The sequence below is a fragment of the Lepidochelys kempii genome, chromosome 10 (genome assembly GCF_965140265.1).
Source record: "Lepidochelys kempii isolate rLepKem1 chromosome 10, rLepKem1.hap2, whole genome shotgun sequence".
In the NCBI taxonomy this organism is placed as follows: Eukaryota; Metazoa; Chordata; order Testudines; family Cheloniidae; genus Lepidochelys; species Lepidochelys kempii.
Genome location: NC_133265.1, coordinates 20,457,977 through 20,566,429, shown reverse-complemented (window position 1 = coordinate 20,566,429; position 108,453 = coordinate 20,457,977). Strand labels below are relative to the sequence as shown.

At 41.1% G+C, this 108,453-nt stretch overlaps 2 protein-coding genes across 9 annotated transcripts; both read left to right on the top strand.

Annotated features, from left to right (window-relative positions):
• Positions 1-47,274: 47,274 nt before the first annotated feature.
• On the top strand, positions 47,275-87,450 carry GSPT1 (G1 to S phase transition 1). 7 transcript variants are annotated; one of them, XM_073362368.1, is made up of 15 exons: positions 47,278-47,778; positions 64,017-64,064; positions 64,242-64,283; positions 65,081-65,305; positions 66,588-66,621; positions 68,587-68,664; positions 74,026-74,206; positions 74,574-74,728; positions 75,408-75,548; positions 76,393-76,486; positions 76,849-76,929; positions 81,172-81,345; positions 81,869-81,958; positions 82,594-82,762; positions 84,701-87,450. In XM_073362368.1, exons 1-15 carry the CDS (start codon positions 47,472-47,474, stop codon positions 84,751-84,753), a joined length of 1,872 nt encoding a protein of 623 aa, XP_073218469.1. In that variant the 5' UTR covers positions 47,278-47,471; the 3' UTR covers positions 84,754-87,450. The 7 variants fall into 7 exon arrangements, with proteins under 7 accessions (XP_073218471.1, XP_073218470.1, XP_073218472.1 ...); XM_073362367.1 differs by having other exon boundaries at positions 65,078-65,305; XM_073362373.1 differs by lacking the exon at positions 47,278-47,778 and adding an exon at positions 47,886-47,906 and having other exon boundaries at positions 65,078-65,305.
• A 12,391-nt stretch (positions 87,451-99,841) lies between these two features.
• RSL1D1 (ribosomal L1 domain containing 1) lies at positions 99,842-107,738 on the top strand. Of its 2 annotated transcripts, none has more exons than XM_073362366.1 (9): positions 99,842-99,974; positions 100,515-100,654; positions 101,705-101,843; positions 102,786-102,934; positions 103,029-103,130; positions 104,187-104,256; positions 104,367-104,495; positions 105,660-105,860; positions 107,167-107,738. In XM_073362366.1, exons 1-9 carry the CDS (start codon positions 99,939-99,941, stop codon positions 107,512-107,514), a joined length of 1,314 nt encoding a protein of 437 aa, XP_073218467.1. In that variant the 5' UTR covers positions 99,842-99,938; the 3' UTR covers positions 107,515-107,738. The 2 variants fall into 2 exon arrangements, with proteins under 2 accessions (XP_073218467.1, XP_073218466.1); XM_073362365.1 differs by having other exon boundaries at positions 104,187-104,280.
• The last annotated feature ends 715 nt before the right edge of the window (positions 107,739-108,453 follow it).

The window sequence follows — 108,453 nt, the reverse complement described above, 5'->3', positions numbered from 1 at the left end:
TTTATACTGCTCTATATACTATATTATATGGAAGTATAACATGCGTATACACACTGTATTAGACATGCATTTTATGTCATTTACTAATGGAGGCAAGCACATTAATGAGGTTGAAGTTGTCATAGAGATTCAGAATGTTAGTGTCACGGCCTTGCATGGATAAATTTAGATCATTCAGATTGCTAAATATATCTCTGAAGTAGGCAAGCTGAGCTAACCACACAGTATTGTCAAACACAGAGGCAAGAGGGGATGAATGATCGGAAAGAAACCCGCGAACATAAGCAATCAGCTGAGCTTTTCCACTAATATAGGTGGACTCATCAAGCAGAAGGGCAAATCTTTTTGCCTTTTTATGTTTCTCTACAAGTGGAGAGACAATATCCTAAGGTATATTTTCAATTCTACAACACACAGTGTCATTTGATAAGGGTACTTTCTTGAGAGAATCAGCTGCTTTTTTAATCAAGCATGTTTTCTGCAAGCACCATAGCGGCAGGCAGAATAAGATCTTCTGAAATTGTGTACAGCTTCTTTGATTTTGCTACAAGAAGAGAGACAGCATATGAAGCTTCAAGTGGTTTTGTAGAAATACTTGAAGCTTTTTTCATTTTAAGCTGCTAAGTCTGGAACTCAGAAAGCTTTCTTTGAAAAAATTCTTCTGTCTTACCTGCATGCACAGGGTGTTTTGTCTTCAAAGGGCATTGCAAATGCACTGGTTTCATACTGTTATTTGATAGAGTTTCTCCGCAAAGGAACACAAAGCTTGAGGTGGATCACTATATGCAGAGATGTGACTCCAAAGCAATATATTGCTTGCTGAACTGATTATATTTTTTTCAGTCATTTTCAATTTCTTACCATTTTCACTGTCCCCACTATTGCCATTTCTAGCTGTTTTAAAAATCTATCCATTTTCACATCGCAACTGCATACACACCATGACAACTTCAACCTCATTAACATGCTTGAATGCATCTTCTTAACACAGGGGTCAGCAACCTTTCAGAAGTGGTGTGCCGAGTCTTCATTTATTCACTCTAATTTAAGGTTTCGCGTGTCAGTAATACATTTTAACATTTTTAGAAGGTCTCTGTCTATAAGTCTTTAATATATAACTAAACTATTGTTGTATGTAAAGTAAATAAGGTTTTTAAAATGTATGAGAAGCTTCATTTACAATTAAATTAAAATGCAGAGCACCCCGGACCGACTAGGACCGGGCAGTGTGAGTGCCACTGAAAATCAGCTCGCATTCTGCCTTTGGCACGCATGCCAGAGGTTGCCTACCCCTGTCTTAACATATGCACAATGTGCCTCAAGTGGCACATGACAAGGATTCATCACCAAATTTGGTCTGCTGGGCCAGGTACTGACAGGGAGCGCAATGTGAATACTGATCCATGCATTAGTAAATGACATAAAATGCATGCTTAATACAGTGCGTATATGCACATTACATTAACGTATAATATAGTATATAAAGCAGTATAAACAAGTCATTGTCTGTATGAAATTTTAGTTTGTACTGACTTCGTTAGTGCTTTTTATGGCTTTTTACGTAGCCTGTTGTAAAAGTAGGCAAATATCTAGATGACCTCTGCGTACCCCTGGTTGAGAACCGCTGCTATAAAACATAGCTACATGCTTGACCCAATTTTCCTTGAATTGCATATTCTAACATTACCGCATGCATGCTGTGGAGAAGATAAAGTCTCAGAGAGATTTCATTATGAAGTTATTGTTATCCCTTTGGACCCAAGCACTTAATCAATATTCATGTCTTGCATTTTCTCTTAGCTTGGCTAAGGCTTTTGCAACACTAAAATTTCCATCATTTTTAAAATCATTACAATCTCAGAACCTCCTTCATTATAGCTTGTAAACGAGCTAATACCTATATCAGGTTTTTCCCATCTTCTATACAGTATTTCATCTTTAAGATCCAAATTTTCCCACTCTGACCAAAAACCTTTTACTGTGCTATTGTGAAGGGAATTAAAAATTTTATTAAAGCTAATGTTTAAAATCAAGTTTACACAAGTTAAGAAGGAAGGTACTGTACATCTGGGGTCAGGCTTGAGTTATGAGAGATTACAAGTATCAGTTACAAGGTTCACAAGATACATACATAGTACATAACCAGCATAGACCCAGATTGGGGTGCGGGAGTTTTTAAAGCGTCAGTGAATAAGTGATCTCGGATATGCCATCCATAGAATGTATTTAGAGTCCAACTCAGTATTGGTGTAGTGAATAGGTACATGGGTGGAGTGCATCCCTTGGTTTGTCAGGGGAGAAAGTAGGTTATTTCCCTGACCGGTGGTCTCGTTTACTTGTCCTAGTACTGACAGTGTCCTGTGATATGCTCCGTGTAGATGTCATTCTAAAGTAGCTGCCTTTGCCAACTGATTTTCCAAGCACACACTATGCAAAGATAAGACTCCTCTCTTTCGAAAGCTTTCAGCTGCTCTGGAGTCCATTTCTGCACTGCCACCCCTTACCTACTGTTCCAGTGGATAAACCAGGACTATTTGCACATCTACAAATTATGGGAAGAGAAGAGACAGCCATCTCTTTCTGAGCATGCTCATTTTCCTGAACAACCAAATAATTTCTCTCCTTCCTAAGGCAGTGTTTGCAATTAGCTTCCCAAGAAGGCCATCTGGACGAGACATCAGCCTTAGTGTGCTTGTGCCCAGACTTCTATGTGACTGTGAAATCACAACCTAGAATTCTTCCAACCACCTGGCAAGTTGCCCTGAATCTAAAGAGACATCGAAGGGATGCATAGTATGTCCTGACCACAATCTTCTTCTAATGCAAATAATGGTGAACATTTTCTATAGAGCTAACCACTGACAGAAGTTCCTTTCGGGTAGTGCAATAATTTCTCTCCAGACAATTTATACTCTTACTGTAATAAGTCTCCGCCCTCTCAAGTCTTTTGCTTTCTAATACTTATGTCAATACTGCCCCCAAATAGTAAGCACTAGCATCTGTATAATATGAAAGGAATTTAGGCTAAGACAGGAGCCACCATAAGAACTTCTTTCAATTTTGAAAATGCTAAATCACACACTGTTGACCACTGAAGTAGTTTCCCTTTCTCACCCAACCTACACAATGGTTTTGTAATACTGGCTTCTATAATAGGATAAGAGTCCTAAAAAACTCTGCACATGTGTGAATGTCTAAGGTGTTGGCCAGTTCCACACAGCCTCAATTTTCTTTTTGTCAGTGGAAACTCCCTCCTCACTATGTGCTGAAGGTAAATTCCTTGTTTTGAAACTACTGACATTTCCTTAGGTTCAGTTTGAGATTAGTAGCCTTAAGCTTATCACAGACCATTTATAAATGTATCAGTTCTTGTTCAAAGGTTAGCATGCACCACCATATCACTAAGTAAACAAACAGGACTAGAGAGGCATGCCCTGCAATACCCTCTTAAAAAACTCTCAAACATGGCCTGGCAATACGTAAGCTAAAAGCCATCACTTAAAATTGCCACAGGCCTTGTCATGCTGTGAAAAGCAGTCTTTTTCCTGTCCTTTGGATCCACTCCCACTCATCAATACACATCTTTACAATCCAGTATGGAAAACCAGACTGAACGTGCAACAGCATCCAGGGTATCATATATTTGTGGTAATAGATAAGAATTCATTTAATTTTCTATAGTCCAACTGTAATAGTATGCTACATTGCATTATAAGGTTCTGCCAGTAGGTGGGGTTACGTGCTCCATAACTTAACTGAGCATACAAGATGCCTGACAGCACATTAAAGATAAGGAGTACTTGTGGCACCTTAGAGACTAACCAATTTATTTGAGCATAAGCTTTTGTGAGCTATAGCTCACTTCATCGGATGCATACTGTGGAAACTGCAGAAGACATTCTGCAGTTTCCACAGTTTCTGCAGTTTTCACAGTGTTCATCCGATGAAGTGAGCTGTAGCTCAAGAAACCTTATGCTCAGATAAATTGGTTTGTCTCTAAGGTGCCACAAGTACTCCTTTTCTTTTTGCGAATACAGACTAACACGGCTGTTACTCTAAAACAACACATTAAAGATGTCTCTCTCTGGGGTAGAAGTTCTGTAACCAGTCTATATCTTGTACATCACATACACAATCTGGTCCTGCCATCTTTTTTCTTAACCAGAACTATGGGTTAGACCCAAGGACAGGTTGAAGGGTTAATTATCCCTTCTTGATACATTTTTTCAATGGCTTGTAAGCCTGTTTCCTCTTTGCTTCTAGTAAACGGTGAGATGGCTGTTTAATGGGCCTGTTTTCCCCCAGATCCATCTTGTGCTGGACCAGTGCTGTATACAACCTATATTGTGCTGGACCAGTGCTGTACAACTACTTCTGATTCTAAACCAGAAAGTCTTGTAGACCATTCTGCTTCTCATTTATGTACAGCACTAGGCTAGAACAAGTCCTATAGAAACTCTGAGCACTCACTATTTCCCCCTTCTGCCTTGTATTTTTCTTTTCCAACATTGACTAGACCCAATCATTCACAGTGGTTCCCCTTTTTTACTGTTTGCAGAAACATTCAGCAAATGGACAGAAATCTGTTCCTGTTTCAAATCAACAAGAACTTTGGCAGCTAAGGTTCCCACAAGAATCTAGATCTTAAAGTAGGTCTTGATCACCCCCCATCTTTCCTGTGCTGAAAACTACCACAGCACGTAGCTGTTATGATTAGGGCCCTGAGAAAAACTGTAGAATTTTTTTTAGAAAATTAACGACAGTGGCACTGGTAAAGTCGCGCTTTTCACAGGCTATGCACGGAATGCAGTCAGCAAAAGGTCACTGCTGCATTCCTTTGCATAAAACTGGCCTCTGAGTCCCCCTCTTCCTGCAAACTATTACAATTACTCTGGTGGCTGCAGACTTTTTCCTCCCTCTTTTCCTTTCTCCTACCCAGTGTCCACCTGCCCGTCAAGCTGGCTCAGCTGTTGAGGACTCGGCAGCCAGTTTTAAGGGAGGCTGCTTGGAACATGAGCAGCTGCAGCCACACCATGGATGTAGAAGCATGCCTGGCCTTCGAGTCCCCTTGTAACTACCATGCCCACAGTCTCTTTTAGGGAGTTTTATTGTCCAAACTCAAACAAAAACAACAAAAACAGTTCCTCCAACCACGCTGGGTGACAGTTCCTGTGGAATTTTCCCCTCTTCCTTTCTAGTGTCCACTGCCTCCCTTCCCAGGCCACTCTGGCTGTCGTGCTGATACTCCTTCAGAGTTTTCTTTTCAGGTTCCCACTGCCTCCTCTCCTAGGAGACTCTGGCAGTCCTAGCTCTCCATGGCTCCCTATTCCAAGGAGCAGACAGTGAGAGACCCATGTCTACTCTCTCTACCCCTTTTAAGCCCAGCTCTCAGCCTGACTCTACTCGGGCTCTCCCTCACCCAGTCTCTATTGTTCTCTAGGCCTAGATGCCCCCTTTCAAAGCTTCTTTGGGTCAGCTGATGAGGCACAGGTGCATTGGCCCTGCTCCCTTTTGAAGGGCCAGTGTTCACCCTGTGACACCCGCCCTCCTCCCCCACCAAATTGCTGCAATTTTTTCTAACAGTGGAGAGGCAGAAGCAGGTATCTACATGTGCCAGTCTCATGCCCAGTGTGGCTCAGTGAGCACATAAGCATCATGTAGGAGCAGCAGTTTGGGGAAGACTTGGCAGCCACTGTGCACTTCCAGATCCTTGCTGAGGCCACAGCTGTTTGTATTCCAAGCAGTAGCAGCGCTGCATCACATAAAACCAGCTGCTGCGTCTACAGCAAGTAAGCCAGCTTTGCGTTCACACAGGCAGGCACCACGCGGGAGAAGCCACAAAGAAAAAAGTCTGCAGCCTCTGGAGTAAATCACAGCGGTTCGGGGCCATCACTTTGAACTCCTGCTTTGGCATGATGTGCCACGTGCCATGAGCTCCATTAAGCACAAGACCAGCATGCAGGGATGCCTGCTTCTGCCTCCTCCATTGGAACAATAAATTGTATTGGGCAAATTTTTGCAATTTTCGCACAGTCTGTGACACTGATTTTCTCAGGGCCCCTGGAGGGAGGACAAACTTGTTCACTGCAAACCAGCTGCCTACAAATCATTTGCTTCACCTGGGCCACATCTTTAAAGGTAATTCCCACACTGAATTTGTAGAACACCTTTCCTGGCATTTATTACACAGTTATTAGGCATAATTAAATCCATAATGAAATTAGCTCATCTACGATCTCAGCTACACAGACTTGTTCAAATTCTAGAGATTCAATTTTTAAGCCCAATTTTCTCAATTTCGAATGGGTACATGTTCCCCAGTCACTGACTCCATTTGAGATCAATTAGGGAGTTCAGTTTTGGACCTCTTGTTCCTTAGCATGGTGTAGCCAGACAGCCGCCCCCCCCCCCCCCAGACCAGCATTGCTGGAAACACAGGAGGAAGCAGGAACAGGGCACTTAACATATATTCCAGCACAGCCTTTGAAGCTGTGAAAGCACAGGTGTGCTGCTACAATGTGCCTCTGGGAGCAGATACAAGGATTAAGCTCACAGCAGGCAGAGGCCCTGTGACAGACATGGCTCTTAGCCCCTACTAAATATCGTGATGCACACACACTAACATCCTAGGTGGGAAAATATTTACCCTGATAAAAGAAATGTCCAGTAGTCGAAACTTATTGTTTCTCTCCTTTGCAAGTGTAAACTACTCTTGCAAAAGCTGGCGTCACCCCGACAGACCAGCCTCAATTTGGCATAAGAAAGGAGAAAGAGAATAAAGGAGTACAGAGGTATAAGTAGGGGACCTACAGCACCATGATTTTTGAGTGCTTTTCACTATCTATCTGCTGGTCAGATAAGTGACAGCCTTCCAAGGCTTCTGCAGCTAAGAGGGTCCCTACGCCTTGTCCCTAATTCGTCTTTCCGCGGAATTGAGTGACCGATCCTGGCTTGGCACCGCTGGAATCGAGAGATGCAAGGAGGGTAAGAAGCACCCACACCTGATCTCCTATCTTTAGTGTACACATATTTTGAAATAGAGCTCTATACTTTGTTTTCTTTGGGATTGTGGCTTCAGTTTTGTAACTTGTTTGTGTGTGTAACATCTCTACATTTAAATAAGTAGGCACTAGCAATTTTGTAACCACATGATTAGAATCTAGCTTAATAAATTTTGGTAACCATTTATGCATAAGCCTGACTTGTTTTCTCTGGTTTACTGTAAAGCAGCCAACACAATTAAAGAACCTCAGCCGTTTTGGCTCTAAAGCCTGGCCATTAGGTGAGAGTACTAAGAGCCTAGCGTTGAGTTGTGCCGCCTCCACGGGGCAAACTCTTGGGGCACCTGTCAGTCAATCCTGGCTGCCCGCTGCGAAGGAGCTCTGAGCTCTAGCAGTTAAAGTCACGGGTGTGGAGAGACTCTTAGTGCTGCCATTGGGGCACCTGTCAGTCAGTATTGACTGCCCGCTGCGAAGGAGCTCTGAGCTCTAGCAGTTAAAGTCACGGGTGGTTAGGACCTTGGGGCATCCGTCAGCCTAGCCCGGGCTGCCCGCCGCGAAGGGACAGTGCGTCCTAGCGGTTAAAGTCACGGATGGTATAAACGGGCATAGCTGGCACCTCACCAAACATCCTTGGCCGTCGGCTAACACATGGTTAGGATGTCTGGTCTAATAGCTGTTAAATCTGAGTCAGAGTCCATTATTCCTGTTTCACAGATTCTGTTATACTTTCAATAGCTAAATTCCCATTATTGTTTTATAACCACCAAAACCCAAACAAAAACTGTCAACACAATCATTGTACCTCCAAGCTTGGACCCTTCATCTTGATGGCCCCCTCTTTCTCAACTTCAGTGAGGTTTCATCCAATCTCCAGCATTATATTATTAATTTTTTTTGTAAATAAATACTGTTATCTTCAAGAGTGGACACCAGTGTTTTATCCCTTAGTCTGTTTTATCTTGAAAAACTTGTTGGTCTGAGCAATTTAAAAAAAAATTAAAATGACAAGATGACAAGGTTACTGGCCCCACATTACTGTGAGTTGAACCAAATAGCTCCATTATCTCCTTTGGGGCTCATCTACAAAATGATTAGGGGACTGGAACACACGATTTATGAGGAGAGGCTGAGGGAACTGGGATTGTTTAGTCTGCGGATGAGAAGAATGAGGGGGGATTTGATAGCTGCTTTCAACTACCTGAAAGGGGGTTCCAAAGAGGATGGATCTAGACTGTTCTCAGTGGCAGCAGATGACAGATCAAGGAGTAATGGTCTCAAGTTGCAGAGGGGGAGGTCTAGGTTGGATATTAGGAAACACCATTTCACTGGGAGGGTGGTAAAACACTGGAATGCGTTACTTAGGGAGGTGGTGGAATCTCCTTCCTTAGAAGTTTTTAAGGTCAGGCTTGACAAAGCCCTGGCTGGGATGATTTAGTTGGGGATTGGTCCTGCTTTGAGCAGGGGGTTGGACTAGATGACCTCCTGAGGTCCCTTCCAACCTTGATATTCTATGATTCTATACACTAAAACTATTTATTAAATCAGAGAACACAATTACAACACAGTTGTCCTTGAATCTGGCACAACACAGATAAAATGTAAAAAGTTGGATGCTGCCTAACCATAGCTCAGAACTAAGTTAAAAGTCTAAAGATTTACCCTGGTTACAGGGATGCATGTAGGTCCAATCTACACTGCAGCATTTAACAGTGTTGTACCTGTATCTCCTGACTTGTTAATAATTATACTGCAGATGGTGTCTTATCTGAAGTCCAAACCCTGAGGTCCTAACTCAGTTTTCACTCAGGCAAACTCCCATTGTCTGAATAGAAGTTCTGTATGAGTAAGGAGTGAAGGAACAGACCTATAATCTAGAGCCATTTCTTTTCTATGTTTAGTGACTGCCAACTTTATTCAATTCTTGCTGTTCTGTGTAAGCTGTAGATCAACAGAAAATTCATTTTACTTATAAGGTTGTTTTAAATCTCTGTAAGTAGATGCTCTTTCAATCCTACAATGACTCCTACCATAATATCTTCAAACTCCCATGTTCTATTACAAAATTATGAATATATCAGTAATCTACACACATTCCAATGCAATTTGAAAAAAGTAAATGTGGTAATGCAGTTTTAACATTTATTTGATTTTCTGATTAAAAGGCTTCTAGAAATTGATAACAGCAAATACCTGTTGTGAATAAAATGAATCCCTTCTTACAAAATTTGTAAGAGCATATTCATAATGCAAATGGTACCATTTCAATATAAAGTTAAATTTACTAATTTGTAGTTTCTTGATCTATTTTTTAAATAAAGCTTATAACTCTAAAACAGTTTATTGCCAGACTAATTTTCCATTTTAAAGCTTTAATTAATCAAAAAAGGACATTCAGACAGTGTATATACTAGTATTTGAAATTACTACCACCAGTTTTCACCTCCAACTACTTAACAATAGTAAAGAGAAATGATACTGTATGGTGCAGGGGCAGCTTTTAAGTTTAATATGTATAAGAAAAGAATTACCTGCACTGATTAAGATTCTTTGGTTCCTTTCATGGTTAAACCATGACCTCCTGTGAGAAGGGCCGTGGAAAGGCAAAATTTAGATGGAAAACTCAGTAACCTTGAGGTTATGGAGTTTCTGCAGCATTGTCCTGCCAGGGTCAGGATAGTCCTGTAGGAATCAGTTCTGGGTCTGGTTCTTTTCAATATCTTCATCAGTGATTTAGATAATGGCATAGAGAGTACACGTATAAAGTTGCGGACGATACCAAGCTGGGAGGGGTTGCAAATGCTTTGGAAGATCGGATTAAAATTCACAATGATCCAGACAAACTGGAGAAATGGTCTGAAGTAAACAGAATGAAATTCAATAAGGACAAATGCAAAGTACTCCACTTAGAAAGGAACAATCAGTTGCGTGCATACAAAACAGGAAATGACTGCTTAGGAAGGAGTACTGCAGAAAGAGATCTGGGGTCATAGTGGATCACAAGCTAACTATGGGTCAACAGTGTAACACACACAAAAAAAAAGCAAACATCATTCTGGAATGTGTTAGCAGGAGTGTTGTAAGCAAGACACAAGAGGCAATTCTTCCACTTTACTACATGCTAATGGAGTATTGTGTCCAGTTCTGGGCGCCACATTTCTGGAAAGATGTGGGCAAATTGGAAATAGTCCAAAGGAGAGCAACTAAAATGATTAAAGGTCTAGAAAACATGATCTATGTGGGAAGATTGAAAAAAATGGGTTTGTTTAGTCTGCAGAAGAGAAGACTGAGAGGGGACGTAACAGTTTTCAAGTACATAAAAGGCTGTTATAAAGATGAGGGAGAAAAATTGTTCTCCTTAACCTCTGAGGCTAGGAAAAGAAGCAATAGGCTTAAATTGTAGCAAGGGTGGTTTAGGTTGGACACTAGGAAAAACTTCCTGTCAGGACAGTTAAGCAGTGGAATAATATGTCTAGGAAGGTTGTGGAATCTCCGTCACTGGAGATTTTTAAAAGCAGGTAAGATAAACACCTATCAGGGATGGTCCAGACACTACTTAGTCCTACCATGAGTGCAGGGGTCTAGACTAGAGGACCTCTTGAGATCCCATTAAGTCCTACGATTCTATGATTTTACAAAAAGAAAAGGAGTACTTGTGGCACCTTAGAGACTAACAAATTTATTTGAGCATAAGCTTTCGTGAGCTACAGCTCACTTCATCGGATGCATTTTACAGTGTCTGTTGAGGAGATGGGAGATCAATGTCATAATGGCCTTTGGAGAAACATAGACTGTTCCCAGAAATCCCATGGAATCCTGATGAAGCAAATCTGTGCACCTGCAGGTTGGGGATGGCAAAGGATCTGCCAGTATACCCACAGAGTTGAAAGTTCAGATGTCCTGCTGGCCTTCTCAGTACAGGACATCATGCCACTTGAGCTGCCAAAGTTCTGGATCAGTGGATGGCAGGGTGGGCTGAGGGCTTCACACTAGATAATACTAACGAAATCCCTTTGACATTAGTGGGAGTTCAGAACATCATCATTACTGACTCTTTCAGTACTGGTCTTTCTTGAGTAAGTGACCACAACTATGAAAACGCTAAATATTCTAGACAAAGAGAAGAAAACAAAAAGGGGGCAAAGTTCTTTGAACAGAACTGGTATATTCGCCACAGTGTGGATCTCTATTGCATATTCTGCACTCATCCATACATGAAATTCCTGTTGATTTCACTAAACATTCCATACCTGAAACAAATATAAAATAGAAGTACTGTTGGCTCTCCTCTGGGCTATCCCAGCCCTTATTTTGCCTTGCAGACTAACAATAGTACACCCCAGTCTTTGAGTCCCTTTGAAGCATTTCCCTGTAATGTCCAGCCCCTTCTCCACTGAACACTCACAATAAATACCAGGTCTACTGTCCACAAGAGAACAGCTCGTATGATTCAACCAGGTGTACATACAAGCTTATATGATTCAACTCAGGATCAGCTCTTTGATGAATCCCACAGCACTGAGATACATAAAACAAAATGCATTTCTTATCAAAGATTCAAGAGATAGTGAGTAAGGATAATGGAAACAACAGGGTTACATATAAAACAAAATCATAACATGCTTCCTAGAGACTAAGGCTGTCTACACTGGCAAATTTCTGCGCAGTAAAGCAGCTTTCTGCAGTGTAATTCTTGAGGTGTACACACTGCCAAGCCACTTCGTGTGCAGAAAGTGTGCAGTTGTAGCGCTCTAAAAAAACCACCCCAACAAGAGGTGTAGAGCTTTCTGCGCTGGGGTTACAGAGCCACAGTGCCAGTGTAAACACCGTGGCAATTACCACACTGCGATTGGCCTCTAGAAGGTGTCCCACAGTGCCTGTTCTCACCTCTCTGGTCATTGGTTTGAACTCTATTCCCCTGCTCTCAGGTGACCAACCGTCATCCCCACCCCGTACATTCCTTTGCAAATTTGAAAGTCCCTTTCTTGTTTGCTCGGTGATGCATGCAGTGGTCTCAGCGCATCTTTCCAGGTTGCCATGCCTGCTCCACACACCAGACGATCCCTGACTTGGAGCAATGCCGACCTGATGGACGTCATCGGCATTTGGGGAGAGGAGGCATACAGTCACAGCTGCGCTCCAGCCGTAGGAATTATACCACCTACGGACAGATTTCATGATGCATGACAGAAAGAGGGCATGACGGGGACACGTTGTACTGTAGGGTAAAAGCGAAGGAGCTGCGGAACGCCTATCACAAGGCGTGGGAGGCAAACCGCTGCTCTGGTACTGTGCTCACGAGCTGCAAGTTCTACAAAGAGCTGGACACAATACTCGGTGGCGACCCCACCTCCACTGTGAAGAACCCTGTGGATACTTCATTGGCTCGCATGCCAGCTGAGAGTGGACCGAGCCAGGAGGAGGAAATCTTGGACAAAGAGGGGGAGGGGGACCCAGAGACAGAAGATGACTTGGAGGCCAGAGATGCATGAAGCCAGGGGCTCTTTTCTACCCCGGAGGAGCCTAGCCAGTCACAGCCATCAGATCTTGGCAAAGCGCAAACAGGAGAGGAGGCCCCTGGTAAGTGGATCTGATTTGGGGAATTGCTGAAGCGATTTGTTGGGGGGAGGAGGGTTGCAGAAAGCAGGCTTGTTTCCCACCATATGCCTAGTTTGAGCAGCGGAACAGCGTGTTGATAGACTCCCTCACTTCACGGGAATCTCACTCAGAGATCTCCAGGAAACCCTTGTGGAGATAGGTTTCAGAGTAACAACCATGTTAGTCTGTATTCGCAAAAAGAAAAGGAGTACTTGTGGCACCTTAGAGACTAACCAATTTATTTGAGCATAAGCTTTCGTGAGCTACAGCTCACTTCATCGGATGCATACTGTGGAAAGTATAGAAGACCTTTTTATACACACAAACCATGAAAAAATGGGTGTTTACCACTACAAAAGGTTTTCTCTCCCCCAACCCCATTCTCCTGCTGGTAATAGCTTATCTAAATTGATCACTCTCCTTACAATGTGTATGATAATCAAGTTGGGCCATTTCCAGCACAAATCCAGGTTTTCTTCCCCCCCACACACAAACCCACTCTCCTGTTGGTAATAGCTTATCTAAAGTGATCACTCCCCTTACAATGTGTATGATAATCAAGGTGAGCCATTTCCAGCAGAAATCCAGGGTTTAACAAGAACGTCTGGGGGGGGGGGTAGGAAAAAACAAGGGGAAATAGGTTACCTTGCATAATGACTTAGCCACTCCCAGTCTCTATTCAAGCCTAACTTTTTTCATGCTTTGTGTGTATAAAAAGATCTTCTATACTTTCCACAGTATGCATCCGATGAAGTGAGCTGTAACTCATGAAAGCTTATGCTCAAATAAATTGGTTAATCTCTAAGGTGCCACAAGTACTCCTTTTCTTCTTGTGGAGATACTGGACAATCCACTGCCGCAGGTTCCTCGGCGGAGCTGCTTTGTTTCTTGCCCCATTAACGGTAACTTTCCTGCACCACTGTGCCATCATGGAGGGTAGGGGGATCATTGCTGCACACAGGCAAGCCACATAGGGGCCAGGGCGGAAGCCGCAGGCTTGGAGAAGACCCTCCCTTGATTCCCTAGGCTCACCCTAGGCAGTGAGATATCTTCCATAATTATCACATCCTGTGGAAAGTGTGGGGACAGGGATGATTATCAGCTCCCCGCCGCACAGTGCTGGCTCTCCCCAAAAGCCACATGCCCAGCAGGGTCCAGGAAGAGTGATTTACCCTGCCCCTGTGGCTACTCACCATTTTGGGGGTCTTGTGGCTCATGTGCGCTTGCCTGGGGTCAGCGATTTGGTGATAGGTGTGAGAGTACTGGCTGTGTTTTAAAGCACTGAATCAGTGTTGTCTGTATTGCCAACAATACTGCTTCTGTAAAATATTGCATTTAAACTTCACAGAGATGACCTTGGGAGCCCAGCCTCCCTCTTTGTTATCGGCAGCACAACGGCTGCGCAGAATTAGAAAGCGGCCATGAAGGACTAAGGAGGACTTTCTCTGTGAGGTTATGATGCACTCCACCACTGAGAAACAGGAATTGAAGGAGTGGCAGGACAGCGAGAAGAGAGAAAGGAGAACACAGAACACCAGAAAGAAGCCACGGAACGGCTCTTAAATGTTATGGAGCGCCAAGTGGACATGATCCAGGCAATACGAGCTCTTCAGACTGAGCAGCTCTGTGCCTGCCCTCCCCTGCAGCCGCTGTTGCAAAACTCTTTTCCATGCACCCCCCACACTGCCAACACACTGTTATCAACCTTCTGGTTCCACTCTCTACCTGCTGCATTCCATTCCTCCCTCCTCACAGTCCAGCAATGCGGACTCCCATCCCACAGCACTCAACACCCATCCCTCCGCAGTTTGGCCCTGCTGAAGTACAGCACCCGCTGCATTGTACTCCAAAGGAGAAGGTTGGGTATGATCCCTGGACATACACAAATTTGTAGCCATCCCAGACCCCTCCTCCTCTGGAGACCTTCCCTTCCTACATCCCCCTCCCTGCTGATGAATTTTTTCGTTTGACTCTCTCCTCAGATTGTTGTCTTTTAATAAAAGAATTGTGTGTGTTTGAAAGCAATCTTTATTCTATTAATTGAAAGCAAAAAGAGCACTGCAAAGTAACATACAATTATGTTAAGGCCACTTCTTCTAGCATGTGCACCAATCACCTCCTAGAATTACAAGCACTGCAATCCCGAGCATAGCAACAAATATTAGTGGCTTTCAGCTTCAAATTGCTGCCTCAAGGCATCCCTGATCCTCATGGCCCCGTGCTGTGCCCCTCTAATAGCCCTGGTCTCTCGCTGTTCAAACTCACCCTCCAGGTGCTGAGTGTCTGCGGTCCAGCCCTAAGTGAAGCTTTCACCCTTCCCTTCACAAATATTATGGAGCGTACAGCTCGCGGCTATAAGCATAGGAATATTGTCATCGGCCATGTCCAGCTTTCCATACAGGCATTGCCAGTGGGCTTTTAAATGGCCAAATGCACACTCAACAGTCATTCTGCACTTGCTCAACCTGTTGTTAAACCGCTCCTTGCTGCTGTCAAGTTGCCCCATGTATGGCTTCATAAGCCATGGCACTAAGGGGTCTCCCAGGATCACAGTGGGCATTTCAACTACCTCTACGGTGATCTTCTGGTTTGGGAAGAAAGTCCCTGCTTGCAGCTTCTTGAAAAGGCCAGTGTTCCAAAAGATGCATGCGTGATGCACCTTTCCTGACCAGCCTCCGTTAATATCTGTGAAATGCCCACGGTGATCCACAAGAGCCTGGAGAACCATTGAGAAATATCCCTTGTGATTAATGTATTCTGTTGCTAGGTGGTCTGGTGCCAGAATTGGAATGTGCATGCCAACTATCGCCCCTCCACAGTTAGGGAAGCACATTTATGCAAAGCCATCCACATCACGCACATTGCCCAGAGTTACCGTCTTTCAAAGAAGGATGCGATTAATGGCCCTGTATACTTCCATCAACATGAGTCCAACAGTCGACTTTCCCACTCCGAACTGGTTAGCGACCGATTGGTAGCAGTCTGGAGTAACCAGCTTCCACAGTGCAATCACTACGTGCTTCTCCAATAGCAGGGCAGCTCTCATTCTTGTGTCCTTGTGCCGCAGGGCTGGGGCAAGCTCATCGCACAGTCCCATGAATGTGGCTTTCCTCATGCGAAAGTTCTGCAGCCACTGCTCGTCACCCCAAACGTGCATCACAATGTGATCCCACCACTCAGTGCTTGTTTCCCAAGCCCAAAAGTGGCGTTCCACTGTGGTCAGCACCTCTGTGAATGCCACAAGCCATCTCGTGTCACAGCTACTTCACGTGGCGAGATCAAGGTCGCACTCCTCTTGCCTTTGCAGTTTAAGGAATAACTCCACTGCCACTCGGGACATGTTAGAATGAGCAGCATACTGGTCAGCAGTTCAGGATCCATTCCTGCAGCCCGAAAGAGGCGTGCCATACACAAACCGTTGAAAGATGGAGCCAAATGTGGACGGAAGCACAGGGATTGCTGGGATGCGAAGCAATGTATCATAGGGCACTGGGACCGGACCCAGGATGCCCTGCAAACCCCTCTGCGTTCCCACACGTCTTAATGGTAAAAGAGAAAGAGGTGCTCTGGGATAGCTGCTCAGAGTGCACCACTCCAAATAGCACTGCAAGTGCCTCAAGTGTGAACACACTATTGTGCAGGCAGCTGTCAGTGTGAACCACAACAGCGGTTTCCCTTCTGCGCTCTCTGAGCAATGCTGTAACTGCCAGCGCTGTAACTTTGCCAGTGCCCTCAGCTTAACAGTCTAACCTCCTCTAAAGAAGTTTATTTCACCCCAAAGTCTTCTGCAAGCCTGGTTGAGATCTCATTTTCATTAATGTTAAATACACTGCTTATTTACTTCCTAGACACAGGATGACAGAGTGTCTTCACTGTTCCCCAAATAGAGTCCACCAGACCTTAAAAATGTATTTCAAGAAAAGGGTCTCTTCCCCTGCTGTGTGCACTTCCGTATTGATTTCATATCACTTTGTTGACTTCCTATGTAAGTGTGCCGCCACTTATAATCCTGATTCCACATGCTGACAGAGAGACAGACAAATAAACATCTTTTGTCTGACAGGAAACCTATTTCTCCACCTCTGCGTGATACCGAATCTAAGAACTATATTTTCAGAGTACTTACATAACTCCTTACATAGTATTCATACATACATTTCACCAGGAAACTGAAGATCAGTGTGACCCTGGGTTTCATTTAAGACCCCATATGATATTATTTGGTGAACCAAAATGTACATACCAGAATCAGGATATTTTTGAAACTCCCTTGCCAGCCAGCACTGAGGGATTCAGAAAATCATGGCACCACCAAAGAATTGCTGGCACAGTGTACCATGGAGCACCAGAACAATCCAACCTCTGCAGATGGCTCTTCAATGACCTGTGTGAAATAAGTTGGTGAATCTCAGTCCAGTTCCAAGGGGATGGATGTGTTTATCACAAGCATCCCTACCATAGTATATTAGCTGGCACCCTGATTAGTAATGTCAGTGAAAAGGTCAGTGGCTGAATGGGCATGAAGACTGAACTACTCTCTCACTAGTAAAGATGATTCCTCCAGAACAAAGTTGCAGAGCATTGACAAGGCAGTGTGGGAAACTTGCAGTTGCAAGAGCCTATGATGTACTTGTTTTGTAAATAAATAGGAACCCTGATTCAAGAAAGGACAATGGGACTAAAGTGTCTGCTTAAATGTAAGCAAGTTCTTAAATGTTGTCTTCAATATGACGGGACTTAAACATGTGTTTTAGGGCTTTCCTGAATTCAATTGAGAGATGTGTGGGACAGTGACTTTAACTGTGGGCACGATATGAATTAACTTTAATCAAACTAGACAATAGAAATAAACAATATTGTCTTTTGTCTTATCCTGTGTTGCGTGTTTCTTTTGTAGCTTCCTTTTTATGATTGTTTTTGGCTTTACTTACACAGCACTTCTGGTACCACTAAATATTAGTAATTAGTCAGTTCCTTTCTGCAGTAGCTCTTTGCAGCATGTTCTAACATAGCATTACATACATACGTGAAGAGGGCTTTAACAGGACCACATCCTGCAGTCTTTACTCTGGCAAAATTCCTGTGAAATCATTAGCCCTCAAATGGCAAACTCTTAAATTGTATTCATACCTGCCACATGCTTTTTTATATAGTTTAGCAAATGTGGTCCAAGGAAACCACATAAAATTCAATATAATAAATGAATGAGCACAGTTCCTTAACCACAGTTTCACACTTTTGTTCATACTTTGGAGGGAGTAGAGAAATAGCAATTCTGAAAGTATTTTTCTTTGTTTTAGCTGCTTTTCTTATAGTGTTCACACCCCACTCCCCAACGGTTAAGTACAACAATGTCAATGGCTTTTCTTTCAAGACTGAAGCGAGTGTATACAATTACTCTGATTGAGCATTAAATTATTTAACTGTCTTCAAAAAGATTTCACTAAATACACAGACAATATCTGTCTGATATTCAGTCATTATACATCACTAACATTATGTAGAAAAAAGTAAGAGTTAGGTTCAGATTGTCAACACTAATGAAGGTTTCTGGTGGAAGAATGTAACCTAATGATATCACAGGATAACTGGAAATCAAAAATAGGCAATGTAGAAAATAGTGTTATGTTTGAATTATATACAACATTTAATACATTCTGCAAAATATTAAGTGCTTATCATGAAGAAAGAAATAGGCTAAAGCACTGGCTGCTGATGAACAATATTAAACAAAACACCTAGCATGTAATTTAAAACTAAAATCTTCAGAAGACTTTGATGGAAGCAGAGATGCACACATAACTTATGCATATACACTCATTCAAATTCTAACCTTATGTCTGAGTTCCAGCAATCAAGTGTACATGCTCCAGAAGTCATTAGTTATAATTAACCTTATAAATGCCTCTTGGAAACAGCAATAAAACAAATTCACCTGAGGTGGTATACAACATCAGGCTCTGATTCAGCAGAGATTTTCAGTGGAAAGTAGCTTTATTTTGAAAATACTGGCCTTACCTTGTCTGTGCCTCAGAGTGGTTAATAATACTTGTCACTCATCTTGGCAGTATCACTAGACAGACTAAACACTGAACTACCTTCTCCCTCTGGGCTGAGTCTGCTAGGGATGTATGGCGGGTGGCAGGAAACACTTATTGCTATCCACGCTATATCTGTTTTGTAAATAAACAAAGGCTTTCTGTCTTGAGGACAGGCCAGGACCTTTGGTGAGCATAAAATTCAGGGCCTTTGTTAACTGGAGAGGAATTACTTAATATCACACAAGCAGCCCAACAATTGAAATCCCTGCACTATTAATTCTGAGCCCCCACAAGAAGATGTAAATTAAAGTTGGGGAGTGATGGGGTAAAATGCCCCTCTTGCACTGCTCACATGAACACTCAGCATGTAAACTATGCCACTTAGAATCCCTGACACTCAGACCCATTTATAGCCACATTCGGACATGTAACTGCACCACCTTATGCATCCCTTCTAAACGTGCAAAAGGTACTGTATAAAATTCAGATAGGTGCAGGCAAGAAGTGAGTGTCAAACTGTTTTTACAAACGGACTAAAGTCTCTGCAAGGAAGAGGGAGATTGGTAAGTGGCTCTACAGAGCTGAAATCACTAGGTTGAAATCCCATGTGCAAGTGCAAAGCAATCTGTCAGTGTCACAGAAGTTTGGGAGGTGTCGTCAGAAAAACACCATGAAAGCTAGTTTTCTCTCCTCGGAAAAAACAATTGTGTCAAGGCAGCGGTGCACACAAGTGTCACAGATACCAGGCTTGTTCTGTTAATGGTCACAGAAATCAGATACATGATGACAGCAAATAAAGGAGATGGACAAAGGGAAGCAGACTGCAGGCTGGAGGTAGTGAAGGTTGCAGCTAGGTGCTGTGACAATTATTCAAGATTATGAAGTCATTTTTCAAAGCGTAAGGTTATTAGTAACTAAACCATACAGCAGGGGTAGGCAACCTACGGCATGTGTGCCAAAGGTGGCACGCGAGCTGATTTTCAGTGGCACTCACACTGCCACCAGTCTGGAGGGCTCTGCATTTTAATTTAATTTTAAATGAAATTTCTTAAACATTTTAAAAACCTTATTTACTTTACATACAAGAATAGTTTAGTTATATAGTCTAGACTTGTAGAAAGAGACCTTCTAAAACCGTTAAACTGTATTACTGGCACACAAAACCTTAAATTAGAGTGAATAAATGAAGACTCGGCACATCACTTCTGAAAGGTTGCCGACCCCTGCCATACAGTGTCTAGTTAACCTGGTTAATCAAGCATCCATGTCTGGAAGGATGTAGAAATGAGATAAACCATACAGTGGGCGTTAGGAGACGATAATACTGTGGGATAGTGCCTGTGCCTCTGTCCCTTGCACACTGCTAGTATTGCTTGTTTGTCCACACTGTCTCGTGACTGATCCAGACCTGCTCCATTTGAAGTCTTTCAAAGACCCTCTTCAGGCATCAGGGAGTCCAAATATAAGCACACACTCAGCCCTGCTCAAGATCCTGCAGACATACCATCTGTCCAAAGTATTAAATAGCCCTATTCAGTGTGCCTCACCTGCTTCATGTTGCTATGAAATATCACTCCAGAACGGTTCACTTCTCCAAGATGAACTTTGTACAGACTACGCAGCATCCATACAAGAAAATGGAGAAGACCTACAATCATATGTGAAAAAGTATCTCCTATATGTTTTTAAAAAGTCTTGTCCTGGGAATTCTGAGAGACACTCACATCACAAAAATAAACCCATAATTCCTGCCCATAGAGCAGCTTTGAAATGACAATATTTTTTTATACAGTCCTCATTTGGAAACTACTTCTGAAATGCATACTCCAAATGTTTGTCTCCACAGCAGAATTGCTCTGACAATTGTTTCTCCGCCCACACAGCACCTTTTCTTATTAAATATTTTAAATAACTCACTAAAAATATTGCAGAGTTCACTCTCAAAAGCGATTGTTAAAATATGCTGGGACAAGTCAACTCTTGTAAGTAGAGTTTAGGGGCAGAAAAAGTTAATTTCCTTGGTTGGATATTATGTAGGTATTTCCACACCATTGCCGGCAAGAGTTACATCTTGAAAATGTGCCTGCAAAGCAGTAGGTAATGTGATATTAGAATTAGAGGCTGCTTCCATCCTAGCAGGAATGTTGTGCAACCTATATTTTAGAAAACTGGTGAAGGGAGGAGGTTGGGTTAAAAATTCACCCCTTTCAACATAATTATTTTTATGGCCTAGCTGTTATGTTTAGACTAGTAGTATTTTGAAACTGGAGCTATATTACAAAAATAACAACTGGGTTTATTGAGATTAATTCTTTGTGAACCTTCTAGAGATGCAACAGGATATTGAGTGCCAATAGCTCAACCAATGAAACACAAGATAGAAGCATTACATCATCAGAATTAACTCTCATTACCTGATCATACCATACCCTAAGAGTATGGCGCTGTTTCCTAGCAAATTCAGACAAGTAAACTGATTAATGCAATGCATTATGTGATACCTATTAATTCCTTTAAGGGCCATATCACACCATCATGTGTAGAGAGTGTATGAGAAAGAAAGTGAGTGTGTTATACTGTGACTAGTAGAAAAGACACATGAAATGAACTGGCTCACAATTTTGCCATTGACAGGTTTCAGAGTAACAGCCGTGTTCGTCTGTATTTGCAAAAAGAAAAGGAGTACTTGTGGCACCTTAGAGACTAACCAATTTATTTGAGCATGAGCTTTCGTGAGCTACAGCTCGCTTCATCGGATGCATACCGTGGAAACTGCAGCAGACATTATATACACACAGAGATCATGAAACAATACCTCCTCCCACCCCACTCTCCTGCTGGTAATAACTTATCTAAAGTGATCATCAAGTTGGGCCATTTCCAGCACAAATCCAGGTTTTCTCACTCTCCGCCCCCACGCACACAAACTCACTCTCCTGCTGGTAATAGCCCATCCAAAGTGAAGAGAGTTGTCACTTTGGATGGGCTATTACCAGCAGGAGAGTGAGTTTGTGTGTGGGGGGGGGGGGGAGGGTGAGAAAACCTGGATTTGTGCTGGAAATGGCCCAACTTGATGATCACTTTAGATAAGCTATTACCAGCAGGAGAGTGGGGTGGGAGGAGGTATTGTTTCATGATCTCTGTGTGTATATATAATGTCTGCTGCAGTTTCCACGGTATGCATCCGATGAAGCGAGCTGTAGCTCACGAAAGCTCATGCTCAAATAAATTGGTTAGTCTCTAAGGTGCCACAAGTACTCCTTTTAATTTTGCCATTGTGAACACTGGGGATATAATGTATGTGTGGTGAGGAATGGACAGTATTTGTTCATGTCGTAGCTACTATGGGAGAAAAGTGGAAGTTGCCTTCCAAGAAGGAGATGTGGTTACTGTGTGCTCCCCTCCAGAAGTAGGGTTAAAAAAAAATTCTAGAGTGAACAAATGAAACTGGCCAACAGAGTAAAAACATGCTTGCTTTTACCCGCTGCACATCAGATTGTTGCAGTCAGTATTAGAAGTACAGCTGTGGGATAACTATTCCTTTGGGGATCGTATTTATTTGTCAGATAAATCGGTTTAGTACTAACAATTACATCTATTTTACATTATTAGCGTTATCAGTTAGTAAGTGTTGGGACTCTTTGATTCTTCTCCAATGGGTAAATTCAGGCCTGTGCAGACCACCAGCACAAGGCTTATGTGCTACTGAAGACCTGCTTAAGCTTGTTTTGAGGGCTTAAATGGTGCCTAGGCCAGGTACTGGCCTTCTGCAAAGGGGTGAATTTCACTCCTAACAAACAATATCTCTAACACATCCGATTTCATTCCTTAGTTATGGTATGAGATGATAGTGAAGTCAACAGAGTTGCACAAAAGATTGAAGAATTAATTTGGGCCAATATATTTAAAAAAATCTTTACCTGCAAATCAAAGTGTAGGTGTTTGAAATTGAAGTCAAGGAGGTTTCTCTGAAGCAACACTGGTGTAACCAACTTCAAAATCTCCGAATTCAGCTTCTCTGAACAATACAATTCTGTGAAGTCATACTGATATGGTGTGATCTTTCAGTGAAGCTGAGTTCAGCTTTCCTATGGAGAAAATATTTAATATTATTAATCAGAAAACTATCATAAATAAATACACCCCCCCAAACAAAAAAGGAAAGAAGCAAAGCAATCACCTATTTTGTAAAGAATAAAACTTATACTAAAATCTTTCTGAAACTCTTGTAGGCTGACTCAAGAGTGACACCCAGTGACAATTTATTATACTTTATGAAATTGTTTCTTTCATCTTGTTAGGAAGTTGTTACATTTGACCTCTGAACCATTTACCCTTCCTAGAATTGACAAACAATATGTCACTTGCTTAAAAAATCAGGCATGGGGGAAATTTTACCAGGGTTTCAAGTGTAATTGCAACTTAATGAACTGCATTTCAAGAAACAAATAATTCTTCCTTTTTTAAGATGCAAGAAAAAAAGTGTATTTTGAGGAATGAGACTAAAATTTTATTTATTCCCCTATTGTCAGAAGAACATGGAGTTTTCCACCTTATTTATTATTATTATTATTTATTTGCAAAGAAGCAAAATATAGTGTTAAGCCTTGACATCCTGGCACTGGTAGGATACCAATCTATATAACATTAATCAAACTAAAAGAGTGGGGTTGTACATAAACATTCTGGTAGCAATCTGAATGCAATCTATTTAATATCAGAATAGTGTAAATGGACAGTATTGCCATCCCACTTGAAATGCAACACACACAATATGGATGTTGTCCTTACTCAGCCAATGGGAATGTACAAATGTCATTCAAAGCTGAATTTGGGCCTGAGTTTCCCATTAACTTATTGTTTAGAGCCTCTTCAGATCATCAGGCCAGCCAAAAATATCTTGTCTTACTCAATCCCTGCAGACAATTAAAAAGAAAACAACTGCAAAATCTACATTGCAAAAGGCATTATTAGGCCTATATTATTGAGTCATTGGAAAGTACAGCTACAGATACTGGATAGGATTCTGTTTTTTAAATAAAAAATGGAACTAAGAAAATAACTATTGAGATTTCATTAAAAAACTCTTTTACACTGACATCTTTATGAAAGCATTAGAAGAAAATCAAACAATACTGATGTGTTCTGGGACAGTTTACAAGAAAAGTGATACTGATACTTAAAAATCAGAAATATTACAGTTGTTGAAAAAGGGACAAAGCTGAAGGCAGAGGATGGGAAGGGGGTGTTAAAGGAAGGCAGCCATCGTGTTACAGAAAACAGGAAACCCCTTTCAACTTGGGTGTGTGGTGGGGAAAGATATTAGAGGGACTCATTAGCACTACAAAAAGTAATTTGCCCTCTGTTGATATTCTCCCCTTCTTGTCAACTGTTGGGAATGGGCCACATCCACCCTAACTGAATTGGCCTTGTTAGCACTGACCCCCAGCTTGGGAAGGCAACTCCCATCTTTTCATGTACTGTATATTTATAATTGCTTACTGTATTTTCCACTCCATGCAACTGATGAAGTGGGTGAAATCCCACAAACGCTTATGCCCAAATAAATGTGTTAGTCTCTAAGGTGCCACAAGGACTCCTTGTTGTTTTTACTGATACAGACTAACACGGCTGCCACTCTGAAACCTGTCACCATGCAAGGCACTGAATTTAGCTGTATGAAGTGGAAATCCATCAAATTCATGAAAAAATTTGTGCAGATACAGACAGACATCATCTTTCTTTCTAAATGCAAACAGACGGACATCATACCAAAAGGACTGAAGGTAAAAAATCCATTACAATCAACATAACACATAGACTATGGTGCCACACACTATCAAAGAAATTGCGGAACCACCTGATCAACATCCTATATAGCAAACAGGAAAAGATCAAGAATGAGCTCTCAGAATTGCAGACTCTCATAAAAAAACAACCTTCCACACAAACTTCCTTGTGGCTGGACTTTACAAAAACGAGACAAGCCCTTTACAACACACACACTTTGCTTCTCTACAGAGGAAAAAGGGCACTAAACTATCTAAACTCCAGGGTGGATTTGATTTAAATCATGATTTAAATCACTAGTTAGGAAGACTCAATTTAATCATGAATTTCTGCATAAAAGTGCATTCTTGTTGGTTGTTATAACCTTAACACATATTCTTCACAGCTCAGAGATAGATGTAGGTTTCATTTTTAGAAGGTACACACTATACATTTTTAAAGTGATTTATTTTGAAAACTTTTCAGATTAGTTTTACAGCTAGATCAGAAAATGAATGATTGTTTGGTTATTTCATTTACCAAAGGTAATTGAAGCAGATATTTATGAAGTCATTGGGAGGTGATCTCCAATTCAGCAGGTTAATCACTAATATTTGGAGGATTTTCTTGCCAGGCTGCATTAGGAGGAGAACATCACCAGGCTTTGCATTTCTTTGTTGCACTGTTTGCATTTTGCACGCATGCCTGACTTACCCACAGATAGAGGAACTTTGTTAAAATATTCCCAAACTGAGTCTCTTTTATGGCCTGCTGCCATTATAGGTGTTCTGTTCTGTTGAGATAATGGTATGGTAGATCTCAAATCAGTGAAGGCTACACTCAGAAAGACCTCAAGACTTCTGGAATATGCTGCTCAAACAGTTTCACTTTTGTTTCTACTGCCTGTCCCTCCCTTCTCACATTTATCTCCAGACTTCTTCTCCTCATCCAGATCTATTCCATCCCCAACAATCTTCTATTCATTGAACTTTTTGAAACTTTGCACTTTTAGAGAGAGGTAAGGGATTGACTCTGAGTACACAAATTTGCAGAGTGACAATAGGGTTGAGGTCTGTTATTTCTCATCTCTATGTATTTATTTATTTAAAAACATTTTTGCTGTTAACAAGCAAGTTATCTCTGAAGACACAAATCCACAAATTGAGAACTGCAAACTAAGCATCTCTGATGATATCTTCTAGACTGAGCACTGAGTCCCATTGGGTAGATAGAAAGATTAACCTAAATAATCTATACAGAAGCCCCTGGAACCCCATAAAATTGGGTCCCTAATCATGAACTATTGGAACTCATTTATAAAACTTTTCTTAAACATTACATGAATATATTGTCTCATACTATAGAATTAGAATTAATAATCTCTATTCCATGATGAGATAACTTTGAGCTATAATATATCTTAATTAAAACTATCTTTAGATAGATTTTTTTCCCTCAAAAAGCATTTTATCAAAAAAATCTGATTTAAGTCAAAAAAATCAGATTTTTTTTTAAAATCATTGATTTTTATCCACCCTGCTAAACTCCTACATGCTACACGGAGCCACAACAGTAGTACCCTTAACTCATCCAACAATATTGTTAATTTATCCAACTATACTCTTAGCCCGGCAGAAGAGTCTGTCCTATCTCGGGGCCTCTCCTTCTGCCCCACCACCCCCACGAACATGATACAGTTCTGCAGAGACTTGGAATCCCACGTTCGCCATCTCCGACTCAAGGAATATTTCCACCACACCACTGAACAGCACACTAACCCACAGAAAACTTCCTACCAATGCTACAAGATGAAGGATTCCACACGGACTCCTCCTGACGGTCAAAACAACAGACTGGACTTCTACACAGAGTTCTTCCATGGATGTGGACGAGCTGAAATTGTGGAAAAGCAGCATCACTTGCCCTATAACCTCAGCCATGCTGAACACAACGCCATCCACAGCCTCAGAAACAACTCTGACATTATAATCAAAAAGGCTGACAAAGGAGGTGCTTAGTCATCATGAATAGGTCAGCGTATGAAAAAGAGGCTGCTAGGCAACTCTCATTCTACAGGCCATTACCCTCTGATCCCACTGAGGCGTACCAAAAGAAACTGCACCATCTACTCAGGAAACTCCCTGAAAAAGCACAAGAACAAATCTACACAGATACACCCCTTGAGCTCTGACCAGGGATATTCTATCTGCTACCCAAGATCCATAAACCCGGGAATCCTGGACGCCCCATCATCTCAGGCATTGGCACCCTGACAGCAGGATTGTCTGGCTATGTGGACTCTCTCCTCAGGCCCTATGCTAACAGCACTCCCAGCTATCTTCGAGACATCACTGACTTCCTGAGGAAACTACAATCCATTGGTGATCTTCCAGAAAACACCATCCTATCCACTATGGATGTAGAAGCTCTCTACACCAGTGGTTCTCAAAGCCGGTCTGCCGCTTGTTCAGGGAAAGCCCCTGGCGCGCAGGACCGGTTTGTTTACCTGCCGCAGGCCAATGGAGGCTGCGGGAAGTGGCGCGGGCCAAGGGACGTGCTGGCCGCCCTTCCCACAGCCCCCATTAGCCTGGAGCAGCGAACCACGGCCAGTGGAAGTAGCAATCAGCCGAACCTGCTGACGTGGCCGATAAACAAACCGGTCCGGCGCACCAGGGGCTTTCCCTGAACAAGCGGCGGACCAGCTTTGAGAACCACTGCTCTACACCAACATTCTACACAAAGATGGACTAGATGCCATCAGGAACAGTATCTCCAATAATGTCATGGCAAACCTGGTGGCTAAGCTTTGTGACTTTGTCCTCACCCACAACTATTTCAGATTTGGGGACAATTTATACCTTCAAGTCAGCGGCACTGCTATGGGTACCCACATGGCCTCATAGTATGCCAACATTTTTTATGGCTGACTTAGAACAATGCTTTCTCAGCTCTTGTCCCCTTGCGCCATTACTCAACTTGTGCTACATTGATGACATCATCATCATATGGGCCCAAGGGAAGAAGGCCCTTAAGGAATTCCACCATGATTTCAACAATTTCCACCCCATCATCAACCTCAGTCTGGACCAGTCCACACAAGAGAGCCACTTCCTGGACACTACAGTACAAATAAGCGATGGTCACATAAGCACCACCCTATACCAGAAACCTACTGACCGCTATACTTACCTACATGCCTCCAGCTTTCATCCAGACCACATCACAAGATTCATTGTCTACAGCCAAGCCCTCAGATACAACCGCATTTGCTCCAGTCCCTCAGACAGAGACAAACACCTACAGGATCTCTATCAGGCATTCTTAAAATTACAGTACCCACCTGGGGAAGTGAAGAAACACATTGACAGAGCCAGAAGGGTACCCAAAAGTCACCTACTACAGGACAGTCCCAACAAAGAAAGTAACAGAATGCTACTAGCCATCATCTACAGCCCCCAACTAAAACCTCTCCAGCGCATGCGTCATCAAGGATTTACAATCTATCCTGAAAGATGATCCCTCACTCTCACAGACCTTGGGAGACAGGCCAGTCCTCACTTACTGAGAGCCCCCCAGCCTAAAGCAAATACTCAGCAGCAACTACAACCCACACAACAGAAACACTAACCCAGGAACTAACCTCTGCAGCAAACCCCATTGCCAACTCTGTCCACATATCTATTCAAGGGACACCATCATAGGACCCAACCACATCATCCACACCATCAAGGGCTCGTTCACCTGCACATCTACCAATGTGATAAATGCCATCATGTGCCAGCAATGCCCCTCTGCCATGTACATTGGCCAAACCGGACAGTCTCTATGCAAAAGAATAAATGGTCACAAATTAGACATCAAGAATTGTAACTTTCCAAAAACCAGCAGAAGAGCACTTCAATCTCCCTGGACACTCAACAACAGACTTAAAAGTCGCCATTCTTCAACAAAAAAATTCAAAAACAGACTTCATCGAGAAACTGCAGAACTGGAATCAATTTGCAAATGTGACACCATCAAATTAGGCCTGAATAAAGACTGGGAGTGGCTGGGTCACTACAAAAAATAATTTTCCCTCTGTTGATACTCACACCTTCTTGTCATCTGCTGGGAATGGGCCACATCCACTTTGATTGAATTGGCCTCATTATCAGTGATCCCCCTCCTGGTGAGGTAACTCCCATCTTTTCATGTGCTGTATATTTATAGCTGCTTACTGTATTTTCCACTCCATGCATCTGGTGAAGGGGGTTATATCTCACGAAAGTTTATGCACAAATAAACTGGTTAGTCTCTAAGGTGCCACAAGAACTCCTCATTGTTTTAACATCCGAGAGTTAACCATTAATACTTTTAAAAAGGAGTACTTGGGGCACCTTAGAGACTAACAAATTTATTTGAGCATAAGCTTTCATGAGCTACAGCTCACTTCATTGGATGCAAGCAGTGGAAAATACAGTGGGGAGATTTTATATACACAGAGAACATGAAACAATGGGTGTTACCATGCACACTATAACGAGAGTGATCTGGTAAGGTGAGCTATTACCAGCATGAGAGAAAAAAAACCTTTTGTAGTGATAGTCAAGGTGGGCCATTTCCAGCAGTTGACAAGAACGTGTGAGGAACAGTGGGGAGGGAGGGAGGAAATAAACATGGGGAAATACTTTTACTTCGTGTAATGACACATCCACTCCCAGTCTTTATTCAAGCCTAATTTAATGGTGTCCAGTTTGCAAATTAATTCCAATTCAGCAGTCTCTCATTGGAGTCTGTTTTTGAAGTTTTTTTGTTGAAGAATTGCCACTTTTAGGTCTGTAATCGAGTGATCAGAGAGATTGAAGTGTTCTCCGACTGGTTTTTGAACGTTATAATTCTTGACGTCTGATTTGTGTCCATTTATTCTTTTATGTAGAGACTGTCCGGTCATTATTTCAACAACACCCATTATTTCATGTTCTCCGTGTATAGAAAATCTCCCCACTGTATTTTCCACTGCATGCATCCGATGAAGTGAGCTGTAGCTCACGAAAGCTTATGCTCAAATAAATTTGTTAGTCTCTAAGGTGCCCCAAGTACTCCTTTTTAAAAGTATTAATGGTTAACTCTCGGATGTTAAGACAATGAGGAGTTCTTGTGGCACCTTAGAGACTAACCAGTTTATTTGTGCATAAACTTTCATGAGATATAACCCCCTTCACCAGATGCATGGAGTGGAAAATACAGTAAGCAGTATCCTTTTTGTGCATACAGACTAACATGGCTGCTACTCTGAAACCTGTCATTAATACTTTGTATCTCTATACCAACACTAATTAAGCTTCACAACATGCCTGTGCATTATTATTCCCATTGTACAGTTGAGGCACAGAAAGGTTAGGTGACTTGCTCTCAGTCATAAAGATGAGTTAATTGCAAAGCTAGGAATATACTCCAGAACAATGAGTCCTAGTCCTGTGGTAAACTATTAGCCCATAATCCTTATGCCACCCGTACCCCATTCAGCAAGTCCTCAGCTTTTGCCAGCTGATTTCTTCTGTTAACACATACACGCACAAGAAGTGGGGTTGGCGTTAGGCTTGATATTGACTTGTTTTATAAATACACTAACATATTTCAATATTTGTATCAATAGCAGGATTTTCAGGGGTTCATTGTTGTAGCATTTTATCTGGCAAAACGTGTGGGTTCAGTATTGATTTGCTAAATAACCCGCTCGTTTTATGCACCTGTTTGTTTACAAAGAGCCTTTATTGTGGGTTTGCTCAATTCTTCCTAATGATTCATTATTCACTTTTTATCCAAAAATCCTCCTAATGCACTGGCTGCAAGGTGCTGCTTTGGGACCTGAACCAACAGCTCCTAAAGTCAATGGGAGTCTTTCCATTGACTTCTATGGATGTTGGACTAGGCCCATAGAAAAGCGTTTAAGAAGAATACCCTCTGTCTGTAAAAAAATATATATAAAAATTAAGATAAGACATTGTAGAGCTTTTAAAAAGGCTTTTCCTGTTGTCAGTGGCTTTGCAAATGTACTTAGTTATAACAGTGCTAACGAACTATTGTGTACTAGCATGCTACCATTTTGAGAACATATTTTCTACAGTTAGACATGAAAAAAGCCTTTACAGATTTATAGTTCTCAAATGTATAAAATGCATTAAAATGTTTTGTCATTTTTTCTGTAATGAACTATGATCATACCCATCTTCATACTTTATTCTAAAGTATGGCCAGAGGTCCTGGAATGGAACATTTAATTGGCAGAATATAAGTAGTAACATGAATGTACTGCATATGACATTTCTTCTTAGTGCCCACATTTACAAGTCTTGATCTCATTTTATGATCACTGGTCTGTTCTGACATCTGGAAAAGCTTAGCACTGGCAAAAATCCCAGTGTTAGTGCCCATTTTAATTCATTGGGTAGGATGAAACTGGAATTTTTTTCTGTATTTATCCACTGATTCCACCCTCAGTCTAGAGTCTTGATTCCAAATCCAGTTCATGTTGTTGTGGCTGCAGTTCCACTGATGTCGAAAGGACTTAGTCATATGATAAGGGTGAGGAGAATTAAGTCTTTAAAGTGTGAAGAGAAGCTATTGGGAGTTTCAACACTGAGATAATATGAATGTATTTCTGCCATGTAAACTGTGAATGGACAATCCAAAAGAGTAACAAAATATTATATCAGCAGTTAAAACATTCAGGCTGAAATTCACCCCTGCACAGAGAAACAACTCAAGGCCTATGCAGCACTTAGGGCCTCAAAAATAGGGCCTTATGCTAGCCCTTTATATGAAGGTGAACTTCAGCCATATTATACCAGCACTAGATTCTGTAAATCTAACTGTAGAGGGTACCCCAGGAATACAGCCCCATGTAAATCCATCATTATAGCAGTCCTAAAAGCTAGGTAAGTTTGGCATACAAACCAGTAAAATCTTCAACGTTTCTCCTTCTCCCTAATGATCACCACATTTTCTGTAGCCTTTTTAGCAAAGCTTTGTGGAAGACAGGAGATGCCACATACAGTAATATCATGAAAAGCCTTAAAAGCCTTGATTAAGTAAGTGTTTTTAGAAATCTCACTTCCTTTATCAACAACCATGCGTTTCTTAATTCTGTGGTTTGGAGTAGAGAGGTGAATTGTGTCTTGTGGAGCGAGGGGGCACAGTTTGGTTTTAAACAAGGAAAGAAGACTGTAAAGGATTTTGTATGTTAATTAACTTTTACGTACAAGAAAGAACAGTACCCTTCCTTAAGCACAGCATAATATGTCATGCAGGCATTCAGTGGGATCAAGAGCAACAGGATTTTACATTTTAATTAGGGCTTGCCTACACTTGAAACATCACACTGGTACAGCTGCAATGCCTCACCTGCTCTGCTGTCGTGCTTCAGTGTAGACACTGCATATGACGACGGGAGGGGTTCTCCCACTGGCATAGATAATCAACCTCCCCAAGAGGCAGTACTTAGGTCGAAGGAAGAATTCTTCCCTCAACCTAGTGCTACGGGGCTAGATTGGCTTAACTACATTGTGTTGCTTGGGGCTGTGAATTTTTCATACCTCTGAATGAAGTAGCTGGGTTGACCTAACTTTTTAGTGTAGACCAGGCCTTAGAGCACTGCTTCGAAGAGAATGATGTTGTTTACAATGTTGCTACATCTGGTATTTCAAAAAAGATTAAAGACCAAAACAACTAGACACAAAAATGCTCTCTAAATATAGTAATTAAAATACCAATGGTGCAAACACTTATTAGCTAAACATCAGAAAACTTCCTGCAATCATCACACTGAAAGCTTATTTAACTTGGAATTGAATTACAGAAAACAGTGCATGATATGGAAAAAGCAGTGTTCATAGGTTGTAAACTCTGTGGGTCACAGACATCTTTTAATTTATCTGTAAAGAGCCATGTACACCAGTAGTATTATACTTCATCAGAACAATGAATAATACAGTAGTTGTGCCAAATAAATTTGGATTGAGTTGTACTTGGTAGAATGCTATAAAACCACATTTTTCTGATGGTTATAATAGTGTCTGCAGAATATACACTTTCATTTGAAAAAAAAGTTATTGGGCCTTGTGGTTGCAAAGATAATCTTCCATGCATTGCTTCCAGATGAGGAGGAGGAGACAGCTAGACAGATATGAGTGGCATCATCATCATGAACACTAGCATGAAGAGACTGAGATAACCCATTTCTAGTTAATCCAGGCAGTTTATGTGCTTTTACTGTCATTTTTGTAGAAGACTATTGTCATGCATTGTGAATTAATATTCACACTACTCTATTATACTAAAAAAAATAATCCTATGTCTTCTACATGCTAAACATCTTTTTGAGATGCTAAAATTTAGCTTCACTTTCACTTAATCTGATTTCTAACAGATTTCACTTAATCTGTCATGGGATCTTCCTTAAACTATTGGGGCTCAGCCCTGATAGACCTGGGGCATCACTCCAATACTGACTTTCAGCCAGACCCCTGTCCACAGACTTGAACACAGCTGCATACTTTCTTTCTGCAAAAGTAACACAGCTACATTTAAAAATAAGTGCCAGTATGTTTGTTAGCATAAACATTCTTGTGCTGGTTTGTTTTAACGAGTTCCTTTTTAACAGTCTATTTTACTAATCCAATTACTTTCACTCTGAGACATGTACGTGCTTCTGCTTAAAGCAAGAGAAAATTAACAAACGCAGGACAGATTTTTGGTGCATTAAGTATTGATTACTGTCCATTTGAGTAGACAGGATTTTCTGTTCAAAGGTTCAATTAGAAATAGCCAAGCAATAAATTCTTTCTGCTCTTATGGCTCCATAATTGAACCTCCAATAGCATTTCATGCATCTGCTATTCTTTCAAAGATAAAAACAGTTTCTCTGGCTTATCAGAAGTTTTACAATTAATTTCACTTTAGTTCTCTCAAGTCTCTCCAATTTTTAACTGCCATCCTTTCAGGTGGAAGCTCTGGCATTAGTTCAATCTCTGTCAGTTGCTTAAGTGTGTTGTCTGATTATGTCTTATAAAACACTTTTCCACAGCAATTAGTGACGACAATTGCAGAACAAAGCCTAATATATATTAAAGCAACTGTGTTTTATCTTAGTGTCATCTTACTAAAGAGATACTGCAATTTAACTCTACTTAAATTGACCTAGCTCACCTTTGCTTCACTTGAGTGTGTTTTCTCTCTGTATGTAGAGCTATCTGTTTGTAGGAGTATGGGTCCTCATCACTATAGTATCCCAAAACAAACTGGTCAATTCTACCTTGAATATTTGATAAGTGAGGTTTTTCCTGAGAAGCAAAGAAATTTTTACTCCTTTCAAACTTATTTTTCACATACAAAAATCTGCATATTATGCTGTGAAAAACTGCCACTCTGTATTTTTAACTCCATGTAATTGAGAATGCATCCTCTCCCAACCACTGCGGCCACCAAATAAATACAAATTGTAGGATTCTGTCTTTCAGATGAGACACATAACCAAGGTCCTGATAGTTTATGGCACTTATCAGGAAAGTTTCCTGGCCAAATCTAATTTGGAATATTCTGGATCCACAAACTTCCTTTCTCTTTGACAGTGTTATGTAGTATTGCTCTGTAGTGTTAATCAGCAGCTGCATTTCACCCAAGAAGTTGTATTTGAAGGGTGGATAAAATGTTCCTAAATTATTATAATTTGTGAATCAGTTTGTAAGGCATTTGTAGATGTAAGGCACTACTTAAATGTAAGCTATGACTAACATTTAATGATAATTCTTACTATGATCTCATTTGTGAACTGGCAAGACTACTTTCCTGATGAGTTATATAAGGGAGTTTGATTAATCCTCTTCCTTTCCAGCAGGAAATTTACTGTCCTTTTCAGAAACACTGTCTTGTGGTTAAGGCACCGAATTGGGACTGTGGAGACCTGGGTTCAATTTCCAGCTGTGCCACAGACTCCCTGGAGCACAGGCCTTGTGACCCTGCTTTGTTGACCACCTGGTCTCTCTGGAGAAGATTTTCAAAGGCACGAAGAGTCATTATGCATCAAATTCTCTATTTACAAAAGAAAATATTTATAGGAGTTTTGGTGCCTAACTGCTTCTGAAAACCCTTCGCTTCCCCCGCGCCTCAGTTCTCAATCTGTAAATGTAAAATTGGGATAATTATACTTTCCTACCTTACAGTAGTGTTGTGAGGCTAAAATAATTGATGTTTGTGAGATGCTCAGACAAGGGGAAGGGCCATATAAGTATATATTACCAGACAATGTCTAGTATAAAATAGAGATGCCTACTAAATCCAAAGAAATTTGGATTGAGTCAATTATGAATAAAGAGTCACAATAGCTGTTAATTTTCATCCTACCACTAAACTAACTGCAGATGATGAACATGTGATATTTGCATAATTAATCTTACTATTTTGTATTTTTGGTTCTGTCATCTCCAAAAACCTACACACCTCCATTTGCCTATAAAATGTTTGTTGCCTAAATTACTATTGTTCTGGGAAATTGTTGCTATCTTCTTTGTAAAATAAAAATCAGATTTTGAACTGAAATCTCTAAATTAAACAGCACAAAACAACAGACCTTGTACAGTAGGAAACAATCCTACAGTAGTATGTATTAAAGACCTATGCTCCCTCCTACTGAAAATTCTGGGAGGGGAGAAAGGGAGAGGAATGTGTCTGCATGGAATTAGTGTTGCATCCCCTCCTTAGGGGGAAGAGTTTGCAGTCTATAAGGTGCCTACTATCTTTGCTGCTGAATACTCATGTACAGGCAGGAGGTACACCTAGAAGTCCTGTGGAGATTAAGGACTTACAGGGAAACCTAAAGAGGCCTCCATCCCATACTACTCCCCAGAAATTCATTTACACCTTGCAGCATGGCTTATTCAGGAGTCATGCAGCCATTAGCTCCCCGCCATCCATGCCTTTGCTCCCAGACCTCTGTGAGGACACTCCTAGGGCATACCCAGACAAGAAAGACAGGTGTTTTTAAAACATGATTTGAAACACTTCATAACACCTTGCATTGTATATACAGATTAAAACGTTGGAAATTGTGCTGGCTCTTGTCTACATTATAGTTTTTTACCTCAGGAATTAACGTGAGTTAGTGAGCAAGGCTGCTCTGGACACTCCACATGTCTCTCTTCCAAAATAGAAACGTTAATTTACCCTAGGCTGAGATCTGTACTGTCACCTTCATAATAACAAGAAGTCTTACTTTCTCTTATAATCTATATTGCGTCTCTTATTATAATCTCAAACACTGCAATTTTTGCCCCTGAAATTTTGGCTGCACAATGAAGGCATGTCCAGTCTCACAATGCGCTTTATACCCTAAGGCCAAATACTACCTGAAGGCATATTTTCATCAGCAGTGACAATGTGCTGTTCTGTATATATTGCTGTAGTATAACAGGAGTCAACTTTGTACCATCTGTTTGTATTTGAACTGAACACTGGAAATAAAAGAAAAAAGAAACCCCAAAGCTTCACAGATACAGCCAAAATTCCTAGCATAACAGAAACCAAAATGGATTGAATTAAATTAAAAGGCAGCGCCATTCTGGCTGCCGTCACCCAAACAGACTCTGCAGAAAGTTTGAAAGCTGATGGGATGGGAGACTTCTGAACAGAGCTCACGGGAGAGACTCATACAGTCACGGTGGCTTCAGGCCTCACCATCCATTTCCTTAACAGATCTTAGCAACAAGTGGATGGTCTAGGATGCTCATCTTATCAAAAAGAGGACAGCTGACAGTCATAAATTCATACTAGCTGCCATGGTCCTTTTTTAAGGGAAGGGGCATTTATCAGCTTCCTTTACAAACATCAGCTACTTCATCTGGATTTTCAGATTAGATTAGGATTTTCAGGTAGAGCATCTATTTGTTCAATAAAGGCAAATGTCAACAACAAATGGTGCACTTTACACTTGTACATTACTTAGTGGAAAAGAGCTGAAGGTAAAATATTCAGTTAAAATTGAACTGTTCTAGATCAAGATATTTCAGCTTCAAACATACCAGGTCTTGTACAGATGTCAAAAACTCTCCTGTTGGTAGGTCTAGAGTAGCAGCCACGTTAGTCTGAATTCGCAAAAAGAAAAGGAGTACTTGTGGCACCTTAGAGACTAACAAATTTATTTGAGCATAAGCTTTCGTGAGCTACAGCTCACTTCATCGGATGCGTTCAGTGGAAAATACAGTGGGAAGATTTATATACACAGAGAACATGAAACAATGGGAGTTTCCATACACACTGTAAGGACCCATATGACCGTTACAGAGACCACTTTGACAGAGCCCCCCACCTTGAGTGCAGAAGAGCGTCTGAAACGCAAGGAGCTACGCAGGGAGAATCTATACCGGCAGTACTTTGAGGAAATCAAGAGGCGCTTTGATTCAGAGAGGCCTGTGGACTGTTCTGTGATAGTGGTCAATAAACAGACAAAGGAATATGCCGAGTCAGTGGGACGGAAGGTGCGGGATCTGGGCATGGTGGTGGATCTCATCTTCCTCAACACAGAAATGTCACTGACTCAGGCCCTGGAGGACGTAGGCAGAGGAGGGTCTCCTTTTGCCATTGTCATCACACAGCAGCACCAAGTTCACCGCTCCTGCACTGTTAACATCATGTTTGGCACACCACAAGAACATCGCAACATATCCCAAGCTGATGCCATGGTACTGGTGGTAAGGAATTATGAACACTACAAGACCGAGACCCGGGTGAGCTGTAGCTCACAAAAGCTTATGCTCAAATAAACTTGTTAGTCTCTAAGGTGCCACAAGTACTCCTTTTCTTTTTGCGTATATAGATTAACATGGCTGCTACTCTGAAAACTGTAAGGAGAGTGATTACTTAAGATGAGCTAATACCAGCAGGAGAGCGGGGGAAGGGGGAGAAAACCTTTTGTAGTGATAATCAAGGTGTGCCTTTTCCAGCAGTTGACAAGAACATCTGAGGAACAGTGTGTGTGGGAGGGAAATAAACATGGAGAAATAGTTTTACTCGATTAGAGACCTAAAAGTGACAATTCTTCAACAAAAAACTCCTCCCTGTTGCATGAGACTCCCCCCTTGCAGGTGTCCATGGACAGTGATGGGGTAGTGGTAGGGTTCCCCCCTAGAATGCCATGCAGCTGATCATAGAAGTGGCATGTCTGGGGCTCTGACCCGGAGCGACCATTTGCCTCCTTTGTTTTTTGGAAGGTTTGCCTGAGCTCCTTAACTCTCAAGTGGCACTGCTGTGTGTCCCTGTTGTAGCCTCTGTCCACCATGCCCTCTGCAATTTTGGCATATATAAGCATTTCTTCTTTCTGGCATTCAGCCTGCACAGATTCTTCTCCCCATACAGCAATCAGATCTAGTGTCTCCCGTTCACTCCATGCTGGAACTCATTTTTCAATTCTGGGACTGTGTGGTCACCTGTGCTGCTGAGCACGCCACACTGACCAAACAGGAAATGAAATTCAAAAGTTCCCGGGTTTTTTCCTGTGTACCTGGCTAGTGCATTGGAGTTCAAAGTGCTGTCCAGAGCAATCACATTGGAGCACTCTGGGATAGCTTCTGGAGGCCAATACCGTCAAATTGCATCTGCACTACCCCAAATTCAACCCAGCACAGTTGATTTTAGCACTACTCCCCTTGCCAGGGAGGAGTACAGCAGTCGATTTTAAGAGCCCTTTAGGTCGACAGAATGGGGTTGGTTGTGTAGACCAGGTGCTCCTTTGGTGGCGCTCCTCCTGCTGCACACTCCCACAGATGGTCTTGCGCACCCCACTTTTGGGTACCACTGGTGTAGACGCATTGCTTGTAAAATCAACCTAACACAGCTAAATTCGACCTAACCTCGTAGCGTAGACCAGGGCTGAGACTTGTTTTCAGACTCACTACTCCTGTTGACTTGAAAGCACCTCTAAAAATCAGGCTACTTATTTAAATACCTAAATGTGGATTTAGTTACCTAATTTTAGCACCAAGATTGAATGCTTTTGCCTTATCCTGCCTCAGTTTACATAACTGTAGCAGAGGTACTTCACAGGTGTGTCTGTGTGACACTTAATAGTTTAAAGTACTTGTAGAACCTTGAATGAAAGATGCTATAGAAGTGCCAAGTATTATTACTAATATGACAAGGATAGTGTCCTATAGTTTGTGCAGGATTTGTGCAGGAAATAGCCCAACTTGATTGTCATGCACATTGTGTAAAGAGTTGTCACTTTGGATGGGCTATCACCAGCAGGAGAGTGAATTTGTGTGGGGGGGTGGAGGGTGAGAAAACCTGGATTTGTGCTGGAAATGGCCCACCTGATGATCACTTTAGATAAGCTATTACCAGCAGGACAGTGGGGTGGGAGGAGGTATTGGTTCATATTCTCTGTGTATATATAAAGTCTGCAGCAGTTTCCACGATATGCATCTGATGAAGTGAGCTGTAGCTCACGAAAGCTTATGCTCTAATAAATTGGTTAGTCTCTAAGGTGCCACAAGTACTCCTTTTCTTTTTGCGAATACAGACTAACACGGCTGTTACTCTGAAACCTGTCCTATAGTTGATTGCTGTAGAATGAATTCCTGATCTCCAGGAGCTGGGAACCCACAAAACCAGGGATCAGTTCTCTGCCCCACTATAATTTCTATAGCTAGCTCACATCACAATACCAGCGAAACCCCAGCAGCATGGGTGTGGCAGCTCAAGAACATACCAAGGGTACTGTGCTACAAAGGTTTCACTGCTATTACTGGAGCCATAGGCACCGACTCCATGGGTGCTCTGGGGCTGGAGCACCCACGGGGAAAAATTGGTGGGTGCTCTGCACCCACCAGCAGCTCCCCTCCCCTCCCCAGCTCACCTCTGCTCTGCCTCCTCCATAAGCATGCCCGCTGTTCCCCCTCCGGCCCAGCACTTGCCACCGCAAAACAGCTGTTTTGAGCAGGAAGCGCTGGGAGAGAACAGGAACGCGGCACGCTCAGGGGAGGAGGTGGGGCCGGGACAGGGATTTGGGGAGGGGTCCAATGGGGTAGGGAGGTTGTGAAGTTGGGGTAGGGACTTTGGAGGAAGGGGGTGGAATGGGGGCGGGGGAGGGGCGAGCACCCACCGGCGCCATGAGAAGTTGGCACCTGTGACTGGAGCTAGCTTTGATCTACACGTTATGATCACACCTCCCAAATGCAGTGTAGATTAGTCTCTCTGTACCTCAGTTCCCCACTTGTAAACTGGAGCTGTGCTTCTCTACCTCCTAGGTGATTGCAAAGATAAGTATACTAAAAGATTGTGAGGTGCTCAGATATTATGGTAATGAAGGCCACATGAGTACCTATGATAGCTATATACAGGCTAATTATTACTGAAAGGCCTTTTAAACTTTTTCATCTCCCTTGCATTATGGGTCCTTTTACATTTATGAAGAAAACCTAATGAAGCAATCATGCTGCAATGATGACAGAATCTGTATGTAAATCAATAATCGAATTCAATTTAAGGAATGGCATCAGTCCATTACAAGAATTTTGGCAGCAAACATGGGTGGTTCTAGAATAAAAAAATTCTTCAGCAAAAAAATACGTAAGAGCTTTTACTTACAATTTTAGTTTAAATGGCTGGATGATACAAAGGGACTATTTGAAAAAGTAAAAAGCTTTATATTGCTAAGACACCTCAATAGAACATCACTATTTATATTCCAACAGATATTAGTCAGCTAAGTGATCATGATGCTACTTGTCTCCTTAGCTCTTGTTTTTAAGTACTACCTAATACTCCAGGTTGAAAACACTGAAAGATACCAGCTCAGTTAAAACCTTAGGGTTTCGCTTTACTCACCTCTTATGCATGGAGAAGCCTGCAGAACAGGTTTGCACACCCTTAGGAACACGTGGGAGGGCCACAAGAGCTTCTGAAATTATGTCTGAGGATCACAGTATCTAGGGAATAAATGTCAGGCTTGACACTGCAAGTAACTTTTCTTCCATACAGAAGGTCTGAGACTTCTGGCACCACATACTCTGAAAACTATCAAACCTGTGTGTATTTACTTACATACATACACACACACATAAAGAGAGAGAAACACCCATGAACAATGGAGAAGAGGCAAGAACAGAGATCAGGGATATTTAGGGCTCACAAATCCAAGTTGTATTTCAGATGCTTTGAAGTCCAACCTTCTAAGGGATGCCAAAACATACGTAATAAGACAGTGCTGCCCATAAGCTCTGTGTGCACGTAATAATCTCAAGACAGACACTGGCAGAACTAAAATTCTCTCCCCACGAAGGAGGTAGCCAGAAGAAGGGACACATCTCCAAGATGTTAACAAAAGAGAGACTGTGGAAGTCTTTCTAAATGGGGCAAAAGAACTGAGAAAATCCCTTTCATGTATGGCATTTGGTTGAAGGTAAGAGCTCACTTGACTTCTCAACAGAGTCAGAACTCACACAAAAATAGGCTTACCAATTGGTAATGCAATAGTTATAAAACTGAGCCAATAAGGGTTTATCCACAACTAAAGGGAAACCATTACATAAAAATTTACCAGATACCAAATAGCCAGAAAATGTCACCCATTACCCAGAAGCCAATACAAAGATTCATGGAAAGTTGGGGCACCAGAGAAGTCCTGGTAAGAAGCCAAGCCTTCCTTCCCACAAGGTGGAGGGTGTTGGGACTACTTTCAGGGCACTCCTACCCATAACTCCTTGCTCAGGAGATCTATTTTTCATATGTTTTCTGCCTATCTGATATCTGTCTTTTGCCCCCAAACTCCTTTGGATGCTGAAAGAAGAAGGATCACTCTTTTCCCACTCCAAACCCAGAGACCCCATGGTTATTCAGGGGTGGTACTACTTTTGGCAGCTTCAAAGAGAGGGAAAGTGACCTCCACTACTCTGCTCTTCCTCAGAATTCTGGTTGTCAGGTGAGGGGGGTCCTTTTTTTCCAGGTTCATCTCTCATATGATTAGCATCTAGACTGTCCCCTGTTGCTCATAACTGTCCCATATGGCAGCTGAGTAAAAATGAGATGACTCATCAGTTTTACAAAGTTCTGACTAGTCCAGTGGTGAAACAGATTTGTGGCTCCTTAATCTCGCTCTTGAAGAAATCTCCAAGCAGCAACAGAAATCCTGGAAATGCCTACTGCATACTCAGGAAAATAGCGCTGCATCAGGTCACACTTGAAATTTTTTTCATAGCCATAATACTTTAATGGGAATCTAGATTCTTCATAAATTGATGGAGTTATCCCTTCGCATGCTAGGGAGAGCTTTGCACTTGGCAGAGGAACATAGGAGAGTAGATTTTTAAGTCTACATACTTCAGAAGTTTATTGTTTTTAGTACCTATTTTACTCACTTTTAAACAACTCATGACCTAGTTACTTGCATTTCAATCTTTTGCCTCCTCTGTTACGTGGGATTGTAAAGGAACGGACTCACCCCTGCAGCGCCTCCTGCTGGTTGTTGGGAATTAGCTCTTTTCCAGCATGGCACACCCTCTGTAGGCCAGTGATCTGCCACAGCTCTGGCCCCCCCATGTCCCTCACAGACCCCAGTGCCCCTTTCTCTGGAGTTCTACCCCCTGGAAGTATCCCCCACACTGTGCCTCCGGGTCTCCCCTTCCTAGGGAACCCCCAACCCTCCCCACCTTGCTTCAGTCTGGGCTACTGCCAGTCATCACCAAGCCCCCACTCCCTGGGGCAGACTGTAGCATAAAGGCCACTCATCATAGGCAAGGGGGTTCAGACCTGCTGCCTTCCTTTGCCTCCTAGTACCTCTATGGGCCTTGGACCAGGTCCTACAGCCTGGAGAGCCCCCACTCAACCTGTTCCTTCCCCAGCACTGCATCATCCTCAGTACTCTGTCAGGCAAGTAGCCAAACCCTACTCTCTCCCAACCTAGAGAGAGACTCCTTAGGCCTCTGGCTCACAGCCTTTTTATACAGGCCAGCTGGGGCCTGATTGGGGCATGGCCCAGCTGCAGCTGCTTCCCCAATCAGCCATCCCCAGCCACAGCCCTCTCCAGGGCTGCTTTTAACCCCTTCTATTTTAGGAGCAGGGTAGCCACCCAGCTACAGGGATCAAATGCAGAAGGAAAAATAACAATGGTGGTACTTCACACTCTGCCTACAAATGAAGCTACACCCCTTGAAAGTACTCAGAGCATATAGTTGGGGAGATGTTCAAAATATGATCATGGGCTTGCCTCCCACTGGGTGTGGCTCAGATGCCCTATTGAACAAGCCTAAACTCCTTGGTTTGGCCACTTCTCAAAGGAGGAATACAGGGTGGTACTCTATCACTTCCCATTGGTGGTGCCAAAATGAGATGTCACTCACAGGAGATTGTGCAGATTTTTATAATATGATTGTCCCTCTCCTTTCTCTATATGCTTGATTAGCTGTAACACTGACATTTAAATGATCTTCGTTGGACACCTGATTAAAATTAATTGAGACAGTTGTTACCTCCCATAGCTATTGTTTCAAGCTCTCTGAAACTCAGGCAAACATCATTGCATCAGGACAGGTTTCAGAGTAGCAGCCATGTTAGTCTGTGTCCGCAAAAAGAAAAGGAGGACTTGTGGCACCTTAGAGACTAACAAATTTATTTGAGCATAAGCTTTCGTGAGCTACAGCTCACTTCATCGGATGCTTCACAACCAAAATGGCTAGAGACTGACATTTAAAAAACTTTACTTTAAATTAAAGCTGTGATTCCGGAATGTAAGGTGGCACTTTGTGGAAGATGGAGACACAACATATGCCCCTAGTTTGAGTCCCACATATTATAATCTCATTAGTTGTCCAGAGAGTCCTTAAAGGAAAAATAGGGAAATCAAGAACTAATATTTCTAAGTGTAAAAAAATTTAGGGCTGCTTTATACATTATAAAGAAGCAAAAAGGCAGAGTTTTTTTTCATTCTCACAGTTTGTAAAATATTTTGTTTACAACTGCAAATAAGAAAATACATAATTTGCACAATCATATATTGATAAGTATAAATTCCTAAGGTTATAGAGATAAACAAGGTGCTTCAGGTCTGGGAAATGTACTGTGAGTGTCACAGCTAAATACAAGATGGAACAGATTGTTTAGAATAAGTAAATACATATTTCCAGGGCTCATTCAAGGTGAAGTGACCAGTTAACATCTCTCCAGTCATAGGGGGGAAAGAAGAAATAAAAAGCTGGGGGGATCGGGGTTAATGGGTTATAGATTGTTTTAATAAGCCATAAATCCAGTGTCTCTATTCAGACTATGATTTTTAGTGTCTAGAAAAGTTATAAATTTAAGCTTCCAGGCTCATCTTTTGAAGGTGTTTTGGAGGTTTCCTTTGAGGATGAGGACTGAAAGGTCAGATATAGAGTGAATGTTTGTTAAAAGTGTTCACCCACAGGTTATACGGTGCTTTGGTCTTTTAGCATTTTTCTGTGTTAGTTCATTTGAGAGCATAGTGATTGCCTGGTTTCACCCTCATAATTGTTATTGGGCCATTTATTACACTGGATGAGGCAGCATACCACATATTGTGATAGGCATGTGTCGGACTTACGGGACTTGAAAGGTGTGTTCTGGGGGTGGCATTGATCATCGTTGGAGTGGAAATATGTCTACAGGTTTTACATCTGTTGTTCTGGCAAGGTCTGGTGCCACTTTGAGTTAGTGTGTCCTGGTCTGTGGGGAGCTTGCTTCTGATGATGAGGGGAGAGTGGTTGGGGGGTTGTTTGAAGGCCAGAAGAGGGGGTTCAGGAAAGATTTATTTCAGGCTGTGGACCCCACTGACTATGGGTTGTACTTGTTTAATGACACACCGTATAAGTTCCAGTGTGAAGTGGTAGGTGACAACTAGAGGTTGGAGTGGGTTTTATTTCCATATTGAGGCAGGTTCTCTCAAGATATTTGGGTAGACATTCCATGATGAAATCTACTTCACTGGTGGAATATCCTTGTTTCGTGAAAGCAGTTTTAAGAGTGTTAAGATCATGGGCATCAGGTGAATTTTCCCCTGCAGTCCCGCCCCATTCTGCCCCCACTCCACCTCTTCCCCTGAGGCCCTGCCCCCACTCACTCCTTTCTGCCCCACCTTCACCCCCCACTGTGGCCCTATGACTGGAAAAGCTCTGTGCTGCTGCCACAGCCCCAGAGCCACAGTGGGGAGCAAGAGCTCCTCCAGCCCTGGGGTCGTGGTGAAGGGAGATTTTTCTGGGGGCCCCAAATTGGCCAGGGCCCCTTGGCACGGGTCCTGTGGCCCTGTGCAGTAATCCACCACTGCCAACCCCCAGCAGCACGAGGTCAGGGGAGGCTTAGCCTCCCCAAGCCTCCATCACGTGCCACCCATGGTTAAGATATATATCTCAGACTTTCTCCTCAGAGCATATTCTTTGGTATCTGAGTGCCTGGCAATATATAACAAATTTCTTGGTGTGTTTGGGGTGGTTTCTGGATCTGTGTAGGTGGGTGTGCTGATCCATAGGTTTCTTGAATATAGCTGCCTGTAGTGTTCCATTATTGGAGCTGATTGTTGATCCTAGTGTGGGAGTGTTCTAGAGATTGTTTAATTGATAGGTGGTGGTTGTTGAAGATGTGGTGGAAAATTATGAGGGTGTTTAGGTCCTCTGTCCAGAGGATGAAAATATTATTGATGTATCTAACCATTGATTTAATGGTGCATTTACCCAGAAATTCTTCCTCAAGGAGGCTCATGAAGAGATTGGCAATTTGGGGAGTCATCCTAGTACCCATAGTTGTTCCCATGGTTTGGACAAAGTGCTTGTTGTTGAATGTAAAATTGTTATGGCTGAGGATGAAACAGATGAGTTTGGGTGGATATCTGAGTATTTTCCATTGTCTTATAAATATTTGAGATAGGCAGCAATGCCATCATTGTGAAAGATGTTCGTGTACAGAGAGGTGATATCCATGGTGTTCTCAGTGAGATTGTTAATTTTATGGAGTTTCTGGAAGAAGCTGGTTGTGTCCTGGAGGAAGCTGGCCCTTTGTGTGGTGAGTGGTTATATAGAGTAATATATACTATATATCTAGAAAGAGAGAGAGGTTATATAGAGTAATTTAAATACTTGCAAATTCCATTCCATTTATTCACAAAATGTCAACAAATATTTAATAATTTGGCCAAGGGAATTAACCACTGAGGGTATGCCTAAACGGCAAAGATAAACCCGCTGCTGGCCTGTGCCAGCTGACTCAGGTTTGCGGGGCTGTTTCATCGCTGTGTAGACTTCCAGACTTGGGCTGGAGCCTGAGTTCTGGGACCCTCTCACTCTCGCAGGGTCCCAGAGCCCGGAAGTCTACACAGCAATGAAACAGCCCCAGTGGCTGGCATGGGCCAGCAGTGGATGTCTTCTTGCTGCATAGACATACCCTTAGGGTGGGTACATGTTCAAAACAGGAGGGAGAATATGATGGCAGGAGAGCATATGGAATCTGGTGACATCGAGATGACTGTTTGAAAAGGAAGAGGGTTTTTTCTTGTCAAGGTTTAAATTTTGATGGATAAATTATTGAGGAATTTTCACTTAGCAAGTATGAAGAATATGAGGGGTCTGTGAGATCAAAGCTGTGGTCTGTGTAATACAGCGTTATGTAGCATAATATTTTTCTGTGGTTCTAATGTTTTTCTGTTTTCTTAAACTGGTACAGTATACAGCATATTAAAACTTCATATTTCTATAGAGTCTGAGGCTCTCAAAGTGCTTAACAAGCTTTAATGAATTAAGCCGCAAGTTAACACAGTGAGGTTGGTAAGTAATGTTATACTCACTTTACAGAAAAAGCCACTGATTTCTGGTGCTTCCATTATGGTTACCTAACTTGAGACACTATAAGTATTCTCAACCTAAAGTGTTAAACAAACCAACCAACCAATCATGACATTGCCTTAAAAATCATAAAAACTTTAGAAAAATATTTTGAGTTCTTTTTATTTGCCTTCCAGGTTCTAAGCCTTTGATATACTCGGATCACTTTTTTTTAAGGCTTTTCTCTGCAGCCAAGAGCTACATTATGCTACCCTTTTAAAAAAAAATTGAAAAGAGTCTCATGTAATCACTTGACTCCAGGAGCTGGAGCTTTAAGAAAACACACCAAATAGCATGAGACTAGCCATAAAAATCATCAGAGTTGGCTTCACTGCTTTGATCCTAACCTTTTTTCAGGAGCTCTGGGCCTCCACCAGTCCAGCTTAAGTCAATGGGAGACAGAGGGCTCCATATTTCCAATTTAATTGGAGCCTGCGGATGTGGACTGGAAAAGGCTTGTGTTTAGGGGACGGAGATCCCACATCCCCAGGAACATCTGTAGAATTGTGCATATGAGGTTACTTCATGTGACACACTCACCTGAACTTGGAAGGGGGGAAATTGAGCCCCTCCAACTTGGCAGCTGTAACATAGCTCTCTATCACCACTGAAAGTCACCAGCTGCCCGCCACCTTTCCTACTTGTGGGATAGTTATGGGAGGGGTTGTTGTTCTCGCTGGTCAAGGGGGAAGAACTACATTTCCCATCCTTCTATGCGGTGGCAAAAAAAAGTTGAAGAAAGCAAATTCACACGCAGTGCCTGCTGGGATTTGGTGTTCTCCTTCAAGCATCGCTCCCGCGAACTACATTTCCCGTCTCTCTGTGGCAGGAGGGAGGGGGAAGAGGAGCAAAATCGAGAGACTAGTGCATAAAGCCCGCCGGGAAATGTGACCCAGCAGGCCAAGAGAACTACATTTCCCGTCTCTCCCAGGGGGAAGACAAATATGTGCGCGCAAAGCCTAATGGGAATCGTAGTCCCTACACCTCAGCACACTCATGTTATGCAAAGGGAACCAGGGAAGAAATAACTACCAAGATGGCGGCGAATAATTCTGTCGGGAGGAGGCACGGGAACTCCGGCAGGTCACACTGCGCAGGGCGGTGGGGCACACGCGGAGTCGCTGGAGTGAGGGAGTGCTGAGTCGGTGCTGCCGCCGCCGCCGCCGCCTTCTCCCGTACGGCTTCGGAGCCGCAGAGGTTTGTGGGGCAGCCACAAAATGGAGGCGAACGGGAACGGCAGCGGGAGTAGCAGCGATTCGGCTCCCGACTGCTGGGACCAGGCGGACATCGAGTCGGGCAGCGGCACCGACCCTGGGTCTGCCCCGCCGGCCGCAGAGGCCCAGGCCGAGCAGCAGGAGCTCCTCCTTGATGCGGCTTTCAGCCGCCAGCTCAACGTGAACGCCAAGCCCTTCGTGCCCAATGTCCACGCTGCCGAGTTCGTGCCGTCCTTCCTGAGAGGCGGGGCGGCGCCTGGCCTGCCGCCGCCCTCCCCCCCACCTGGCCTGCCGCCGCCTCCGCCCCACGGTAACCGCCGCCGGGGCCACGTTGCGGGGAAGGGGGCAGTGGGCGGGGCACGTGCGCCGGATGGGGGTATGTAAACGCAGCCCCGGGGCCGAAGAGGAAATGAGGGAACGCGGGGGGAGGGCCTGGTGGTGAGTAGGGCCCTGGCACATTCAGGTAGGGGGGGCTGGGGAAGGGGGGAACAGGGCTTGGAGGGGATATTGGGGGATCTCGTTGGAGGAGGGGTGTGGAAGCCGAAGCCTTGGGGAGTAACACTTGGCTGTGGAGCCTGGAGGAAAAGATTGATGGTGGGGCTTGGGTATAATAACATTTCCAGGAGGGAAGGGGAGCGCCTGGGAGGCATCACTGGAAGTGGGATGTGTGGGTGTTGCTGGTGGCCATACTGGGTGTGAGGACAACGTGTAGGGCGGTTGTGTTGGAGAGACCTGGGGGCTAATACTCGTTGGGCCTGTGGGAGGGAAATGTGAGGCTGCTGAGGGGAAATTTAGGAGTAAGGGATTGGAATCTGGGAGGAGAATTTGGGTTTGGAATCGGGAGGGGAGCTTTGAAAATGAACTTTGTAGATGGAGAAAAGGACATCAGAGAGGTTGGTGGTACATGAGGAACTTGAGCATAACCTTGGTGTGTGTGGAGAGGAAGAGGGGCTGAGGATCACTTTGCAAAATCTAGCCAGAGGAGCTTTAGGACAGCATAGAAATGTTTTTTTGTGACTCAGAATACAGCTACAGAGTTATAGTGGGTGGAGTTATAGTGGAGCCGGGCAGAAGGGCACTTCGTGGCACAGTTTAGCTACTGGAGCAATGTGCTGAGCGGTTTTAGGAAGGAGACAATAGGGTACAATTTAGGAATCTGAACAAGGGTGCACAGTAAAGATATCCTTATTGTCAAGAAGCAGAGATGCAAAATGGGGTAATTCAGTTTTAATTAGTATCGTGTTTCATATACTATCTATATCCCACCACCACCCCCCATATTACTTTTTTATCTTGACGGGTCAAAAAACGCCTTAGAGGTCAATATACTTTTGAAAGATTGGAGTGGATTGAAGGGGAGGGGAAACTGAGTGTAGAAAAGGGAGATAGGTCACAGGTCTGGGTCATAGTTGACATGACATGGCTTGGAGATTGGCCCTGTATCTGCCACCAACAGTTTCAGGGAGATCATTTATGCCTTTATGAAGAGGATCATTTTAAGCATTTAATAATCTTTCCAGTGTGACACATTTGGTGAGGTGTTTGGGGAGTGGGGCTCTCTGGCAGTGCTCTACCTTAATATCTTGAATTTCTATATTGCCTTTCATTTCAAAGGATTTCACGGTATGTTGCAAATAGCATATGCATGGGATTAATGGGGTGAAATTAAACAGCTTCTTATTAATACCTGTTCCAAATTGAAGGAGTTGCCTTCCAAATGTCAAAAATGTGGATTAATTTTACAGCAGATTGTCATTCATAAATTCTTATTCATAGATTACAGGGTCACTCTTGTGATTTAGGATTTTGAAACTTGTTTGAATATGACATTTAAAATCTCGCTATCTATTTTTGAAATCTTCCTTTATTGATATTAACATGTGAGACAGCCCTCTATTTCAGATATCAGGGTTGCAGTAATTCATAGTCACCAATTTGTTATATAGTGTTTAATAAGCCATAGCCAGCAAGAGATCATGAGTTATTAAATATGCATGCTGACTTAGTATCTAAATGAATATCATAGTTGCCTTAATATTTGATGATGATGATGATTGAAATCAGTAACCAATCTTTGACTTATTGGTTTGTAGAAAAGTGTGTAAAATATTCAATATCAATATTAAAAACTAATCCTTCTGTTAAACAATTAAGTGTAAAGCTCTATGTTCATTAAGTCTGACTTAGTTTTATACCGAATACTTTCTGATATTGTAAATTTCAGGACATGTATGATGTGGGCAGCTGACAATAGGCATGACCTTGTACGATACCATTTAAAATATTCTTTGGATAAGCTTTGGACAGACTCCTCGATTCCTATTCAAAGAATCCATGCACTTTAATGTTCATAGGTAAATGTAAATTGTAAAGGTGCTGCAAATAGTTGAAGTTATATCAGAATTTGTATTATGAACCTTTGAAAAAATCTTTGAAGTTCACTCTAATATGAAACTTGGAATTCACATTTTAAAATAATTCAACAAATATTTTTACGTCTTGTACATAATCCATCTGAATCTTTTAAATTTAAACAATATGAAAAAGTTTACTTACATCATCTTCTCCTAAAAGAGAACCATCAGAGCTTTGTTCTGTACTATGAACAAGGACTCCTGGTTGTGTTAGAAATACTGTTACCAATATTTGAATAATGGCATGTGCAGTAACTTATTTTTCTCCAGTTCTTTTTATGAGGCTGGCAGTTCCTTGGTAGGTGTGGTGTAGGTTTTTTTTTTGTTTTTTTTTTTTTTTTTTTTTTTTTTGGTAGGCTTGATAATACTTCCCCTCACCTAGCCTCCTCCCTCATTTCTTATACTGTATGCTGCCCCTTTACTGAGCTTCCATATTTCCAGATAGAGACTAGAGGAGACTTAACGGAAAGCCAATCAGTATGGCTTCCGAGATGTGGTCAACACTTAAAATTTAGATTGACCTAGCTGTGTTGCTCAAGGGTGTGAAAAATTTACACCACTCAGTGCTGTAGTTAAGTTGACCTACCACCCAGTGTGGATATGGCTAGGTTGGGGAAGTGGATTACCTACATTGATGGAAAAACCCTTTTCTGTCCATGTAGGAATCATCTGTACTATGGCGCTACAGGGACATAGCTGCGACTATGCAGCTGTAGAGCCACAGTACATGACCTTAGTCTTTCAGAGTGGACAGTTTTCACTCCTTTCTTTCCAGCTGCTGAATACACTTCCTATGTAGCAATACCATCTTTGGCTGATTTGAAGTTCCTAGTTTGTATAATAGTCATACCTTCTCAATGTTTCAAAGGTTTAAATTGATACCTTACTCAATATTTACTTGGGTTCTCATAATATTAAGCCATTGTCTATTAAAAGCACTTTTGTCTATCTTGGAGCGACCTTCTTTCATTATGAGGATTTTGCGGTTCCAAACAATATCTTCTTATCTCATTCCTTGAACTGGCCGTCATTGCTGTGACCTTTGAGCCTGGGAGTACCTAGTCACATTAAGTAATTGATGACCAAGATATTGGTGGAACCAAGATGGTTCTTGTGTGGTTCTATTTTACCCCATTAAGTTGCGGTCTCCTATTTACATGAACATCTGTGATACTTCTGGCCAGGAGGTGGAGTTTGCCCTGGAAATCGGTCAGTACAGCTCATTATTAGCAAATGGTGCTGAATAGGTTGTTTGAGCAACACCTTCTGGCTTTTCCCATTTCCTCAGGCACTTACATGTTCTGCAGCAGTCAGCCTCTGCCAGCTTGTGGAACAATTTTATTCACGTTTTTTATCTGTATTATTATTTATTATTTGCATTTCAGTAAAAGGTTAAAGCCCTAGTGGTGGGCTAGGACCACATTGTGGTGGGCACAGTGCAAACACAGAATAAAAAGATGATCTCTGCTGCACAGAGCTTACAATCTAAGTGTAATGTTCTGGAGGGGTATTAATGGTTATTGTGCCAGGCTTTTAGAGAGAAAATTAAAGGGTTAGATGCAGTGGTGAGCTGGAGCCGGTTCCCAGCGGTTCACTGGAACGGGTTGTTAAATTTAAAATTCTCCACGAGGGACAACCAGTTCCAAAAGGGCTTCTAAATTTAACTGGCCAAAAGTAGCCCCTTAGGCGCTGACTCCATGGGTGTTCCAGGGCTGGAACAACCAAGGGGAAAATTTGGTGGGTGCAGAGTACCCTCCGGCAGCTCCCCACCCCACCCCCAGCTCACCTCCGCTCCGCCTCTTCCCCTGAATGCACTGCCTCGCTCCGCTTCTTTGGAGCGAGGGGGCGTGAGGAGGGCCGCCCACGCTGCGGGAGGGGGCGCGCGCAGGGGGACCACTCCTCACCCTAGCTCACCTCCACACCCCTGAGTGTGAAGCCACCGCCTGCTTCTCAGCCCTCCCAGGCTTCCCATCAAACAGCTGATTCGCAGGAAGCTGGGGGGGGGGGGGGGAGGAGCAGAGCAGGGTGGCGCGTTCAGGGGAGGAGGCGGAGGTGAGGTGAGCTGGGGTCGGGCGTGGGACGGGGAGCTGCTGGTGGGTGCTCTGCACCCATCAAATTTTCCCTGGGGGTGCTCCAGCCCCAGAGCACCCATGGAGTCGGTGCCTAAGGTGCCACTTTTGATGTGATCAGTGGGGGGAGCGGCTGCTCCCCCGCCCCTAGGAGCCAGAGGGACCTGCCGGATGTTTCCTGGGAGCTGCCCCAGGGAAGCACTGCTGGGACTCCTCACCTTGCCCCCTGGGAGGTCCCTCTGGCTCTTAGGGGTGGGGTGGGCACCCACTATTGAGGCCCACAAGACCCTCCTGCCCGGTTCTGGGGGCAGACAGGGAGGGGGGTGGATGGGGTAAGGGTCCTGGGGGGGGGGGCTGGAGGAATCAAGGAACGCGGGGGGTTGGATGGGGCAGGAGTCCCAGGGGGTGGGGTGGGCAATGACCCCCTCGTGGGGTGAGGAGGGAACCAGTTAAGATTTTGGCAGCTCATCACTGTTTATATGTCAATTAAAATGAGTTAAGTGGCCTAAAATTTAGGTTCTTGTAACACTCCTTCATAAAACCACAACATATTCAGTCTCTTCAGGAGGAGAGTCTGACTCAAAAGGATGGTGCAGGTCAGGAACAAGGTATATTAGCAGAACTGAAATGAGAAAATTGCACAGAACTGACCACACTACACTGGTCACATCCTCACATTCCAAACTAGTCACATTGAAATAAGATGCTATTGGGCTGTTAGGAATACAGTCCTGTCCTGATAATACCTATCGCCTCCAGAGAAAGGGAAGTGCCTAGAAGATGTAAAAGGAAACTTAGTTTGATAGCATCCTGTCTGGCAAGAACTCACTTATCAATAGCTGGGATGTGAAATCCTCATTTCTGTGGTGTTCTATTACTGTAGTCCCCATTTCCCTATTGTTTGTCTGTATAATCTCTGTCTGGTTCTGTGATTGTTTCAGTCTGCTATATAATTAATTTTTGCTGGGTGTAAACTAATTAAGGTGGTGGGATATAATTGGTTAAATAACCATGTTACAATGTGTTAGGATTATTGGTTCCTTTCATAAATAATAAATTTACTTATTTTTAAAATGTATTTAATAGAGTAGAATGGTAGTTTTTGATTAAATAGCCATTTGAGTGTTTAATCATCTTTCACAGAAGATATTTAGGAAAGCCAATTCTAAAAATTGTCTTTTTTTTTAATCCAGGAAAAATTCTGGTTTTAGTGGCATACTTGCACTCCGTTATGCCTCTGTTTTGTATGTGATTTTCTGCTGTTTGCAACTGAGTCTGCTAAGAAGAGTGTCTCTCTATAATTTTTTATTTCCTCACTTTCCTTTGTTACTTTTAATGTGACTAGAATTTTTGTTTGTCATAAATACAATAACATGCCTGACTTTGGAAGCAAAATCACCTTCAGATTATACATAAAATGTCATTTTACTTAGTTTCTTTGGCCAAACTGTCATTTTTCTCCTTTAAGAATTATTCCAAATGCAATATCTAGCTTTTCATGAGGTCTTGGTTTTATCCAGTTCAACTAATAGTTTGAGTAAGGTATAAGAAGGTTGACTTACCCAAAGTCATACTTCATGAGGTTCCACCTGGAATTTTAACTGAGAACCTTTCTCCGTTTTCATGTATGATTGAATGCTATCCTACACTATCTTCCACTAAATGGTCAAGTATATTATAGACAAGCTATGCTTTTGGGAAAACTTATTTTATGTAGCCATCTCTAAAGTGCTAAGCTGAACTAAATTAATTTGAGCTGAAAGTACATCTTAAAACTACAGTTTATGGTGTATGGGCGTCAGAACAATTCTGTCCACAAGTAATCACTATTTCTAATCTCACCATTCTATAGCATATATTTAATTCTCATCATGCTTTATTGCTTTTCCTAAATACATATAAAAGTGATTTTCTGGGCTCATGCTTTGTTCCTTACTTTTGTATCTTTAGAGGATTTGAGATGTTTATGCTTTAAGGAGTGAGGAAGCAGTTAAAAGAAAATGCTTTATCTAGGACAGTGGTTTTCAATGTGGGTCCGCAGACTGACTGTTTTCCAGAGGTGTCCGTACCTCCATTTGAATTTTTTTTTAGGGGTCTGCAAACTAAAAAAGGTTGAAAACCACTGATCTAGGATGTGTTCCTTAGGGTTAAAACTGTCGTTTGGCAATCTTATCAGACAAATGGGTATGGAAACAAAAGTCATCTATTTTGAAACTAGAGAACAGAAGTGAGTTAGACTCTTGTCTTGAGTAATTTTTTTTTATTATAGTACTCTATAAAACCTAGTCGGTGTAGTCATGATGTTTGTTGTGTGTGTATTGTATTTTTGACTCCAATTAAAATGGCTTTTAGAGATTGCTGTGGTTGTGGTATGTAAAATTTAGAAGAATTTTACATACAAAGGTGATGAGAACAAAAACTGGAGGGCAAAAGTTGTAGAGCAAGCCAAGATGTTGAGTGGCACTAACATTTCTTTCAATGGCTTTTGGTTGCTTCAAGCAAATTTCTGAATGTGTTTAGCAAGGACTCAACAAATAGGTTAAACAGTACTGTTTTCAACCGTGGTCTGCAAAACAGTCAAAGGTCAAACACCCTTTAGGTGGGTTGGTTCTCTACATACCTTTGCTGTCATTTCAGCACTCTTTGGAGATGGTTATCTAGGAGCAGCTGGAGACCTTCAGTTTCAAACACTAAATAAACTCTTTTCTCTCAAAAAGAAAAGGAGTTCTCTCAAAAAGAAAAGCTGGCTCACGAAAGCTTATGCTGAAATAAATTGGTTAGTCTCTAAGGTGCCACAAGTACTCCTTTTTGCGAATACAGACCAACACGGCTGCTACTCTGAAACATCTCTTCTCTGTCAAGGGAACTTCCATCTTTCTGGTTTCCCTAACCTGTCAACACTAATTGTCTTGTGTGGGTTGCCCTCCCTCAGCCAGCTAGCCCTTAGGTCACCCATGACCTGCTCTCAACCAGACATTAAATAACATGTTTTGTCTTCTGTCAAAGCCCACCATTTTGGAAATAAGGTGGTAAATTATGTGTTGTATCACTTTCTCAAAAATAGTTTAGTCTGGCACGTGTCTTGTTTTCTCGAGCTTTGTATAACTTATGTGAACATTAGGCCATCTGCTCTTTAAACATCTTTCCAAAATCATATGCATAGTGACCACCAGTCTTTGTTCAATTTAGCTCCCACTCTGCACCTTTGCAGATTAACACCTCTGCATTTTAGACAAATTATGAGTTTGCCCGAGGCCAACAGTTTAGTACTCAGATCAAAATTATATAGTGGCTTAGTTTATATACAGTTCATTAATGTGTATATTTATAATATTCACATATTAGCTGCCTTTCACAGACAGAATTGATTCCATGAACTTTAATGTACTTCATGTACATGTTTTCAGCATCACTGAGGTCTTATTGATTGGTCACATGGAGGCAAATCTGTATCATATTACTTGTGAACAGTTCATCTCTTTGTGCAGAGTATAAAAATGTTAAATTAGCACAAAATGGAATCTTGAATCAGGTGGTAACCTGACTTCATCTAGATAGCAGCAAGTCCAAGTCTATGTTGATTGACATTAGGCGAGCATTTTCAAATTTGGATACTTAATGGGACTCTGTCAACTTGAAGTTCAGTTTTAAAAAACAAAGTCAGAAGTGGTTTTGGGTACTTCCCTAATCTTCCTTGCACATTTGGGGTTTTACATTTTCATTTTCCTGGTTTTAAGTTGTTTTTTTTTTTGTTTTTTGTTTTTTTTTCTCCCCAGTTTGTTGTGTTTAAATATCAATACAAACAAAAGAAGAAGCTTACAGGGCAAAATAATGAAACTCACTGCCAAATACAAGAAGTTAAAATGAAGAGTTTTTTTTCTCTAATCTAATTTTATGGTAATGTTGCCTATTACTTATAACAATATTAGGTTAAAAGAGAGTGAGTTTAACTTGTCTGCAATAATCTCTTGCTGCTTTATAGATATGTTGTGACAAAAAGTTTTAAGTAGGCCTTTATGCCTACATCAAAATGTAGTTGCTCAAGTTTTAGTAATTCTTAGAATATAATTTGAAGTTAGACAGTGTCTCCATACTCTGGTACCCCAGTTAGCTGTGTAAAGCAAGGAGTTAAGTACAGACAATGTAGTATTGGCAAATAAATGTAGATCATATTATATTCTTTGTAATAGCTTGGACATTAGAACTAATTTTGTGAGTGTCAGTGTTAAGATACTCAGTTTGATTCTATTTTAAGTGCCATGGAATGTTAAATTTGTCTCATAATCCCTCCGGGATATGAGATGTTTTATTTGAAGGTTGGAATTGTAACCCTGAACTGTCTTAATACTGAGCTTAATTCCTTGATCTTCTGTCTCAAAGGCAAGAGTGCTACCAATTGAGCCTTGATTTTTGATCTTAAGGGAAGTGATCTCTGGGGGTGTATGGGGTATTCTTTGAGGATCCACAGGCTTTCATAAGGCCTAGTTGTGTAGTAACATGTAGGTTTTAGTGAAACAGGTAAGATACTTCACTACAAGAAATGGGGGTCTTGCCACATACTAGTTAATGCAAGGTAACTAACATGAGGTAAAATCCTAATGAGGACAAGGCAGTTTGTAGTTTTCCCACATGTTGGCAGGTAAAAGTTAGTGGGGGAGCCTATGGTTTTTACCTCAACTTGCCAACTCGCATTAAAACAACTGCTTGATTTTTTCATTGGGATTTTGCCTCCTATTTGTTATCACACGTAAAGAACACATTTCTTTTCCTAGGGAAGACAAGACCTGAAGTTTTGAGGTAGAGAGCAAGACTTTCAAAAAGTCATTTAGGGCCCAAGTGTAAGTGATATTTTTACAAACTGCTTTATTTACCTGAAGTGAATTTCAGAAACTCTCTTGGAAAATGTTTTTCTTTCTCTATAATTTTAAATATTGTTCATGTGAAATATTTGGAACAGCTCTTGTGCTTACTGTCCTTAACTAGATAATACTGCTTATATTAACTGAGTCTCTTACTATTTTTACTGTTGGCTGTGATTCTCCTGCTTTTATACTTTTAAGTCAGATCGTTAATTTAATTTCCTTTTTCAAGGAAGGGTAAACATCTGTAATAATTGTATGAGAACAGCTGAGACCATATGGTTATTGTGTAAATATGGTACACAAATCAGATATTCAAATCACAAGAATGGAGCAATGATGAAGTTCTAAGGTTACTCGGTTTATAGTCAGTGTGGGCATCTTGCATTTCTTCATCCTCCAGTGTTTCAAGAATTGCTATGAAGAAGTTTATGGTGTTTGTGCTGCTGCTGGAGCAGCAGAGGGAAAGTGACCAAGAACAGGTCAGGTTTCAGAGTAGCAGCCGTGTTAGTCTGTATTCGCAAAAAGAAAAGGAGTACTTGTGGCACCTTAGAGACTAACCAATTTATTTGAGCATGCTCAAATAAATTGGTTAGTCTCTAAGGTGCCACAAATACTCCTTTTCTTTTTTCAAGAACAGGTCAGATTTTCTCCATCAGTTATATGCTTTGTGCAAAGACTGCACAGATGTAGGATGAGAATCTACAGAGGCCATGAAAGGGGTAGGGGGATAAGAAATGAGTATGACTCAAGCAAACAGAGGAGATGGACAAAAGTATGATAGTTGTACCAGTAGTCTAGTGACATCAACTTTAGGACCAAAATCAGTCTCTTGCTCTTTGGGCCAGAAGGAAATAGGAGTACTGTGGAATTGGGCTCTCATTTATTGGATGAAGTGAAAAATTCATTGATTCCTTCCCCCTATCTGTTGAAGAGGAAGTTTTGGGCTATAAATTGAACCACATCAAGCCCTTCTGAATCAAAGGAAGGGTTGCTATCATGCAGGGCATTTAAAGTGGCAGATGTAAATAAAATAAAGGGAAAGAATAGGAATTCCAGAACCACCTCATAAAAGAGAGGAGCAGTTCAAAAGAGGTGGAGCATGAAATATAGTCAAGAACAAAATTGACGTTGTAGTTAGAAGATTAACAGTCACTGAGCAGTTTTCAGCTATATTTATTTCTTGTATCCTAGTTTACACTGACTCTACTAGCAGTTGTATTCCTATATTTTAGCCACTCTTTCTCCCCCCTCCCCCCCCCCCCCCCCGTCTCCACAAGCTGTATCTTTTCTGGACATAAAAATCTAACTTCATTTTAATTTAAATGTCAATCCAAATCAGCTTTCTGAAACTTACCTTGCTAGTACTCTAAACTGCTAATGCTGTCAACTTGCTGACTTACCCTCATCGTTCTCCACAAGAACAAAATAATAAGTTCGTACTTCAGAAAGTGGAGCATAACTTGTTTTTAGAACCCTACCTCTCTTCTCCCTTCAGTATTCCAAGGTCTTGGGGCTATTGTACAACAGAAATATATAGAAGCACAAAATAGAATATAAATAATAAGCAACTGATCTATGTCAGCTATGGTAGGATAATGTGGATTATATAGGCCATATGGTGCATTCTTGCAAAGTTATTTGGGACACTAGAATAGCACTTTAAAACACTAGGATGCATGATCCATTTTGTTGTAATGCAGTTTTATATAGGCTAAATCTGAGCACACTTACTCTTCGGCAGAGTCACAGCTCGCTCTAGAAACTGAACTCTTACCTAATGCAAACGGTGACTGCAATACACTATATCCTTTCCTTTCTGATTGTCCACCCTTAAAGATCCCGTGTCTGTTGTTGGAAAGATCAAGTGGTGATAAAACTATGTTCCAGATCTCGAACATCTAGGAAGACTGTACGGTCTGTTTAGCTATTGCTGCCACATTCCACAGTCACTATAATACCAATGTTTAATGCCTACTGTAACGTGCTTTGAGAATGGGTGGGGGGGAATGTGAAAGATGATACATAATACCAAATTCTGTTACATTAAACTATGTGTAATTGCAAAATTTTGCCGTGTTTTGTGATCTTCTGTAACACCTGGTGTGAATTAAGATTGACATTCTGATAAAATTGGATTTCCTGGTAAGCTGATGACACCTTTTATTGTAAAGACTCTTACCAGAATTACTGTCACAAATAATGAAGAGCTGGAATTTTCAGGCAGAATTTAGAAGTGTGGATAAAAATTTCATATTGTTCACTTAGGTCTGCTGTATATGACAGCGGATGTTACACATGATCTACTAAAGACTGCTTTAGTAAACTCTTGTAAAAAGTGTAAACCCTTAATAGTATGTTGTCTAGACACTTCATGTGGCTTGTGGAAAACTTAAGGAAGTATGTGAGACCATAGGTATTTGCTAGAGTATTGTCGGAGAAAACAGAAGACCACAAGATACAAGAAATATCGTTTAAGACCTTCCCTATTACCTCCTTTGTGTCACTTTTTACCTTCAGAGGTGCTATGTTCTTGTGACCTTCTCTCCAGCTGATGAAGTCTGGACTTAGTGAATTAACCTGAATTAACCAGCTGAATTAACCTGCCCTGAACATATCTCCCAAGTTGGTCAGTATAGGCTTTCAACTTTTTTTCATACCCTAACCCCACATTGAGTCATTCAGACAGTCTGCCTTAGCTAGGCCTAGGAATTGTTTGGAGCTCATCAGAGGAGACGCCATTTTCCAGGGTCTTTTTGTAAAGTGTAACATTGACCATTATGAATTCCTTGAGTTACCCTGTTACCTTTTTAGGTGTCTGTCTTAAAGAATTTTTTTTCTTCAGTAGACCTCTTCATTTTTACACAGAGCACATGAAAGTGAGTGAAAGTCTGTCAAACTCTTCTCCTCAATCAGATATTGCTTTCCTATATGTTTGGCACCAACCTCCTAGTACCATAATGTTCCAGGGTAGGTAGAATGTTCATTTCTAAAAAATGAGGAGCTGTTTTCTGAAAGGTGTTTACATCGCAAAGTCAATATGCACAAACCCAATTGTTTTTTCTTTGTAGGATAGGTCATTTTTAGCTTCCTTTATTCCTCATTATATCTTCTACCATATTAAATTTTTCTGGTGTTCACATTTTTTTTTATGTATTTGCAGATGTTTGTGTTATCCCTTTCCTGCTCTAGTGGAGCTATACATATTAAAATATTTCAGTTTTTTACTGCAAGATAGTTCCTCCAGTTTGTCATCTTCTCCTTAGTACTGAGGTGCCCAGAACTGATTTTCTAGCTGCAGTCATGCTAGAATGTATATATCCACCACCTAGCTCTGTGAAATACTTCTGTGGATGCAGCTCAGAGTAGCACTAGCTCTTTTCCTGTTGCCATATTATATGGTACTTTCATATCTAATTTGACTGATACAACTGTGGCAAGGTATGTCCTTTGCCACCTCAGCGTTTCTCCCTCAGACAGTGGGGGCCCGGAGTGATTCAGTCTTACTCGAGAAGTTTTTAATTCTTCTCTCTGATTTATTTTTTCAATATTTACAAGGTGAGCCTCAGGGTAGACACAAGTAGCTCTCTTAAGCAAAACAAAAACTCTCAACACACAAAAGGAGATACCCTGCCCACTCTCCGGGGTTTTGCCTTATGCTGGTTTCTGGTTGCCGGTTATTTCCCCTACAGGGAGGATAGCAGCCTTCCTCGCAAGAGAAGCCTTTTCTCCATTCTGCCACTAACCCTGTTGTAGTTTGTTTCTCATCCCTCATCCCTGTATCTCAACAGAAGAGGGGTGTTTAAAGGTCACTGTTAGCCTTTAATTGACTCAGGTGTCTCTGAGAGGAAAGGGCCTTCATCATTTTAAGGCCTTCTACCACTCTCTTATAGCTGTCAGATCTGACTTTGTCACATTACCTTAATAGAAGTTCATAATAGCAGCCGTGCTGCTCCTACTAGGTCAACCCACATTCCATACTTCTTTGTGTGCTGCTTCCTATTTCCAATATCTCAATTCTCTGTGGAAGAGTTGCTTTCTTCTTGTTCTCCTCAAATCCATTGTGCTTATGGGTTTAGAAACCGTAGTGCAGAGCTTCAGCAAGCTTGCTTTTGATCCAGTGCTAGGATGGGAGAAACTGAACAGAAAATGGCTTTTCCTATCCTGCAAAACTTTGAGATTTCAAACATGTTCCTGTTCTGCATACTGATGAAAGGAGAGACCTTCTGAATTTGTTGCAGGAAAAAATTAGACACCCACCCCAGAATAACCAATAGCCTCATGGTAATAGGTCATCAGAATAACCAATAGGGTGCTCATCTTTGATGTGACAGAGAAGGGACTTTAAATCTGGGTCTTCCACATCCCAAGTTAGTGCCCTAACCATTGGGATATTGGCTATTCTGGGGTATCACTCTAACAATTTTGGTTTAGATGAATTGGTGTTTTTTCTATGAAAAATGTTCTGTCCGATTACCAACTTGCTCAAATGGTTTGTGCTGCTGTGCATGTGGTTAATAAGAGAGGAAAAACAAACAAACCTCTTTGATCTACTTATCATACTGTTTCTATTTCAAGGCAAGTGAAAGTACAATAAACATTGGATAGATTTTTCATTTGCAGGCAAGAGACCATGTGGAAAACTTCAGTCCTAAAGGTGAATGTCTTGAAAAATCACAAGCCTGTGCAAATGAAATTGTAATGGAAATGATTTTTCAGCCTTGACTACAGAGAATGCATTATTAAGTTGCCAGCTGAAATTTGGGAAGTGATGTAATCTAGAAAAAGGGGTTTGGAGTTGGACTTAGAGTCTAGTTCCAGCTATGCCACTTACTGTTCAGTGTTGGGTGAATAAGGCAATTTTTGTTTCTTGGATTCCCATCTGTAAAATGGGAGTCTTAACCGCTTTTATAAAAAATACTCTGATTCTCAATTCAGATGAATTGTACTATAAGTAAGGCTGTGAGTCTGTCATGGAAGTCACGGATTCCGTGACTTTCCAGGACTTCTGGGACTTCTGCAGTGGCCAGTGTGACTGGCCTGGGGGCCTCTTGGGCAGCCCCTGGGCCAGCCGCACTGACCGCTGTTGGGACAATCTTGGGCCATTGAACCTCTCCCACCCCAGCAGCAGGAGTTTAGGTGTGGGAGGGGCTCAGGGCTAAGACAGGGAGTTGGGGTGCAGGAGGGGGTGAGAGCTCTGGTTGGTGCTTACCTCGGGGGGGGAGGGGTTAGGGGGTTCCCTGGAAGCAGCAACATGTTCCTAGGCGGAGGTGCAGCCAGGCGCCTCTGCGCACTGCAGCCACCTACAGGCACCGCCCCCACAGCTCCCAGTGGCTGTGGTTCCTGGCCAATGGGAGCTGTGGAGCAGGTGCTCAGGGCGGGGGCAGTGCACAGAGCCACCCGATCACGCCTCCACTTAGGGGCTGCACGGACATGCCGGCCGCTTCTGGGAGCCACACAGAGCCAATTAGGGAGCCTACCAGCCCTGTTAGGCCCTCCCAGCACCAGCATGACCCATGTCCCTACCCTTCCTGCAAGTCTTGTAGTCCTAGTATTCTGCCAGATTCTCCTGCACTGCTCCAGTCTATGACGGCCTGCAATGAACACATGGCTGAGGGTCCAGTTTCTCTTCATTGCTCTCTGTGATGCTTTGAGAAAAATTTTCAATTTTCAGGTCTTTTGTGAATATAGCTCAGATAACTAAAATAGTACAGGAGACTGGGCTGTATGCTAAGTATGGAGGGAGGGGAGGTGACAACATAGCCAAGTAAAGGATATGGGATTGGTAAGGGACTAGCCAAACATAAACGAACAATGTGGATGGAGATGCTGTTGCTCATGTCGTTTCACAGAGGCCATTGAAGTCTGGTTTACCCAAAAATTAAACTTATTAAATCCCCCAGAACACTTATAGAACACTTTGTACTCACATATAAAAATGTTCCAAAGAGTCAAATGGTCTAGTAACTGGTTGGAATGAGCTATTTGAGTAGGTGTAATTAGTTACAACTCAACGTGACCCAATATACTGCATTACTGCAGAGCAGTTGGAACAATACAAGAAATGTTTGGTTGAACTTGACTCCAGGTCACTGATGGCCCTGTGAAATCTTCCAGAACATATTTCTTCTTGGAACTGTACTGAGGTTTATAGGATAGAGGGTATTGTAACTAAAATGGTTTAAGATGCCAAAGTGAATATTAAGGAAAATATCTTAAACCAGTTCAACATGTGTGGATGCAATAAATCATTATGCTTAATCTGGTCCAATTACAAATGGTTCAACTCTTCAATATGTAAAAAACATTAGAGAGAAGCTTTGATATTAGGGAGGATCTTATAATTTATTAGGCTTAAAAATTTACCAGTCACTTGTTTTTATTTCTTACCATGTTTGGTAATTTATGGCAGATCTTTGCTTAAACAAGGGCTCACTTGTTCCCTACCTCATTTCAGTTTCCTATTTGATCTTGCAGTGAAGCTATTAAACATCCAGATACTGTGGTGATGGGCACTGTAGAAATTCTACAAGATGAATAACTTTTCTATACAATAGAAAGACCTCACAAACAAAGATTACTTCATTGCAGATAGTGAAGTTACATTTCAATGTATTAAACACCCAAATATCTAAAATAGCTAGAATACACAAAAAGAATGGTGAAGTAAAATGTGCATGTACAGCAATTGCTTCCCCTACGTTTGCTTTGGAGCCTCTCCGATCAGGGGTTCTCAAACTGGGGGTCGGGACCCCTCAGGGGGTCGTGAGGTTATTACATGGGGGTTGCAAGCTGTCAGCCTCCACCCCAAACCCCACTTTGCCTCCAGCATTTATAATGGTGTTAAATATATAAACAAGCATTTTTAATTTATAAGGGGGTCACACTCAGAGGCTTGCTATGTGAAAGGGGTCACCAGTACAATAGTTTGAGAAGCACTATCTTAGATGCAGGGGGCATAAAGGGACTTCGCCCTGAAACTGTCATATGTGACATAGTTCTTAAAATACAATATACTAGCTTTAGTAGAATTCTTTCATACTAGAAGGCTGTATTTAGTGTCCTCTTGCAGGGAGGAGGGAGTATTTTTATTAGATATGGCTTTATTTGTTGTTGTGATAAATTTGATAGCACTCTGGTCTTTATGGGATAATCTTGAAATTAGTAACATCTGATTCTTGTTTTAAAACATTTTTTTTGTTTCAGGAGCACCTGCAGAGTCTTCTCAAGAGGAGCAAACAACATCTTGTGAAGGTACTGGGTTTTCATGTTTGAAAATCTATTGTAGCACCAATAAATGTAATTAAGAAAAATAGCTATTTTTAGTAATTGCAGTATTAAAGTGTTCATGGTGGTATTCCAAAGTTGTTTGTTTGATATTGCTGGCTTCACATTAAGCAAATGTACATAATGCCTCAATTTTTTGTTTAGGTTCAAATGTTGCTGTTAGTATGGAAGTCTCAGAACCTGTTGGTAAGACATGGCCATTAACAGTTTCTAATATCACTTGGGTTGATTTATTGTTAGCTAAATTGAAGGCTGCCTTAATTGGGCCTTCGCAGTTTGGTTGGTACAAAACTCTCAGTATCACTGCTGTGTGCCTGAATCAGAAAAGAGACTTAATGGGACACTAAAATGCCACTGCAGTAAATTTTGTGGTGGCAGGTGTAGTGGGATTATTTGAACACCGAATAAGAATATGCTGCATTTTCTCCACTTCCCTTCTTCAATACAGTCACTACTTCAAATTATAAAATAGTCTCAATATTTCATGCCATGGCATGCTCCCTTTTGAGTAAGCGAAACAAGTCATAACGTGTTGAGTGTAAAGATGGCATATTTTTCCTGAATTTGTATGCAGCGTTCCCTTTTCCTGCTAAAATTGTGGTAGTCTTCAGTGCAATTTTCAGTACAAATATTAGTCTGTACTTGACCATTATGCTATTATAAGTCTGTTTTGGGTTTTCTTTTTCCCCATAAAAATGCTGCTTTGTTAAAATAGAAGCCTCTTCAATCCCTGAGGGTCATAATTTTCTGATGTCAGCAGACAAGCTTGCTTGAATGCTAGTGGTAATATCCATTTCAAACGAAGCAGAGAGTACCTGCTTTGCATAGTAGGACATCCATAAACTGAATATCTGAGGAGCAGAAAAGTTGCATCTTGACTTTAAAAAAAAAATTAATTAGTTATTGCTGGAGTGTAAATATTGACTAGCTTTTCTGAGTTACATTCATAATTTATTTGGATGTACTTCATTTCATTCTAGTAGAAAATGGAGAGACAGAAATGTCCCCTGAAGAATCATGGGATCACAAAGAAGAAACATGTGAAGCAGAGCTGGGAGGTGGCGCGTCAGGAGATGCAGGGCATACTGAGGAGAGTGCCCAGGAAATGATGGAGGAAGAGGAGGAAATACCAAAACCTAAATCTGTAGTAGCACCACCAGGTGCTCCTAAAAAAGAACATGTAAATGTAGTATTCATTGGGCATGTAGGTAAGTTACAGATAAACAACTGCAGGACAAGAGAGATTTCTGATAACACAATGAGTTATTGTATAACTCTGTCCTTTAATGAATCGAAATTTGTGACTTTCGCTCTCCCTTTCTAGGTTAACAGGTTACTAGAATTGGCAGAATAATTTTTAAATAAGGTTAACGACAAATATTAGTAATATTTCTTTGGAATCTAATAAACTAGGCTATTATGTACAATTTTGGCTGAAGATTTGAATCCTTGGGGCAGAGGCTTTACTTGCCTAGAATAATTAAGTTGCATGAATAACCCCATCATAGATGAATGATCATTGATAGCTTTTTCAGTATCATATTCTGATGCTACTTAATATAAAAGTTGATATCTGAAATACCGTTTTCTTTCTTTTACAAAAATGCTGCTGCTGTTCAATTTTATGACATTCTTTAGAATGATCATGGATGGCCTCTCTCTCGCCCACTGAATAGCAGGTGCTGTATATGTAGAGCAATTTCTGGGCTCTTGTTCCTTGCCAGAAATTAATCTTGCTCCCTTCTAGGGAAATGAAAGTGTGCATCCTGCTTTGAGATGATGCTACCATCTTGTTCTAATAATGCTGCTTTTTTTAAAATAGTGAAGTAACATCTAAGAAAAGGGTATAGAAAACCTGTGTTCTCTTGGTCAAAATAATATCCATACTTATGGCCTCAGATGACGATCTGCTTGGCATTTTTCTTGGCTTGGTAGGTTAGGTGAAGACTACCCAAAAACCTCTCCTGCAAAAAAACAAAAAAATCCTTTGCAGGAAAATGTTTTCTTTTAATCCATTTCTGGTAAAACCATACCTGAAATACTGGTGCTACACAACCAAAATGCTATTAACAAATTGGAGAATTCAGAGAGAAGCAACAGAAATGGAGGAGTTGACCAGAAATTGAGAGAAACACTTATATGCCACTGTCCCACTCTAAGTGTTTTTAGACAATCAAAAAAAGTGAAAGATGAAAGTATGAAAGATGGAAAATAATTATTACGGGTGATGGGAAAAATACAGACTGAATATATTGTACTGACAATGAAATCTTAAATTGGGGAATAATCTTTCAAGAGAAGTTGTAGATACTCCATTGAGACATTTTCAAACTAAACAGGACAAATTACTAGAAAACGTGTCCTACAAAACAATGCTATATTGTCATGAAATGGGTTTGATGGACCTAACTTTCTCTTTTTTATGTTTTATTTTTTTTAATACTTAAGACGGAATGACTTTAAAGTATCTTTGTTTTGTATGTTTGTTAGATGCTGGTAAATCAACCATTGGAGGACAAATAATGTACGTAATTTTTAAAAATAAGATTTCTTTAAACTGTTAGTCTTTAATATTGTGAATTATAACACATGGGAAATAAATAGTATGATTGGTTTTAGTGAGCATAGACTGTTTCTTTTTTTTTATCTGTTTTTTGTTTAATGAAATACCACTCCAGGTCTATTAATTTAGTAAGTCATTGTCTTTGATTTGAATATGTTCAGCATCTGATATTATCATTATTCATATATTGAAATCCAGGTATTGATTTTAAATAATTCCAGATTATAAATTGTCAGTTTTCTTTATATAAATTAAACAAGTACTGAACAAATCTGGAATAACTTTCCCATAGGAGAAGTGTTTTCATAAGGCCAGCCTTTTAGAAGTTGGCTTTTACTATGCCGCACGATGTCACACTCTTAAACCACAAGAGTATATTTTAATCTGTCACTGGAAGCACTCATTATCCACTTAGGTGTTAATTTTTAAAAGTTCTGTGTTTATACTTTGTGTCAATTAGTTCCATAAGTTCTGTAGTTTTTTTTAAAAAGTATGCCTTTTTAAATTTTGTTGCATATCCCTTTTTTATTATGAGAAAAAGTAAATAGGGTCTCTACCTTCTCTCAGCCATTAATTATTCTGAATGCTGCTATAATTTCCCCACTTACTAGTTTCCTTTCTAAACTAAACAGACCCATTCTTCCCATTAAAAGATCGGACTGAAGCTTTAAGGAAAAGCAACATAACTGATATGTTAGTATTATACAAAGAGTGTCTAATATAGATCTCTAGGCTTTTAATATGCAAGATCTATGGAAAAATGCAATTTTCCTTTCCTTGCCAATTTAAGAAGGCACTGGTCAAAGGTATTGATCTTTAGCCTTCACCTAACTGTTAGCATTTTTCTTTTATGTAAACTTATATGCCAAGGTTTCTGATTTCGATTACCATTTTGTAAGTTCTATGGGCAGTGACTCAGTTACTTATGATCTGGTTTGGTTTAGAATATAATGCTTTTAGTTGCTGATACCTCTTCTCCTTTTCTCCTTTTATATTTTCTCTCTCTTGTACGTGGTTTTATTGTCTCTAACATTTATTTGTTTTAAGATTTAACAAATAAATTGGAAGTTTTGACTAATCCAATCTTCTGTAACTGTTCTATTCTAACTATGGATGTCTCTGTGTATGTGTATATTTTCCTTTAAACACTTGTTTTAAAACAGTCCTGAAAAATAGTACTTGCTTGATTAAAAGACATTCTAAATGAAGACCACTCCTTGGGTGGTCATGTCTGTGAAACGAATATATTAGATTTTTTACCCTTTTAAAATTTATTAAATTGAAGCATTTTAAAATGTAATATACAGCCTTCTATTTTTTTTATTTTAAGAATGTCATTTGTTTACCTTTTAAACTGTGGAGCTCATATAGTAGGTAGGCTTATGCCTTGTTTGCCCTTTACTTTCTTAACAGATAGTCATGCCTTACTTTTTGAATTATGGAGTTGCTCTTCTGAGAGCAGAAATTCCATTCTTACCATTTTCAGACCATACCTCAGATCTACAGAGTAATCAGATCATATACTGCAGGGGTTCTCAAACTTCATTGCACCACGACCTCCTTCTGACAACAAAAATTACTACATGACGCCAGGAGCGGGGGGACCAAAGCTTGAGCCTGCTCGAGCCCCGCCACCCGAGGCAGGGGGGCCTGTAACCTGTGCCCCACCACCCAGGCCTGAAGCCCTCAGGCTGCAGCTTCATCTCCAGGCAGTGGAGCTCAGGCTTTGGCTTCGGACCTGGGTCCTAGCAAGTCTAACGCCAGCCCTGGTGACCCCATTAAAAGGGGGTCGTGACCCATTTTGGGGTCCCGAGCCACACTTTGAGAACTGCTGATATACTCCATTTGAATAGAAATTTAGTTGCCATGTACTTAATGTAAAATGTCTTTTTTTCTTTTCTTTTTTTTCCCTTCCTCACGCCCTAGGTACTTAACAGGAATGGTTGACAAAAGAACACTTGAGAAATATGAAAGAGAAGCTAAAGAGAAAAACAGAGAAACCTGGTATGAATCTTACCTAAGACTATAACATGGCATCCTTTTTTAGCTCCTGAGAGGAGACTGTTTTGAAGTTTTCCTTGTAGTATTTGGTTCCTTTTGTTTTTTCCAGAATTTTTCCAGCCAAGGATTTGATGTGTGCTACATTATGCAGTGCATTCCATGCTGGAGCAGATTTTGCTTCCATATCGTACAGAATATTGCCTTAATTTGTGGTGCTGCACAATAGCAGCTGACTGGTAGGGGTGATGGAAGAAGGAAACCATCCTCAGACAGCAAGGGATCTTCTTGCATATTTCTGCCCTTCCCCTATAAATACTGTATGAAAGAGGAGTCAGAGGGAGGAAAGCTCTGGAGGGAGGGAGCAGGCTGGATCACAAAACTCTTCGCCTAATGGGGTGAGTGAATGAAATAGGGCCCTGAACTGTTAGCCTCCCAGGCTGTGAAGAGCCACCGTGCTGCCTCCTTCCTCCACCAACAATTCCTGGGTGGCTGTGTACCCTCTCAGAAGCATCTCCTGCTTCTTGGAGGGGATGGAGAGGCGTGCAGCAGAAGTGGACCTCATTAGAGGGAACAGCTATGAAGTAATGCAGAGAGGTAGATTTTTGACCTGAATTAATTGTATTTGGACACGGTAGAGAGATAGAAGGTGGCATGAATTAATTGTATTGAGGTAAGCATATGCAGGGACCACCTTTTCCATTAGAATCCCATGATAAAACCACATAGGGCCCCTCCAACAAAATCCTAAGTATTCTGGGCAGAGACCTTCTTCCTCATCCATATCCTGTTTCAGAAATGCTTTGAGTTATAAAGTGAGGGAACATATTTTAAAAACAAGTTTTAAACTTAAAATATGGCATGATGTGCGACTGAAATGCGAAACACAGATTTTGTCTGTGGTCAAATGTTTCAGTGACTTGCCACACATTAAAAGGCTTGAAAATTGAGAGGTATGTCTTCAGCTTTACTATACATCAGGCCTTTTCCCCATTCCTTTTGAGGGACCCCTCTCATGTGTAACTGCTTCTTCAGCAGGTCCAGACTGTGTGCTCTGGAAGTTATAGAGGAGGTGTTCCTTCTTTTCATCTGAAAAAAGTATTCTACTCTTGGTATTTCCTGATCCCCAAGTCCAAGGAAGGGGTGAGACCTATCCTTAGTCTCTGCGATCTCAACAATTCAAGTTTGAGATTCTGCATGCTTATCCTGGCTACTCCCCCCCCCATTGAATCACAATGATGGGTTTGTTCTCAGTCTTCAGGACAGCTATTTCCATTTAGCAATTTTCCCAGGCCACAGGCAATTTATGAGATTTCTTGTTGCCAGTCAACTTTATCAGTACACAGTTCTCACCTCTGGCCCATCGTCAGCCTTGTGCATCTTTACCAAATGAATGACAATGGTAACAGCAGCCTATCTGAGAAGGAGGGGAATTCATATCTTTCTGTTCCTAGACAATTGGCTAGTGAAAGGCATTTCTGAGGAACAAGTCCTCCGTTCACACTGGACTTCTTCAATTGATTGGGGTTGACTTTGACTCCAACTCAGAAATCGAGTTCTGTGGGGCCTACTAGACGATGAATTTGAGGGCTTTTCTCCCACATGTGTGTTTGCAAACAGTTCAGTTCGTTGTCTGGTCTCCAATCTCATCTGACCATGGTCAGTGTATGCCTGAAGTTACTTACTTGATTCAACACGTGAAGTTGTCTTCATCCTCTTCAGTCCTGGTTGAAGTAGGTCTGTGGTGAGCTGCAAGTCATAGGACAGGCTTGTCTGAGGGCCTCCAGAGATACTGGACACTACAGTGGTAGGAAAAATAGAACAATGTGTACCAGGGTATTATTCCTTTTGCCCATCCTCTGCCAACCAGAACTGTAGTCACTGATGCTCCCCCACATATTGTGGACGCACATCTAGGAATGTTAAAGGTTCAGAGTTCGTGGTCAGGGTAGGAAGCATCATGTCATATCAAAGTAGTGGAGTTTCAAGTCATTTACATTGCCTTTCAGGATCAGATGAGGGAAGCAGTGGTTCACATACTCACCAACAATACCACTGCAGTGTGTTATGTGAACAAGTAGAGAGGTGCCTACTCCAACCAACTTTGTCAGGAAGCAATAAATTTTTGGCATTTCTGCATCAAGGAAGACGACATACCCACGGTAGCACACTTACTAGGCTCTCAAAAGCAGTTGGCTGACCATCTCAGCAGGACTTTCTCCAACAATCATGAGTGATCTCTAAAAAGCAGCATGGTGAGGCTATTTTCAAGGAATGGGGAATCCCATTCATCAACTAGATGCAACAAAGGACAACAAGAAGAGCCGTCAGTTTGGTTCCTGAGGGGACTTAGTGCAAGATCTCTAACCAATGCCTTCCATCTGTACTAGGGAGTGCACCTGATGTATGCCTTTCTCCATACCCCTTTCAGATTATCCTCAAACTGAAGTTGGACCAATTGATACTTAGTGTGCTGGCTTGGCCAAGACAATGTGCTTTCTCAATTTGTCTGTTCGACCACCCAAATCTCTTCCCCTCCTTCTGACCTGCTTCAGTACCATGGCCAGGTTGTTCATTCGGGACTGAGTAATCTACACCTCACAACATGGCTGGTACATGGCGAGAGGAGAAAGAAAGGTAATTCTCGGAAGCAATTCAGAGGATCCTAATTAATAGTAAAAAACCATCTATTAGAACTACTTCTTTTGTTAAGTGGATGCATTTTTCCGTTTGGTTGATATCTAAGGAAATTCAGCCCATGTTGGCTCATGTTCAGGACATTTTGGATTACCCTTTACACTTCCTCCATGGCAGTGAGATTTCTGAAAGGTATAGTCTCCCTGTTTCCTCCTATGAAGGAAATGAACCTATTGTGGGACTCGAATGCTGTGCTGGCCACCCTCATGGTTCCTCCATTCGAGTTGATAACAACCTACTTGTAGGCTATCTTTTGGGAGAAGGGAGACACTCTTGTGGTTATAACATCTGCAAGAAATCAGGAAATTACAAACCTCTTTTTAGTCAGTTTTTCAAAGACTGTATCCTTAAAACCACATCCAAAGCTTTTGTCTAGGGTGATTTCATAGTTTCACCTTAATCAGGTTATTTACTTGACTATATACTTTCCTAAGCCACACTCAAATGTAGATGAGTAGTATCTCTACATGTTAGAATGCCAAGCACCACTACACATCCATCTGGAAAGCACTAAACCATTTAATTCACCATCTCAAATATTTTTTTTTGTCTCGTATGCGGATTGGATGAAAAGTCAGCCGATCTCAATGCAGATTTCCAGATCATGGTTTTTGGAGTAGCTCAGACTACACCCCACAGACATTACAGGCTCATTCGATGAGAGCCCAGGTGACATTGATCTCATTCCTCAGTCATGCTTCAATATTGGACATTTGTAGGGATGCTAAATGGTCTTCCATGCATACTTTTACCAAACATTATGCTATCACATCATCATCTAGGTCAGATGCAAACTTTGGGACAGAAGTTCTGCAGTCATTGTTCACTGCCTACTGAAACTGCTTGTGAGTCACCTGAGTGGAATATACATCTGCTACCACTTGAAGAAAAAAGTTTACTTGTATTGTAACTGCTGTTCTTCGAGATGTGGGTGCAGATATGTGTGTTCTACTCAGGTTGTTCATGCCTGGCACACTAAAGCTGGAGCAGAGTACATGTCTGCACACAAATCTCAAACCGCTACAATACAGATAATTACCTGTCTTTTCCCCATCCCTTCTTCACTCCCTCCCCCAAAAAAGCTTGAATCCATGTCTACATGCTCACCTTTGAGATCTAGAAAACTGATTCAGAAGCAAGATCTGGCTTCCTGTAGTATGCCTCCTTGGGAGATCGTGAAATGTTCTTTTCAGATGGCAAAGAATATCTCTACTTTCTGTCAAGAAAATAACTTAACTTTTGTTTATTGAAAGGGGTATAGTAGGAGATCCTAGCAATTCCTGCTACATGCTGTAGCACACCAATTACTGGGGGTGAACAGATCATCTCAGGTTTGGGTCTCTCAAAACCTGTCTTTTTAGCGGGGGGGTGTGTGTGTGTGTCATAGTTTTTGTTCTTCCTAGAGGGCATCAGCTCTGCCTTATATCCAGGACAAGGTTCTACTCACTTATAATACAGGTAGTAAATAGGGACTATTAAAACATTATTGAAGAAACAACTGTCTCTACAGCTCAAATCTTTGACACAACATGAACAATGGATTGGATTAGTGTTTTCTTCATTTACCTTTGTCAAATAAACATTTATTTGAAACTATAAGATTCCCTGTTGAAACAAGGACTTTATAATTGCATCACCAAGTTTGGGTCAACACACTCTTCCATTCTTCCATTTACCAATAAATAAATAAATATGAAATTATGATGATTTTTATGCATAAGTTAGAAAATAGAGAATTACAGTCGTCATACCAATTTTAACTCTGTCCTTGTTTGTCACATGGAATATTGTATACCAACCTGGTGTTGGCATTAAAGGATTAAGATATTAATTGAGGCATTGGGAAGAATAACTGAACTTCCAGTCATGTGAAATCTGTTCTGATATTGTGACAACAGTTTTGGGGACTTGGAAGTGGAGTGCGTGGTGAATATGAAAGAAAGTTGAAGCAAAGGTATATTTATTTGACTCTGCACTGGCAATCGCATTTGAATGCCTAGAAGAGCATGTATATGAAAGAGTGTACAAAATTGCGCCTAAGAGCAGTGAGTACTCTTGAGTGGGCAAAAATTGAAATCCTAGGCACTAGAAACCTCAAACTTCCTGTAATTTTTTGATGCCATTTTTAAGGTCATATTTATTTCATAACTTAACCTTTTTTTTTTAAAACTTAACAAAGCATACATTCTCTAGGAAGGATTGTATGTGCCAGGTGAAAACCAGTTTTGTTATCTGTGCATAAAAGGAAGAAAGCATTGAAACTTTTTTCCATTATAAAGTTGACCATTAATCTGTTGGAGTTCCTTCAGATAGCAATTTATCTCTAAGCTGAGGAGAAGCATGAATTGTATGTATGTGCTCAAAACATAACTTCAGGGAATTAAGGTATGAAAGTAAGGATTTGGAATAACAGGTATCTTCTTAGCCATCACAGAAGTATAATTAGTTTAATGCTATATGTTGTAGTAGTAATGATTTAGCACTACAAGGGTGTCCTGTCTGTGCAAAAGCTACATCTATATGCCTCGATCTTAGAAATGCTAAAAGTTGTCAGTGTTGTTGAGGCAGTTAAAGACTGTTTGTTTGTTTTTCATAAACAATGTTTTAAAGAAAACCGAAATATTAGTGTAGTAAATTTTAATGCAGAACTAGAATAATGTATTTTTGCAGGTACCTGTCTTGGGCCTTAGACACAAATCAAGAAGAACGAGACAAAGGTAAAACAGTAGAAGTGGGCCGTGCCTATTTTGAAACAGAGAAGAAACACTTCACAATCCTAGATGCCCCAGGGCATAAGAGCTTTGTTCCAAATATGATTGGCGGGGCTTCTCAAGCTGATCTGGCTGTTTTGGTAAGAAAAACAAATTGGACATCTACACTTAATGGTATTGCTACAAATAGCTAGATCAGAATTACATATATAAAAATATCTGGTCAGTTGTGGTCTCTGAAATTTTCAAATCTTAATGTAGCAATCTAGTAATATTTGTATGTAATTTAGTTCTGATAGGTACACTGTTACTCAGCTTCTAATGTCAGTACTGTTAAATGGTTTTGAGTTAGACTGATATGTTTGTGTGTTTAGGGTTTATTGAACGTAAGGCTGTAAACCATGCATTGTCCTTTTTGATTTAATTGCAGAATAAGTGAGAATAATTTGAATTCTTAAGTTGTTGGGTTGTTTCTTTTTTAATATTTAACACTTTTTTAAAATTTAGGTTATTTCTGCAAGAAAAGGAGAGTTTGAAACTGGATTTGAAAAAGGGGGACAAACAAGAGAACATGCCATGTTAGCAAAAACAGCAGGTGTAAAACATTTAATAGTTCTTATTAATAAAATGGATGATCCAACTGTAAACTGGAGTAATGAAAGGTGAGTGTTTCTATGAAGTAAAAATTATTTTTTCAGTATTTTCATGTAATTAACTATAGCTGAACTATAAGCTACAGTAATTTCCAGCTAGGGCTGTTTTTTTGCCAAAGCCTCCTTTGATACTTGACTGGAAGGATGGTGGGCCTGAGAATACAGGCATAATCTGCAGAGCATCCACTGGCAAAGTAGATAATTATGTATTTTAACTGTTTGTTGTGCATGTATGTCTAACAAAGCCACAAGCCTCTAATATCAGTTGAGAGTTACGAAAACTTTAAATGCCTTGAAACTTGGAGAGCCCCCCCCCCCCCAAAAAAAAAATTATATACGACAGAGAGAGTTAAGTCAGTTTGCCAGACTTTTATCTACTTCAACAATAATTTGAATAACTCCAGGAACTAAGCTAAGAGGGCATTCAGCACATTTATATTAAACTTTCTTTCTTATTCCCTCAGCTTGTTGGGGGTGGGGGCAGTAAGCACACATTGCTAAAGTAGCTGCATGTGGCAAATTGATTGGCAAGTCACTTCCAGAAAACTTGATCAAATCCAGAATATTGATCTAATCAGCAAGGTTTCTTTTTAATTTTTATTGTAATATTAGATTTCAAATAGAAAAATAGAACTTTACTGGAATTTCTTAATTCAACATGATTGAGATGCATGTCAATTTTTAATAGATATGAAGAATGTAAAGAGAAGCTGGTGCCATTTTTGAAGAAAGTTGGCTTCAATCCCAAAAAAGATATTCATTTTATGCCCTGCTCGGGACTGACTGGAGCAAACCTTAAAGAGCAATCTGATTTCTGTCCTTGGTATATGTAAGTAACTTAGTGTTAACATGTTGGGGAAATAGTAATAGTTCATTAATAGGCAGTAATACAGTAAAGCTAGGTGGAAGTATAGGTTTGTAACTTGCAGTCCGAACCAATATGATTGACTAACGTATACGTGAGGGAAGACTCTCATTGCAAAGGAAATAGAAAACAATATGACCAAGAAGTAAAGCAGAAGCATTTGGGCACTGTTGAAGAGAATTTGCTACCAAAGCACTATTTCTGTTGTATGTTGAGTTAAAGGTTACCACAGACCATAACAGCGTATTTTCCTTGCCTTGTGAGATCTTGAAAGTGCTGTACTGCCACTTGAATTTTCCAGTCATTTCACACTGGGTGTGTGGGGCCAGGGTGAAAAACAGTTCGATGTGAATAGTCTGTGTAGACCCCTAATAAGATTGTGGACACAGCTCATAGTCATTTAATGCTATGTTTGCTGATATGGCTCAAGGCAATTAAACCATGTTAATGAAAACCACTGTGAAAACTAGCCTATTTTGTTCACACTCCTGGAACAGATTTAGCATATCTATCTAGCAAGAGTCTCAATGGACTAATGAACTGTTCTAAAAAATGCTTGTAATGTGGTTTTAAAATTAAATGGTGTGAATGTAAGCAGTATAACCACTTTGCATCACCACGGTTGATCTATGTTAACATACACAAGTTAGCGGTGTTAAGGATTTCATTGTTTAGAGGTTAAAGTTCTTTCCCTCTGCTGTGTTTGGCTGAAATCCTTTACTTGACTTATAATGAATAAGCCATACAGTTAGTTTAAAGTTTAGCCAAAGTGAAATGTTTATTTAAATAAATATTTTTACTCTTTTAGTGGATTACCATTTATTCCATATCTGGATAATTTGCCAAACTTCAACCGTTCAGTTGATGGACCAATCAGGCTGCCAATTGTGGATAAATATAAGGTACAAAACGAAACTAGGATTTGAAATTAGTTGTTACCTTCAAATGGATGGCCCATGTAGTCCACTCTGACTTTATTTTTAAAGGATTCCTGTAGTTCTGTTTTAAATGTGGTGGGCCTGGTGTCATTTACCTTTTGATCTGCTGGATTGACTGAAAAGGGTGACATTTGCTTTTAAATATGTTCTAATGCTGACCCTTTCATGCTTTAGATGCTTTTCTCATTGGAAAATAGTAACTTAGATGCAATAGTGCAATGTTTTCACTGGCTACATCTGCATTGACTACATTTATGATTAAACAGTAAAGTAGAGCAGTATTTTAAGAAAAATAAGCTTTTAAATTGTGTTTATTTTTTACAAAGGATATGGGCACTGTGGTCCTGGGAAAGCTGGAATCAGGCTCTATTTGCAAAGGACAGCAACTTGTGATGATGCCAAACAAGGTATGGCAAGTTTTCACCTTCCGTATTTAAGAAGTTTCTAAGGCTATAATCAACTTGGTTTACAGTAAGTAATTTGATCAGAACTAAGCGCTTCCGTATATGGCACTGTGTCAAACAGGATTCAGCTTTATATAACTGCCTCTGAAAATATTCAATGTTTTAAAATTATAGGACTGGAAGGGACCCCAAGAGGCCATCAAGTCCAGTCCCCTGCACTCCTGGCAGGACTAAGTATTATCTAGACCATCCCTGACAAGTGTTTGGTGGAAACTTGTAAAATTTATGGGGGGAAACATCAATGCTTAATATCTGAGTTTAGCAGTTAACTTTTTTTCTGGATGTTGAGTATATCTTTGATTTCCTAAGCATTCAGAAGTAGAATTGTACTTCATCACTAAGCTCCAGTAACTCTTGGGTCATCAAATCAGCCTGGCTTATTCGAGCTTTAGTTTGTTTTGCAATAAGTATCTTTGCCTAGTTGAATCCTTTTTCTGCTGGGAGTTAGTCACCGCCTTCCTCACACACTGTATCCATTTTCAAGTGAGAATGAAACATGTTCTAAGGATATAAGCTGAGGTATATGCTCTGAGAGAACTACTGTTATTTTTATTGGCTTAGCTTGAGAATTCCTTTACCACTTCTGTTCCAACAGACTGTCAGTGAAAATGAAGGGTGTCTCAGCATTCATGCCAGAACATAAGATGAATCTCTTGTACACTAGAAACTGAAATTTCTTTATGCAAAATGCATTGATGCTTAGACTGATTTCCATGTCATCTCTTCTGGAAAATTAGCAGCTGCAAGTTAACAGTATGGGGCATGTTTTTGCATTAAAGATTTAAAAATTGACAGTACAAAGGAGCTGGCTTTGTGTTGCTACCATCTAGGTGAATAGTGTGGTTAAAAGTAGATTCTGTAATCTAATTCCAAAGGTCGTGAAGATTGCATCATATTTGTTTTTGACAGTCTGTCTACACTTGAATTAAGATTCCAAGATAAAAAGAAATTTTCAGACACTGTCTCCAAAAGTTATCTTGCATAGTAACCCCTACTCTATTTGATGTCCAGTCCACCTTAATTTAGGGCATGGAGAGCAAGTTAGATCAATATTAGGGCTCAAATTACCAGCATTTGTTCTACTGGTCTAGGTGACTAAAGAAATGAATCATCACAGCACTGAACAAAATAATTGCTCCTGAAATTTGAGTAAAAGACAAGTTTATCAACATGTAGGGAAGTTCCATAAGGGTCAAATGCATTAGTAACAGAATATTTTTCTTGTTAAAACTTAATTTGCCTATTTTGGTGAATATTGAGTGCTTCTCTGGACTCTTGTACCTGGCATTTCTTATTTGCAAGTGGTTTAGAAAAGAATGTTTTAAAATACGCCTTCTGTGGAACTTGAGCAATTTTTCCCCCAGGAGAAAGGAGGGAGAAGACTCAACAATTTAAATAACTAATTTGAGATGTAATTCTCAGATGAGCTTGTACCTTTTGGCTTAAGGTACTTTAAGTAGCTATTTCCTTTTCATGACAAAACTGTTTGACACAACTACTAATAATAGACACCCATGTAACTCTGTAGGAGAATTTAGTAGGGAGAGGTTGAGAAGTTGCAAATGCCTTTAGCAGGTTACCATAAACATAAAATTTGTATATTTCAATAAGTCCTTTTACACTTCAGATGATGTGCACTTCTGTTCATGGCAGTAGTGAGCTAATACCTTACAAAAGTGAACAGCGGTAAACCTTTTACTCTTTGGAGGGTAGGATGAATCCTTTTATTCTTTTCACTTACTCCTTTTCAAATTAATCTAATTCTTCCCCACTGGTCCTTACTGGTGAGTGAAGGCATGAGACCAAAGGACAGGCTATGATATAAAGGGATTTCTATAAATTAGATTATATGATGTTTTGATTGAGAGTATTCATAAACCTGCATCCTGATTTTATATTAATCTGCTTAGGAAGCTCTACAGAATCTTCTTCTACGATCTGCAAACAAATTCACTGCACTCATTTATTCTGATGTATGATTCATTTTATCAGAGTGCTGAAAATGTTTTAGAAAATGTTACCTTGGCACATACTAGCTTTTCATCTTTTGAATATAAAGCTCTCGAGAAATTTAAAACTTGACTGTTGTGGACACTTGGATTAGTTCTGGTTCTAATATGATATATAATACATATTTAGAACACCACAGTATACACTCCCCAAAGTGAATGAGACTTATCTCTTGCGTATGATCTTCTCCATAAATGTATGTGCCTTTTGCTATGATGGAAGCCTTTTGAAACTTGCTCTAGACTAACATTTAAAATACACTGTATCACAATGTTGTATAAATTGGAATTTTGGACAGAAAAAGTGCTAGATTATATTTTAATAACTGAGTGATACCAGGAAATTTCCTTCTGTGCTCAAGTTTTTCATAAAATTGTGAAGTTTATAATTAGGGCTGTCAAGCAATTAAAAAAATTAATGTTTAAGCACACGGTTAATCACATATTTAAATAAATGGTATTCTATTCTTGTTTAACAATTTTTGGATATTTTCCACATTTTCAAATATATTTATTTCAATTATAACAGAATATGAAGTATACAGTGCTCATTTATATTTATTTTATTACGAATGTTTGCACTGTAAAAAACCAAAAGGAATAGTATTTTTCAATTCACCTCTTACAAGTACTGTGGTGCAATCTATTTGAAAATGTAAAATTATGTAGAAAAAAATAACTGCATTCAAAAATAAAATTTGTTTTAAAACTTTAGAGCCTACAAGTCCTCACAGTCCTACTTCTTGTTCAGCCAGTCGCTCAAATAAGTTTGTTTATATTTGCAGGAGATAATGCTGCCTGCTTCTTGTTCACAATGTCACCTGAAAGTGAGAACAGGGTTTGTATGGCACTGTTGTATCTTGTGTCACGAGATATTTAAATGCCAGATGCACTAAAGATTCATATGTCCATTCGTGCTTCAACCAACATTCCAGAGGACATGCGCCCATGCTGATGACAGATTCTGCTCGATAACAATCCAAAGCAGTGCAGACTGATGCATATTCATTTTCATCATCTGAGTCAAATGCCACCAGCAGAAAGTTGATTTTCTTTTTTGGTTATTCGGGTTCTATTGTTTCTGCATTGGAGTGTTACTCTTTTAAGACTTCTGGAAGCATGCTGCACACCCCATCCCGATCAGATTTTGGAAGGCACTTCAGATTCTTAAATCCTGGGTCGAGTGCTGTAACTATCGTTAGAAATCTCAAATTGTACCTTCTTCATGTTTTGTCAAATCTACAGCGAAAGTGTTCTTAAAATGAACATGTACCGAGTCATCGTCAGAGACTACTATAACATGAAATATATGGCAGAATGGGAGTAAAATAGAGCCGGAGACATACAATTCTCCCAGTTCAGTCACAAATGTATTATTTTTTAAATGAGCATCATCAGCATGGAAGCATGTCCTCTGGAATGGTGGCTTGAAGCATGAAGTGGCATATGAATGTTTAGAATATCCGGCACATAGATACCTTGCAATGCTGGCTACAAAAGTGCCAGGCGAATGCCTCTTCTCGCTTTCTGGTGACGTTGTAAATAAGAAGTTGGCAGCATTATTTCCCGTAAATGTCAACTAACTTGTTTGTTATAGCAATTGCCTGAATGAGAAATAGCACTGAGTGGACTTGTAGGCTCTGAAGTTTTGCATTGTTTTGTTTTTTGAGTGCAGTAATGTAACAAAAATAATTTACATTTGTAAGTTGCATTTTCATGATAGAGATTGCACTACAGTACTTGTATGAGGTGAATTGAAAAATACTGTTATTTTTATAGTGCAAATATTTGTAGCAAAATAGAGTACTGTACACTTGTATTTTGTGTTGTAATTGAAATCAATATATTTGAAAATGTAGAAAAACATCCACAAACATCTAATAAATTTCAATTGGTATTCTATTGTTTAACAGTGCGATTAAAACTGATTAATCGCGATTAATTTTTTTAATCATGATCTAATTTTTTAGAGTTAATCGTGTGAGTTAACTGCGATTAATTGACAGCCCTAATAATAATATACCTAGTGCAACATATTTAAACTGAAGAAGCAGAGATGTAGCTGATGAACTGTATAGGTCTAATATACATTTTTGTGTTAGTGATATTTTTTTTGTGACATGCGTTAAGTAAAACATTTCATATATCAGAAAACCCAAATCTTGCTTTCTTTAAGCACAACGTGGAAGTTCTTGGAATCCTTTCTGATGATGTAGAAACTGATTCTGTAGCCCCAGGTGAAAACCTAAAGATTAGACTGAAAGGAATTGAAGAGGAGGAGATCCTTCCGGGATTTATACTCTGTGACCCTAATAACCTTTGTCATTCTGGACGCACATTTGATGCCCAGGTACACTAGCTGAAATATAGTTCTGTAATTCCTTGGTTCTTGTATCTAATGATGGTGAATGACTCTAAACAAGGCTATACCATTTGAAATTTGGTTAGAAATTTCACAGCTACTGTAAAACCACTGTGATTTCATAAATCTTAATCCAAGATTTAAAATCATTGCTTAAAAAAAGTCATGAGTGAATTGAACAAATGTACTCCGAACGTGAATATTCTAATTGAAGTTTCAGAAATCACTAATCTTAAAGCAAAATTCTATTTTCCTACTTATAGATCAGTTATTTTTCAGTAAGCATACTTCTGTATTATAAGACATTCAGTCATTTTTCCAGTCCCCTAACAAGCGTGAGGGGTTGGCTTTTTGCTTCTGAAAAGTTTTATTCAGTGACATGACATGCCATGCATGTGAAGTTCTAGATAAAAACGTGTGATAGCTAGCCCTTAACTGGTTAGTCTGTGCCTCTTTAGAATATAATATGTGAGGAATGCAGTTTAATATAACTTCTTATATTACTTTATAGATAGTGATAATTGAGCACAAATCCATCATCTGCCCTGGTTATAATGCAGTGCTGCACATTCATACCTGTATTGAAGAAGTCGAGATAACAGTGAGTTTATATTAATGCTTTAACTTAAAGACAGCATGCTCTTCAGAGCAGGAACTTTTTTTTTCAATTGTTTGTACAGAAAATAGTGCAACAGGTCTCCAATCCAGATTGGACACTGGTGTATTAACACAACACAGCAAATAATAAGCATCATGTATAAATCTTCTGAACGCTTTGGGAGTCCTGAATGCTACTGTTCGTTCAAACTTGATATCATAAAAGGATATGGTCCACTGTCACACTTTTTTTTGTCTGAATATCTTCCTAAAACTATCCAAAAAAAAGGGGGAGAGATATTTCTCCCTTTTTCAATTTGTTTACTTGTGCATTTGACAGCATTTTATATGTAAGTTTCACTGTATTCCAAGTATAGTCAATTTGTGTAGCTTTTCCTGCAGTAACAAGGGAGAGGGGTATTTGCAGAAAAAAATTATTATAAAATGACAGAAGTTGATGGGGGTGAGTGTTTCATAAGCAAGTGTTAGGTAAACCACTGTTACCTTTTCAAAATTGACTCAATTTCAAGTGGACAGTACTTTTAAAGAGGCTTGGGGAATACTGAGGCTTTATTTCTGAGGGGAAAATGTAATTGTCAATGATACTGTGTTTTGCTAACACCTCTCATTCTTGTACAGGCCTTAATCTGCTTGGTAGACAAAAAATCAGGAGAAAAAAGTAAGACACGACCGCGTTTTGTGAAACAAGATCAAGTATGCATTGCCCGTTTAAGGACAGCAGGAACCATCTGCCTTGAGACATTCAAAGAGTTCCCTCAGATGGGTCGTTTTACCTTAAGAGATGAGGGTAAGAGTACTTGTGCAACTATTAGAGTTTGCTTCTGTATATATACACCATTTTATTACTCTTAGAATAAGAAATCTCAAACGCTGAAAATACTGAAAGGAGAAACTGGAAATGGAAATACTAGCTGTCCCTTTTCTAACTGCAGTACTTAGCAGAAAATTCTCTGTAGAAGAATGGTTTCAGAGTAACAGCCGTGTTAGTCTGTATTCGCAAAAAGAAAAGGAGTACTTGTGGCACCTTAGAGACTAACCAGTTTATTTGAGCATAAGTTTTCGTGAGCTACAGCTCACTTCATCAGATGTTGAAGAATGTTCCTTATTCTTCCTGCTGCACAACAGATATGCCATTGTACAGTATATAGAGAGGAGACAACAGGGCTGCTGCTAATAGTAGAAATGCATTCACAGGTATTGCATACTAAAGATACAGTAACTCTCATTTAACGTCGTCCTGGTTAATGTTGTTTCGTTGCTGATCATTTAGAGAACATGCTTGTTTAAAGTTTCACAATGCTCCCTTATAATGTTTGGTAGCTGCCTGCTTTGTCCAATGCTTGCAGGAAGAGCAGCCCGTTGGAGCTAGGTGGTGGGGGCTTGGAATCAGGGTGGACCGGCAGCCCCCTAAATTCCCCGTGCGGCAGCCGCCCAGTAGCCTATCAATTGTTGGGCAGTTCAGCTGTCCATCCCCTCCCCCAGCTGCCCAGGCCGTGTGCTGCTCCTGCCCTCTGCATTAGAGCTGCTCCCAGGAGCCTCCTGCTTGCTGGAGGGGAAGGCGGGGCGCTAATGTCAGGGTGTCCCCTACCCCCCGTTCCTTTACCTGATCTCCACAGAGCAGGGTGGGGGACATGAGAGGGCTCAGGATGGAGGGAGCTTGCTGGCAACAGCTGCTGTCTCAACTTGCTCTTCTACTTAAAAAGGTAGTGTACTTAGAGTGGGGTCAGCGTACTAAAAGGGGCAATGCATATCTGTCACACACACACTCTGTTTGTCTGTCTCTCTACTAAGCTGTGTCTCCTCCTTCCATTTGTGCTGCCTTTATATAAATAGTATTCTATTATTGTTTAATAGTGTGATTAATCACAATTAATTTTGTTAAGTGTGATCAATTTTTTTAAGCACTTGAAGCCCTAATAATATTCTGCAAACTTTGCTGGACTCAGACACTGAAAAGTAGTTCCCTTTTCCCCAGCCCCAGTTTTTCTGTGCCAATAACTGGGTATTGAATACCTGCACAAAAAGTTTCTCATGACATCGCCGTCAAGTAAAAATGACTTAAGATTACGTTATTTAAATCCATTTAGCTTGAAGCAGGTGTTTCTGGTAAAGCAGAGTACAGGAGCTAACTGATACTCCAGCTAGCTGAACTTCAAACAAGAAGGAAAAGGTGGTATTCCCAAATAACTTTTCACTAACCTGACAAAACATGCCTTTTGGTGACAAAATATTACGACTTAAGGCAATCTTTGTTTTGCCATTCATTCTCGACTTCCGGCTGTATGCATCTATAATAAAACTTATGGAATTACTTCCTGAAATAACATGTTTTTGCTCCTTAAGAGCTGTCCCTTAATGATTACTTAAATTCTTCCATGTACTCCCTTGTCCTAGAATGTAACTTGCACGAATGGTGTCTTCAACCTGTACAATTTGGAAAAGCATAACTTAAAGCACTTATGATGAAAAATCTCTTAGCAAGCAAAAATTCAAATGAATGTCGAACAATTTATTTGTATCTACATTGATCTCTCCTGTGAGAGAGTGGCATTTTTGCTCCCATTAACACTATTGTACTCTTGTCATGAAAAATAATTTCCTCTAATATATAATTATCTCTGACACCATGAGGAATCTGTATGTTTTAGAAGCTTTCACACTTCTAGATGTAAGTGCATTATTCACCAATAAAGACCTAACACAAGCATCTTTCTCCTTGGTTTAGGTAAGACCATTGCAATTGGAAAAGTTCTGAAACTGGTTCCAGAGAAGGACTAAGCATTTTTCTTGATGACCCTGCACAATACTGTGAGGAAAATTGACTCTGCAAAAGCCTACTTCACACCGCCTTCTTATTTTCTGCCCATTGATAAACTTCTCCCCATATTTTGCAAAGACAAATTTCACAGCAAAGGTCCACATTATGTCAGCTTTCTCATATTGAGAGCTCTGCTATGCCACTGTTGAATTTCCCAAAAAGAGTTTTTTTTCTCTCAAATTCTGCTTCCTTGCAAAGATTCGGCAATAGCTTTGTAAGTGATGTGGACATAATTGCCTATAATTATGAAAATCTAAAGGATTTTTAATGTTTAATTTCCCCTGGCATATTAAGACATCTTTTTTCCAGGCAGATCACTCAGTGTGTGAGTGTGTGTACACATGTTACAAAGACAACTACCATGTTAATAAACTATTCAATTTGAAATCCTTTTTGGTATTGGAATTGCTTTTGAATAATGTTTTTTATCCAGATGTAACACTGTTGCATTAGCTTTTAAACTTTCCAAGTATTCTAAATGTTCGATTACTTGGAGATTTCTAAACTCCTCAGAGGCTCTCTCCCTCTCTTCCCCCCCCCCCCCCCCGTTTTAAATGAGGTAATTAGACAATTGACCAAGTTTGTATAAAAGGAATGTTTTGCCCCATCCTAATAGTGTTTAATGCATTCTTTAAATTAAATACCTTTCTGCAAATGTGGCACTACTTTATTAGCTTTACAATGGTTTAAATCTACAGCAAACCTAAGTCAACTTAACATAATTTCGTAGACACAGTAAGCTGGTTTTGAATGCTAGAACTACATACTATGTCTTTATAAAAAGTACAGCATAATCAAATGTTTACCTTCAGAAAATGCTAACAACCAGTAAATCAATGGAAGCTGCAAAAACATGGTAATTGTGGCAATAATGCCTGCATTGGTATTTATAAGAGCTAGATTTTGTCTGAAAACTGGGCCAGTTAAAAAAAGTGCCAGTTCGACAAGTTACTTAGTTCATTCTCTGTTAGAAGGCTGGATAATCCTTGCTGTTTTAAAGATCTTTCTGAATTGAAGGAGAGAGACTATTTATTTAAGACCCTAAGTGTTTTCACATATTGAAATTTAGGAGGTGCAGAATCAAGTACAGTCTGTACATTTTTGCATATCAAGCCAATTTAAGCTTGTGTAGACTGGTGAAGAGCTTTCTTGAGAAAATAAAGCCATAACCAGTTTCAAATTAAGCGTCCTCAATACAACTTGAAGGAGCTAAATATTAAAACCCTACGTAGTTGTAGGTGAAAGTGGACTATCTCCTGTTGCCATCCTGGTTCAAACAATAAGAAAGAGGGTGAATGGGAAATGAGAGAAATAAAGTATTAATGGAAATCTTCATTATTAGATTAAAGGATTAACTTCAGAGTTTCTTCAGAATACTTTTCCTTAAACTAAATATTTTGCAATTGTAAAATGAAATAGTGGTGACCCTTGCCTTCCCTGGAAGTTGACAGTCACATGACTGTTTCAGTTTACAGAACTCAAAATTTTAAAGAGTTTTATCCTTCTTGTTTCTTTGTAACTGTGGAATTCCCATTCATTTCACTTAAGGCTACATTGTATGGACAGCACAAGTTTATTGTCCTTCAGTTTCATATGATTACACTTGTAGCTACCATAATGCATGAAATTTAAATAAATTTTATTAAGTCTGCAAATCTCTGGGCTTTTATTTTTCTGGGAAATCTGAGAGCTTTAGACAAAATATAAACAAACACCTTCCCTCCCCTCCCGTCCCCCCCAACTAAGTGAACAAAAGCAAATCACGGACACTTGGATCTTAAACTGGTATAAAAATTAGTCAAGGAAATTCTTGCAAAGCTCTTTGTTTTTCTGATTTGACTAAAAATTCTCAAGTACATAAATTGGCTCCCAAAATCTTTATGCTTTTGAAATTCTCACCTTATTAAAACTGTCTTTGTGGAGTGACAGTTCAGGGAGGACCTAATATAAAGTTTTATGCTTTTTTATTGAAAGCATTTAAATGCAACTGAAGCACTAAATACCTGAATTATCACTTGTGAGCAAACTTGTAATGAGGACTTAAATTGATTAGTTTGATCATGGATTGAAAACAGATTCATCACTGAAGCCTGAAAATCAACTGATGGACGGAAATTTAACAGGTACATGGAACTGTAAAGGATAATATATTCCATCATAAATCTAGTACATTTGAATCCTATTAACATAAATCCAATTAAAACTGCCTTGTATGTTAAGGGAAACTGAATTAAGATTGAAGTGCATTAACAATATGTTGAATCATAGGTTGTAGATCCTGTTAAAGCAATACAAAAATTTGATAAGGTTGTAAGGTGTTCTGTTTGAATATTTTACAACCTTTAAGCATATTAATAGCAAAATGCAAAGTGAAAGTATAGGGCATTTGGCTTCATTTTTAGGTATAAGAGCTAAATATGTCTATATACCGTTATCCTATTTTGACCGTTGACTTTTTTGAATCTTCCTCAAATTGCATAAGTTTAATATACTCCATTAAATCTTCGTACCACATTATTATTGTTAGTGCAGTTTTTACTACAATTGACGGCTGAATTTAGATAATTAAGGAAAAAGGAATGGTGCAGCTGCTTTGTTTTGAAATAAGTACTACTTGCTAATAAGTTCCTCAATGTAATAAACTTTTTTAAACAGTTGTCATTTTGAATCCTTATTTCCTTCTGTCAAGACACATGACATACTACTTTGAAGATGAAAGAAATAAAGGATTTATCCAGCCATAAGAGGAAAAAATGTGAACTAAGATGTGAAGAGTTGAACTGAGTATAAGGAAATGACGTATCAACAGATAAATAGATTATACTGACCTTACATGATTTAGATCTTTTGTTATTGAACTGAAAGCCTTGATAATATATGTAATGATTAAATGCAAAAAATCTTTATATGGAGTAGCAGAGTCCTGATTATTCTGTACCATGAAAAATGATAGTTCATTCTTCATTCTTTCCTGCTAGTTATAAGAGGAAACAAACACCACATAAAATAGGGCTTTGGGCATGCTAATCATCCACCTAACTGGGAGTATGCCATATTCCTTTGGTCATATTTGCAGATAGGCAGAAACCCTATACATTTGCTGGCACCAGTTTCCTGATGCATACTTATGCTAATTGTTAACTTCAGTGGCACTAGCCATCCACTGGGGATAGTTCTTTGGAAAACTAGCTGCTTTATTAAATTTATTCCAGAAGGATCTTTGCTGGTGATATGGCTTGAAGTACAGATTTCTCAGTGGCACAAGATGCCCAGTGAAAACTGCTTAATGAATAATTTCTGCCACGAACTCATTAAATGTTGTGGTCACTATGAGAAATATAGCCTTCATGAGAGGTCTATATATGTCCTCAGACACTGGGTATTTTTAGATGGTGAACAATTCCAGGAGTCTGAATAAATGTTAGCCTTTTTTGTGTTGCTAGTGCAGAATGTTTAGATAATCTGCTGAAACCTGAGCAAATGGAGTTTTCTCCATATAAGACTTCATGGCTTTTTCTCACCCAAGAAACTTGCTCAGTCAGCAAGTCAATAGACTGAATCTGCTTCTTTACAAACCCCATGTGGGATCCGTAAGGAAAAGTATACCCACAAAGTTAGTTTTTAGATAGCTGTTGATCATAAGGAAAGTGGTAGGTTTTCAATTTACATCAGTGTGGTATAGAGCTCGGTTATCAAGTCACTTTATTTCCCCCTCTGGAGAAGAGTTATCACTGGTTCTAATCTTAATATCCCACAAAGATAACTTCTGACTAGGCTGATATATATGCTGGAGAACCTTGAGCTCTGGGTATAATAGCCTTTGTCTTCTCTTGTTAAAATATTTCATATTAACTCTTTGACTCCTGTCCCACCATTAGTTGGATTTCTGTTGCCAAAAAATATGTTTGGCAGAGTGGAAGAAAGCATGGCTTCTCCAATTCTTTGAGAGCGGCTCAAGATACTGCATACAAAAGCTCTTCCAAGAAGTATTAGGATTTGATTAAACCACCCTCAGGTGGTCAAGTTTTTTTAACCTGTCCCTGTAGGGCAATCTAAAGAAAAACATGGAGAATTAAGCCGATAAAAGTTACTTCTGCTCACCTCAGAACACTATATGATCACCACCTGCCTACAGAGTGCTTGTAGTTCAGTTCCCTGGATAACAGAACTCAATGAAATAGAGGACAGGACAGAAAACCTTCCACATCCACCACTACACTTCTTTTAGATATTTGTTCTTCCAAATTTTCTGGTTGGTTGAGTTGCATTGAATAACTTACACATTGATTGCTGTAGAAGGCTCTGAATCTGTTGTTCAACGGTGTCATGTAAATTGGGGCGGGGTGGGGAGAACCTGGCTTCTACACAGTGTATAAAGGCCTGAAAGAATTTTTCTAAAGTACTTTCTTTTTTAATATTAGTAAGTCAGATCTTGCTTGTACTGCTTGTCTAGAGAAACTATGGACCACTGCAGAACTAACAGTTTATTATTGGCAGTTACTTACGGTAGTGCCGAGGCCCCAATCACAATGGGGTCCCATGGTATTGAATACTGTACAATTACAGAAGTAGGGATGGTTCCTTCTCTTGGGGAATGAGTAGCTAGGAAGTGAAACCTAAACACTCAGCTCTGAAATCTGGTCTCCCCTACAACAGCCAGATTTCATGGGGAAGATAAGATTTCATGGTCTGTGACACGTTTTTCGTGGCTGTGAATTTGGTAGGGCCCTAGTACTAAAGTTTGACATCTTCCCTTGTGTTTAAAGCATTTGTTTTTAATTTTTATTTTGTGTGTAAATGTCCATAATCTTTACCTCTAACTTGATTATTCTTATTTGCATTTATCAGATCCCTGTTCTTGGGGAGAGGAAGAGTGTAGTCTAAGATTACACAGAAAATATATAACTAATGAATGTACTCTTGGAACAACAGCAAAACTTTCCAGTATTCCTCCTCAAAATGTTTTTCTTACATTTCTGCTTATTTTCCTTCTACAATTTAAGGCAAGTAGTACATATGTCCTGATAACATATGGATTTCGGAAATTTGCCACCAATGAAAAAGTGACCTAGTCTGGAGAAATAAAAACACTTCTCAAAAAAATCTGGACTCCTTAGGGAGTAGTGAAGAAAAATCTAATTTTATATTTTTAGCTCTAGCTCTGTTTGCAAAATCAAAGACCTGCTAGATATAGTAGAAAATTTTAATGCTCCTTGTACGCTCGTTTCAAAGAAATATTAAGTAAAAAATAAGGGCGGTCTAAAAGCACTGGTTTAGATGACAAAAGCTGGAACACTACACACTTTTGTCATTCCAGGAATCACCACATTATGGGTATGGATTGGAGCTGGGTAAAAATATACAGAAAGTTTTCACTTGTGTGTATGAGAAAAAAAAATTGTGAAGATAAAATTACTCTGCTATAATTTATCCTTTAACTTTACATCATGTTCAGAATGAATGAAAATGACATTCAATTTTGTTATTGGAAGCAATTATGCAGTGTGAACTTTCTAAATCAAAACTAATCATGTAAACATTTAACTCCATTGTAGATAGTGTTTAAAACACATTTGTTCATTTACCTGTGCCCGAAGGCTAAACTGGATGTCTTGATCAAATAATATTCCCATTAGTCACATGGTTTTAAGACAGAAATTGACTATCAATTAATTAGCTAAATTTTTTTCTAATTTGTTTCATTCAAACCACACAGAGGCATTGAAGAAGGTTAGAATTCCGTTTCTAATAATTACATCTTTCATCCTTCAGTAAAAACAGACTTTACAGCAACTGATGACTTCTGGAGCTGCTCCTTATTCTATTTCTAATCTTGGAACAAATATGGTACCAAATCAACTAGATTAAAACTGGCTCTTTCCAGCTCTATAAACCAAAATCATTACAAATTGTTCACAAATGGTGACCTACTTTATATTCAAATTGTTCACAAGTTGTTACCTAGTTTATATTGTACTTTTTTCCAACCGCTGGTTTGCTGACTTAAAACCGCAGAAAAACTAAGCTTTTTGTTTTGGTATGTACTACCCACACATTGACTCAGAAGAGCAGTTTTTATTTGACAGCCACCGTCATAGACAATCCTTCCATTGAGGAGACTGACTCAGGCCATGTCTATGCTACAGCTACTTCAGCTGTGCTATTGTAACATACATAGATAAAGGGATTTTTCTGTTGTGATTATTCCACCTCCCTGAGATGCAGTAGCTAGGTCAAGGACATTTTTCATAGCCTTGAGTGACTTACCTAGATGGATTTAATTTGTAAGTTAGATCAGGCCTCAATGTTCTAACTTCCATGATTATCGTCCCTCTATCCCCGTCTTTCTGTATGTCCAGTATCTGAAACAGGAGTCTTAAGAATGGGCATAGTTGGGGGGGGGACATGATGGGGGTTGCCCCCCCCCTCAACTGCAAGGCATGGGCAGGCCTGTAATTTGCCCTCACATGTGGCCCTGTTGGCCTACCTGCCCGCCTCCCAATATAGAAATAAAACTTAAGGTCTCTGTATCTTATCTTCTTTCTCTCCGAAGATCCCTAAAACACACACGTTCTTTGTTGTCACCTGTTTTGCTACCATTTTCACTTTGCAGAGCCTCTACGGGTGTGAGGTTAGCACTTTAGATTTTGTGACCAACAATTCACTAGCACTAAATCCACTTTAAGAAATGCTGATCTCCACATCCTAATGCATCACAGCAATGGGCTTTTGGGACCACCCCTCTGTGCTGTGACCCTGCCCTCTATCTGCAAGCTCTAAAAAGCTTTCTCTGATTTTAGCATAAGCTTCCTTGTCCCACACCTGCTGTGCCAGGAATGCACCAACAGGTAGAAGAAACATGTTCTAGCTATGTTGTTTAGGCCACACCATCTAAAAGCTATCCTCCCACACTGCTAGCAGATGTGCAGGGGTGAAACATGTAGTAACATATATAGATTTCAGCAACCCTAAACTGCCTTGCTAATCTACTCCAATCTCTTACCTAGAGGAAAGTTTGAAATCACCATTAACCACTCCACTTTGTTACCCCGTAGATCAGGCGACGGCAAACTTTTTGGCCTGCAGGCCACATTGGGGAATAGAAATTGTATGTCAGGCCACGAATGCTCACAAAATTGGGGCTGGAGTGCAAGAAGCGGTGAGGGCTCTGGGGTGAGGCTGGGGATGAGGAGTGTGGGGTGTAGGAGGGAGCTCTGGGCTGGGAGCAAGGGGTTTGGCGGGTGGGAGGGGGATCAGAGCTGGGGCAGGGGATTGGGGCGTGGGGAGAGGCTTAGGGGTGCAGGCTCTGAGCAGCACGTACCTCAAGTGGCTCCCAGAAGCAGTGGCATGTCCCTTTTCTGGCTCGCGTGTGGCCAGGTGGCTCTCCACACTGCCCCATACGCAGGCACTGCCCCTGCAGCTCCCATTGGAGCGCTTAGGAGCCAGAGTGGGGCCATGCCACGGCTTCTGGGAATCGCGTGGAGCAGCCCCGACCCTGCACCCTGGCTGGAGCGCCAGAGCGGGGCCCAGCCGCGTGGTGCGGCCCCGGGTCCTGTGCCCCGGCTGGAGTGCCAGAGCGGAGCTGCACCGCGTGGTGCAGCCCCTGACCCAGAGCCTTGGTTGGAGTGCTGCAGCAGGGCAAGCCCCAGACCCTGCTCCCCAGCAGGAGCTCGCAGGCTGAATTCAGCGTACGGGCCGTAGTTTGCCCACTCCTGCAGTAGATGCTAGAGCCAGCTATCTGAAATCGCTACATGGAGTGTGCCAGAGACCAGAGTATTTTAATCTTTGTATCCTGTTGGTACTGGCACATCAGAAGAGCAACAAACTGGAGAAGGAGATCTCACAGAAGGGCGTGAGGGCAGGGCTGAAAGGCAGAGGGAATAAAATAAAGGGGGGAAATGAGCAGAACTACCAACTCCATCTATTCAAGCATGGCCTCCCTGCTGCCTTTGTTTCTGTACCTGCTACAAGCACTGCAGCTGAAGAGTGAGAGGGTTAGAGCAGAAATGCATTTTGGGCCTTGCCTGTCCTTACAGACCATGTTGTTCAGAAACCCCTCACATGACATCCCCTCTCACCTCCCACACACCCTAATTGACATGTAACACTACATCGCACTAACCCTTTAAAAAAAAAAAAAAAAAACCTCCATCCCCCAACATACAGAGATTTGTTACATTTGTTTCTCTCCATCAGATCTCATCCTGGTTTCCAAAGGTAAAATCCATATAGCTCTAGCCCTGTCACCCTAGTACTGTATTCTTAGGCCAGGTATTCGGTTTCTCATGGATACAGTCCCCTGATTTTCCCTGTATTTCTTCACGTTACCCATTTTCTCTTATTGTGTTCATAGGGATTTCAGCATCTAGAATAGACTGGAACAGTCCTCCTTGTATCCCTTTGCAGAGGGGGAGAAGTATACAATAATAGTAGGGCGGTCAAATGATTAAAAAAATTAATCATGATTAATCGCACTATTAAACAAGAGAATACCATTTAAATAAATATTTTGGATGTTTTCCAAATATATTGATTTCAATTACAACATAAAATACAAAGTGTACAGTGCTCACTTTATATTTATTTTTATTACAAATATTTGCACTATAAAAAACAAAAGAAATAGTACTTTTCAATTCACCTAATACAAGTACTGTAGTTCAATTTTTTTATCATGAAAGTTGAACTTAAAAATGAAGAATTATGTACAAAAAATAACTGCATTCAAAAATATAACAATGTAAAACTTTACGCCTACAAGTCTACTCAGTCCTACTTTTTGTTCAACTAATTGCTCAGATGAACAATTTTGTTTACATTTGCAGGAGATAATGCTGCCTGCTTCTCGTTCACATCACCTGAAAGTGAGAACAGATGTTTGCATTGCACTATTGTAGCCAGCGTCACAAGATATTTACCTGCCAGATGTGCTAAAGATTCATATGTCCCTTCAACCATCATTCCAGAGGATATGCGTCCATGCTGATGACGGAGTCTGCTTGATAACAATCCAAAGCAGTGAGGACCAAATCATGTTCATTTTCATCATCTGAGTCAAATGCCACAGGTGGAAGTTTGAGTTTCTTTTTTGGTGGTTCAGGTTCCGTAGTTTCCGCATTGGAGTGTTACTCTTTTGAGGCATCTGAAAGCATGCTCACACCTCAACCCTCTCAGATTTTGGAAAGTACTTCAGATTCTTAAACCTTGAGTCGAGTGCTGTAGCTATCTTTAGAAATCTCACATTGGTACCTTCTTTTCATTTTGTCAAATCTGCAGTGAAAGTGTTCTTAAAATGAACATGTGCTGAGTCATCATCCAGGACTACTATAACATGAAATATATGGCAGAATGCTGGTAAAATCGAGTCGGAGACATACAATTCTCCCGCAAGGAGTTTGGTCACAAATTTAATTAATGCATTTTTTAACAAGTGTCATCAGCGTGGAAGCATTTCTTCTGGAACGGTGACCAAAGCATGAAGGGGCATACAAATGCTTAGCATATCTGGCACATAGATACCTTGCAATGCTTGCTACAAAAGTGCCATGCAAATGCCTGTTCTCACTTTCAGGTGACACTGTAAATACCCTGTAAAGAAGTGCAGTTCTGTAACAAAAAAAAAAAAATCTACATTTGTAAGTTGCACTTTCATGATAAAGAGATTGCACTACAGTACTTGTATGAGGTGAATTGAAAAATACTGGTCTTTTGTTTATTTCTACAGTGCAAATATTTGTAATAAAAATAATATAAAGTGAGTACTGTACACTTTGTATTCTATGTTGTAACTGAAATCAATATATTTGAAAATGTAACAAAACATCCAAAAATATTTCATAAATTTAAATTGGTATTCTATTTTGCAACAGTGTGATTAAAACTGCGATTAATCACGATTAATTTTTTTGAGTTAATTGTGTGAGTTAACTGTGATTAATCAACAGCCCTAAATAATAGGGGAACTCATTAAGAAAGAATGCCCCCATGATAGGATGCCTGAATATACACACATCAAAGTTTAAATCTAGTGCTCAGAGTAGGAAACCAGGTGTCAGGCCTGCTAGATTTTATTCCTGAGTATTTGTTTTGGGCAAATTGACACTGGTGAGTCTGGCTTTGTCTACATATGCAACTACAGGTGAGTCGCATCATACATGCAAACTTTTGCAAATTCAACTATATGTGCTCGGCAAAAAAAAAGAAAAACAACAAGATACCTGTAAATAATGTGGGCGATTCCGCCCACCCTTCCACTCAATGAGCTTATGCCCCAGAGTGAGCGTGAGATGTGAATTTGCTGTTCCCTCAGTCAGTCTCAGTTCTCGTGTGCCTCTCATAGTGTGAACAACTCGCCATGCTGAGTGTGATTCTAGTGTTTAAAGATACTGTACATATTTTTCGTACAACATGGCCCCTAAACACAAGCCAACTACTTCATCTGATGCTCAACTGAAGAAACAGCAATCTGTTCCAACGCTGGAGGAAAAACTGCCTGTGTTGGATTTATTGAGAGACAGTATGTCGGTCTCCAACGTGGCGCATAAAATATGGCCACAACGAATCTAGCATCCGTGCCATCAAGATTCGAGAGAGATAAATTTGTCAAGCCGCGGCATCAAGTGCTCCAATAACTGCTAAGGTGACGAGCCAGGTGCATGATAAGACTTCAGTGAAGACTGAAAAAGCATTAAATTTATAGCTGGAAGACATGAACCGTAAACGTGTGCCTATCAATGGCAACACTTTGCGAGAAAAGGCTCTTAGCCTCTACGCGCTGTTCAAACCTCCCGCCGAAGAGGGACAGCCTTCCGATGAGAAGGAATTCAAAGCCAGCCAATGTTGGCTTAAGAGTTTTAGGAACTGCTTCAACCTCAAAAACGTGCAGACTACTGGTGAAGTTGCATCTGCCAATGAAGAGGCAGCAAAAGCCTACCCCGAACAATTACAGAAAATCATAGAAGAAAAGGGCTATCTTCTGGAACAAGTTTTTAATGCTGATGAGAGTGGGCTCTTCTGGAAAAAAAATGCCCAACCGCACTTACACTTCGAAATCAGAAAGATAAGCCCCTGGCGTCAAAGCAGCTAAAGACCGTGTGACTGTGATTTGTGGCAATGCAGCTGGGCATTTAATAAATCCAGCCTTGCTCTACAGGGCTGCAAATCCCCATGCCCTAAAAGGCAAGAACAAAAATCTCCTGCCTGTATTCTGACAATCAAATAAAAGGGCTTGGGTGAGGGCAGCATTATTTCCGAATTGGTTCCAAAAGTGTTTCATTCCAGAGCTCAAGCAGTACCTCGAAGAGAAAGGACTTGACTTTAAAGTGTTGCTGCTCGTAGACAATGCTCCTGGCCACCCTGCTGTACTCCGGTTTGCACATAACAACACTGAAGTCGTCTTTCTTCCCCCCCCCATACCATCTCCATCCTCTCAAACAAGGCGTGATTCGCTATTTCGAGGCCACGTACATGAGGCTTACGTTCTCACGGATACGTAGCACTATGGATGCTCATCCCTATCTTAATGTGATGGAGTGCTGGAAGTCCTTCATCATTGCCGATTGCATCACTTATATTAAACAGGCAATGGATGCAATCAAGTCTGAAACAGTCAATGCATGTTGGCGAAACCTATGGAAAGAATGTGTGAATGATTTTAAGGGTTTCCCAACCATTGACAAAGAAGTGAAACGCATTGTTCAGCTGGCCAGGCAAATGGGTGGTGATGGCTTCGTCAACATCCTTGAGGAAGAAATTGAAGAATTAATTGAAGGCCATAGAGAAACATTGACTAACGAAGAGTTAGAGGAACTGATAAAATCATCTACAGAAGATGAAGATGATGATAATGAACAGGAAGAGCCAGCAAGTTGGAATCTTCATAAATTTGCTGAAGTGTTCCAAGCAGCGAAACACTTGAATAATTTCTGAATATGATCCCTCTATGGAACAAAGCCTCAAAATCACACGTAGTATTATGAATGATTTGAGACCGTATCAAGAAACGTTTGAGCAGTTCAAGAGACAACAGTGACCCTTGTCGATCACCATGTTTTTCAAGGAAAAACAACTAGCAGCGGATGAGCCTACACAATCAACTTCTCGAGCTGAACCAAAGCCAACCACTTCGTCTATGACTCGCTCTCCATCATCCAAGCTCTCCGTCACCTGGATCAACATCAAGCCCTCATGACCCCCTGTAAGTACCCCCTGTAATTAAAAATACAGTACTGTAAAATTATATTTTGCATATGTACTCTTTATTATACACTGTACATTACTGTATACATTATACATTTATATATATATTACTGTACAGGGTTGTAGACACAAAACCATGTACAGCATACTGTACTTTATGGGCAATTTAAGGGATTTTCAAGGGTAATTTTGACTATACGCGATTTTCGCCTTATGCGCTGACTTTAGAACTTAACCTACGCGTAAGATGTGACTCCACTGTATAGCAACTGCCAGCAACACTACAGCTGCAGTGTGGCTGAGCCATTATCATAGACAGGGCTCTGGTATTTCTACTACTGCGTCATGCGAACCTGGTCAAAACTGCAAGTAAAAACAGCTGAACCCTGCAGCATACTAGACTTTCATTTAGAAATTTCCCATCACTAAACAGCTACTGGTAGAGCTGCCCTGATGCTATTATGGTAGGAAGCCAGGGTCATGACAGATGCCCCCACCGGACCCCCATCCCCCTTGTTTCCACAGCTCCTTTCCCTTCCTTGTATCCCCAGTCTCCCTGGGCACATAGCCCCTCCCTTCCTGGATCCCTACTCTCCCTGTACCTGGAGCTCCCTCCTATTCGGCGCCCACCCCGCTTCCTACGCCAACAACTCCTCCCCGCCGCCAGCAACCATCCTCCCTGTACCTGCAGCCCCTTCCCCATCAGAGCGCCCTTTCCCTGTGCCCACAGCTCCCTCCCCATTTGGACCCTGCACTCTCCCTATGCCCTCAGCTCCTCCCCCGCACCTTCACACCTCCCTGTGTGCCCATAGCTCCCACCCCCCTCAGTACTCCCCCCCACGCTGTGCCCGCAGCTCCCTCCCATCCTCGGAGTCCTCCCATCCCCCTCGGCCCTGCCCGCCTCAAAGCAATCTCCTCCCCCGCAACTCCGTACCACCCCTAAGCAATCTCCTCCGGTACCCGCAGCTCCCTCCCCGGCTCAGAGCGATCTCCCCCCACGGAGCTTCGTCCCCCCTTAGAGCGATCTCCCCCTGCCGTGCCCCTCAGAGCGATCTCCTCCCCAACCCGTGCCCGCAGCTCCCTTCCGCCCCCATGCCCACAGCTCCCTCCCCCGTCAGCGCGATCTCCACCCCGCGTGCCTGCAGCTCCCTCCCCGCCTCAGCGCGATCTCCTCCCCCCACGCGTGCCCACAGCTGCCTCCTCCCTCAGAGCGATCTCCTCCCCCCACGCGTGCCCACAGCTGCCTCCTCCCTCAGAGTGATCTCCTCCCCCCACGCGTGCCCACAGCTCCCTCCTCCCTCAGAGCGATCTCCTCCCCCACGCGTGCCCACAGCTCCCTCCCCGCCTCAGAGCGATCTCCTCCCGCACACGTGCCCACAGCTCCCTCCCCGCCTCAGAGCGATCTCCTCCCCCACGCGTGCCCACAGCTCCCTCCTCCCTCAGAGCGATCTCCTCCCCCACCCGTGCCCGCAGCTCCTCCCCCCCTCAGAGCGATCTCCTCCCCCACCCGTGCCCACAGCTCCCTCCTCCCTCAGAGCGATCTCCTCCCCCACACGTGCCCACAGCTCCCTCCTCCCTCAGAGCGATCTCCTCCCCCACGCGTGCCCACAGCTCCCTCCCCCCCTCAGAGCGATCTCCTCCCCCATGCGTGCCCTCAGAGCGATCTCCTCCCCCATGCGTGCCCACAGCTGCCTCCTCCCTCAGAGCGATCTCCTCCCCCATGCGTGCCCGCAGCTCCTCCCCCCTCAGAGCGATCTCCTCCCCCACGCGTGCCCACAGCTCCCTCCTCCCTCAGAGCGATCTCCTCCCCCCACGCGTGCCCACAGCTCCCTCCCCGCCTCAGAGCGATCTCCTCCCCCACCCGTGCCCGCAGCTCCCTCCCCGCCTCAGAGCGATCTCCTCCCCCACCCGTGCCCGCAGCTCCCTCCCCGCCTCAGAGCGATCTCCTCCCCCACCCGTGCCCGCAGCTCCCTCCCCCCTCAGAGCGATCTCCTCCCCCACGCGTGCCCGCAGCTCCCTCCCCCGCTCAGAGCGATCTCCTCCCCCACGCGTGCCCGCAGCTCCCTCCCCCCTCAGAGCGATCTCCTCCCCCACCCGTGCCCGCAGCTCCTCCCCCCCTCAGCGCGATCTCCTCCCCCCACGCGTGCCCGCAGCTCCCTTCTCCCTCAGAGCGATCTCCTCCCCCACCCGTGCCCGCAGCTCCCTCCCCCCCTCAGCGCGATCTCCTCCCCCACGCGTGCCCACAGCTCCCTCCTCCCTCAGCGCGATCTCCTCCCCCCACGCGTGCCCACAGCTCCCTCCTCCCTCAGAGCGATCTCCTCCCCCACCCGTGCCCGCAGCTCCCTCCCCCCCTCAGCGCGATCTCCTCCCCCACGCGTGCCCACAGCTCCCTCCTCCCTCAGCGCGATCTCCTCCCCCCACGCGTGCCCACAGCTCCCTCCCCCCCTCAGCGCGATCTCCTCCCCCACGCGTGCCCACAGCTCCCTCCTCCCTCAGAGCGATCTCCTCCCCCCACGCGTGCCCACAGCTCCCTCCTCCCTCAGCGCGATCTCCTCCCCCCACGCGTGCCCGCAGCTCCCTCCCCCCCTCAGCGCGATCTCCTCCCCCACCCGTGCCCGCAGCTCCCTCCCTCCTCAGAGCGATCTCCTCCCCCACGCGTGCCCGCAGCTCCCTTCCGCCCCCACCATGCCAACAGCTCCCTCCCTCCCCTCAGACCACCCCGCTGGGCAGCTCCCTCCCTCAGACCTCCCCTCCCCTCCCCTCCCCTCCTCTCCTCTCCTCTGAGGAGCGCCAAGCAAAAAGACTCAGTCAGTCAGCGCACCGCCCAGAACTGGCGGTCGCTGTTTACGTCATCACGGGGCGCCGCGCAGATGGGTCTGCGCGTGCGCGCGCGCAGGGACCGTCGGACCTCCACACACGTGTCGGTCCGTTGTGGGGACTCGGGAGCATGGCGGCGCCGGGCCAGAAGCTGGATCGCGCACAGGTACCAGCGGCTGTTCGGCCAAGCGCGGCTTGACTCGCGTGTCGCGGAGGACGGAATCGCTGCAAAGATTGTTCACGGCGGGCGGGCTCGGGGCCTTGTGCCGAGCAGATCCTGAGCCCTCTAACGCGGGTGGCCGGGCAGCTCCTCCGCCTGAGCCCTCCCCTGGCACTCCGCCTGGGCGCTGGGGACGAGAGGGAGGTTGGGGCTCCGCGCTCGCACGGCTTCGGCTGTTGCTGTATCAGGGGTCGATGCATGGGGTGCGGGAGGCGACAGGGCTTGGAACCGCGTCCCTGGGGTAGAAGCAGTTCCGCAGTGACTTGTGCTATATCTAGGGGGAACATCAGTGCAGGCAAACTGAACACATTTTACCTGTAAAGCTGGATCTCCCTTCTGGTGAGGGGAGAGAGCACATGGCCTGCCAGGCAGTCCTAACCATAGAGCCTGTGTCTGCCAATAACTCACTTTGATTGACGCTAATAGGAGAACTCAGGGCCGGCCTTAACATTAATTTACCTTGTTGCTGTTTCTCTACCCTTCCAGGTTAAAAAGGCCGTGCAGGCCTTGCTTGCATACACAAAGACCAAAGATAACACAGATGAACTGCTTTTGAATGAGAACGAGAATGTATACTTAATGGTGACAGTATGGAAAATCCCACCACAAGAACAAGTTATCAAAATGTAAGAATTCTTATACTTCTGTTTTTCCTCAAAGGCTCTGATTTTCTGTATTCCATAATAAATACTTTTCATCTGCTGTGGCATGCAGTGGACTGAACTTACATTCATTGCTGGTATCCCCCCAAGACCACCATGTTTTAAAAAATCATTTTATTGGTTTCAATAATTGTCAGTAGCATCAAAAGTTTGGAGCACTGACTGAGCATGCATGGCAGTTTCCATCATATCTGATATATGAGTCAGATATATAAAGGATCAGATCCTTCATACTTTACTCACTTGAAGTCATTTAGATTAGTTACAAATTAGTTATTAATAAAACAAGATTTAGGCCTATAATCTCTGTATCTAGTACACCAGTCCTCTTGGTTTCTGAGCAGTTGGTATCTGTTTTTAAGCATTCTTCTCAGTTCAGGAAATAACACTAAATGTTTTTTCAGTGCTATTATAAATCGCTAAAAGATTCCTACTTTCTTTTGTGCCATTGATTAGTAGATGTGAGACCCAAATCTTATTTTGAGCCACAGTGATGCTGCATGAGAAGTTACGGATCTATCTACTAATCACCCCAGTCCATCAAAGACTTCAACATATCCTTATCTTTATACTTTTTTAGTAGTCCTAATGGGGTATGTGGGATTACTCAGTACTTAAGCATGTGAGGGTATGTCTACATTTAAAATGCTACAGATGCAGTGCTTCAGTGTAGACACCATCTACACCAATGAGAGGAATTCTCCCATCACTGTAGGTAATACACCTGCCTTAGAGGCAGTAGCTAGGTCAACGGAAAGAATTCTTACATCAACCTAGTGCGGTCTATACCAGGGTAAGGTTGGTATAGCTACTTCTCTCGGGCAGATGTAGCTATGCTGATGTAAAACTGTAGTATAGAGCAGGCCTAAGTCACTGAAGGATTGGGACCTAAGGTCTTTCTGCACTACTCATAACTCTAGTGATTTTGAACTTCTCTCTAGGCCTAACTTTGGAAAGGGAGATTTGTATTCCTTCTCTGAATGCTTCCCCCCCTTTCTAACCCTCTTGTTATAGACCACTTCCTCACGGTATTCGACCAGAAACATCTGAAGTTTGCCTCTTCACAAAAGATGAACCTGAATTATCTGCAGAACAGACCGAAAACTTGTACAAGAAACTGTTGATCCAGAATGGGATCACAAGTATCAGCCAGGTAAGGAAGACATTGGAATATGATATGGGACAATAATGTCTTGTCTTTTTCTCCTTAAAACTTCAAAAGAAGAAAAACAGGTGTGTGATTTCTAATGCAAAATATTAACTTAATTCAGATGGTTCAAAATTTAGGACTTCTAATCAAATTTCTCCAACTTATCAAACTTTCAAAACTTCAAAATTTACCCAAATGAGTAAAATTGTCATTGCTTTCGGTATTATGCAAGCAAAATATATCAGAGCACACTTATTAATTAATAGCTTCTTTTGCTTCATTTTCAACATGCTCTTAGTTTACAATAATTTGAAAATAGTTTTTAAAGCATTTTTAGAAACCTTTTTTCAGTGTCTGCCAGTCTGGTTTCAACATTAACTGTCATATGACTTAAATAAGATAATCTTTCATAAATAGAAAATTGAATACTCTTTAACATGTTTATTTACTACACAAACTTATATAGTGTTTGACGTGTGAATTGTTAAGCAGAGTTTGTTTACACAAGCTGAAACAATTCACAGTTCTCCCATTCTCAGCTGTGTTGGCTCCTATGTCCTATTAGGAATAAAAAGCAGTCTAAATTTGTTTTTTGAAATGGGTAGTTTTGGATTGATTACGTGTGACCATATGTACTTCAGCTACCATTTGATGGTTATATTTTTTTTATTGATATCTAACATCTGTATTGTTTTGATTTTTTTTAAAAAGAAAGCTATTACCTGTTTTTTCTAAACTAAAAAAGCATTGTGCATTCTTCAGTTGGTCTTATTTGTATAAATAACATGTCACTATTTTAAATAAAGTAGAGAAGACAACAGAGTGCATTTTAATGTGGAAGTCTTAATGGATTGGCAGTCATGCCATTCAGTTGTATATAAGCGTAGAAGTATTCCATTCATTCTTGCAAGGGAGTTTAATCCTAACATTACTTTCACATTACAGATCATCTCATATAAAACTCTCAAAAAAGAATACAAACCATTTGAAGCAAAGCGTCGTCTCCTGAACAGATTTAACCTCTTCCTGGCCGATGATCGAATTAGAAGGCTTTTGCCCTCACATATAGGGAAACACTTTTATCAAAGCAAAAAGTAAGTCTGTAGCTAATGCATGTTTATACCATATTGTCCTGGGAAGCTGAATTGTTCTTAGTGAATTGTTTTTCTTTTCCTTTTCTGTTTTTAGGGCACCTTTATCTGTAAACCTGAAAGCCAAGAATCTAGCTAAGGAACTAAACAAACATATCCAGGGAACTATACTTCCAGTTACCAACAAGGGGTGTTGTTAGTAAGTATCGATTTTTAGCTTGTGCTTCACTTGAAGGATAGTATTGTGATCCTAACAGTACTGTCAGGATACAATACTAAATTATTTACTTTCCCTCTAGTAGGACTTTGAATAAAGTGAGGTACAGGTTCACCAAAATGCACAGTACTTGCAGTGGACTTTGGTTTATACAGAGAGACTGGGGTTTGTTTTTTTTAATAGAAACTTTGACAAGGAGATAGCCTTTTGACCTCTTCACTGTAACTGTAGAAAGAAAAAAAAAAGGAGATGACGACATCATAGCCCTAATCATCACAATGCATTAAAACATTAGTGTTAATCTCCCATCCTGCTGAATTTTTATGTGGCCTAATAGATTGCATAGGTTTATTTACTACCATTAATAACAAATCAGTTTACTAGGACACTCTATTGTACGAGGTCTTGTTTCTGTAAATCAGTGATAACTGCCATATTAATACACAATCCTCTTTTTTGTATTTTAAATCTTTATTTTATGATGGGAATAACACTTATTAGCTATTCTAATGATGTACATAGGTAGCTTGAAGATTTATGGGTAAAATTTTCAAAAGCTCCTAATGGACTCGCGAGCTTAGATCCCATTGAAAGTCAACAGGCCTTAGGAAACTAAGTCACTTGGTTTTGAAAACTTTACCCTTATGACTGTTGAGAGACAACAACTTGTTTTTACGAATTGAAGTATCTTTTTCTTAAGATTTCCCCACCTTGGTTTATTTTATTTTTAAAGACTTCTATAACTTCTTTAGGCATGATTAGTTCCTGCTACAAATATATGTATTCTTTAAAGATTTAACAGCATCTTGCAAAACAAAAACTAAAAACAAGTGTCCAAATACTGAAAAGGCTAGTATAAAATAGTAGTTACAATAGATCTTATTTCCCTGTGAAGTTTAGCATTCTTTTTTTTTTAATTAAGATCATTGTGAATAGACAGTACTCATAGTCAATTTTTTGATATGCCTAAAAGCAAGTGGTTCAGTCAGAAGGTCTGTTTTACTGTAGGATAAACAGCACACCTCTCTTTTCTTTCAGTACAGCACGTGTAGGTCACACTGGAATGAAAGCTGATGAGTTATTAGAAAATGTCACTGTTGCTTCTGAGGTGATTTCCAATAAGTTGCCAAAGGTACTATCACATGATTAAATTAGAATGTGAAGTGGACTTGATTTAAGCATTTCTTTGTTTATATTTACTCTTCTTAATTATTGCAGAATTGGAAAAATATTAAAGTTCTTCACCTCAAAACACTGAAATCTGTGGCTCTCCCAATCTTCAATTCATACATCTGCAATTTAGATGAGCTTGACAAGCAGCCATCTCTCCATCAAAAGGGAGTACAGGTAAAAACTTCCTACTAACTTCTTTACAGAATAACTTTCCATAAGGTGGTGCTATAACTGGCTATATGGTTACCTTTATGGAATAAAGTGTTTGGCATGTAAGTTTAACATTGGCATTGGGGATATTTGCCAGACATGTAGGTGCAGTACACAGGCAGCAGTACACAAGTGATGTTGAACTGTTCTCACCCAGCACTTGTTAGCATGACTGCATGCTTTTACAACAGTGCATGGTAATAGGAAACCACTGTTTCTACTTGAAGTAGTGGCAAGTTGAAAATGTAATCCTATAGTGTTGCTAGTCTCCTCCCTTAAACTGGTAGAGGATGGGATTCCCTCACTTTTCTATATCCTTATTTCTAACTTGAGATCTGGTCGTCTTCATGGACCAGCCAGGTTATGCAGCTTCAGTTATTTTTATAAGGAAAATACAAAAGATGAAAATAAATACTTAATCGTATTAATTAAATTCATGCACAGCTCAGGAGGATGCATCAATTACTCATCAGCTGAACTATGACTTCAATATTGTTTGGGTAATAGACTCTAAAAAGTTTGGGTTATTTTAATTTTTTTGTCTTATTTGGATGTTGTTTCATCAATTTAAGAGTGTCAGCTATTTTGTTACATTGAATTCTACAGTTGATTTCCCTGTACTTAAAATAGTTGATTTTTGCTTAATTGCTCACAGCTCTACACTTTGAACTTGTCAATTTTGATGTCAGCATAACTTCTATACAGGGAGGAGGAAGAATTTTTTAAAATGTAGATATAATAATAATCCACTAAACCATGTAATTTATCTATAGTAATACAATATATATTAGTCCATGTATGTCATTCATACAGGATTACAATGCCTTTAGCAAGTTCTCTAAAAGTAAAACTCGGCATTGTTTCCTCCTCGCCTGTTGCCAAATCTGAACTGCTGAATAGCAAGATGCATGGTAACATTGCTTATAAAATTGCTGTTACCGAAGGATTGTAATTAGTGTTCGTTTAAAAGTTAACACTCTTTCAAGATCTTCAGTTTCAGAAGTTCTGCAATAGTGAACTACTCATTCTTGCCTTTGTAGTAAAATAGATCAGTATATTTGTAATATTGCGTTGGACTGTGGTGGAGGGGTGATGTGTAACTGAAGATGTTTTGATTCTTCCTGTAAGAAAAAGAAAGGAAAGAAAAGAAAACCGAAGTCAGCTACAGAACAGACTTCAACTAAGGCCAAAGTGACAGCTGAAAAGAAGAACAATGCTACTGCCAAAGACCTTGAGATGGAACAAAAGAGAAAAGCAGAAACCTTGGCAGTCACAGAACCAGATGAGGATGATGGAGAAATTCCACAACTTGTTCCTATTCAAACAGAAGTCAGTATAGCTGGGAAGGAGCTAATTCTATTTAAGAACAAGTTTGTAAAATCTAGAGTTTAGCTTTAACTTAATGAAGATTTTGAATGTGGACGAAGTCTACCTTTAGCAAAGAAAAGGCTTGAGACAGGCTAATGGAAACAGTGAGCAAGTTAAATCATTGGTATGTCTAACCTAATGCTTGCAGGGCAGTATGTTTTAATACACTTGCAGTGCAACATGTATTCCTGGGGATATCACAAGAGCAAGGGATTCTTTTCTCTTGGGATTTTTTTTACAAGCCACTTACAGACAGACAGGAAGTTATTTATTTATTTATTTATTTTAACAATAGCATTTCTGACTAGCACAAATAATAGGTTCTCTCTTAGAGAGAACAATGGCTTCTGGAGTGAAATTTTATCTGCTGTTTGCACTCCAGGTGTCTAAAATCTTAATTAGATTGGTCAGCTCATTTTCCACATGTCTGCTATTTGAAAAGACGAAAACTATGCACTCTGTAAATGGATATTCTGCCCATGTGTGTCTTATGTACCATTTCATCAAACTGTTTTACATCAGTATGTTGGAAATGGACTGGTTGCCATAGATAATCATAGCTGCCTGATTGCAATTCATTCCCTTACTCTCACTTTTGAAATAAAACAGCTTTGAGACAAGTTATGAATCAAATAAATCTCTTTAAATGTGTCTCCTTTTGCCCGAGTGGAGGTCACTATTTAGGGGAGAGGTAACGCCAGATCTTTTGTGGAGTAATACATATAATTTACGTTTCTGATAGCAACAAAATAGGAGAACCGAAGGCTATTAAAAATTGAAAGCCTTGGTGGACTCTTCATACTGATCAAGTCATTACTAGGAATGGAAATACTCAGGATCATATAATTAAAATTTCTTCAAAACTATCAAGTTAACCATGCTCAGTTTGCAGACGTTTCTAGCAAGTCTGTCTTAAATATCCAATGGAGAGAAAATGAATGAACATAAGTTACAAAGTTGTTCTAAAATGAAAAATAGTCAGCACAACCTTTCAACCACTCAGTATGTTTTCCTTAAGTCTGTTCTCTTTCTGTACAGTATCAGTGAAAATATTTTTTCTTGGACCCTTTTGTGATTGAGTTGGTTTATATTTACCCTTGCACAGCCTACCTGAAATATGACTAATTGAGTTAGAGCAGAGAATATTCTATTCAGTAGATGGCACTGATCTTTAGTGCTAATGTTTTTATCAATCTTGTCTTGCAAAACAATTACGATGTGTCCTTTGTTGTAAGATGACACTTTTTTCCCTATGTCCTAAATACAGAAAACTGAACCAAATCAGACTCCAGAAAAAAGTGTAAATATGATCAGAAAACTTAAGACACCACTTGGTAAGAGAAAGACATCGTTGGCTCCGGAGACTCCAAAAACGAAACTGAAATTGGCTGAAAATGAGACAGATTTGCCAACACCAGCTCAACAGAAACAACCCAAGAAGCCCGGGATCCCAAAGGAAGTAGTAAAGGATAAGGAGCTGAAAAAGACTCCCAAAAAAACAGCAGCAAAATCCTTTGTGACACCTCATGGGGGCAAGCTTGTAAAATCAGCCAAGAAAGCTCCCAAAACACCAAAACAGATTCCTAAGAAAATGAAAGTCCCACAATCAGCCTGAACGCTGTCAGTTATATTATTGCTTTAGCCTATGAAGTGAACTGATTAAACGTATTTGCTTTGCTTAAAAAGAAAAAAATTACTATAAATCAGAGAAAACAGCTTGATTAAAAGAAAGCCTGAGCATAGGGAGCTGTCTTCACCAAGGTTTATAATTGCCTATCAGTGTTTCCTACCAGTAGCAGTGGGGCTAGGTGACATGTAAATAAACCTTTTTCTAACTTGGTCATTGCTATATTTCTTTGTGTCAATCCCCAGGCTGTATTATTTCCTTTGCCTATACTAAAAAATCAGTTCAATGCTTTATTTAGCTAAGTGGATGCTCTAAACAAGAGTTATCTCCTTTTAACAACACAGAAGGGAGAGAAAAGAGGATAGTAAAGATGATGTAAATACAGCTTTTGTTGATGCTCTCATGATAGAGGGAGGCTGGTCAATGATAAACATGCTGTGGATACTAGCTCACCTCTGGGACAATGTCTGCTTGATCGGGTCAGGTTCCCCCTCCTTTACTGGTCCTTGTGATCAAGGAAAATATGTCACACTTTCAATAGCAGGCCCTTTTTTCTAATCTGAAGCGACTCAGGCTGTTCATTAATCACAGTTAACTTACAATTGTTAGGGGGCTTATTCCTTCACCTACTTACTTCCCTGGTCCTTCTTGCATGAACAGAGAGCAACAATACCCAAAGTCCAAAGGTGCAAACAATTCAATGTTTATTGGGGTGAACTTCCAGCAAGCATGATTCCAGTTTCCTTCCTTAATGTCCCCCTTCCCAGCTCTGACACCACAGAGCCTTACACCTGTGTACCTGTTCCCATTCCTGCCCTTAGCCAAACATGATTCCAATTTCCTTACCCCCATTCCCTGTTCCCATTTCCCCCTTTAGCAAAACATATTCCAATTTCCCTGTTCCCATTCCCCCCCCCCACTTCCTAA

Bases quoted from the DNA above. Each gene is read 5' to 3' on its own strand.
- GSPT1 (XM_073362367.1), top strand. From the start codon at position 47,472: ATGGAGGCGAACGGGAACGGCAGCGGGAGTAGCAGCGATTCGGCTCCC. The intron at 64,065-64,241 runs GTACTGGGTTTT...TTTTTTGTTTAG, and splicing joins GCAAACAACATCTTGTGAAG to GTTCAAATGTTGCTGTTAGT. The intron at 66,622-68,586 runs GTACGTAATTTT...CTCACGCCCTAG, and splicing joins ACCATTGGAGGACAAATAAT to GTACTTAACAGGAATGGTTG.
- RSL1D1 (XM_073362365.1), top strand. From the start codon at position 99,939: ATGGCGGCGCCGGGCCAGAAGCTGGATCGCGCACAG. The intron at 101,844-102,785 runs GTAAGGAAGACA...TTCACATTACAG, and splicing joins GGATCACAAGTATCAGCCAG to ATCATCTCATATAAAACTCT. The intron at 102,935-103,028 runs GTAAGTCTGTAG...TTCTGTTTTTAG, and splicing joins CACTTTTATCAAAGCAAAAA to GGCACCTTTATCTGTAAACC.